This window comes from Rhododendron vialii, chromosome 13a (assembly GCF_030253575.1).
Source record: "Rhododendron vialii isolate Sample 1 chromosome 13a, ASM3025357v1".
NCBI classification, from domain to species: Eukaryota; Viridiplantae; Streptophyta; class Magnoliopsida; order Ericales; family Ericaceae; genus Rhododendron; species Rhododendron vialii.
Genome location: NC_080569.1, coordinates 10,370,621 through 10,514,410, shown reverse-complemented (window position 1 = coordinate 10,514,410; position 143,790 = coordinate 10,370,621). Strand labels below are relative to the sequence as shown.

Below are 143,790 nucleotides of genomic sequence, written 5' to 3'. Positions count from 1 at the left end.
ATGAGACTCCACAAAACTTGTCATTCAACTCCTCTGCCCGAGAAGTTTTTCAGTGCCGGGTGTGCACGGGCCACGTGGTGCCAAACACGATTTCGATCGTCCAAACGTGTTTTGGACAGCCTAGATTTGTTTGGATAATTTTTTAGTGTAAAATTACCAAAACACCCTTTCAAGTTCAAACAGATCTGGGCTGTCCAAAATACGTTTGGATGGCCGAAATATGTGCTCGGCACCACGTGGCCCGTGCCCACCCGGCACTGAAAAATTTCTCCCTTTGCCCTCTTTGATCAGAAAAACAAAAACATCAGACAGTTGCACAAAACTTGCACTCCAACTCTCTCTCTTTTTTTTTTGGAAAGGAACTCTCCAACTTATACCATTACTTCTTCGATTACAACTCATCTGAAGTCACCAGCATAAAACGACAAGAGAATAAATTCTATCTAGATGAGACGGACAGAATGGTTTTCCGCCAGCGCTTCTCGTGGGCCCTTTTTGCGTATTTTTTGGATAATTCAAACCGTACATTTTGTAGGTCACCATAAGGGCATAAAACAACAAGAGAATAAATTATATCCAGATGAGACGGACAGAATGGTTTTCCGCCAACGCTTCTCGTGGGCCCTTTTTGCGTATTTTTTGGGTAATTCAAACCGTGCATTTTGTAGGGTCTGTAAAATAGTGTATCTACACAAAAAATATTTTGTCTGGACATTGATATGTATGTCAAAAGTTGAGTTCTAGATGAAGAAATGGACGGCTTGGATCTGTCAACAGTTTTTTAAGTTAAACTGTCCACAGCTGTTCATTTTTTTCCGTCTAAAAACTCAACTTTTAACATATCCATCGATGTCCGGATAAGCTGATTTTTTGCATGGATACATTATGTTACAGGCCCAAAATGAACGGTTTGAATTACCTATAAAAATGCGCAAAGGGGGCCCACAGAGGTGACGGAAAACCCCTATTTTCCCCTCTTCGGGACAGAATTTACACTTAAAAGGACAAACAACTACTACTAGTATTTTTTTAACTCTTTCAATTCTTGGACGCATATTAAGGCAACGCTTGCACTAATAAAACGCGCGCGCGTCAATCCAACCAATTTGCTAGTTAATGAGGTTAACGATTCCACTAATCACTACTTACCTACTCACCAGAGATTAATTAATTTGATAAGGTCAACACCAAATGCTTATTGAAAATAGGGCATGCATGAGTAGGTAAAAGCAATATTTAAAGTTGTGGTGATGGTGTCATGATAAATTCAACGGCAAAGATCACGGCGGTCAACATTTATACGTCATCGTTATTATTGCCTAATCTTAATTTGTTTGCGGGATTAACTTTTAAAGATTTTGGATAGTGAATTGAGATTATAGATTTCTGAATAATAGTAATCAGAATTTGTAAAAGGTGGAAGATACGTGCAAAATAAGTTAGTGGCGTACTTGGAGGGTTGATAAATTTTTAAATAGAAAATTAGAAGCCGGCCCCGTTTTTTAGGTTCGGTTCTATTCCAATCCTAAATTTTTTTCCTCCAAAGCTGTAGGCTCGGTAATAGTATGTTATGACATCTTAACTCCAAAAATCCAAATGCCTCCCTCCGCCTCTCCCATAAATTCCTCCGACTTCTTCTCATCCCCCTGCCAATTCCCAGCGTCGTATCGTCATCGTCATCGTCGTCCTCCTCATGAGGAGTCCGCTTTTGCCGTCAAGTGTGCTGGGCCGTCCACCACTACCTCCGCCTCGGCAACGCCGTCATCCTCCTTCTCCTCCACCCCACCTCCGTCCTCTACGGCGCAAATTGAGCGTCGCCAAGAATTCCAACAAATATTTGAGGACGAGTTCGACATTGCATCACAGATTGATTCGGTTTTAGTGTTGTTCATCTGTCCCATGCCTTCAATCACCGCCACCACTGGCGCCGCCGATGATGATGTCGACGATATCCGATCGTTTTGGATCTGCGTTCTCCACCATGTGAAACCGACCGTGATCGTGGACGAAGTTCGTCGTCGAGTAGTTCTAGCGAGGTCTCTGTGGATTTCGAATTAGAAATTAAAAAAAGCAGAAGATGATGATGCCGCCGACCGGAGTGGAGCTGTTGTTGTGATCACAGACTTTTAAATTTGTTCCCAAACTAGAACAGGTCCTCAATTTCATTGTTTGTTTTGTTTTGGACGATTATTGGACATCTTAGTGCCGGAAAAGTTCAGATTACTAGATCGGTTCGATTAGGTGAATGTTTAAATGCAAATGTTGAGGTTTCTTAGATGATGTGAGAATTTTTGTACCTGTATTTTCGTATATTTTTGCAAAAATTATCTATAATTTCTAATTGATAATACTTTCAAATTGGATGTGTTATGATTATGTGAATTGTGTGATGAGCTATTTTTGTATATTTTTGTGTGTATTTTTTTTAAGAGAACGGTACATTTTCGATGAGAACTGTGTATTGTTTATGAGAACTGTCTATAAGAATTGTGTATTTTCTCTTAGAACTATATATTTTTCTATGAGAACTGTGTATTTTCTATAAGAAGTGTGTATTTTAATGTGTGATGAGGCTATGTGAACTGTGTATTTTCTATGAGAACTGTGTATTTTTCTGTGAGAACTGTCTATGAAAACCGTGTATTGTCCATGAAAACTGTGTATTTTCTATGAGAACTGCGTATTTTTCTATAAGAATTGCGTATTTTCTATGAGAATTGTATATTTTCTATGAGAACTCCCTATGAGAACTATGTATTTTGTATAAAAACTGTATATTTTTTATGAGAACTCTGTTTTTTCTATGAAAACTGTATTTTTATCCTATGAGAACTGTTATTGTCCATGATGATTGTCTATGAGAACTGTGTATTTTAGTGTGTGGCGAGGCTATTTGAACAGTGTATTTTTTAGTTCACATAGCCATTTCACATAAAAACTATATATGAGAACTGTGTTTTTTCTATGAAAATTGTGTTTTTTTCTATAAGAATTGTTATTGTCTATGAGAACTGTGTATTTTCTATGAGAATTGTGTATTTTCTATGAAAACTCCCTATGAGAAATGTGTATTTTATAAAGAACTATATATTTTATATGAGAACTGTCTATGAAAACTATATTTTTTCTATGAGAACTGTTATTATCCATGATGATTGTCTATGAGAACTGTGTATTTTTCTATGAGAACTATGTATTTTCTATGAGAACTGTGTATTTTAGTGTGTAGTGATGCTATTTAAACTGTGTATTTTTTAGTTCACATGGCCATTTCACATGAGAACTGTCTATGAGAACTGTTATTGTCCATGATGATTGTCTATGAGAACTTTGTATTTTTCTATGAGAATTATGTATTTTAGTGTGTAGCGAGGCTTTTTGAACTGTGTATTTTTCAGTTCACATAGTTCTCATAGAACTGATTATGAGAATTGGCAGTCCAGTTCACAAAGCCAAGGATATTTTTGTCTGAAATAATATGGATAAGAAATTGATCCTAAAAATATAAATTTTACTAAAAATGGACACGTAGACAAAAAGTTAAGAAGAATGGGCAAAATAGTAGTAAAAATGCATGAAAAATCAAGATAAAAGACTAAAATAAAGAAGAAATATTTTTGTCAGGACGTACTATTTGAAGTCCGAACCTAGAAAACGGGGCCGGCTTAAAAATTCCCCATTTTTAAAATTCGTTGTCAATACAACGACCTATAAAACCAGCGAGTTGGTTGATTTTTTCGACCGTTTCAACTCAGCAAGTTAGGCGGGTTGAATAAACTTCTCTATTTGAGCCTTTTTAGAAAATCCTTTTTTTTTTTTCCTTTTAAAACAACTTACTATTTAATATCAGCTTATCGATCAAAAATCAAAACTAGTTTTAAACCTGGACGGAAAATTGCAAATCATGATGTAACTTAACAATTCCATGTGATCTTAGACAAAGGCTGTCGACCAACGGCAACTGAAATCGTGGAGTTGCGACAGTTTCGGGAGGGCGTTGGCTGAAAAGTCGGAGGGCCACAAGATGCACCACCGTCGTTTACTCCTTGCCCTAATAAAAAGATCGAAGAATGGAACGGGGAGCCGGTAGGGCCGTAGGAACCACGCGGTTACTAAGGTTGCGTTCTTGTAAACTTATATAAATCTAAAATTTATTTGCATATTTTTATTTGTCGTAACTTTTTGTTTAGGATTTTGTTGTAATTTTTGGAGTTAATCGTTCTTCTCAACAAGACGAATTGAAAAAGTATAAAATTATGGACAGATGTTGAAAAAATTCAAATAAGATGGTATTTTAGATAAATAAGATAGCTGTTTGATACTATTTTTTTTTTTTTTTGCTTTCAGTCACAATTTTGTACTTTTAGACTCCTTTCGTCGAGACGGATGATTAATCCAAAAAAATAATGCGAATCTAACAAAAATTCTGAAAAGACAAACACTGTAGAAACTTTATATTCATCTAAAAACCAATTGGCAATGAGTGAAGAGGTCCCAAATGTTATTAAATGATCACATATTCCACTCCCAAGCAATGTAGGATTTATTTCCTTAATATCTCCCCTCCAGTGTAGCCGCTTTTGAGGTCTGTCACGTTTGACCACTTTTTGGGTCTTATCATCGTGCAGCTTTTTTGCTGGTCTGTCATCGTGGGGTGTGGATTGTAAATTTTTAAAATGTGAGGTGAAACGGGCCCCGCTCTGATATCAAGTAGAAACTTTATATCCATCTCAAAACTAATTGGCAATGAATGAAGAGGTTCCAGATGTTATTAAATGATCACCCATTCTACTCCCAAACAACGTGGAATTCATTTCCTTAACAAACAAAACATACATAACGAAAAAGAAAAACAAGTTTACAAGAATGAGCCCGAGGTAGGTTTTAGTAACAAGAGATGGGTTTGTTTAGGAATGGCAGTCTAACTTTTGTGTGGAGGGAAACTAATGGGTGTGCTCATAAGTTATTGACCAAAAAAAAAGGAAGATAGACTTGAAGTTGGAACAGAGAGAGTTAATACACAAGCAAAACCCTTGGGAGGTTCTGGAGCATCAGCAGAACAATTTTGATGGCATTGAGGCCCCGTTTGTTAAGAGGTATGGGAGATGGGATTGGATTATGAAGGAGTTGGGATTCCTAATTCTATGTTTGGTTTCACAATGTTGGGGAGGACTAGTAAGCTGATGGGAGTAGGAATTCCCCAAAATGGGGGTATTAGGAATCCCCCATGGGAGGTGGTATTGACAATCCATTCCCAACCCATTTTTTTGCATTGACCAAAATGCCACATTTCGTCTCTTCTTCTCAGTGATTTTCTTGCACAATTTGGTGATAACTTTTCTTGAAATCATCTGGGTAGTAAATTTTCTTCAAAAGTATTTTTTTGATGTTCTAATTGTATTTTGGAAAATAAGTTTGATCCAAAAAATATTCATCCATAAATTAAATCAGTTTTGCATAAGGGCAAAAATGTAAATGTATACTACTAATCAAATCCTATCCCATGTAAAACAAACATAATATTAATAATCTCATCATCTAATCCCACCTCAAACAAACATACTCATTATCAATCCCATCTCCTTACGAATCTCTTCTTATTACGAATCCCAATTCTAATATCATCTCTTTACGAATCCCACCTCTCTAATACTTTTATCAAACGGGGCCTCGACAGATTAAGATATATGGACTAGCTAGTAGTAGTGGCTTTAAGTGTTTAAGGCTTAGGCCTTCCTCTTTTTTTTTTTAACAAAATAGGGGGTATGTTTAGATTTTTCTTCATAAATAGGTGGGGGTAATAAAGCGAAATGTGGTGCACCTTAGCATTGGTAGGATAATATACTGTTTGGCTATTATTTTACAGATGTAAATATACTGGGGTGAGTGGGGTTATAGACAAATTAGAGAAATTTTACATGCATCCAAATTAACCGACCCGCTTAAATTTTTTGTTTCACCCGCCAACTCAGCCTACTCATGATATCAACCCATGATTTTCGTAGTCGATGTAGGTTGGGTCAGTTTGGTGAGGTTGCGATTTTTTGCACACCCATAAAATAAGTTTTAAAGGAGAGTTTTGTATATGAAAATATAATCAACATAAAAAAAAAGAAGTATGAAGGTGATTTTTAGATTCTGCATTGTCCAATTGATTTTTTTTAATGCGTTTAAGCATAGAAAATTCCATAATTCGCTGTCAAACACTCAAAATCTGAAACTCCATAATTCAAAATGCAAATGAGGGGGCCAATCATCCCAAATTCATGCCTCAATATTTGCCGGAGTTCATTTTTTTTCTTATCCCCTAAATAATCTACATTTTATCTACTTCGTCCTTAAATTATGTAAATAAAAAATTTGTCCCCTCAACTGTCTGATTTACGATCTATTTCGTCCAAAATTGTTTGAAATTGGACGAAATTTTACCAACAAATTGGACGAAATAGATTGCAATCAGAAAGTTGAGGGACAAAATTGTTGTTTACATAATTTAGGGATGAAATAGACAAAATGTGAATAATTTAAGGTATAAAAACAAAATTAACTTAATTTACAGATTAAGACCGAGAGGTGTTCTGTTCAAAAAAATAAAAGAAGAAAGAAAGACCGAGAGGGGTCCCAACAACTTCTGTTAATTAAAATAACATAATGGGGTAGTTCCTTCATTCAAATCAGCACTCTGCCTCAAGCACCTTTAGCATGAGGAGTGATTATTCAGTGCTCCTAGAGTATCACATGACGATACTCCGGGGGCCTTCCACATGTGTATGAGGACCAAACACTTATGCTCCGTTAGTGGCGGCGGTAGGATTTTAACTCAGCTGTAACAAAAATGTATACAACAAATTTTGCATACAAAACACTATGTAAGATAACTATATTACTTTACTTGAAGATTTATCAAGCCTAATTCATTTTATTTTGTTGAATTATATGATCTATTTACTCACAAATTTCAGTAAATTTCTATTTACTATGCTTTACACGACTGATTCAGTGTCGACAATAGAAAAGAAATATCAAATTATACACAAAAATATATTTTTTTAGTACATTTTTTGAACCTAGGGGGTTCGCTTGAACCCCTTGGAAGCCACCCCTGTGCCTTGTTCTGCTAAGATTTTTATTTTTTAAATACTTATTTTTCGCTTTACGAGATAGATCATTCTATCACAATACATTACATTTAATTCAAAAATAAGTACTTATGTAAAAAATAAATACTTATTTAGTTAATGGAACACTATCTAAAGCCTACATAATGTCCGGTGAAAAACGCCCCTAAAGTACTACATGACAGTACTCTAGCTAGGAGCGAGTAATAATTTTCCTGAGCCAATCTTGACATAACTACCCCTTAAAAAAAGGGAATTGATATTCGCACTCCATTTTTTGATGCAGACGCTTTACTTTCAACGTGAAGTTACTAGTAACTTCAAGAACAAAGTGGAGCGCCTGCATAAAAAAATAGAGTGCGAATATCAATTTAAAATTCCTACTTAGAATATAACCTTTGTTGCTCGCTGGCTTTTGAGCATTAATATTGATGAACAAAATATCTGTTATCTATTGGAAAGAAAGAAAAAGAATATTACCTTGGTTTGTGATGATGCCAAAAGGCTCCAAGCTAAGAGTATCCACAATGCTATAATCAAAAGTAAATTTTTTTTTAAAGCTAACAATATTAGTGCAAAATATGGCTCACAATGCCATAATCAAACTTAACAATCTCCTTAGAAATAATCAAATGTGAGATTTTGGATAACCAAAATTAGCAATCTTTTGACAATAACTGTAACAACCCAAAATTTCGGCCAAATTTTTTTTTGAATAAAATTAAACATTTTTTTAGAATTCTTTTTAGATGTCAATTTAGTAATTTTTTTTAATAAACGAATTGATGGTTTTTACTAAAAAAAATCCTATGGATCTTCATTTAGAACCAACCCGAATTCTATGGATTCACCTATGAATTTATTTTTAGTACTTAAAATCCCTCAAATTAGGGAGTTAAATTTTGAGATGTACACAAATGTGTGTGTGCCGATTTTTTTAGCAAGGGAGCTAGCTAGACTTGTGCCCCAAATCTTATACCCATTAGACACACAAATATTTCCACCAATAAAACCTAAAATATAGCCATGCAAAGCTATGGAGATTTCTTGAAGATTTTTTTTCAGTTAAGATTGTACAACCCAATTAATCCCTTAAATCATGGAGGAAGGAGAGAGAGAGAGAGAGAGAGAGAGAGAGAGAGAGAGAGAGAGAAGATTTTCACTAGATTTCCGTCCCACATGCACCATCATCATGACCTATATATTCACCTAGGGTAGTTATGAGTAAGAGTGGTGAGCAAGAAAATCAAAGAGAGACAGGAGAACCGATTTGGGGAGAGAGAGGGAGAGGCCTTGGTTCCCTGTAAATACCTCCATCCTCCTCACATTTCTTTCACACCTCACCTCTTCATTTCTTCTTCTTTTTCTTGCATTTGTTTGAGTTTTTAAAGAGAGAAAGTGAGAGAGGGAGGGTTCGGTGAGGGAGGGAGAGAGAAGGAAAAATTAGTTCAAAGCCCACCACCACATTGCCACGGTACCTTTCCACCACCACTCAAAAATAAAACCACCATTCGATCTTTCAATTCCAAAACCTAGAAGTTGTTCGGGTTTGTAGTATAAAAGAAAAATACTTTTCTTTTTATCAAATTTCAACCGAGGCGACGTCACTCTGTTCATTTTTCGACCCGATGAATTCGTAACTGCTACCGCCAAGAAGAACGGTAGAAACCTCATACCTACTCACCTAAGTATAACGTGGATGTGCTATACGATTAAATATTGAAATTAAAATTTTTATGATGTCTGATATACATGTTTTAGTGTATATTACAACCCTTAAATTAGTACTTTGTTAGACCTATTTTATATTCTAATAATGTTATTTTTAATTATTTTTATGTTTGCAAGTATCAAATAAGATTGCTTAATAAATTGAAATCTAGAGAGGAAGAATAAGTAATAAAATTGAAGCAAATAGGAACAAGTATTATTGTAGCTCAAATGACAAAGATTGGTGTAGAAGAAGCAAAAGGTCTAGAGTTCAAGAATTGTAATTAAGTGAAGCCTTTTATGCATTTGATGTAAAAAGCAAGAGCGCAAAGCACCAAATAATTTTATCCGATTGCACCATCATAAAAGGCATGGAATAATTTCCATACCTGCCATGGTCTAGGTACGCACAAATCCAGATGTCCCATATTTTCCTTTTCCCAATTTCTTTCCCCATCCCTCGCTACTCCTTTCATTTATTTCTATAAACTACATTGACTCTTCCTAGAAGGCAACATTATACATCTTTAAAAGGAGGAAAGCTTCGGCAGTGAAGGAGTGAGCTAGGAGACCAGAGAAAAATCCCAAAAACTTGTTGTGATAAATTTTACTATACTCGTAAGTGCACGAATCGTACCAAAGTATAGTTTCGCAAGAGCAAAGTTGAACCCACAGAGATTATTACGAATGGAACGCAGTTGAATAGCTCTTGTAATCCAAAATTAAATTTTCTAATCTAGTTTAACAATATTTTGTTTGGGTTGAGAAAACTAAGCTTATATAAGAATTAAAAGAAGCGGTTGTCAATGCATTCTGGAGTGGAACGGGAGTCGACAATTGGAACCTGTCCTTTAGCCGAATGCTACGAGACTAGGAATCTAACCAAATGGAGGAACTAAAGCAGAGGCTACAACCAATTTTTCTGGATTCGTCCAGTTGTGATTCCTTGAATTGGAGATGGTCCTCTGATAATCGTTTCTCGGTAAAATCGGTGTACAATCAGTGGAAAAATAGTGGGCAGTCCGGAAGTTTGGGGAGTGAAGGCTTGTGGAAGAACATTAATTAGCCCCCTAAAGGTAGAAATATTTGCTTGGATGGCTGTTCAATCCAAGGTGGCGACGAGATCGGTATTGTTGGACAGAAACTTGATTTTCGAAGGCCAATCTATTTTGTGCCCTCTTTGTTCTCTATTTTTGGAAACTCCGCACCACTTGTTTCTACACTGCAAATTTTCGTGGGAGGTTTGGTCGTGGATTTTGGAATGGTGGCATGTACAATGGGTGTGCTCCGAATCTTTGCAAGATCATCTCAAGTGGTGGATGGATAATAGATTCAGGAACCTTGAAAAAAGTTTGTGGGAAGCGTCTTTTTTTGCAACGTTGTGGTCGCTGTGGTTAGTATGTAACGAGTTCGTTTTTAACAACGCTTCAGTATCTATTGGGGCCGTAGTTGACAAGGTAAAAACTAGAGTTGCTATGTGGGTAAAGGCAAAGTTTGACATCAAGCTGTACACGGTTGAGGAATTTAAGGTTTTTTTGGATGGAATTAGGCTTCTAAAACTGTAAGTCGAGATCTTAGTCTAGTTGAGGTGTGATCTTCCAATGTTTTGTTGGAGGACGATGTTTGGTGGTTCCTCTTTTTTCTGTTTTCTGCTTGATCGTGTAAGATTTTCTATGCTTACTTTGATTAAGACCTCGATGTATCCTTTCGAGCCTTAATATAACTCTTTCTTTTGCCGAGAAAAAAAAGAAAGAATTAAAAGTACTTAAAGTGATGATAAAAACATTAGGGCATTGAAATCCATTACATGCATCATATCTATAATATTTATGTTTCTCAATTCTCCAATTTCTCTACACAATAAGTTGGCGACAAAGCTCTTCTATTGTGGAAAATATGCAAGACAACTATTTTTTCTTAGCTTTTACTATTTTAGTTATTCTTTTGCCAAACAGATGTATAAAATCAAAATATTCATTGAATCCATCAAAACACAATTTATATCCGTTTTTCACAAATCATAAATTAAATCCAACAAAACACAATGAAAATCCAATTTTAATTGTTCGATGAAAAATAGGCAAGTGAACAAGAAGGACTGTTAATGATTTAAACCATGCTTTTGTTTGGAGAAATTAAGTCACATACATAAAATAGATATTTAAGCATGTAATTTCATCCTAGCCCTAGCAACAAATTTAGCTACTCATAATAGAAATGAAAGACAATAATTGAAAGCAATTTTATTAAAATGCATAAATCAACTTACAAGCAATTGTCCTCCTTGATTTCTTTGATCACAACGTATCAATGAATAAGAAAAGCAAATTGAGTTATGAAGACTGGTGATGTTTTTAATTGCTAATAGCATTTTAAACTTTGATAGTTCTTTTGTTGAGAAAATAAGATTGTTGGCTCTACTCTTTATCAATGAATAATTGAAAACTTTAGTTTAATAAAATAAAATAAATAAAATTGATGTTTGTGAGTCCAACAACAACAAAAAAATAAAAATAAAAAATTTGTTCAATAAAATCTTTGTCGTCTTAATTTATTTTTGCTAGAGGACTAGCAAAGTTTAAGTTTGGGGGTATTTGATATACACGTTTTAGTGTATATTAAAATTCTTAAATTAGTACTTTGTTAGACCTGTTTTATATTCTAATAATGTTATTTTTAGTTATTTTTCTGTTTGCAGGTATCAAATAAGATTGCTTAATAATTGAAATCTAGAGAGGAAGAATAAGTAATAAAATTGGAGCATATTGGAACAAGTATTCTTGTAACTCATTGGCAAAGATTGGTGTAGAAGGAGCAAAAGGTCTAGAGTTCAAGACATCCAGATGTCCCATATTTGTTTTCCTCTTCCCAATTTCCTTATCCCTCTGATTTATTTCTATCAACTACATTGACTCTTCATAGAAGGCAACATTATAACATCTTTAAAAGGAGGAAAGCTTCGGCAGTGAAGAAGGAGTGAGCTAAGAGACCAGAGAAAAATCCCACTCCATTTTCTATTTTAAATTTTGTTTTTGCTTTTCTTATTCTTTGATACGTTGTGATCAAAGAAATCAAGGAGGGCAATTGCTTGTAAGTTGATTTTATGCATTTTAATAAAGTTGCTTTCAATTATTGTCTTTCATTTCAATTATGAGTAGCTAAATTTGTTGCTAGGACTAGGATGAAATTACATGCTTAAACATCTATTTTATTTATGTGACTTAATTTCTCCTAACAAAAGCATGGTTTAAATCGTTAAGAGTCCTTCTTGTTCACTTGCCTATTTTTCATCGAACAATTAAAATTGGATTTTCATTGTGTTTTATTGGAATCAATTTATGATTTTTGAAAAATTGATATAAATTGTGTTTTGATGGATTCAATGAATGTTTTGATTTTATACATCTGTTTGGCAAAAGAATAAGTAAAATAGTAAAAGCTAAAAAAAAAGAGTTGTCTTGTATATTTTCCACAATAAAAGAGCTTTGCCGCCAACTTATTATGTAGAGAAATTGGAGAAAAATAAATATTATAGATATGATGTATGTAATGGATTCCAATGCCCTAGTGTTTTTATCGTCACTTTAAGTGCTTTTAATTCTTGTAAGCTTATTTTTCTCAACCCAAACAAAATATTGTTGAACTAGATTAGAAAATTTAATTTTGGATTACAAGAGCTATTCAATTGCGTTCCATCCGTAATAATCTCTGTGGGTTCGACCTCGCACTTGCTAAACTAAATTATACTTTGGTACGATTCGTGCACTTGCGAGTACAGTAAAATTTATCACAACAATGTCGCATGTTAAAGATTAGTATATTGATGTTAGAAATTAAATGATGAATACCGTTATTATCGATCGCAAGGTAGAAATCTCCTATCTACTCACCTAAATATAGTAGCACTACATGTTCATTGATTTTAAAAAGTATAGACATAAATGCATGACAAAACATATTAATAATGGAGGTGTAACCTCCTGGAAATCGGAAGCGTTCAGTTATTTTTTTAGATTTCGAAAAGCATGATTTGATTAATTACTGAAATTGGATTAGTTGTTATAACATGATAAATGGTTAGTTGTAAAGTATGATTGTCGATTAGAAGTGTTGCTCATAGATTATGTGTCGTTATGAATTTTGATTGATCAGGTAGAAAAGCATGAAAATTAAGATTTATTTAATACCGCATGTTTTTGCAAGTTTTAAAAGAATAAAGTGAACGTGAGAAAATGATGCATGTTTGTGAGACGCGAGAAACGAGAGATTGATGGTTGGCGAAAAGAAACGAGAAATTTAAATGTGAAAAATTAATAATTGTGTAAGCATGAGAGCCTGATGGAGTCTGAAAGAATGGTTAGCGGAATCATGGTTTAGGTGTGCTTGTGTGAGCATGAGAGCCCGATCGAATTTGAAATGGTTAGCGGAATCATGGCTCGGGTGTGTGTGACCTAGGAGCCGATGGAATCTGAAATGATGGTTAGCGGAACTAGTGTCGTGTGAAAATGGTGAAAAAGCCAATGAAATAAATAAGATTGAGAGTCCGATGGAATCTGAAAGAGACGGTTTGCGGAATCAGTGCTTTTGGATAGAACAAATTAGCCTGGGAGTGTCACAACCTTAGCTCGCCCCTAAAGGCTCTAGTCACAATAAAGCGCCAGTGATTCGATCACTAAGGCCATATCAAAGTTAAACATCTCATTAGCAAATTACTAAAGGGACTCAATTAACGACAAGCGGAAGCAAATTCCATTTTATTACATATGCCAAAACTAGAAGTCTTTACAAGGATCTCTACATTGCAAACCACCCAGAGCTGTGCATATTTACATGCAAAAATGATCACCAAGAATAACTTCCTATCTACAAGTTCACATCTACTTAGCAAGACCAAAAGAAGACTGCACGTCACCACTCTATTTCCTGTTGCCTGAAAGGTGGAAAAATTCATAAGCCAAAGCTCGTATGAATGATTAATACGCAATTCACATGCTTTCCATAGACAATGATAAAACCATTTAAAAAAGAATCATTTCTCATAGCAACATAGCATAGTAATGCACATCCTCTATTCATTTCATGTCTACCAGGCGTCCCCGGTAGTGAATAAGTTAAGACGTCTTTCGTTATCCGTTGTAATAGTCATGTCTTGCTAGCCTTTTAGCACGTGTCCCCTAGCAAGTTGGGACGTGGGAGGATGCCATTAATAGATATAAAACATGTCTACCTTTCATTAATATTCCATGGAGTTCATATCAAAGTATAAAACATACTTGAAGTGAAAAGCTTATAACAAACCATGTGTTTTGGGTATTAATCACTCACCTCGTATCCAAGTGTCACCGAACCTCCTAATACAATTAGGCAACAAAACATGATTAGAGGATGTCAAACAAGCCTATTTTTAATGAACATAAGGTCCTATGGTAAGAATATGAAATTAGATAGCTAGCCTTAAGAAATTAGTCACAGAATCTGCAGTTCCATAACCTTTAACCTAAAATCTAACTTTTCACGGGAATAACTAAGACACAATCTTCATGCACTTTTTAGGTCTATGAGTCTAGTTTCAAAATCAGAAAATAGCTCGCTATTTCGTCGCTCGAGCTCAAAATTATAGCCGTTTCCCCAACACGTGTCTGTGTAGTCAGCATAGTCCGAAACTGCGCGCTGCTAGGTTACGAATTTCTACAGAATTTAATACTTTGAATATGATCCCGAAATTTTTACCATAGATAAAGGACTCATAGAGGAACTCTCAATAAAAATCTCATAATTTTTGGAGTTTAGGAACTGGCTCAACAAAAATCCCCAAAATCAGAACAGATACAAGGTTTCCAATCCTGCAGATTTCTAAGCCATGCAATTCATGTTCTAAGCACTTAAACTACACAAATTCAAAACATTCAAGAGAGAATTCATTCAACTCCACGTCAAAACCCAGCTTCGAATCCAATTAAACTTGAAATTAATCAACTAGGGCATGAAATTTAGCATACAAATATAGAATCAAGTAGGAGATGCAAGAATTACCAAGTTAAGAATTTCAATCCAAGGCAAATAAGCACTACAGGAAAATTGTTCTATAGCAACAGTCGAAAGCGTCGCCAAAAAATCCAAAAACCGTTGGTAGAGACCCGTTTAGGCTATACCAACGGTTGGAGAACCGTTGCAATATATCTGTTGCTGTAGAGGCATAGCAACAGTTTTGACGAGCGTTGATACAAATTTTTTTTACTAACGGTTCATATAACCATTGCTAAAGGCAATTTTCTTTTTTTTCTTTTTTTTACTAATGGTTCATATAACCGTTGCTAAAGGCAATTTTCGTTCTTTTTATAACCAACTAGTCTCCACGTGGCATTGACGTGGCAGCCCGCATGGCGCTGATGTGGCACTCACGTGGCAGTGAAATAATCTTTGCTTGTCTTGAGAATCGAACCGTCGACCTCGTGTGTGCGTGAACCAACTGTGCTAGCCCATAACTTGTGTAAAATCATACACCTTTTAATATTTATACTATACTAACCAGATTTTTTTAATCCAGTTTATCCTATACAAACACTTACAAATATCATTTTTTTTCCGATCAGAAGCGTCTATTTTTTAACATAATAAGGAGTACAATATTCGTACGAAGAATGAAATTATTATTACATAGAATTTAACGCTAGGTTCAATAATTACCTTTTAAAATTGGTATAAATGCACAAGACTGTATGCATGTAATCATATATGACACTATATTTAATTATAATTGTTTAGATTGATGCAAAGTAGGATAATAATTTTGAGAGGAGTTTTATTTTGTAATATTCATTTACAAAAAATGATATATCGCGTGAGAAAATAGTTCCATTATTCACTCATCTTCAATTAAACTGACATGCACCATGTACATTAAAAAAAAAAAAAAACCTCTCTGTTTTCCTAATTTTTTTCAATATTAATTATGCCTTTTCTAAATTTTTGTTAAATTCACATAAACTTTTTTTGATTGGTAAGTCATTTCTATGAGATGAGTCTAAAAAATAAAATAAACATGCAATTAAAAGCATAAAAAATCAATATGGGCAAAAAAAATATCAAACAACTAACATTTGTTGTCTTTAGTGTCATCTTATATGATATTTTTTTCAACTTCGGTCCACAATTTTATACTTTTCTTATTCTTGTTAAGATGAATGATTAATCCCAAAATGAATGATTAGTTTAAAAAATTACCACAAAATGCTAAAAAAATACGTTAAATAAACAATACCGGAAAAAATACCACAAAAAAAATTTAGGAAAAATAGCCCTAACAAAAGCAATGGTCTCGATCATCATGATTGTGTCACGGTCAAGTGGCTAAAGTATGTTCAAGAATTAAGTTAATCGAGTATCGCTACACACTTATCGGACAGAAAAACTCATTTTATTAATGAAATTGTGTATCGATAAAGAAATTTTCTAAATCTGATCGAGCAAAATTTGTACGAGAACAATTTTATCAACATGAAAAAAGAAATCAATGGTCTCGATCGTTAGTTCGGATTTGAAAAACCGATCGCATGAAAGAAAATTGATTTTGGCGGTGTAAAATTCTACTAACGGTTAATGAAAACTGTTGTTATAGTCCAGTTTATAGTAACGGTTATTGAAAACCATTGCTATAGTCCAGTTTTTACTAACGGTTAATGAAAACCGTTGCTATAGTGTTATAATCTACTAACGGTCACACGGAAACCGTTGCTATAGTCCTGTTTCTAGTAACGTTTTGTAAACCGTTACTATACACCATCTATACCGACGATTTTTTCAACCGTTGCGAAAATAACTATTGGGAGATCCTGAATTTCTTGTAGTGAAGGTTTCCCCTAATTTTCCCTCCTTCTTTTCTTCTTCCAGTCGTTTCTCTCTTTCTCCCCCCCCTCTCTCTCTACGTTTTGTGATAGGAATAAAAGAGGAAGAACGTAGAACCCCCTATTTTGTCTTGCTAGGCTTAGGAAAATTATTGAGTGTGTGTGTGCCATATGCCAACTTATGCTTCAATTTCATTTAGCTAGCAAATTAAGCCCAAAACACATCACATAATTAACTTAAAACATAATTAAAGATTATGTGTATTACAAGGAGCCCGATGGAATTTGAAAGATGGTTAACGGAACCAGTGCTTGAGAAAATAAAATGAAAAGTGAAATCAATACTAATAAAATGATGACACAAATTACGATACAGTGTGTTGACTCTGAAAGGACATTGACACTTTTTGTTGAATTGTTATTTATATGTTGAACTGTTAAATCTTTGTGTTTTACTTTGCAAAAATTATATATTATTTTTGCTAAAGTATGAGACATAAGGGTATGAGTTAGCTGCTGATTAAAATCTCAAGGTGTTACTTTTGTGACCCTGGCATATTATGCCAGACCTAGGTGATGAACAGGAAAAATTTTAATACTCGAAAGAGTTCAGAGCTGAGCAGAATATCGAAGAAGAAGCCGGACATCGAGTAGAATAGAATTACCGTAGTACCCTTTCCCTTTTGATTAGAATAGTTGTATTTGAAACTCGAACTTAATTATTGTAATGACTCAATTATCGATTTTATTTAAAATAAATGTTGAATTGAATTTTAATTTATTTTAATTAACGTTCCCAAAAATCGGTGAATTACAATAACTAAATTTAATAGATCCTACATATTCTCAATCGAATACACCAATTAGTATATATAAATGTTCTATCTTTCTTACCTTTTTCTCTCTCTCTCTCTCTCTTTCTTTTCGAACAATATTTTCGGGAAAAAAATATTTTACTTTAAAAGTAATTTTTCTCAAAAAAATTCCAAAAACTATTTTCTATTTCTAGTAAATAGATTTTATTAGTCTCAAAACTATTTTTAGAAAAACTATTTTCTACTGTTCACTATTTTTAGTTTTTTGTAGTTTGAAAAGATGATGTGACAAGTTTTGACTATTCAATTTTGATTGTCATTGTAGACATTTTTGCCAATCAAGGTTCGGGTCTCGGATTGGACTTTTCGTTCTCTACTTGTCCTATTAATCTTTGTAACATTTTCAAAGGTTAATAAACTTAATTTCTTTTCGCCGTTCAAAAAAAAATAAAAGTCATTGTAGACATTTACATTGCAACTTTACCAATCTGATAAACACCCGATAATACAATTAAGGGTGCGCTAGTTGTCTAGTTTTAGCTATTTCTTTCGTTAATTTAGTGGTTTTTAATTGTTTTTGCTCATGAGGTAGCGTAACCTTGTTTTGTAGGAATTTGCCCATTAACAGGTGTTTTTAAGGCCCAAGGCATGTCAAGAGATGAAGGTGACCCGACGGCTCGCAAGGCAAGGCAAAGCAACGGAGCAAGACCAATTGCTGGAGTTAAGCACTTCGGCATCGATGGGAAGTATTACATTACATCGATGCTGAAGTACTTAGTGACCAATTCCTTACCTATCTCGGCATCGATGGGAAGTATCACATTACATCGATGCCGAGACCTTTAGTAGCAGCTTTAAGCCTTTCTCCATCGATGCCGAGGGCTTTAGGAGGGCGTCTTTGGAGCATCTTGGAGAATATTCTGTGCGCGTACTTGGAGGATATAAAAGCCGTGATGTCATTGTACAAACAAGTAGAATAGATTTGATTGCATCATTTTTAGATTTAGATCTGAATTTTGAATTGTTCTTGGTTGTTCTTCATTTTTTTAGCTTTGAATTTTTAATTTTCTGTCTTAATTAATTAGTTTTAGCTATTGTCACTTTCATTAAAGTTGTAGCAAATCATTCGATCTATCGTTTAATCTAATTTTCTTCTAGCGTTGTTATTTCAATTATGCTAAGTTGATTTTTGCTTGCTCTTATCTCAATAGATATGTGTGAGTAGTTTTTCAAGGTTAGGTCATGGGGTGATTAGCACTTTATGACTCAAGTAGAATTGCATTTTTCACCATCAAGTTTGAATTTATGGTTCGAGAATCGATGTGGGGTTTAGGTTTATTTGTCAAATCGCTAAGGTGTTAATCTCCTTGATCATGTGTAGATAAGAGCACCGTCTACTTACCACATATGATGCTTGGAGTTTTGACGCACGAGGTATTTGCTAAATAAATTCTAGAGCTAGCTTGGTGATCGAACCATCTTATTTTTCGATTTGGGAACCTTAATTGTATATCCTGAACCACATAATTGGGTGAGAAATGCAGTTTAACTTAAGTCGTAAGTGTTAGTAATTCCTAGACCTAACCTGCTTTTTATCTTAATTTATTCGCTTTTCAATTTAGCCCCTTTTACTTTCCACTACAAACGTAAAACCAAATTGGCTGTTTAAAAGCCAAAAATCCGAGCTTACATCTACAAATCCAGCAAAGCCGTATTAATTATTCCCGTGGGTACGATCTCGGTCTTCCGGATTATCATGCTTCAACTGACATATTAAGCCCTACGCTTGGGGCGTTATTCCATATATCGGAGTGAACGAAGCACAATCTCTTAAATAAATAATCAAAAACTGATGTGGCAACTTTTGGTTATCAATTTTTGATAGAGTTTTTTTTTTCTTTTTATCCCCTAAATTATGCACATTTTCTCTACTTAGTTCATAAACTATCAATTTGATGACTTCATCCCCTCGACTATCATACTGTTACTTATTTAGTTCAATAGATAACGAAAATTAAAAATTTGAACGGAAAATGTCACGTAAAGCTCTATTTGAGATTCTGTAAAGCAAATACTTGATTATAAGAGCCTTAGAGATAAAAATTAATTATGACCCTTTAGAATAAAATGATCAGAAAAATAAGACCTCCACATCGGTTCAAATAGATTGAAAATTAGATAACTTAATTTTTTACATTGTTCATATATTAGAATTTTACGTGGCATTTTAGAGAGACTAACACATACATATTTTTTTATAAAAGGACAACTGTTTATATATTAAAAATTAAGCACTCTAATTTTCAATCCATATGAACCGGTGTGAAGATCTAATTCTTTTAATCATTTTATGCTAAAAGGCTATAATTAATTTTTCTTTCTAGAGCTTTCATAATCAAGTATTTGCTCTAAAGGGTCCCAAATAAAAAATAAATATTTAATTTGATAGCCCTAGAGATAAAAATTAATCATGGCTCTTTAAAATAATATGATCAAAAAAATAAAATTTTTGCACCGTTCCAAACGGATTGAAAATTCAAGCATTTAATTTTTTTAGAAGGTTTATATACTAAAAAATATGGTTACAAAAAGTGTTTCAATTTTCAATCTGTTGAAATCGGTGCGAAGATCTATTTTTCTGATCATATTATCCTAAAGGGTCATAATTAACATAATTAATTTTTATCTCTAAAATTCTCATAATCAAGTATCTGCTTTACAGGATCCCAAACAAGCCTTACATGGTATTTTCCGTTCAAATTCCTAACTTCCGTTATCTATTGGACTAAGTAGGTAACGGTATAATAGTTGAGAGGATAAAATCGTCAAATTGATAGTTTAGAGACAAGTAGAGAAAATGTGTATAATTTGAGGATAAAAAGAAAAAAAACCTCATTTTTAATTATAGCATTGTGGATACCCTAAGAAATACATCAAAATTAAAAGGGCTTGTGAGCCCAACTAAACACAGCATTTATAAGCTGCATTTGTTTGTAGCTCAAAAAAAAAAAAAAAAAAAAAACTAAACCTTTGCTGCATTACATTTGGGCCAATAGATTTTAGGGCCCTTATCAGCTGTTGCTTAATTAGGATTGGTCCCCAACACGGCCTTGTTATTAGTTATATTATTTAGTATTACTTAGTTATCCATGGGCCTCACAGGATTTTGAGGCTTTCCTTCAACACAGTCTACCAGTACTGGACCAAAGGTCATGAATGCGCATTCTGTATCCGCGCAAATTTATTTAAATTTAGACTTGGTTGGACAATGCTGAGGTTCGAGTCTCTATAGATAGGCTAAACATACTTCTAAGTCCTAACACTACCGCACGTGATGTGATTTTAGCTTTCATTCTGAAGTTAGGTGCAGTGGGATCTCTTATAAATAGTAGTGTGGTGTGGTGTGATGATGCAATACTAACTAGCGGAGGTGTCAGGTACCACACATGCACTTTCATTTTGTTCAAAAAAAACAAAAAATTTATTTGATATGTAAATAAAAAGGAAAAAATTAAACAAGAAGATGCAGAAGGAACCAGCCACTTGAGCTTGATTTGTGAGTTAGTAACTCGTTTGCGATCTCCTCGTTACCTTATCAAGTCAAGTTTCACCTCATTTCGAAGGTCATAAAAGTCTACACCACATGCAAAAATCAAACTCCTCGATCTTGATATTTGCTCAATTAAATTTTGCTCAATATATGATATGATACTATATCGTTACATTGTGAAATCTAAGTTTGAACAAATCCACTACCCAACTTGACTATGGTAATGGATACACGTGTTTTATTTCGTCTATACAAATAACCAAACAAAAGATCGCATAAACGATGGGCGGGAAGCCTCTTCTCTAAAGTACAAAGTATCGGAATATGGTTTTGTACTGAAAATTTACCTAAAGACTCTGTGACATTAATTAGTATTTCTCAAGCACAATCCAGAATAATGGATCAATGTACTTGTTTAGAATTAAAGGACTCCCCAACGCCATAAAATCTTCAGAACTGTAATTTGTTTTTAACAACATTGAAAACAAATCATTTTCTTTAACATTAGAAATTTCATTCAATAAATCATACGACATCTACAATTGATCGAGATGTGTAACAAGAAATATAGGAAAGAGCCAAAACCTACATCACCAAGACCAAAACATCGGATACTGCAAAGTGGTTAGTTCGACTATAGTGGTAGCCAAATAGTGAGAAGGTGGACTAGCTCCAACCGGAAAAGCCCCGTTTAAGCTTTCAATTGGAGGGGTTCAAATGAATTCGGAGATTAATAAAATTCTTTTGCTTACAAAAAAAAAAAAATTTGGAGGGGTTCAAATCCAAAGTTTTGACTTTCGTTCGAGTCTTGCCCGTGGACAAATTCCATCGTCGTAAGGGGTGGTCTTCTTTCGCTGAATGGATTCTGTGATCGAACGCCATTAAACAAAATTTCTCAATATATGAGAGAGGCATTCTAAAATAAAAAAATTGTGAGCACCCAAACTTTGGATAATGACTGCAACATGAGTAGCCTAGTTCCACTTAATTTTACCTAAAAGTTAACGTTTTGTCTTTATTTGAATTTTTTTTACGTTCGTTAATTTTGTGTCATTTTTTGTGGATTTTTTTATTCATCTTGACGAATCGAAAAAGTTAAATATTTTTACTTTTACCTAATTATTTTAGAAAATAACAACTTTTAAGTAAAAAATATATAAAAAAAAGTTGACTTATTTGCTTAAAAGTGGTTACTTCCTAAAATAATTGGGTAAAAGTAATAAAAAATTTCTAATTCGTCTCGTCGAAACGAATCAATAATCCACAAAATCTGACACAAACCAACAAACGTGAAATTTTTTTTAATAAAGACAACGTAACTTCTAAAAAAAAGTAAAGTGAAACTAGACCGAGAAAAAAAGAGAGCACTAGACGGCACTGCCGGCTTTGGGCTAAGGCCCAAGAGGCGTGGGCCTTAAGCCCCCAAAAAATGTCAAAAAATAGGCCTCTACCTATTTTTAAGACCTACTAGTATATATGTGTTGTTTTAGGGCCCAATTTTAAAGCCAAGAAGACATTTTATACTTAAGCCCCAATGGCTCAGAAAAATGAAACACAGAATGCAGGAATAAACAAAAGAAAAAAAACAAAAAAGAGGAGTAAAAGATCGCGCCAAAAATCTCTGGGGCCCTTCAAAATTATTTAGTGTGGTAGATATATGGATGCATCTTTTTTCCCCTTAAATGCTACTACTCCGGTAGTTCTTATTGCAAACAAATATTATATCCAATGCAAACAAATACTATATCCAAATCAAAATTATTCAATGTGATCGACTTATTATTATTATTTTCGTTTACAATTATTAAGGGCCTCACTTTTGAAGATCGTTTTAGGCCTCCAAAATTTCAGAGCCGGCCCTGCTAGACGAAGTATGGACCCCATTCACCCCGGGAAATTAAGATCAAGGCTTCGTGGTACTATTTCGTTTTCCTTAAATTTGTGGCAAACTAGCTGTATTCTGAGATGTGTAAAAAAAAGTGTGAAGGCAAAGCAATCATAGCTAGCCGGTATTTGATCTGATCGCACCCACTTGAGATCTGTCCCGTTTTTTCCTGCCTTCCCAAGCAATCTATCAGCTGGAACAGTACCATTCCTCTCTCTAATGATTTACTGTTAGAGCGGCAAATCCCAACAATGTTATAGGAGTAGTACACTAGTAATTATACTCTCTCCTTTCGATCATTCTCTTCTTTCCTTTCGATTTTCGCTTGGTCGGCAGGGTCAGGGCCTTTCTCGTTGGGCATGCGCATCTGATTCAAAAGTCCTTTTCTAATTAAATTAGGGGTGAATATGGTCCGAATTGGTTCAGTTTTATAGTAAATCAAGAACTAGATTAATACCTACGGATTATAAATTTGGAGAACCAAACCAATCTACAAAAATATAGAACCAAACCAATCCAAACTATTAAAATACGGTTCGGTTTCGGTTTTAAACCGTGGTTTACTTTGAACTAAGCTATCATCTTCAAAAAAATATTTAAAGTACTTAACATTATGAAGATAAATTAAAAGAAAACTTATATTAAAACCAATTCCATTTAAATTACCAAAACACACCAACATCAACCGACTAATTAAGAATAAAATACCAACAACTGCCTCAAGTCTTAAACTAAGAAAATGAAATACTGGTAAGTCACTAAAATGAACTAACTAAAAATACCAACTACTAAATATCTTAAGATAATTTAACCAAATAAAAAGCCAAAGATAATTCCTGAATTGAAATGAGGCAGCAAAAGAGTAGTAGCATGATAGCAACCAACTCCTGATGATCATATCATTATCTTAGAAGGGAATGAAAACTCAATATTGCGGTGAATTTAATAGGATCAATAAATTAGGAAAGTATTTGACCAAGGATCCCATATGTATGTATGTATTATACGGTTCGGATTGGATCATATTAGAACCATAACCACAAACGTGAATCCATAAATTAAACCATATAACGCGGTTTCTAATTTTTTTTAATCATGACAAAACCATATTACTAAAAAAGCAAACCAAACCTTTAAGTTTGGATTGATTTGGACTGGATTTGTGGTTTGATGGATTTTTTGTTCACCCCTAAATTAAACCCCTTTCCCGTTCAGTTGCTTGAAAGATAGAAAGAACTTTGTAAATGAGATTGAGTTCTGCGAATATGCATAAACCAAAAGAAAAACATATAGACCAATGGAAATAAAGAATTCAAATTTGATTCAAATTCAAAATTTATAACCGGGCATGAAATATTAAAAGCGAAATCACATTAAAAAAAAATAAAAGTATGATATTAAGCGCATTAGTGTGGAACTCATTATTTTAACTCTAGAGTCTTCTTTTTAGTTGGAAAAGGCCTCTGGAGTCTTTTGATATCGATCTCTTATTTTGTAGAAATTTTCTACTCGATAATCAAAAAAAAAAAGAAGCTCAATTATGACTAATAGGTTAGATCTATTGATCGGGTTGTACGAGTCATGAATACAACCGTAAATTTAATCTGAATTCAATTCAAGATAAATCACGTTGACCTTAGACACATAATCTTTCAAAATGTTTTACGCTCTCGCTTTAAATTCTCGTATTGCGCTCGCGCTTTCAATTCTCGCACTATGAATTTTAGTAGAATAAGATATATTTCAAAGACGTTTTCATACTCGTTCTCCCATCACTACTCATGCACGCGAGTCACAGACACATACCCGATAAGTTTCTCAAACCTAAAAATTGCAAACTCACCAACTTGCTATTGATGATCAGGATACTAATAAGGATTCTAACTAAAATAGGTCCATCTCACCTAACAACTAAACACCACACTCTCTCTCTCTCTCTCTCTCCATAAAACCCCTGCTCTCCATTCCCTCAATTTTCATTCCGAGCCACCATAGTCCATGCAACCATGAGCAACCTCATCTTCTCCCTCTCACTCCTCCTACTTTCTCTCCTCCAATGCACCACCACCCTAGCCCAGTCCCCGGCATCCCCACCGGTCCCCCAGCCATCCCCACCAGTCCCCACGGCATCCCCACCGGTCCCTTCTGGCCCCCCAAACATAACCAAAATCCTCGAAAAAGCCAGCCAGTACACCGTCTTCCTCCGCCTCCTGGCCACCACTCAAGTTGCCAACCAAATCAATAGCCAACTCAACGACTCCAGCAATGAAATGACCATATTTGCCCCCTCCGACAGCGCCTTCTCCAGCCTCCAGGCCGGCACCCTCAACTCCCTCTCCGATCAGGAAAAGAGCGAGTTGGTCCAGTTCCACATGATCCCCACATTCCTCTCCATTTCCCAGTTCCAGACCGTCAGCAACCCGTTGAGGACCCAAGCCGGCGACACCAGGGCCTGGAAATTCCCTCTTAACGTCACCACTTCCGGCAGCCAGGTGAACATAACCACCGGCATCGATAACACGACGGTGAGCAGCACGATTTATACGGATAACCAGCTCGCCGTTTATCAGGTGGATAAGGTGCTCCTTCCCTGGAGTATATTCGGGCCTCAACCGCCGGCTGAGGCGCCGGCGCCGGTAACGCCGAAGAAGAAGAAGGCGACGGCAGCCGACGCTCCGAACAATGCGGATACTTCTGGTGCGGGGAGTGCGTTCGTGGATGTAAACGTAATGGTGCTGGTGATGTCCGTTGTGATTGCTGTTTGTGCGGGATTTGTATCGTGACGATGAACGGTGGTGATTGAGCTAAGTGGAGGGTGGGGTCCATTCCTCCAGAGTCTGGTTGTATATTGAGGCTTCTCTTTTCTTTTCTTTTCTTTTTTTTCTTTTCTTTTTTTTACCACTATTTGGTTATTGTTTCCTTTCTTTTGGGTGTAATTTTTTTTTTCCTCTTCTTTCCAATTGTTGTTGGTGAACTTGATGATCTTGGTTTTACCTCATAAAGTTTTTTTTTTGAACCAAACTCAGATTTTTTTTTTTTACCACTATTTGGTTATTGTTTCCTTTCTTTTGGGTGTAATTTTTTTTCCCCTCTTCTTTCCAATTGTTTTGGGTGAGTTTGATGGTCCTGGTTTTACCTCATAAATTTTTTTTTTAACCAAACTCAGAAATTTTGATTACTCAAAATCGCCCAAAGGGCAACAAATCTCAAACCGAAACCCATAGATGAAAAAAACCCACGATAATCGGATTATCCATGTAGTAATACAAAAGGGAAATGATATCGGCACTCCAAAAATTAATGCAGGCACTCCAAAATCAGTGTAACTCCAAAGCCACTTTCCTTTGTTTTTTGGAGTGCCTGCATCAATTTTTGGAGTGCCAATATCATTTCCCATACAAAAACCTACACAATGAGTGAAACAATACCCATAGAGGGTCAAGAAAGTTCTATGCAAGGAACAAAGGTCTCCATTAAAGGAGATAAACAACAAAAAACAGAAAATAAAAAATGGAAAAATAAACCTCCGGTCATTAGAGATGTCGCCTCGAATCGGCGGCTTATTTGCCGAAGGATGCGCCAAACCACACCAAAACTTTGAGATGTCAACAGATAAAGCCCTCCTGAAGTTTGGATCAGAGTCGAGGGAGGTGGATTTGGGGAGGGGGGGCAGGGTTTGTAGAGATTTTTATTTTTATTTTTTTTGATCGGCAAAATTTTTATTAAAAAACGGGAAGAGGGAAAAGGGGATTTCAACCAAAAGTTGAAAAATACACCAAATGAGCCGAAGTCCAACCGCCTGAGATCTAACATGAGAGCCCTAAAAATAATCAAGCAAGCACAACCCGAAACCCAAATAAACATATCAACCCAAACAAAATCAAACGGGCCCAGAAAGGACATGTTCGGCAGAACCAAACACACAAATCCTAACTACACTTCCTAACCGCCGCTGCACAAAACATTGGAGACATCACCGTCTGGACCAACATCACCACCCAACCAACCTCGCCGTTAAGCAGATCCAACCACTCGCAGAAGTAGCGACCAGCTGCAGGAAGAACCCCAACGGACCCATCAAGATAAAGCAACTGGCCTACGACGAGAGAGAGGAAACATAGAGAAGGCCGTGGGAAAAGATAACTGCCGCTATAAACAACCACCTCTCCACGAACACCCCAGCCACCATTACCACGGTTGAAAACAAAATCTAGAACCACCACCACCAAGTCAACCCCTCGTTCGATCTGTAACTTTGAGCGGTCGCCGGCCGAAAACAACACACAAAGACGACCAGAAAATGCACACCATCGGGATCGCATACTCCACGAATTTAGACGTCTTAAATCATACCCTCATTTAGCGCACATAAAAGAATCATACACCCTTGTGGCGTCTAATGTCCGAAATTAAGGGAATTTGTAAACCTTCCATTACACAAGCTTAAATTACCAAAGTGGTTGAATGTCATAATTAACTAGGTTTTCAATAAAGTTTTGATTAATTGATTGCGTTTAAGAGCGACTTGTGCATGAACCATGGACTTCCAAACCTACAGTGGGCGAGGCCTAATTGAAAGGGATTGATAGTAACGCATGGATTGAAATTGAGATTGACAGTATAGAAAGATTGATACTGAAATCGGTAGTTTCGTTGTAGATATGTGAAAGTTATCGATCTACTCCGTATTACGCAAAATACTTTGGCGACTATAGTCTATAAACATCATTAGCAACGTAGTTACTATATATATGTACTAACGTTTGAGGCCATTCAAAAACGTTCGAGGCCTATACAGTTCCTCTTTCTCAGTGGTCTGTATATGGTTTTTTTTCGATGTACCATTTGTCGAGTTTTAATAAAATCTTTTTGCCTATCAAAAAAAAACGTTCGAGGCCATTCATCATTCATCCTCCGAGCATCAAACAATAACTTCATTCACACAAAAAATCCTATATTTATCTCTTATTCAACAACAGAACCAAATTAACAAATTTAAATTTAATGCCATATACAAAAAACCAAAACTATTAGAAGGAAATAAACAATACATCTTTTTTTTCTCGGCAAAATTTGCTAGTTGTAAATAGTACTCCTATACGATTATACATATTTAGGTACAATCTGTTCTAATATATCTGTTCTAATATATAAAGGGAGAACACCTTTTTGGTGTCTCCTCCTTTTGTCATGTATTTTTTTTCTTCATAAGTGTCCTTTTAAACACAAAACAAAACAGTTAATTGTGAGGATATTTTAGACATTTAAACACAAAAAAAACCAACCTAAAACAGTTATTATTCCTTCACTTCCTATTTTTTTCTTAAAAAAAAAAACCCTTCCCATCCACGACCGACGACCAGCGCCTTCTCCCCCTCTCACGCTACCTTCCACACACACACACTCTCTCTCTCTCTCCTCAACCGCCCCACCCGCATGTCTCTCTCTCTCAACCGCTCCCACACCCTTGACCTATTCATGCGTTGAAAACTTGAACGGCTTTGGAGTTGTGTGTTTTGTACACCTTTTTCTCCTACCCCCGTCGTTTTGTCATTCCTTGAGAGAGAGAGAGTCGTCCAACGAAGTTGCAAGCATCTGAAGACGTCCTTCGTCGTCGTGATTGTCGGCTAAGCCGCGGTAAGGTCTTTAATCTGTAAGTAAGCGCATTGGAAATTTTAGCAAATAAATTGCTCTGTTTGCTGCTTTCATTAATCTGTTTTGTTTAACTGATGAATCTGTTTAGTCCTTTAATTCCGTATTTCCAATTTGTTCCGACTGAAAGCAAAAGGTAGTGGAAACCTAAATTTACTCGGCCGATTGATAGCTTTTCTTTGACCGGGCGAAGAAGACGACCGGGGGAAGGAACGGGTACGGGCGAAGCTGACCAACATTTTCTCGACGGGGTTCGTGGTTTAGATGGCGGACGGGGAGCGGGAGAAGAAGTATAAGCAGGTTTGTTTCAGTTCTTTTTTTTTTATTTTAAGCCTTTGAGGTTAATTTCCGAAAAATAGCACTCAAAATAATTACGATAGAGGCCGGGGCACACATGTGCATGTTGAATTTCGATAAGTTTTGCGCGATTAACTTCTGATTTTTGTGTGCAATTTATCAAAATTCGACTTGCATACACAGAGTATACCTGGCATGGTCTTAAATTGGAAATTCAAACATCAACACGGATCTTAAATTAAAAATTGAAAATATATATAATTATTTATTATTAAGGAATTTGCTCCCAAGGTGCATGGTCGTTCTTTTTTGTGTGATCGAATTCATAATAGTACTGTTGATCGAATTCATAATTGAAATTAACATATATATTACGATCTATTTGGTATCTTTCGGCTCTGTTATTTACATAATTGATTACTGTTGTAAAATAATATGGTGTTTGTGCTTTTAACGGTTGCATTGTTTGGAGAGTGGAAGTGATAGAAGAGGCCCAATAGAAGAGAAGGGAATAAGGTTAATAACAGTGTTTTAAATATTTAGAATATCAAAATTCCATGTCTCTTTTTGTTTGTTTCTGATCGTAAGTTATCACCTGCCAGCATCTTCCTGAGATGGAACACAAGTAGTATTACAATTACACCACACATTTTTTATTTTTTTTTGGGGAAAATATGCCTTGGATGGCTATCAGAGAATGCTATTGTGGAGTTATTTGAGATGGAGTTTGATTAGGAACTTTTGTATAGGTGGAATCTGGTGTTTGATAACTTTTTAGTTGTCTCTGTGGGAGAAATACATATAGGTACGTAGTTTGTTGCTGTTGTGTTCTTGCTGTTGTATGCTTCAGTTTATATGGTCAAAGGCATTCAACTTATTTTCTCAAGAAATGTTGAGCAATATTTCGTTGATATCCGATTTGGTGCTTTGGTACAGGTTAATGACATTCACCAAGCAGATGCATGCAAAGTAACTCCGGCTAAATTATGTGGTTCTAACGAAGTCGTGCCACTTCATTTTCGAAAGGTTGTGAGTCCATTTTTCTATTTATATTCATCAATGAATTTCCTTTTTTCTTTCATTTTTTTGAAGCTTACAACAAACCTATCTATTTTGAGAAATTGAAATTGCTTATATTCATCAATATGCAGATGATTACTTTTATGAGTCTCGATTCAAATTTCTAGACTCATATCAGTGTTAAAAATTCTCTAAGTTTTAAGACACCATTTTATCCTAGAAAATTTTCATATTCTTTTTATGTGTGTGTGAAAATTGACGAATTCTCATATTCTGTTACTCATCATTTCTGTTGAATAGCTTACGGCCACCTTTTAAACTCTATCCAATCACTCTCATTGAGGGGGCTGCTCACAATATTATTTTTTTAACCAATATTTTCGCCTATTCAATTATTAAATGGAAACTCGAAGGCAAGGAGAAATTGCACAACAAAGACAAAGAGCAACCACAAAGGGTAAGGAAAACAAGCAGCCAAGTGGTTCCAATGGAAATGAAAAAAAACAAAGTATGATGCTTATAACTTCTATTTTCTTTCCCTTTCACATTTTAAAGACTAGAGTCCGGGGCACGCGCGATACGTGTGCAAGTCTTATTTTCATAACGTTTTTGTAAAAATGCTTCCCATTTATTATTTGATCAAATTTTCACAAATGTTGTAAAAATCCGAGTTGCACACACATCGCGCGTGCCCCGGCCTCTAGTAAAAATGAAGGCAAGTTAATTAGGAGAGTACAATATTTTGCTAAGGGTTATTGTTTTTGCATGTGAACATGACCAAACCGATTATATATCGTGACCTCCAATATTTTGCTCGATGTAAATTTTGCTCCAAAGCTTTCAGACTTTGGGTTGGCAAAGCAATGTCCCACAGACATCCTCACGTCATCACCGATGTTAGGGGCACATTTGGCTACTTTGCGCTTGAGTATGTCACCACTCACAAGCTAACTATAAAGTCCGATATTTTCAGCTTCAGGGTGGTTCTTCTTGACCTCTTTACTAGAAGGAGAGCTGTAGACCACAGAAACATTGATAATTACATATTCAATTGGGTAAGTAATGTAAGTAAGTTTGATGATTATGTTACAAATAATTAGAATCTATAACACAGTCTTGATCTCTACTGTATTAGTATATGTGCAGGCAAGACGGCTGCTTAAAAAGAAGAAGATGCTGAAAATGGCTGACCCGTGTCTCTACGTCAATTTCCACCGAAAGATTCATCAAGGCCGCCATCAAAGTGGCGGAGAAATGCATCAATGAGAATCCTAGCTAGCAATTGTCATAATATGTGCATTAATTGGAATAGTGACCCGTGCAGAATATACTCGTAGATGAGAAGACATTGAGTCAAATCTGAAGAGTAACCAATTAGTTTAACGATATTACGATCGTTTGCCCCACTCAAAGTCCTTTAATTCAGCTAGAAAACTAACAAATCCTTGCTCCCTGCTCATTGAACTTTTTAATAGCTATTGTCTGCATATACCAAAACTTTTATCAATCAAATAAGTCTAACCAAAACAACAGTAGTATCTAGGCTAAACTGTTGAAAAGTAGTATTTCACAAACTTGGTTTGTCAAAATTCCTTTATATACTCTTTCCAAAACCTCCTTCACCCAAGAGGTTATCATCCCCAAAATTGTCTGATTCAACAATCAACTCTACAATAGAATATTGTGTTGCACGCTCCCCTGGATTTGAGGCAAGAAAATCACAAGAAAAAAAAGTTTAAAAACAATTATGCATTTCAATAAGATAAAAGGATTGGACGGTAGAATTCAGTTTAGAGATCATGGAAGGTTAAAGTATTATTTTTTATTGCGAAAGTTGTTAGTAGTGTAACGATTTTTTGTATAAACTTATTAAGAAGACGAAGCCTGATATGATGTGGGTGCAGGAAACGAAATTGGAATCAATTGATAAAGTTGTTATTCAGAATATTTGGGCTGGAAATAATATTGAATTCGTTTGCTCCAATTCGGTGGGTGCTTCAGGGGGATTCTAATATTATGGAAAAAAGGTTTTTTCCGAGCTACGGATATTATTATCCAGAGGTCGTATATTCTACTCCAAGGGGTATTGTATGATAATTTCCCGTGTATATTGGTGAATGTTTATGCTCCAAACGATGTGGGTAGCCGCAGAGAGCTATGGGACGAATTGGTGGGACTTAAACCAAATTTTCAAGGGCCTTGGTGTATTGGGGGAGATTTTAATGAAATTAAAGATGTTGGTGAACGAGTGGGGTGTTTGAGGATGGATAGGGGCATGAGGGATTTTGTTGAATTTTGTAATTCCATGGAAGTTATTGACCTTCCCATGCTTGGTAGGAAGTACACTTGGTCTAATTATCAAAGTCAAGCTATTCTCAGTGGGTTGGATAGGTTCCTATGTTCTTAGGATTGGATTATGAGGTTCAAAATTCTTTAATGGGGACTACCTAGACTGATTTCTGACCACTGTCCTGTTATGATTTTGGATGATAACCGTGATTGGGGTTTGAAACCTTTTAGGTTTATGGATATTTGGTTGTCTAATCCCAATTGTTTGAAGGTAGCGGAAGACACCTGGAATAATGAACAAGTGTCTAGGTGGGCTGGGTTCATTCTCCTCCAGAAACTGAGGGCAATCAAAGAAAGGCTGAAAGTGTGGAATAAGAAAGATTTTGGGAATATTAATTGTGCTTTGGCAGTGGCTATGTAACGATCCGGATTTTTTACCCAATTTTTTTCCTAAATATAATATTATTTAGAATTATTTTTCTTAATGCAATTCTTTTTTTTAAATACAATTATGCATGTAATATATACATGTATTCTTTTTAAAAATTTTCTACACACAAATTACATGCATGCACAAATACAAACTCCTTCCATCTCTCCGTCTCCTACTCAGTCTTTACTTCCTCCCTAACCCTCAAATCAAGCCCAATTCATCCATTCCAAATCCCATGAACCCAACCCCATTAAATTCACTTTTATCCTCTTCCATCAAAATTCTCCTATAAATACCCCACCCTATTAACCCACGAAATTTACACCACAATATTCCTCATGCCCCACCAGTCCAAAAGAGAGAGAAAAACCAGAAAAAATCAAGTTTCAATCCATGGAGTTTTAGAGAGAGAAAGAAAGAGAGAGAAAAGTGAGTTTCATAGCCATGACCAACCGAAACCCGAATTAATCATTCCAATCACTTCCCTCAACCCCAAGCACCCCCAAGCATCATTCATTTCGGGCCCAAGGTCCCCCGATCGCCAAAACCGAAGTTGTCTTTTCCAAAAACTCAAGATTCGTTTTAAAATCAATTCGATCCAAACTAAGGTATTATAATCCCTTCCAAATACTCATCTAAGTATATTAAGTGTTTTTAAGCCTAACCCTATGCCCTAAATGGACCCATGCATCAAAACCGTGATGAAAAATCAAAAAAACCGAAACTGAACCGTACCTTGCGGCCGCAACCTGCGGACCGCAAGAACCAGTCGCGAGTTTGCGGCTGCTCCCCACCGCAAGGTCAAACCAGTCAGACCTTGCGGTTGACCTGTTTTATTTTGAAACGACTTTTTGACATCCCGAACACTGTTTTTGACCCCCGAACTATTTTTCCTAAACTTTTCACACCTCAAAGATCATACCTTGTTAATTTCATTATTTATTTATTTATTTAGATATTTATTAATTATTTATTTGTTATCTTTCAAGATTTTGTAAACGAAAAATATTTGCGACCTTCCAAATAATATTTTTAATACCCAAACTATTTTTCCTAGATTCCTCACACCTCAAAGATGTTATCTTGTTAATTTCATACTTTTTTATTTAATTTACTATTTATTATTATTTTTACAGTGTTTCCAATTAAAATTACCTTACAACCTTATAAACCTTATTATAAATTCTCGACTAATTTTATTTAGAACCCTTACCTTCCAAAGATGAAACGTTGTTAACCTCGACCTATCTTATTTATTAAATAATTTATTATACATTTATTTTACTTTTGACAACTTTTATTAATCTCTTTATTTAAAATAATCTCGCGGCCCTCCGAACCCAACTTTTGACACTCAACTGGTTGCATAGAACCTTTAGGACTCTTATTAAGGTCATGATAAATATTTTAATTTTTTTATCTAATTAATGTACTTAATTAGTTTTTAATTAATCTATTATCTTAGAATTAATTAATAAGGGCCCAGAAAATTTTCCTTTTAAATTATTTTTAAACTCTTACTTTATTATTGACATTGTGATCATACAAGATTAAGGGCAACGGCCTATCCATAAAAAGTTGCATGATTTCATTATTTATTAATCGTTTTAATTATTATTGATTAATTGCATATTGTGCCGATACTTGATTTAAATGCTAGATTGGACCCTAGAGATATGGGGTGGTATTGCGAAATAGAATTCATCTAGACGATGCTAGATAATGGATAAACTGAAAAGTTTTTATTTTTAGATTGCCTGTAGGCGTGATTTTGAGATGTGATGAAAATGAAATTTGTATTTTTTATTCTGAACAGGAAGATGTAGTAGAACCGATTAGACTGTTAGAGGCAAAAAAAGGTAAGATTTAAGATGCGAGCAAGAAAGAACTCACCTTTAATTGCTGTAAAGAAAATAACAGATCAAAAGGAAGATGATAATGATGAAACACAGATAAAGGAAACTGAACAAGAGAAGAATGACATCGAAACGCCACAGAAAAGGAGGGTTTCATAGAAATCACCTGTTAAAACTACTCAATCGAGGAGAATAACAAGATCTCTTACCAAAAGAGAAATAAGAACGACAAGGGTGTCAAAAAAAATGGAAACGACAATTGAAATAAAAAAGAAACATGTTCAAAAATCAAACAGAAACAAGAAGACTGGAAACGAGGAAGAAGATGATGTGGTAGTCTTAGAGGAAGACGATGAAGAAGACGAGCAGGAAGATGTTGATGAAGACAAGAAGGAAGACGAGGAAGAAAGTGAGGAAGACGAGGAGGAAGACAAGGAAGATGTTGAGGAAGACGAGGAAGATGTTGAGGAAGATGAGGAGGAAGACAAGTTTGTCAAGGTAAAGGGAAAAAAGAAGAAGTTCAGCCCCCGTCTTCCTAAAAAAAGGGTAAAAAAACAATAAGGGAAAAAGGAGAAGCAGGAGAACGAAGAAGTTGTTGAGATCAAAAAAGAGAGCTGCCAATACAGGTATCTGTTTTTATATTGGTGCATCTGTTTTATGTTAGTTTTATCTGTATCTGTTACATTACTTGTGTATCTGTTTTTATATTGGTGCATCTGTTTTATGTTGGTTTCTCTGTATCTATTCAATTATTGGTGTATCTGTTTTTATATTGGTGCATCTGTTTTATGTTGGTTTCTCTGTATCTATTCCATTATTGGTGTATCTGTTTTTATATTGGTGCATCTGTTTTATGTTGGTTTCTTTGTTACATTACTGGTGTATTTGTTTTTATATTGGTGCATCTGTTTTATGTTGGTTTCTCTGTATAACATTATCCCATCTGTACAAACCTCCTGCAGGTCTAATCTCGTCAGCCTTGTACGGCTTCTGAAACACAGAAAATGCACTCATCTCCAAGTTCATGAGATCAAAAAAAACTCTTTTGCAAATCTCTTATTTGCAATGACCAAACCGAAAATTAATGAACTTTTCATGAAGAAAAGCGATGAAATTACATTGAAGTTGGTCGAAAAGTACAAAGGAGAGAGATACTTTGATCTTGGTGGCAAATTAGTTAAGATAAATGTCAAGGATTTGACACTTATCTTTGAAATCAAATCTGGACCAATCAAAATACACCTCCAGGGGAACCCGAGAAGGCCAATTTCAGATTTTCTTAACAGAGTCTTCAAAAAAGAAAAGGAAATGTTAGTTTCAAGGATGAAGATATTCTTGAGAAAAGCTTTTACAGAAGATTTTAGTGAAAGTGAGCAGGACATCGCACGTGTGCTAATAATGTTGGTTCTTGCGACAATCTTTGTCCCACTCTCACAACCAAAATTAAGCTGGGCTTATTGTCCATTCATTGAGGATCTCAACACATCCACAACGTATGCATGGTCAACATTCATTACAGAGCACCTGGTCAAAGAGCTTGATACAAAGCATACAAATCCAACAACTGTTGGTGGATGTGTACTTGGACTACTGGTGAATATCTCTTCTATTTGTAGTTTAATGTCATGTTTGTTGTTATATCTGTATCTACTTTATATTGGTATATTTGTATATGTGTATCTGTTTTATCTGTGTATCTGTATTTGTATTTGTTTTATATTGGTATCTGTATCTGTATCTGTTTTATATGTGTATCTGTTTTCTATACCTTTGTCTGTTTTATATTAGAATTCTACAGTGAAAGCTACTTTGCTTGAATGCAGTGCTGGCTCTGCGAGCATACAAGCATAATGAATATGCAACAATCAAAAGACAATTGTCCAAGGTTTATGAAGTGGGATATGAGTGATTTACCATAAGCATTGGCACGAACACCTTTAGAATCCCTTAATCCAGAAATGATAAAGGATGCAAAATTGGAGCCCAACAACGAGAAAGAGAAGAAGTTGTTGCATTTTCTTGAACAAATTGAAAATGAGAGTGACGTGAAGGATAATGACACTCGGGAGTGCAGCTTGGACCATAATGGATCGAAATTTGAGATGGACGAAGGGGTTGAGGAGACTAACAATGATACCAACAACCTAATTTCTAACCTACTCAAAGAAATTGACAGGTTGAAGGAAGAATCGAAGGAAAAGTACAAAGTAATTCAAACTTTACAACAAAAAATAGTCGAACTTGAAAGGGACCATGTACTGTATCAAGACGCCGCTGAGCAAATGTTTGACTATGAAACAGAAGTCGGGACGGTACATGTTGAAAAGGGTATCCTGCAGGAAGAAATTGTGCAAAATGAGGTTGAGATAGGAGGTTTGTACGTCAGCAACGACTTATTGGAGAAAAAACTTGAAAAATCTGAAAAAGACAAAGCAAGTTTCGAAAATGGCCTAGATAACATGGTAACCCATATGGTTACACAAGAATACCACGTAAGAAAAACATCTCTTCATAAGTATGTTGCTATATCTGTTTGTATATATGTTGGTATTTGTTTAGTTATATCTGTATTTGTTAGTGTTTTGATATATCTGTATGTCTTGTCATATATGTATCTGTACATTAGTTACACACATAAATCATAATTGTCTAATTCACTCTGTCAGGACAAAGAAGAAGATAAAGAGAAAAGGCAAGAAGAGGAGAAGAGCAAGGAAGGAGGAGTTGATCGAACTATCAGCGAAAGAGTTGAGATAGCAACTGGATTGCATAATGAAATTTTGTCTGACGAAGTCATTTACAAAACGATCTGCCAAATCTGCAAAGACACGCAGGAAGGAGAAAGGAAGAAAGAAAAGAAAAGGAAGAGAGAACAAGATGATATTGATCCGCCGTCAAGGGCAAAAGATCTCATGGGCAAAGATGATAGAACATTGAAGACGGAGGAAGGGTTCATCTACTATAGAGGGAACTAGAAGGAAAGAAAGAAAAGCAATTCTATAGTTGAAATGACAAAACTGTTCAATTACATTTCGAAGGAAGATATGGATCTACTGGACACAATTTATGAATTTGAGAAAGAAGACAAAAAGTAAGTGAAATCAGCAAAGCTAGATTCGTATTGAGTAAAATTCACAAATTTCATTCCATTTAATACATATTTTCTTCTGGCAATCGCAGAGCTTTCGTCTGGCACAACCAAGTCAACAATGATACAGTTACAATCGAAGACGTCCTGAATCTGTTGAACGAGGGTGATATTGGAAACACGGTAACACCAAAGAAACTATTTTTACTTGTATTTGATTTTATGTCAGTGTATTTGTTAATACGTTTGTTTATCTGCTGGTTTCTAAGTTGGTTTTGTATATCTGCATGTTGGTAAATCTGTTCGATTCTTGTAGTTTGAAGCAATGCTGGTCTGTTGGTATATCTGTATCTATTAGTACACTTGGTGTATCTTTTTTAAGCATGTTTGGTAGTTTTTGGAGTTTGGAACAATGGAGGTCTGTATCTGTTAGTACAATTAGTATATCTGTTGTAACCATGTTTGGTACATCTATTTGGTAGTTTTTGTAGTTTGGAACAATGTAGGCGTGTTTATAGGTCTTTTTAAGCATGTTTAGTATATCTGTTTAGTAGTTTGGAACCATGTAGGTCTACTGGTACATCTATTTTTATCAACTTCAATTCTAACATCAGGACATAACTATTGCAGTGCATTGATGGGGCTCACTTACATTTTGGAAAAATAGAAAGAAAAGACAGCAAAAACACAGGGGAACAGCTTCTACATTACATCCACCTGTTGGGTATGCGAACTGTTCAGTATTCCATCTTTGTCAACTGAGAACAAATATATGTTATCCCAAAAGCTGATGCAAGAGCAAACTTAATCAACGAAAAGCTGAAAGAACTGGACAAAGTCATCGACATACATGGAGTTGCATTCTACAAATATCTCATATTCCCGATGAATTCTATTGGAGGCAGAAAAGTGAAAGTTCCTGACCATTGGACTCTTCTGGTCTACGATACTTCCAAGCAACAATGGATGCACTATAACTCTTTAACGAAGTCCAAGAAAAAGAAGGATCCTTACTTGACAGATGCCTCCATAGTGGTATATAACTTTACCTTTAATATGTTGTCTTGTAGTCCATCCCTCAATCATAACATTAAAACAAATTTACTGTTTTTAACAAAATGTAGAAAGAGTAAGTGAAAGAGCAAATGAGGAAGTTGACTCTTAGTAAACCACCAAGCTTTGAACTCATTTCTACACCTAAACCAACATTGTTTCCAACTAACACACTCAGTGCTCCAAAAAGCTCCATTCATGATGCGCCTCAACAACAATCTGAATCGTAAGCTTCTGTTCTATTTTTATGTTGGTGTATCTGTCACCATCGTTGTGTTTCTAAACTCTTCTCTTCTTCGACCTGCTTTCTATGAATTCTACAGGGTTGATTGTGGAATAATTGTGTGCTATATCATTAAACAACTTGCGGAACAGAAGCCCGTCCCAACATATCTTACTGTGGAAAATCTTAAAAAATTCAGAGCTGAATTGATCCATATATTCTTGAATGACAAGCCCAGAACATGGTCGACAGAAGAATGGAAAAGCGAGCAGCTAATGCACGGAATGACAATTTAGACATATACTTTGGCTGAGAAATTAAAGTTTTTTTTGTCCATACCAAGGGTTGTACATATTTTTTTGGTGTCAGGTGGTAAACTGTTCTACTCAAACCAGACGACAAGGGTTATGAAGTAGAATTAGTCTGTATATGTAATGACAAGCCCAGAACATGGTCGACAGCAGAATGAAAAAACAAGCAACTAATGCACGGAATGGCAATTTAGGCATATACTTTTGCTCAAGAATTAAATTTTTTTTTGTCCATACCAAGGGTTGTACATATTTTTGTGGTATCCGGTGGTAAACTGTAATCCTCAAACCGGACGACAAAGGTTATGAAGGAGAATTAGTCTGTATATGTGAATGCTCGGCTCCAAACAATTGGAATTTGCCATACCAATGGTTGTACATATTTTTTGTTGTCCAAACAATTGGACCACAATGGTTATGATCTTTACTGAAGTAGAATTAACCTTTATATCTCTTGTTTTTCATTTGTAAAATTATTTTCAGTAGGCATCCACCTGACCATGTCTGGAATGTCGTCCATGATTTCATGGATTACATGATTCTTGGCCCTAGGCCATTTCCAATTCTCATCCTTAAAGATGGCACAACTTTGCAGCTGAAGACCTACCCAATTTGAACACCACACTTCTGTCATAATGCATGAATACTGGGCCCACCACACTTCTGTCATAATGCATGAATACTGGGCCTAATGGATACACGTATACCAATATAACATAGATACATACAGATGTGCCAATGTTCAAACAGATACACAAATGACAGTAAATGAACCACCTCAATTTATTCCCAAATGAAAGTCAATTACAAAGTGCATTTTGGACAATGATGAAAATTGTATGTACGGTTTGAGGGAAATCTTTCAGATACACTAACGCAACAATAGATCCAGACATACCACCAACAGATATACCAATATACACATACAGCTATACCAATATACCAACATAAAGACATAAACAGATATACCAACATAAAACAGATACACATATACCAATATACCTTTTTAAAACAGATATAGTTATACCAACATTTAGACAGATACACAAAATGACTGCAGTAAATGAATCAACTCGATTTATACCCAAATGAAAGTCAATTATAAAGTGTGACTAGAAAACATAAGAATAGCAATCAAAGAATCATCAATCAACGGCCTCTTTGCAAGTCCTTCTGTTGTGTTTTCCTAACTTCCCACACCTCCCACACAACATTTGCCTTACTTTCTCATCCCTTGATCGGATTCTCCCAACTTTTGACCTCCCACGTGGCCTCCTTGTTTTAGGAGGAAGAATGATGGCAGATTCTTTCATGATCACCGGAGCTCCAAGAGTGAGGACCGGGTTTATAGTACCTTCATACGACAATTGGAAAGCCTCAATGGTATAATAGGGATCAATATAATCGTACATTTGCTTTTTTGTTTTTTGAATAACTATAACAGCATGCACACATGGAAAAAGATGAAGCTGCCAACGACAGCACGTGCATGTCCTCTTCTTAAGATCAACCACAACAGTCGGCTGAGAAAAAACCTCAAAAATATCATCGTTTGCTGCTGCCACATGCCAAGTTCGGCCTTTATTGAAACGGTCAACCAACTTTTTCTTCATTACAGGACAAACATAGCTGCTCCATGATTAGCACCCTTACCTTATCAACTAACTCACATATTGACAAATGACGAAATTTAAGAATCTGGTTGTTAAATGACTCAGCTGCATTTGAAGTCATTTCCCCATATCGTCTGCCTTTAAAGTACGCGTTTGCCTATCTCTCATGCGGCAATAACTCAACAAAATTCTTTGCACTCGCTCCACCAACAGTACATAGCTCTTCAAGAGCCTTGGCAAAAGTAATCACCGTAGGAGCATATGCACAGTCATTGAAAAGATTGACTACTTTCTCCCTAAACCCATTTGAGAGTCGACCTGAAAACTTATCCCTAAGGTTTCCCTTCAAATGCCGCAAGCAGTAAAAGTGATAGCCAGTTAAGAAAACTATAGGCACATACTTTACAAGACCAGAGTGACGATCCGTAAAGAACGTAAGAGGCCGAGAACACGTAATAACTGTCGACAGCTTCTCCAAAAACCATTGCCAATTTGCCTCAGTCTCAGAGTCAACAACACCGACAGCAAGAGGAAATAATCATACTCCAACAAAAGGCAACAACAAAAAACATTATCAACTGTATCAATAACAAATATACCAAACAAAGAGACAGATACACAGATATATCAACAAAAACAACATGTCAAGAGACATGATCAAAAAACATGTCAAGAGACTAAGAGATACAACAAAATCAACAACAGATACATGAACATGCTAACAGAGATACCAAGAGACTAACAGATAAAACAAGAAACAACAAAAAATAGATTATCAACTGTTTAAACAACAGATATACCAAAACAAAGAGACAGATATACAGATATACCAACAAAACCTAATCCTTCAACAAAAGCAAACAACAAAATACATTATCAACTGCATCAACAATAGATATACCAAAACAAAGAGACAGATACATAATATACCAACAAAACCAACATGTCAACATGTCAACAGATACACGAACATGCTGACAGAGATACCAAGAGATTAACAAATACAACAGGCAACAAAAAATAGTAACTAACCTTGATCGGCATCCTTTCCTATAGCTGCGAGAAGCGTTCCTTTATATCTAGCCAAAATAGGGAGACAATAGTTGAAACCTTTAATGCATGCATCAAACGCCAGGAAAAACCTTATAAATCGATTAGTCTAATTGCAATATTCTACATCCATAACAGTCCCCGGGTTTTTCTCCTTTAATTCCTCAGCATACCAGCGGAGTTTGTCAAAAGATAATTGAAAATCACCAAATAACTCCTTATTTGCTTTCTCAACAGCTAACCATGCATAGTAATAACCAATCAAACAACCATATCGTCCCTCAAAATGTTTCAAACACTCTATCGGTGTATAAGATGGCTTCGAACGAACCTCCTCAACAATCTCTTTGGCAATAATTTTTGAGGTCATCCGAGGATTTTTTGAACTAAAAAATGTACCAATACAGTTGTGCTCTTTATGAAACTCCCTAACAACAAAAAAATCATTCGATCTTTCCAAAGTAGCGTGTATAAACCATGTACAACCATCCAGCTTCTTACAGCACTCGGCCGTTACTCTTGATCTATCATTTTTCAGATATTTACACTTGAAACCAACTTCAATGGCATATTTGGACAAACAAGCCTTAAATTCATCTACACCACCTCTGAATTCTTGACCAACACACTTAAGCAAATTAACCCAATCGGCTGAAAGACGCACCGTCTCATGATGAGTACAAAATTTATCAAGCGGATCTTCTTCCTCTCCTTGAAAAGTACTACACTCACCATATTCAAAACTCCTAACACATTCACCATTTTGTCCACCCAAACTTTTACCACATTCAATGGTAGAAGAAGAAATAACCCCAACAGATACATCAACACAAGTAACACCATATGCAGCAGCTAATGCAATCATGCTATAAAAGTCTTCATCATTGTCCAGAATGCAATTATGATGGTCAGCAACAGCATAAAAAAGCTCAAAACTACCCAAATTCTGCCACTTTTTATGAATGCTTTCCACTAGATCATTGAAACCAAAACCTCTTGTAGCCATGACAACTAGAGCAACTTCACCATATTTGCACATCAATATAACTGAAGAAGCCATTGAAATAGAGTAATCCTACTCTGCAAAAACAAATAAAAAACAAAGGTATAACAGGACAGATATAAACACATATACCAAACAAAACAGAGAGATACAAGGTCACAAATACACGAACATGCTGATAGATACAGAACAAAAACATACAGAGACACAGAGAGACTAACAGATACAAACATGTCAATAAAATCATGCTAACAGATACAGATACAAATATACGAATAAAAACAACATGACAGATACACAAAGAGACTGATAAATACAAATATGCCAATACACAAACGATCATTGTGCCAGTAAATCAATTACAGCATTACCGAACAATGATAGCTCGCACAACTCCAAAAAATCACACAATGACAAATCACACAAACTCAAACCAGAGTCAACATCGCACAAACTCAAAACTAAGTCATAACTTGCAAAAAAAACAACAATGAGAGAGAGAGAGAGAGAGAGAGAGAGAGAGAGAGAGAGAGAGGATCACCAGCCCTAGCCTTCAACGCGCCATTTGAACGTAAATTAGAGACAGCGCGCGATTTGAATGTAAATTGGCCCCTGTTTTAAATACAAAAGGCTAAAATAGTAAATTCAAGGACCTTAAACTTCAAATAAAATAATATAATGGACCAAGCTCAGCACGGTAAAAGAAGCTGGGATAGTATCCAAATGGGCTGGTCCAATTTGGACTTTAGACCAATTTGCTGTTCTTTATATATACTAACTCAATTTCTATTTATTGACCGATGTGAGACTCTACAACTGGTCATCTCAATTTTTTTGCTAAGCTCACATTATATAGACATCTACCTTTTAAATGGATGGTTAGGATCAACTTGATCCAATGACTACAAGTTAGCCGATGATTGATGCTCTAGAATGCTCCAGTAATTTTGTAGGATTTCTCCGAAATTTTCTAGGAACTATATATGTTTCTAGCATACATCGAAAACGATAAAATCTCCTCCAGAACTCTCTAGGCTTTCCAAGATTCTCTTACATTTCACATCCTTCTGCGTTTTCTAGGACCTTCCATAACCATCTTTTGTGGCATATGTCACTGGGTAAACAATGCAATTATGAAGAATTAACTGAAAAGAAGTGACAAGACCGAACTTGAAACTTATGCAACGAGGCACGATGGGTAGTTCACTTCCGTTTATATATATATTCTCCTATATAGTATATATCTTCCAGGTTCTGTATAGCCATTCGTAAATTTTCAAGTTCATGTGCTTATTCATAGCTAGCTAGAAATATATGAGATTAAGGGAGAGACTAGGGAGATAGCAGTGTCGTGGAGTTGATAAAGATGGTGGAAAGGTGATAAATGTTGGCATTTGTTGGTTAGTTTATCCTCATCAGCAATTAGATAAAGCAAAATTTCACTCTAGGGGTCCAATTGACACATTGAAAAAATAAAGCGAAATTTGATATCAAAAGCATACTTAAAGGCCTAATAATGTAGTCTAATCTTTCAAAAGTTGCCGCGATTCTGGTCATCCAGAAATAAACTCGATTTACTATCTGATAAAAATTTGAAATGGGTGTGAAAAAATAAACAGATGTGAATATATATATATATATATATATATATATATATATATATATATATATATATATTTATATATTCTGGAGAATAATAGGCCGAGCGAACCTCCTACCATTTCGGAGGTTTGGGGTTGGGGGGTGTTAGATAGCCTTTTCCAACTCCTTTGCCTTTTCTTTGTTTTTTTGGCAAAATGACACTATTCATTGTCAAAAAATGAGAATGACAACAACAAAATGACGTTCATAGATGTGGATGCTCATTTTATTAAACATCTCCAGTCGTGCACTAAAAACACAAGCCAAAGCCAAAATTTCGTAAGAGCTTTCAAATAACCATATTCAATGTCAGCCAATCTCTTGCCAAATCCAATCTATGGAGAATCAGTAGAAGTAGTCTACAAGGTGGCCAATTTAGTAGTCACAATTGGTTGATTTTTTATGCTTCTTTGAATTAGGTATTTCGGAGAATGAAAAGTAGATATACATTCTTTGGACTTTTTAAAGAAGTATAGATAAGATAGATAGGCGAAAATTTTAATTATGAAAGAAGTGAGATCTTGAAATGAAAGAAAATAGAAAAAGAAGAAGATTGAAGTGACTTGTCAACTTATCACATAAGTCATCAAATATCATGAAAAAAAACTACTCCTTCGTCTCTAAATAAGTGTCCAGCCGCAAAACAAGGCTTTACAAAACATGCATATTTTTTATTAAAAATTTTAATTTTTTTTCACAATCTAATAAAACTCATTGTCATCTATTGATTTGTTAAAAAAAAAAAATTTAACGAAATAAATGCATCTTTTTGAAAGCCTAGTTTTGAGCGTTGGACACTTATTGAAAAAATGACGGCCAATGACGTGTTTTGATAATTAATACCCGCCAAGGATATTTTCAGTATTAACAAATGTTCTTAGCTTGTCCTTGGTAGGAATTAATTATCAAAACACGTCTTGGACTGTTATTTTCCCACACTTATTTAGGGACGGAGATCAAAATGTGTTTCCTCATCTAGAGTTGCTCTAATATCTACACTCTTCAATACCATAAATATCTGCTAAAAGAAAATACAATTGTCACCCTAAGTTAATTAGGTGGTATCATGTACCTAACAATTGGGCCTGGATCTAGAATATATATAATGGACCTGGCTAGATTGTGGATTAAATATTCAAAGAGCTTATCATTTGAGTCCTGCATTCCCTTTTTTCTATATATGCATCTACTTGGGATGAGTGAAGCGAGCTTCCAATCTTGTGAACTGATTTTGGAGGAGATAATTAATTGAGTGAGACATGCTAGCTAGCTCCAACACTCCCTGATCAGCTTTGCGAATCTGACTTATAGTGTATTTTAAGTGATAAAAAACACGGCTCTAAACCACAGAGATTTGAGTAGCAAAATGTACTTGTGTGCAAGCAAAGAATCTGGTGCCAACTTCGTTGGGATGATTGTCTATGATTGTGATGCCGTTTAGGACTCGTTTCAGTCTTTATAAACTCTTCGCTAAAAGATGAATAAAATGAGAATAAATTCTATCTACCGCTGGTGTAAACCCTCATTTTTCCACCACCATCCATTATGGACCCCACCGAGTATCTATTATTGTAATCTGAACCGTTCATATTATAAGACCCACAGTATAGTATTGCCATGCAAAAAAATCAGCTTTATCGAAAGTCGATAGATATATATCAAAATTTGAATTTTGGTTTATAAAATAGACGATATGATTTATGTCAATAATAATAAAGATAAACTGTCCAATTTACAAAGCACAATTAAATTTTTGATACTCATATCGATGTCCGATCAAATTTAGTTTTTGCATGCATACACTATTATGTGGAGTTTACAAGATGAACGGTTCAAATCAACAATAAACACACGGCAGGACTGAAAAAAGCGGTGGTGGAAAAGTAGGGTTTTGCACCGCCGGTGGAAAGAATTTAATCTCTAATAAAATATCATTTTGCAATTAAAAACAAAAGTATCATTCATTAATTAACAAAAGAGAATATTGTCCGAAAAACTTCTTAAAGTCAATAACATGCAATTCAAATGCAATTTACGATAAGTCAATATACTAGTTTGAAAGTGACAATTTAGTCAATAATGACTTACAATAATCACTTATAAAAAGGCTCTTGCATACTTTCAAGAAAATTTAGCGTAATTCTCTAACACAGTTTTCAATAGTATGCTTCAAAAGTGTACGTATTATGCTACCTTTCAACAAATTTGAAGGGTGAGGTAGCAGGTGTGCACTTCAGTAGACTCTACAATTCAATTTTTTTTTTTAATCAATTTAAGAACAAACTGGCCCCTTTCGTTCGGATAATACGTTTATGCCATTTATTTATTATTCTTCAATGAAGTATCCATATATCGTGTATGTGGTTCAGAGGATTGAGAAGCAATTTGAGATTTTCAATATAAAAATCATTTTTTGAAACATTTATAGAACTTATGTTTAGATTAAAAAAATTTAGAAGAATGAATATTTTTTTTAAAATTTGGTAGTGAAAAAACTCAAGAACATTTATCGGCAAAAGTGTAAAGGATTAAAATGAATAATAAATGGACATTTGAATCGTGCTGTTTCTAATAAGAAAGTGTAAATGTAAATCAAACGGCTCTAGTTACAAACCTAGTTAGTAAAAAAGAAAAAGAAAAAAAGGGTAAATACAAAAAGCAATAAATTATACCCTTAAAATCACGTTCTGAACACATTGAACGGCTCGGATCATCAAAATTCAATCGGAAAAGGGGAGAAATGGGGTGGTCCGCACTTTGCTTGGATGCGGAAGTCCGCATTAGAAGCTTACTCTTTATATATATATATATATATATATATATATATATATATATATATATATATATATATACACACACACACAGTCAGCTTCTAATAAGGGCGCTCTTACCGTAATACGATAAGGGCTTCCCCTTTTCTTCCCTTTTCCAACCAAATTTTGATGATCTAAGCCGCTCAATGTGTTCAGAATGTGATTTTAAGGGTACTTGTAAGAAATCAACAAAAAAAAGGACCGGGAAGGGTTTCATTCGAGCAGTTTTTATTTGAACCGTTCGATAAAAAAACAAATAAAAACTGCTCGGATGAAGCCCTTGGTCTTTTTTTTTTTGCCGATTTAGCGCGAGTACCCTTAAAATCACGTTCTGAAGACATTGAGCGGCTCGGATCATCGAAATTCGATCGAAAAATGGGAGGTCCTTACCTGATTGAATCATATATATATATATATATATATATTCTGGAGAATAATAGGCCGAGCGAACCTTCTACCATTTCGGAGGTTTGGGGGGTGTTAGATAGCCTTTTCCAACTCCTTTGCCTTATTTTTTTTGGCAAAATGACACTGTTCATTGTCAAAAAATGAGAATGACAACAACAAAATGACGTTCATAGATGTGGATGCTCACTGTTTTAAACATCTCTAGTCGTGCGCTAAAAACACAAGCCAAAGCCAAAATTTCGTAAGAGCTTTCAAATAACCATATTCAATGTCAGCCAATCTCTTGCCAAATCCAATCTATGGAGAATCAGTAGAAGTCTACAAGGTGGCCAACTGAGTTGGTCACAATTATTTGATTTTTTATGCTTCTTTGAATTAGGGTATTTTGGAGAATGAAAAGTAGATATACATTCTTTGGACTTTTTAAAGAGTATAGATAAGATAGATAGGCGAAAATTTTAATTATGAAAAAAGTGAGATCTTGAAATGAAAGAAAATAAATAAAAACAATTAAAAACAAAAGTATCACTCATTAATTAACAAAAGAGAATATTGTCCGAAAAACTTCTTAAAGTCAATAACATGCAATTCAAATGCAATTTACGATAAGTGAAGTAGTCGTCGAACTCGTATACTAGTTTGAAAGTGACAATTTAGTCAATAATGACTTACAATAATCACTTATAAAAAGGCTCTTGCATACTTTCAAGAAAATTTAGCGTAATTCTCTAACACAGTTTTCAATAGTATGCTTCAAAAGTGTACGTATTATGCTACCTTTCAACAAATTTGAAGGGTGAGTTAGCAGGTGTGCACTCTAGTAGACTCTACAATTCAATTTTTTTTTTTAATCAATTTAAGAACAAACTGGCCCCTTTCGTTCGGATAGTACGTTTATGCCATTTATTTATTATTCTTCAATGAAGTATCCATATATCGTGTATGTGGTTCAGAGGATTGAGAAGCAATTTGAGATTTTCAATATAAAAATCATTTTTTGAAACATTTATAGAACTTATGTTTAGATTAAAAAAATTTAGAAGAATGAATATTTTTTTTTAAATTTGGTAGTGAAAAAACTCAAGAACATTTATCGGCAAAAGTGTAAAGGATTAAAATGAATAATAAATGGACATTTGAATCGTGTTGTTTCTAATAAGAAAGTGTAAATGTAAATCAAACGGCTCTAGTTACAAACCTAGTTAGTAAAAAAGAAAAAGAAAAAAAGGGTAAATACAAAAAGCAATAAATTATTATAAGTTTGGTGTTTGAAGGTTGAATCTGGTTGATGGGTAGGTAACAAATTGTATGGAGAGAAGATGGATTTGAAGGTTTGGGTAAATTAGTTTGGTGTTTGCTATTTTTGTTGGAGCACCTAAAATCTGTCTAATAATAAGAGATAGTAATAAATTTCAAATTTGGTGTTTGTAAACCCGGCTAGAGATGCTCTAAGGTTGAAGCTAGTTGACGTGTCGGGCGCCGATTGTTGACACTCTAGGATCGCTTAGAACTTGGCTTGACAATCGCTAGATTAGAGACTATTCCTGTAAAAAGTCGGCCCAAGCATACAAAGCACACCAACAAAGGTTGCCATGGAATCAATGTAACAAACGATCGACAAAGCGCAGCTTAAGCTGGAGAGACCCCTAAACCTAGTTAAAGTTGTACCTCAACTGGCTTGAATTGATAAGCGGTTTGGCCGAGTAGACATGGGAAAGCAAATAAGTATTTGTCCTTCACGAGGTCGCATCTTTGAATCTCATGGAGGCCAAACATTCCAAACATTTGGGCCACTGGAGTCTACCTGGTCGTTAACTTTAAGATCCCAGAACTAATGGAGGTGCGCGCAATGTGACCCAGATTATAAATAAGAAAAACCTGGCTTGAATTGATATACTGGGATCTCAGAGAGTAAATGGGACATTACACTTTTGTTATTGCCGATGGGCTTGGTATAGACTCAATGGTCACAACAATGGCCCAAACAACTATGGACCCCAACCCAAAGGCCTGAACAAGATATGTACTGCGCGATGGAATTATAGAGGGCTTTTTACATCTAGATCCAAAAAATAGAAAGTAATTCCCATCAGGTCTCCTCTAATTAATAAAACACTGAAACCCTATGAAAGTGCCTAAAACTCTAAACTCTTAAATTGCCTAACCCCTAGAGCACCATATGAAAGTGCCTAAACCCTAGAGTACCCTATAAAAATGTCTAAACCTCTAGGGTACCCTGTGAAAGTGTCTAAACCGCTAAAACTCAATAATAAGAAAGTGCACCTCAAAACCCCTTTGAAAATGCCTAAAACTAAACCCAATGGCTCTATGAAAGCGTGCAAACCTAAACCCTAGGGTAACTTAAACCCCAGAGTATTCTAAACCCTAAAACCCGAAGGTACCCTAAAACCATATGCTACCCTAAGATTTTAGGGCACCCACTAGGATACCCTAAAACCCTAGGGTGATACTTCCATTAATGGTAAAATGTATTTTTGTAAAAGTGGACGTAGTGGTAATTAAGTATTTCATCTCTCTTTAGTTATAATTAAGTCACTTTTCTGTACTTAGAGGTAAAATTCTCAATTATAGAGAGGATATGGTAGAAATATCATAACAAGGCAAAAGGATCTTATGGATTGTGATTACATAACTATTTTTTTCTTTTATCCGGCAAAAAGAAATTTTATTGATTGTTGAAATCGATCACAAAGGCTTTAACAAAACATGAGCACAAATGGCATCACAATTAAAGGTGGCAATCCCAACTCATATTTTGTAACTCATCCAAATCAGTCTACTTATAACCCAACCCAACCCGTCCATATTATATAATGAGTTGAATCCATATCAACCCATGTTTATATGGATTTATGTGGGTTAAAAATAGGTTCAATATGAATTGGACTTAAAAGACCCAAATTGGAGTATCAATTAGGCAGCTTATTTCCCAGGCAACATTTATGATCGGGAGTACAACTAAAAGCAGATAGTCACGTACTGCCGTAAGTAACTTGGTATTGTATGGCAATTTTAAATTATTGGTGTTTGAGAGAGAAACAGGGGAAGCTAATAAGAAAGGGAGGGGAGAGAGAGAGAGAGAGAGAGAGAGAGAGAGAGAGAGAGAGAGAGAGAGAAGAGGAATTCCAAGGGGAAGAGAGAGAGAGAGAGAGAGAGAGAGAAGAGGAATTCCAAGGGGAGGCCAGGAGGATGGGGAAAGACGGTGGGGGACTGACACATAGGAAGCTAATTTTGGTTTGTGCCAAGTAAAATGGGTTGGGTTGGGTACGGCGCAATCTTAGTAATCTATTCGCGAAATCTTAGTAATCTATTCGCGCAATCAATGATTGAGAATCGTTTTCAATTATAACTGATCATAATTAATTATTACCGGTCATAATTGGTTTTCAATCCGGACCGTCCAAAAACACTTTGGACATGTGCGATTGGTCTCCATAAAACCTTCTTTACAGAATAGTCCACAAATAAGATTTTCATATTTGTTAATTTTGCTTCAATTTTTTGTAACTTATTGATTCGTCTCGTCGAGAGGAATCGGAAAAGTAATTTTTTTTTTTATCGAAACTCATAATTTAAAAAAAAAACAAAAGAAGTAAAAAAAGATATCACGGATAAGGAACCGTGTCGGGGAAGGGGGAAGGCAAAAAAAGAAGAAGAGGAAAACGGGGCGGGGTGGGTGGGTTTGGGTTTGTCTTGACCTGTATTTGACCCGATCCGTTTCAATCCGTTTACTATTTGACCTGTATTTGACCCGCGACCCAGTTCAACCTGCCCAAACCGTTTATTTGCCACCTCTAATCACAACTTAATTAAGACCATAATCCTAAGCACTGTGGCCAAGGACAATCATATGCCACGACGGCCAAAAACCAACAAACCATCACTGCGTAAGCAAATACCAGTGCATGGTAATGCTTTTTGAGGAGGGGCCGAGGGGGCTGGTGAAGCTTGCACCCAAGAACAAATATCAAGGCCTCTACTAATTACTAGAAAAATATCGATTTAGTATAAGAAAAACTCAATATTTTTTTGTTGTGTTTTGTCTGGTAATTAATTTTGTTGCTTGTCTCTTAGAAATATTTCATGTTCGGTTTGGGTTTGGGTTTGGGTTTTGAGAGAAGTCTTTGAGATAGATACAGAGAATTTATTAGAGATCGTGCCCAAAAAATTTCAAGACTCCAAAACGAACATGGCTCATTCATGTAACAAACATCGATCACATGGAAAGGAGATCATGACATCTTCACTGTTGTCTGGACTTGATAACATCCACTAGATTCTCTGGGGCACAAAACAAAGCAGATAATGTCTGTGTAGGTCTTTGCTTCGCCAAACAAGGGAACAAAAACGCACAAGTTGGCCTGATAACCATGATCATGATAGAGATGGGGTATCTTATCTTTTAGGCCTCATTTTCATCACAACGTACAATATTATGCGGCCCATTCGCTTCTTAATTTCCTTTAATTTCTACTACCCCTCCAGTGATAAAATTTTTAATTAATCCATCACCCATCACCACCACTATTATAAGGAAGCTAAATACATTTATTTGAATTTTTTTTTTCCACCTAGATCGATTTTGACAATTAACGCCGGCAAAAGGAAACAAAAACGTATACAAAATCAGAAAAAAAACGTCGCGTAAGATTTGACTAAGGAGGGGGTTGATGTGCGACCTCCTCCCCAAAGCTTTATCGGTGATCAATATATAATAGATTTATATAGTCTTATCCCTCCAATGTACCATTAAGAGGTTACTATATATAGAACGATAGTTGCTAGCTAAGTGCAAGAATAAGTTTTGTAGTTAATGGACAGAACTTTTTATTTGGTAAGGGGAACCATATACGAGTAACATATATAGAAGCAGCACCAAACCATGGTTTTAAGGTTAGTGTTAATCCACTTATCTAGAAAACATATATCACGACTCTGCTGAGTCACATAATGTTTGTGTCGCACGCATCCAGAAAAAATATATCATAACTCAGCTAAGTCACATAATATTCGTGTCGTATGCATCCAGAAAACATATAACATAATGTTCATGTCGCATGCATTCATAAAACATATCATAACTCACGTCACATAACTCGCGTACGCGTGTCGGCGTGTGTGAACTAGAGCGCAAGCGTGAGAGCGTCTTCTAAGACTATCCCAAAATATTCGAAACTCGCGAGAGTAAGAATTAAAAGAGCAAGCAGAGGATGAGAATTGAGAGTGAAAGTGGAGGACCCCTACCGAAAGATTTTGTGAGTTAGATCATCATCACCATTAATTTGTCTGCATTTGACACTCTTCGTTGTTTTTTCCATGTCTGAAACTTTCCTTAAAAAGCGGCTAATTGTGCTTGGGATGCCCAAGTTGCAAAAGCTTGTAATCATATGGATACCATTTGTCGCCCTAGCTGGCCCCACTGAATTTGTCAGCCGAGGATCTACTGTAATTAAGGTTAATACAAGTCATAATATCCTATCAATCTAGATAGGTTTTCTCCCTGGCTAAAGATTGGTCCAACTTCATGGCATGATCATGTCGACGACAATATCAATGGAGGGGTAAGCAAGGCCATTTTTTAAGACAGGTATTTAATTCAATGTTTAGAGGATTTTTTTGTTTTTTGACGTTATACGATTTACTATGATGCTTTGACCTCGTTAAATGGGTGATCGAAAGAATAAAAGGCGAGAGTCAAATCATCGATGAATTTATTATTATTATTATTTTTTATAATGTTAGGTGTCCTGAACCAATGTATGCATGCACACTACAAACTAATCCCCACAACTTCTTTTGCTCTCAAAAGAATAAGTAGGTGTTTTTTTTTCTTTGCAGTGTTCCACAACCATTTCACACACACGCTTACGCGCGCGTGGTGCGAAATGGCCCAAAGACTCTTGGAATAAAAGCGTTCTTTCGGTCTCAATACTAAGTAGATTTGAATTTTATATCTCATAACTAGACTATAGCATTTTGCATCCATTTTAAGTTCATATATGACATGATATTCAGAAATCACATATATAACGTGACATTCGGAATCAAAAAGGGGGTTGGTTGTAAATGGTAATGACAAAAGGGTACGATGAATGCGGGCGACAGACGACCATAGGCCCCACCCCAACAGTCATAAATTGATAAAAGCAACTGTGTGTTACTGTAGTAATGTTTTCCCCGGAAACTTTATAGCCATCTCAAAGTCAATGAGCAATGAGTGGAAAGGTTTCAGATGTTATTAAGTGATCACCCATTCCACTCTCAAGCAACGTGGGATTTATTTCCTCAACATCCCCCCTCACGTGCAGCCGCGTTTGAGGTTTGTCACGTGTGGCCACTTTTGGGTTCTATCATCGTGCAGTCTTTTCGTTGGTCTGTCATCGCGGGGTGTGGATTGTGAATTTTATAAAATGTGGGGTGAAACGGGCCCCGCTCTGATACCATGTGGAAACTTTATATTCATCTCAAAGCCAATTAGCAATGAGTGGAGAGGTTCCATATGTTATTAAGTTATGCCCCCAAAAAAAAAGAAAAAGAAAACTGTGTATTAATGAGTTAATAGAAAAAATCCTTGAATCCTCCTGTGGGATGCTACTGAGCATTCGGATTTTGTTTTTTTTGGATATTTTTGAAAATATTTATGTAAAAGTCATAATTTTTTATTTTTTTAATTTCTCTCTTTAAAATGAAACAATAATTCACAAAAATTAGAAGCAAAACTAATAAATGGTGAAAAAAATTGAATAAAAACAAAACGAAAAAAAACACTCCAAAAATTTGAGCAGAACTTGGCCCGCATGATAAATACTAGTACTAGTACTAGTACTAGTGTACAGTAAGTTTATTTTTTGTTGTCTCCAGTGTACAGTATTACTAACTAATATGGCTTCCTTCAATAGTGATGTGTTAAGACAGTTTTGTCAATAAGCAGTGAGTAGTTGTGGTTGTGGCAGAAAGAAAAGTAACCGGCATAAATCTCGAGGGTTTCATTTTACATTCCGACTTGTTCCCATCTCCCTCTCTCTCTCTCTCTCTCTCTCTCTCATAAATCTCGAGGGTTTCTTTTTACATGAACGACTTGTTCCCATCTCTCTCTCTCTTTCTCTGCATAAATCTCGAGGGTTTCTTTTTACATTAACGACTTGTTCCCATCTCCTTCTCGAGAAGTTTTTCAGTGCCCCCGGGTGAGCTTGGCCACGTGGTGCCAAACACGATCTTCACCGTCCAAACGTGTTTTAAACGGCTTAGATCTGTTTGGATAATTTTTTAGTGTAAAATTACAAAAACACTTTCTCAAGACCAAACAGATCTGGACCGTCCAAAACACGTTTGAACGGCCGAGATGCGTGCTCGACACCACGTGGCCCGTGCCCACCCGACACTGAAATTTCTCCTCTCTCTCTCACACACACATCTTTCTCTCACGGTAAGGCCCCATTTCAGAAACTTTCTTAAAAAATAAGCAGCTTATTTCACATTTTCAAACTAAAAAATAATGTAAATGAAAAATAATTTTTCAAATTTTTTTGCATCGTATAAAAGATTTCATCGAGATCTTTCAAACAAGATTCATATTGTATATTTTTAGATTTCAATAAAACCATAATTTTTGAGCTTGAAATTACATTCTTAAAAAATAAGGATTTTTTTTTCGTTTGCGGAATGGGCTCTAAGTCTATATCCTTCTCTCTCCACAAAAATGACACTTCAGTTTTGGTTCCGGTGTAACCAAGCTTTCACTTGGCTAAAAATCAAAAAAGAAAAGTGGTTACACAAAAGAAATATTTAAATATTCATCATCTTTATCCATATCATATAAGAATTCATCTCATCCTTTTTCATGCTTATATTTTCATCGTTTTAGTATGTGAATTACATTTCTTACCCTTTTCACTATGATATACATATGTTATGTTATATTGCTTTCCTAATTTAGTGGGATTGGATTGAATTATTTTCCTGATTCAATGGGATTTGATAAATTCAATATGATTGATTACTTCTTCTTCTTCTTTTTATCATGGAATGTATTTGAGGAATCGATATTTTTAAGAATATAACATGAAAAGTTAACCACATCTTTGCATTTTTTCTTCATTCTTCAAGTTGGTCAACCAAACAACAAAAAGTCATATTTTTCATTGATCTTATTATATGGAACATGGCTAAATTATCAAAAAAAACATATAACATGACATACTCAAACCGTTGCATGGTTAAATTACCATGACAATTACAACGTGGACACGATAAATATCCCATGATTCGAACAAATATTTCATGGTAAATCGTTTAAATAATTTATCATGAAATGAAAATAACAGAGAAGCATATTTCATGGTAAATAATACAAATAATTTACCATGAAAATTAAAAACCGAAAAAAAAAAACAACCGTGTGTTAATAGAGCCGGTCGGGGCTGTCACGCCCCGCCCCGCAAACGGCACCCAAAGTAGGCCTGAGTCGGTATGACCACGTGACATTCCATACAGAAGACCAAATCACACATCACAACCTGTCAGAAATAAACACCCAGCGGAAGACTTATCACCTTAACATAAAAACGAGTTAACGTATTGACTAACCAACCATAATCTCGCACAACTAAGCAACAACATCTACATTATAATACTATAAAAATTATACTTCAACCCATCCACCGACGACTTATTTACAATTTGAACAAATCAACTTTTCATCAACTACCTACAACAAGCTCGACCATCCACAATGTCCAAGGCTAACTTCAAATGAAACGTCAGTCATCGACCAAACTTAATTATAACCTATACAATTTAAAAGTTTTAATTATCCTTAGCCACAACTCTTTACAAATTAAGTTTTGCACAAGCTAAGACACTTCACAACAACGTAACCAAAACCCCACCCGATGCTAGCAAAACGCCTCAACACGACGACCGGTAGTGGACCCACTCTAATCAACCTGCTACCTGGCAAACCAAAAGAAAAGCCAGCGTGTGTGAAATATAAAAATACTCAACATAATATCACAATACCCGAAGGAATATCAACATGAATACACATCACCAACGTAACTGAAACACTCAAATGTATACAATAGTTATAATCACCACATCCTCCAAACACTGCAGTATTATCCAATAAACAACCACACAACAATAACTGAATTAACAACAGCATGAATATAAATCACCCAAGCATGCAGTGACACGTCTGCCACATTTCCATGTACCCAAGGCATTGTGTCCCGCAAACCATGCTCCCAACCTCTGTTAATCAGACGGAATGACATACGACATGGCGTGACTCACTCCACAATCCTTTTGCGGGTACAATCAACATACAACAAATATGCATACTATTAGTTAAAACAACATATAGCATGATATACAATATCCACCACATATATCCATATCACTAGCTAAACCTCAATTAGCATGATATCATTGATATACAATCATCTCCACCGCATTATCTACATAACGATAATCATATCAAAAGCTAAAATACCATTAGCAAGATATATACTTACCACCACAATAATATCTTATTGAGAAGAACCATATCAGACACACTCACCTTTGTATCGACCGAGATACGCCAAACTTACGGTTTTGGCACCTCCCATTTGACCAGCTCATTACCTAGTCATAAGCTAACTCCTATTAGCATATGAATCCCTTCGAATGTTTAAGTAAATATATGATACACCTCATAATATATTTACTGTGCTAACAAGTGTCAAAAAGGTTAACAAGACCACCAACACCTCCTAAACCATTTAACAACCATTTGATACCAAATTATAAAACTAATAAGGTTTTAGACGGTACCCAACGAATACAAATATGTCCATCTTAAGGCCTAGAAGTGCCCCCAATCAAAAATATGACATAACTCTTAAAATCGATTTGAAAATCATAACCATCCTATTGTATTCTGACCATAACTTCCTACTGGTTTAAAATTAGGTCATGAAACTACCACCATTAGAAAGTACACTTCCGCTTCATGAATTTTGATATAAAATTTGTTAAAAACAGAGTCCAAACGATAAAATTATGCTCGTCCGAGATTACACAATAACCTGTCCAAAATCATAGATTCTGCACATCTATTAATTTCAAATCAAAAACTGATATAACCTGCTACAAACTAAGCCACAACCCTCACATATTCCGAAAGACATAAAAGTCTAGTTTTAGAATAAAAAATCCGTGCGTAAACCCGATACCCGAGCTAAGAAATATGACCATTTTTTCAAAATGTGTCAGTACAGCAAATACAAAATTCAACAAGAACACACTAACTTGTAAAATCCGTCAAACTTAGACCATACAACAAAATGACCTGAAATTTAGTAGAGATCATAACAACATCTCAAAGTTTATCCCTGATTTTTTTTCAGATTTTTCACAATAAAGGAACCTAGTCAAAATCACCCCCAAACTCAGAAATTCTGTGCAGTGAAGCACAATTTCCAGCAGAACAATATGTGTTCGAAAATTCATTAAAAATCGAATACTTAATACTTTTTAGTAATTCTAATGCCAAAACATCTCCAACTTATCAATCTTTAAAACTCATAAGGACCCATAATCAGGAGGATCGTTTAACTATAAAAAAATTGATAAAAGACGCAGCTCTGTAACCTGTCTACTAAAAAATAAGATCCTGACCACAGTTAGGTTTATGATTTTTATCTTTTTCTACACTTCAGAAAATTCTGAAAATTTAACACGATACTATAGACACACTAATAAACCTTCAATAAAAATACCAGAAATTTAAAAACTTTCTAGGTACCTTGAATAATTTCGTAAACAACAAACCATAGTCTCCGGTCTCCTCTTCCTTCTCTTCTGTCGCCTCTCTCTCTCTCTCTCTCTCTCTCTCTCTCTCTCTCTACGTAAAAACAAAATTCTATTGTTTACGATTTAAACCCCTAAAACACATAGTTCAATTAAAAGTAATTGAAATACCAAAATTTCCGGAATGGGTATTACAGATTGCATGGTAGATTCATCGAAGCGGCGCTAGCGATGGTCTCAATCAAGAGAGAGATAGATCAGATTTCATGATGGCTTGACTGTGCCGGTCGGCGACAATTTGGTTGACAGTGACAATGAGGTTGATAAGTAATGGTGGACCGGATGATTTGGCGGCCGCAATTGTAGAGGACGCCTTTTTGGGATTTCAATTTCGGTGGCAGTGGAAATTGAGACGTTTTGGGATTTCAATGGGGGTTGGATGAGGCGAATGGCGGCAACAGAGTGGAGAATGTTGGACGACAAGTGGATCGCCGCCCACCGGAGGACGTTGGAGGACCAGTGAATGGCGGGGGCTGTTTACGGAGGACTAGTGGAGGGCAGTGGAAATTGAGACGTTCTGGGATTTCAATGGGGGTTGGATGAGGCGAATGGCGGCAACAGAGTGGAGAATGTTGAACGACAAGTGGATCGCCGCCCACCGGAGGACGTTGGAGGACCAGTGAATGGCGGGGGCTGTTTACGGAGGACTTTGGATGGAGAGAGAGAGAGAGAGAGAGAGAGAGAGAGAGAGAGAGAGAGAGAGAGAGAGAGAGAGAGAGAGAGAGAGAGAGAGATGCTTACTTATATATAATCCCACCAGAATTGTTGGGATTCAAAATTTTAGGGATTGAACGGAAATCATGGGACGAGATGGGAAAGATCATGTTTTGGTCTCATTTTCCGGTGTGATATATATATTAGGGGCACTTTTGGTATTAAAAAAAACAAGGATGAAAACATAACTGTTCAAAAAATAGATGATGAATACTTAAGTTGAATGAGATTTGATGATGGATTTTTTAAGTCTCCCTATTTACTTTTACCCAAGTAATTTTTTTTTTGGTGCTAAAAAGTGATTATTTCTCAAAATATTTAGGTAAACGTAATTTTTTTACTTTTTCAATTCCTCTTGTTGAGACAAATCAATAATCCACAAAATTTGGGCGCAAAACTAACAAATGCAAAAAAAATTAAATAAAGACAAAACAAATTTTTTTTTTTTTAAAGTTTAGGAGAACTCACCCTAAGATGGTAGAGTTTTTCTAAACTTAACTTATTTCTTCGTTTAGTGTGTTTTGTTAGTCTTTTTTGAATTTTTGTTATATTCGCGTATTTTTTTTTTGAATGAATCATTCATTTCGACAAGAGAAATCTAAAAAGTACAAAATTAGAACCAAAAGCAAAAAAAAGATCACTAAAAACGGAAAAAGTATCAAACAATTGCCTTTGGAGTTTAAGTGCCGCCTTATTTGAATTTTTTAAATATCGGTCCATATTTTTATACTTTTCCGATTTTTCTCGTCAAAACGAACGATTAACCCCTAAAATTTCATTAAAAAGCTAAACAAATAAGTTCCAAACTTACAAGTTTAAAAAAACACAAAAAAATGTTTGCAGTGGCGAGATCCGGAACGGGATTTCGAGAGGGGTCGGTGACTGGGTAAGGTTTTCGGAGGGTCTTCAGGAGTCGAAACAGCCACTAGGTACCAAATCTGAGGATTTCGAGATTTATTGAGAGTCGTCGGTGGACAAAAAATGTTCGTTGGTGGTCGGTGAGGGCTGGGCTTCAGTCGTCGGTGATCGGCAATGCAGAAGGTGGATGACGATGGTGACGACGTGTATTCATGTTTAAAGAATCATCCTCTTTATTCAATAATCATCCTTTCTATCGTGTTCACATTGTAATCCTCATGGTAATTTAACAATGTAAGGTCATGGTAATTTAACCATTTGATAAATTATTTGAACCGTTTACTATGAAATATTTGTTCGAATCATCAGATATTTATCATGTTCATGTTGTAATCGTCATGATAATTTAACCATGTAAGGTCATGGTAATTTAACCATGTAACGGTTTAAGTATGTCATGTTATTTCTTTTTTATGGTAATTTAGCCATGTTCCGTATAATAAGATCAATGGAAAATATGACTTTTTATTGTCTGGTTGGCCAACTCGAAGAATGAAGAAAAAATGCAAAGATGCGGTCAACTTATCATGTTATATTTCCAAAATATTGATTCCTCAAATACATTCCATGATAAAAAAAAAAAATCAATCATATTGAAATTTACCAAATCTCACTGAATTAGGAAAATAATCCAATCCAATCCCACTAAATTGGAAAAACAATCCAATCCAATTCCTCCAAATTAGGAAAGCAATATAACATAATATATGTATATCAAAGGGAAAAAGGTAAGAAAAGTAATTCACACATTAAGAAGATGAAAACATAAGCATGAAAAAATAGCGGGATGAATTCTTACATGACATGGATAAAGAGGATGGATATTTAAATTTTTTTTTTTGTTGCTAAAAAGTGATTATTTCTCAAAATATTTGGATAAATGTATTTTTTTTTACTTTTCCAATTCCTCTCGTCTAGACAAATCAATAATCCACAAAATTTGGGTGCAAAACTAACAAATGCAAAAAAAAAAAAATAACTAAGGACAAAATAATTTAATATTTTTTTTAAGTTTAGGAACTCACCCTAAGATGGTAGAGTTTTTCTAAACTTAATTTATTTCTTCATTTTGTGTGTTTTGTTCATCTTTTCTAAATTTTTGTTAAATTCGTGTGTTTTTTTGGATGAATCATCCATCTCGACGAGAGAAATCTAAAAAGTACAAAATTAGGATCAAAAGCAAAAAAAAAAGATCACTAAAGACGGAAAAAAAGTATCAAACAATTGCTTTTTGGAGTTTAAGTGCTGTCTTATTTGAATTTTTTAAACATCGGTCCATATTTTTATACTTTTCCGATTTGTCTCGTCAAAACGAACGATTAACTCCTAAAATTTCATCAAAAAAGCTAAACAAAAAGATATGAAAAGTAAAAAAAAAAAAAACCAAAATAAGTTCCAAACTTATAAGTTTAAAAGAACACAAGCTACTGTCAACGTTAGCAAATGCTTTTACATGAACCGTATTTAGGAAAAAATTAACAAAGAATAAATAACTTATAGTAAATTTTTCTGATTTTGTAATTTTTTCCGCTTTAGTAGACCCTTTTAAAAATTTCTGATTACAAACCTTTTCATTTCTTTTGACAAGGAAATTGATAAAAAAAATTAAGACAGAAATTTAAGGCTAATTAAACCTGTACGTCTCTTTGTCCCTAAATCTTTCCGGGGGGGGGGGGGGGGGGGATGAAAAAGTTTAGTTGCACCAATCACATGAGAGCCTCTCCTCTACTTGTCAAAAATCTGATATAAAAGGCCTAAACAGATACTCTCATCATCTCAATTTAATTGTTCTTTTCGAGAGTTTGTATTTTTTTCAATTGATTATATCTTTTAATTTATAATATTTTATGTGATTTCGAAGATATTGTTGTATCATAAAATAAATCAAGATCTATCAAATAAGATGCATATTAGATATCAAATTCAGTTAGAATAGAACTGAGACTAATAAATTAGGACGGAATGAGTACTAAAAATAAGAGTGCCATTAATTAATTTGCAAATTCTTCTTCAAGGCAAACTCCTTCCATTGAAACCGTGGCAAATTACTACAGTAAAATGTATTTCCATGGCAATCAAGTTCATGCATTAATTAAATTCAAGAAAGCTATTACTATGTAATGTGAATCTTTTCATCGATGAATGGAATAATAGATAGGGTATGATAATAAGAGATTCATCCATCCACCAAATGCGATTACTATGTCCTTAATTTAATAACCTCTGTTTTACTATTAATTAAAATCGTTAAACAGCTTTCTTTGATATCCCCATCTTGTTCGGACAATGGATTTCCACAAACTAGATGTAGCGCGCTTGGTGTTTACACTCGAATTGAAGAGTACTTTGAAATATCTATCTGGGATGTTCCATAAATAAATGGTATGGTACTCCTGTAAAAATTTGAGAAGACCCAACAATTGTCCTTAACTACTACTCCATTAAGATTAAGATTAAGATTAAGATTAAGATAAGTAAGATAATGCACTAGATGGGAATGTTATACACGGAGCTCCTTCCGTTAGTGGGCGGTCAAGTTGAGGCTTTCATTATTTCCAGACCGGATAATGAACAGGTGGGGTCTGGTTTTGGATCCTTACCCAAAGGCCTAGCTCCCCGGATCGACCCAATGAACCCTCTCTCTCTCTCTCTCTCTCTCTCTCTCTCTCTCTCTCTCTCTCTCTCTCTCTCTCTCTCTCTCTCCATTGCAAATTTGCAATATGGTGAATGGCTGAGTGCGATCCCTGGGCCATTTTGGCTGGTGGTTGGCATAGCTGAAATACAGTTTAAAATTCAGATCATGCTTTCAATGTCCAAACCCTGTCTTGTAACCCAGCACCTCTCTTTGCCATAACTAGTCGCCTTAAATCATCGAACTATTATGAATATCAGAATATGCCTCTGAGTCAAGCATTAGCCTGTTCGGTTTGAGTTTTGATAAAGGTTTCTAAGAGTAATGAGTGGAGAGAAATAGACAGAGAAAATTAATTCATTGGGGATCATGCGCAAGGGTTTTAAAATTCCCAAACGAACAAGCCCCGTCCAGGTCACCTTACGCGCATGTCGACTAATTATAGGACCCTGAAATTATTTTGTGTCAAGCATGTTGGATACCTGTTTTGAAGTTATTTATGCGTCAAGCGCGTCAAACCGGCTGGCAATTGGTTTGTACTAATCCGATTATGCTATTGACATCTCATTGAGTTATCAATAAGCAGGGGAGGGAAAAAAAACAGTTTATTTTATCTACTTCTCAAGGTAATTTAACGCACAGAAAATTGTGATTTTTTGTCCTTAATTTTCCAGCCTTGTAGATGGTCCATTGGGTTGTTATGAGCATTTACCATACTAACTATGCACCTTTTAAGTATGTGGCCGGTTTGCCTCACACAAATTTTGACACTAATTTTTTTTGGGACCCATTTTGGAGTCCCTCGCAAATGATCGAAGTCGTTCAATTTGTTTAAAATGTATTTTTAAGGGTTTCCGTAAAAACTCAACTCATTCGGATATCGGTAAATGCTTGATCGGTTCAAGCAGTTGGTTCCTGTCAAATTTTATAGGACAAAATTGAATGAACTGATCAAGCCCTTACCGATATCAGAAATAGTTAATTTTTTATGGGAACTCTTAAAAACTTATTTTAAATGAATTGAACGGTTCCGACCATTTGCGTGAAAACTCTTACGGAGTATTAGTGTTGTGTCGAAATTTGTGTTAATTTTTGTGTGAGGTGAACCCGTCCCAGTTAACATTTCAAATCAACTATCTGATGATACAAGCGGGATCGTGTATATATGCTAGATTAAATTAATTTATTTGATGGAACCATTTAATAGCAGAAGCTAGCTTCTAATAACTACATGCAGAAGTAATTTGGGACTTCGGGTTGGTGCTATGCAGCGAGGTGCATAACATCGTGCTGCGCGCCTCCGAGTTGTGAAATCGTGCATCCGACGGTTCGAATTTCATCTCGACAATCAATGATTGAGCAGTTAATTTTTTTTCCGTTGCAATTTGCAACAAAAGTAATGTGACCAAGTCAAGTCAAACGAGTCATGTTTGGGGCGTGTCTTTTTGTCGCATAGATTATCTTGGAAAGATCCTACACTTGCGGCAGCTCTAAAAGCACGTAATTGTATTGACCTACCACCTCTTTTCGCCAAATAATGAAAATGGATTATTATTATCTTGTCCTTATTTAAAAAAATTTGCATGTTTTAGTTTTTCTTCAATCTTTTGTGGAATACTGTTTTGTCATAATGAGAAGATTCTAAAAAGTAAAAAATTACGATCAAAACCTAAATTTTTTTTGATTAAAGACAAAAATAAGCCAAATAAGCCAATAAGCAACTTATTTCATCTTTTTTTTTAAAAAAACATTTCTTATTTCTGTCTTTAACAAAAAAGAAGAAGAAGAAGGGTTTTGACGTTAATAATTTTTTAGTTTTTAGATTCCTCTCATCATGATGAAGCAATAATCCACAAAAAATCAACGCAAAACTAATAAATGCGAAAAAAAATTGAATAAGAACAAAGAAATAATTCATTTGGATTATTAAATCAACGAGGAAAATCTGACCAACCACCTCAAAGACACCTAACTACATGTTTCTGCTTTGATATTTTTTGTTTTGGTTACGTTAGGAAAATGTAGGGCTCATAAGGTCAAGTGACAAAAATGTGCAAACCACAAGAGACAGAATCTCTCATTGTTATTGCAATTGAAGAAATAAGAGAAGATTGAATTAATGGGAATGTTTGAATTTTTTGAGCAGATGTTTTAGTCTCTCCGTTAAAATGTTGGCTTCGCCCCATAAGTTTCATATTCTTAGATAAAGAGGTGCAAAATGAGTCCAGATTTGAAGCGTTTGAGCCCGGCTTGTTCAAAACTAAGCTAGCTTGAGCTCTAGTCTAGCCCAAATAATGGATCTAGCTTGAGCTTGGCTCGTTTATTTAGTATCAAAGTGTTCGAGCTCAGTTTGTTTACTGAACTATCTTCTAAAGACTATAAACAAGTTGCTAAGCCAAAACAAAAGAGGTTAATTTGATTAACTCGAGCTTGACACACTTTTTCTAAATCAACTTAAAATTCGAACTTAGGCACGACTCTTTTACTACTAATTAAAGAGCTAGACCAAGTCCGAATAACTCGGTTCCTTTGCACTCCTATCTCCAATAGAAAGTGATACACATTCGGTAGAAAAATTCTTTGTAAAGTTCAATTTTTACCCCCTGCCATTCCCTAAAGTAACTTGGAATTTCTCCAACTTTTTACTATAGACGAAGACTTGTAGATCGAGTTGAGTTTTTAAATGAAACTTCATTTTTAAGAAGGAAGTGGTCCACCTCCTCCAATGGTCCATGTACCCATGTTACAACTTTCTCGATAGTGCCGACATTGGTAAGCAATAGTGTGCCTTGAAAAAGATTGTTCATGATTTTCCTTTTTATCTTATTCTTTTTCTCTTTTTCCAGACAGACAATAACTTCCAAAATTGCCATGTGACGAAAGAATTTTCTTGAGGTGGATGTGAAATCAACCCTTCTATGGTATTGAAATCTGAATGAAAAATTGGAAGATTGGATCGAGCACCTATGTATACATATCTGATTGAGCTGATCATTTTTCACAGAATCACATCCGTTGATTTGAGGAAAATAAACTCCCATAAATATGATATTCCTGCAGACGTCGACGAATTTAATTTTTATGGCTAAATGACATTTTGACTTGCAATATGAACGGTTCTTATTACAGTTTCAAAAATTGGTCCGAAACGAATTGAGTGAATCAACCATGTTTAATTAATTTGTGGTGTACTCATTTTGGTGATAAAAACTTTTACTCCTTCCGTTCCGAATTGCTTGTCCCTTTTGGGAAAGCTACTGTAAATATTAAGGGGACAAGCAAGCAATGATTTCATCCAAATTCAAATTGTGAGGCATAACTTTTCTACATTGCCCTTTGTCATCTACTTATCTTTTTAACACAATGATAGTAACTCTTTTAAGGGACAATTTTGGAAAACTAAACGCTTTTTATTTTGACTTTTTTTTAAAAGAACTCGTATTTTGGGACATCCAAAAAAAGAAAGAAAGAAAGAAGAACCGGCAATTCGGACGGATGGAGTATTCTTTAGAAGACGTTGTGAGTATTGACCACCCTAGAAATCATATTAATCGCCGGATGATGATTTTCAAAATGTAATATGTTATGTTGAGAGATGAATGCATGGGATCTGTTCAACAATTTTCTACTCTTTATAATTTTGCAAGATTAATGTGTTTCGAAAACTCTAATGAAGGCGATCTTTGACGTAAATGTTCACAACTTTTATTTGTAACACAGAAACGTTTTTTTGGTTATTGAAGTCAACTCGATCGAGAAGGACTGAAAAATGAATGAAAGAAACCCACAAATTGTCCAGTTCAGACTTCAGAGGAACTAGAGCTAGAGGATCCCATTCCTTGAACTAGCCTTCCCAAAGAATACCTTCTTCTTTTTTTACCACCCGAGCACCCTCGAACATTCATGTGAAATTTGTACATTTAGTCGTAAGCTTCACAGGAATGTGCGAAGTTGGTTGGTATTGGGTCACTAGGAAGCTTTGGAACGGTCAAATAATTTTCCAAACACGTATACGACTGTGTTCCTTTTGGGTTACAAGGGATGTTTTTTTGGACAATGAGTGGAAAGAAGTAAATAGAGAATTAATGAGAGTATCAATTAGAGATGAAAGCTATTGAGGACTATGCGCAGAGAGAAAGGTTGGGTCTCTGGAGACCCAAAATGTACACAGTCACGAGTCTTGCCCCCCAGGATATATCCACCAGATAATTTTCTCGAAAGCAGGCCTTCGATCAACAACGTGCATGCAGGGCTAGATGTCGTAAAGAGTATACTTCTCAACCGCAGATGTGGGGTTGATCGTTCCTTTGTAGAGAGACAAAATAGGTGCAAATTAAGGCATGGATGAGCTTATGTTCCACCTCTGACTTGGTGTACTCTCTCGGAAAATAATTAGGGTGTGTTCCCTAGAGATTCTTTTCACCGGTGGTGGAAAATCCTACTTTTTTATCATCTTTTTTGGTCTTACATGTGTTTATTGTTGATCCGAATCGTTCATTTTGAAGACCCCACATAGTAGTGTATCCATACAAAAAATAAACTTGATCGGACATCAATAGGAGTATCAAAAATTGAATTTTACTTTTTAAAATAGATAATTTATTTTTATTATTATTGACAGAAATCAGATCGCCCATTTTATAAACCAAAATTCAAATTTTGATATATCTATTGACTTTCGATCAAGCTAATTTTTTGCATGGCAATACTATATTGCGGGTCTTAAAATATGAACGGTTCAGATTATAACAATAGATACTCGGTGGGACTCATAATATGTGGTGGTGAAAAAATGAGATTTTACACCGGCGATGAATATAATTTATTCTTGTTCCACTAACACAAATAAGTAGGAGCACTTATTTTTTGGGGAAATTTATAGAAATGATCCTTCTAGTTTCACCTGAGTCTTATTTTCATCCTCCAAGTATCAATTGCAACTCTTTCGACTTTTAAGTTTGATTTTCGTACCAAGTTGGTTCAATTGATAATGTTTGTAAGCCAAACTGGACAAAAAAAATTAGATTGAAGGCAAACGTCATTAATTGGACCAATTTGGTATGAATTGTAACGTCCAAACTGCCACCAATCTGATTTTTTCCCTCCAGTTTGGCTAACAGAAGTTATTAATTGAAACAACTTGGTACGAAAACCAAACTTAAAGGTTGAGTTGCAATTGATACTTGGAGAACAAAAATGAGACTCGGATAAAACTATGAGATTTTCCTTTTTTTTATTTTATTTAAAAAGCGCTTAGTTTAATTTTTAAATTAAAGGTGATGTGTTGTGAGTAGAGCTATAAACTAGCCAAGCCGAGCTTTGTCAAGCTCGAGTTCGGCTCATTTACTAAACAAGACAAAAATTCAAGCTCGAGCATTAATGAGCCGAGCCCTTATCGAGCCGAGCTACCCTTAACGAGCCGAGCTTTTGTCAAATAAGCCGAGCTCGGCTGGTTTAGGAAACTAGCCAAAAACTCAAGCTCGCCAAGCTGAGTTCGCGAGCTGTTCGGTTTATTTACAGCCCTAATTATGAAAGTATGATCTATCTTGTAAAACCAAAAATAAATACAAAAACTTTAACAAAACGGAACTTTAATTCCTCCTGAAGCACCAACTTGTAATACTTCAGAGATTCTTCTACCACGGTGTGGACTCCACCGTTAGGAGCATTGAATAATCACTCCTCTCTCAATAACTTCATCAGCGGTGCTGATTGAAAGTGCCATTCGGGTGTGGTTCATTAATGACCATGGACCGTCGATTCCTAGCACAACGGTTTTTTTAACAGATTGGCTCCTGCACTGTCTCCCCTTCTTTCCCTCAGCCCGTTACGAGAGGAGAGAGAGGGCCGGGAACATCAAAGTTGCATGAATTCTTTGCTCTCATTCTTAATTTTGTCTTTACATTATCACGTTTAATTCTCAATCCAACACAAACCCGGGGAGATGCTATGTACGGTAATGTGCACATTCGAACCATTCGATCGGCAATCTAAGGATTCAGATTTCATCCGTGTAAAGAACAACTCAGATGACCTGAATGTTCACGCTTAGACTTTTACTTTGATTCACGCTCCCACAAGGACACGAATTGGTGAAAAGTGGACAAAGACGGATCTTTGATGGTCGTGCACTGCGAGTCTGCGACATAATCAGTCCTGCAACGAAAAAAGTGGGAGGCTCAATGGCTGTGGGGTAATTTTGTGGCGAGAAGGGGTGGATTTCAGTTGAGAACACCTAGGCAGGCATATGATAGTGAAAGTGATGGTTGAGAGACAGAGACAGAGAGAGAGAGAGAGAGAGAGAGAGAGAGAGAGAGAGAGAATGTGTTGCTGCTATGTGTGTGGGGCAATCGACGCAGCGCCAAAGGCGCAGGCCAACCCCCGATTGATTCTACTTATACCATCTCAATCACTCGCCACACTCTCTCACACAATCTTCTCATTTCACGCGCCATTTTTTTTTAATTTTTCTTTTGTTTTTTTCCCGGATAACTGTGATCGTTTTTTGTCTCAAAACTCAATACTTCTTTCTTTGCATGCCCCCAATAAAAATTCCCACTAATTATTACTCTCATTTTTCTATATATCTTGTTCGTAGTTTCGTTTCTCTGTTTGTTTTTCAAGTATGTTTGGTTATTGTTTTTCCTAATATCATGGTCATCAATGATTGTCAGATTGCAGTTGGATCTTTTGGGGGTCCGCCGCACAACACTGTTGGGAGCGCGCAAAAGCTGTGTTGTTTTGGGTCCAAGTTCGAGCCACTTCTCTCTCTCTCTCTCTCTCTCTCTCTCTCTCTCTCTCTCTCTCTCTCTCTCATAAGGTATAAATATTGTAGCCCTACCTGACGATTTGGCCTGAGACTCTCAAATATCTTTGGTCGGCCCTAGCCAGAGCTTTTCTCTTAGTTGACGAAGTTAGCAGTTGCCTCTCTTTGATGACTGCCTAAGTTCATCTTATTAGCTAGTTTGTGTTTAGAGTACACTCAAACTATGAACAATCGTACAATTTGTCACACTTTTATGGGCAGTGCATACAAAATATTTCACAAATTCTATTATGGCCACCCAAATAATATTTATGATGAGAAGTCATCTTCTTTTTGCTTCACCGAAAATTGCAGTTAAATTTGGCTTGAAACTGCAACAATTAATTTTTCATGCATAAATTAAGGTATTGCGTTCAATCAAACGAATTTTTGACAGAGACGGTCTGCTCAAAAAGATGCAAGTTCTACAAAATAAATGCTTTCGGTGTATTTCGCAACAAACCTACTGTAAAAGCTCAATCTCGATGCAACGTACTGATTGGAATTGGATTCAATCATTCAATGGATCAACTCTGTCCGTTTGATGTGTGGTAAAGCACGAGCGAATGTTAGGGCGTGGGATTTGAACATTAGCAATGCATATGTTTGTACAGAGGGCGATGAGACTTGAGAGACAAAAGGAGGAGAGAGAGAGAGAGAGAGAGAACTACTGTCTGTTTCGGGGGCTCTCTGAGTCACTGAGTCCTAAATACGCCCACGATAGTTGCTGCCAAAGTTAAGGGGGCCAGTTACATTGACAACTCCTCCATCTTTTATTTTTTTCCCTTTAAATTTCTTATATTCCGCGGGTGTCTATTGAAGTACTCATTTTGTTTCAATTTAGATGCTTCCTACGTAAAGTAGTGTCATTTTGATTTTTTAAAAAATTATATTTTAAAAAATATTTTTCGGAATTTTTTTGCACCATTTGAGAGTACTCAATGAGATCTTTTGAGTGGTGCAAAATAAATTAAAAATTAATTACGAAAGCACTTTATTTTTTGAGGTCAAAGTTATTTAAGGTCAAAGTTATATGGTCGTTCGTAAGAAGCATTTTAAATTGGGACATATGGTCTTTCGTAGGGAGCATTTTTTTAAAATTGGGACATATGGTATCCGTAGGGAGCATTTTAAATTGGGACAGACCAATTCACCACTTCGTTGAAGATAAACAGTGTATTTATAAAGTAATTTAATTTGTCTGTCTACGAGGGAAATTAATAGCCACTATAAATTCGGTTACCAGAAAAGGTAGGCAATGCCATAAGCTTTTCATTGGGTGGTTGTTTATTTTCTCTCTTTTTCTAATGGGTGGTGGTGTTGGTTGTTTGTCTGTTGGAATTTAGTGTAATTGCTTTTGCCAGGCATTAAAATTGGAGATATTTTTTTTGAGTTTTGTGTGGCCGGTTGATCTTTGATCCAAGTTCCTCTTCAGTCGATTCAAATATTTTCTAGCCGTCTGCCTCTAATTTGCACAATGAACGCACGACTAAGACTTGGCCGGGGTTACCCGGCAAGGCCCTCAGGCGAGATGATGAGAATGTGCAGAAAGCAAAGCAAGAGACTAGGATATTAGGGATTGAGTAGTGTGTATACCTCTTTAGGGTTGCTATCATTTGGTATTTATAGAGTCTGCTTGGCTTGCTCTCCAAGTACGACCATGTGTCTTGCACGGGTCGGCTAATGTCATTGTGACATCACTGATAAGATCTGATAACTATTTTGGTATGAGCTGGCATCTTCATACGCGTTCATCATTATCCTTTGGCACAAGTGCTTCAACACATGGGGAGGCATGTGACATCACGGTTGGCCGAGCCCCAACCATGGCCGAGCTTGAGGGTAATTGACTCGTAGGGAGTGAGTTGTCTATTCCGAAGTTAGCGGAGCTTGAGGGGTTTCTCCCTACTTTCTCCTAGAACTGGCCATCGGGCGAGTGAACCATCATTCATTGTTAAGCCTCGGTATGAACTAGCCGAACCTAAGATTAAGTACGGCTACCTCTTTCGACCCCAACTTTGGTCGTCTTCTTAAATGTGGGTTCGAACTGTCTGTGTTTGGCCTACTACAGTTTGCATAGTATGAAAACTTTTTAGATTTGTGACTTTTTCTTTTGCTCTTAATTTATTTGTGACTTGCTGGGGAGCTCTTTCGGATAGGAAAAACTCTGCGCTTGTACATATTGCGTAGTACTTTGGTTACCAGGAGTATGTTTTACTAGTTGGTACCTGCACCCGTGTTGTGTAATCAATTTCTTGATATATTTTCGATTGACCAAAAAAAAATTTTCTTAATAAAATGTGTTCCATTTATCATGTAATAGAAAAAAAAAAGTGTCAATACAGAGAAGGTACATTTTCATAATACTCAAATTGCGGTCACACAGCATCGCTCCTACATTTCTGTACATCAACTTCAAAAAAATACTACTACATTTATGTGTACAAGTTCAAGAAAAGACAGAAAAATAAGAGACGTACTTTAAGTCACCTATGCGAGTCTGTGCGTAAATATGCGTACGATGTTTGGATTATTTTAACATAATTGATACTCTCTGTGATATACTAATAAAACGTGGTTGTAGAATATTTTTTGGGTGGATATTGAACAGATATTGTGAGCTCGTATTAGGACTAATTATGTGATTCGAAGGTCCATTTGGTACTAGTTGAGTACCTTATTTATTACTATAGATAGGTGCAACTTTACAAGTCAAGGAGAGAACATAATATATTTTTTATGATTAAATATTGCCTTATGCTATTTAAAGTTCCTATTAGTATGTGTTTATTACCGCACCCCAACAACAAATTCAATAAACACACAACTTTACAAGTCAAGGAGAAAACATACTTTAGTATTTTTTATGATAAAAAATTGCCTTAATTCTATTTAAAGTCCTATTATGTTTATTACCGCACCCCAATAGGAACTTCAATAACCCAGTAATTAACCACATATTTCTCAACTCTTACTTTATAGTATTTGTTTATCTTTTTCAAATTCTTGATAGTTAGGTTGTCTTTCGGCTAACTTTTTACTATATCCGTGTTTATTTTTGCATCACGTCATTCGTCTCAATAAGAGAAATCGGAAAAGTATAAAATATATAGACCAAAGTTATAAAAAATTACTAAAGACGACGCTATTTAACTTTGGTCTATATTTTTTGTACTTTTCGATTCCTCTTGCGAGACAAACGTGTCTTTTAGCGTCGTCTTATATAAATTTTTTCAATTCGATTCTGTATTTTTGTACTTTTCTAAATCATCTCGCCGCTTCTCAAACCATGTGTGGCGTATGTTTTTTATTCAAAAACTTAATTGTTCTACTTGTGTGCGTGGTAATAGATATCTAAAGTGAGACCATCTCTATATTTCTTCATCCTCTGTACTTATTCATTATATTTGCATTTAAAACGAATACAAACATATCATTATCTATATTTAATGACTTTCAAATTCCCCTATACTCATTTATTTATTTTTGTAAGGAGCAAAATTCACGTGTCCATTTTTTATACTATTAAAGAATTTTTTATATTTGCAATTGTAAGTTGAGGGTGGGAGAATGTATATATACATCAATAGATTACAAAAATTAAGCTTTGAAATGAACGTTAAATCAATAAATCACTATCCTTTTTGATATTCATACTTTTTTTTTGTTTTTCAGTGTTGAAAGTGTAGGTATTTTTTTTACTAAAAGACAAGAAAGAAAGTGTGAAAATCAATTCCTTGCTATTGTTCTTTCTCTTTGAGTTATGTTTGAGCTAAATAACTCAAGTTAAAACCAAAATTAATAAACGAATATGGGTGCGTAATTGTTCAAGGGAACAATTACTAAAAAAACAAAGAAAAAAGATGGGAGTAAAAGCAAGGAAAGAAAGCAAAGAAAGGAAGGAATTGAGGGAGTGTGGGTTCTGTCCTGTCCCCCCACCCAACACAGTCTCTCTCTCTCTCTTAAAGCCAAAAGGGCACTACCGCATTGGCTTTTTCTGCCTTTTGTTTCTGTGCTTGCTATGCAATTGTATGTCTGCTGCTCCTGCTCCCTCTTCTCAGAACTGCAAATGGGGGAGGAATCATACTTTGAATTTCTTGTTATTATTTGATACCCTCCCTTTTCTTCACATCTTTTAGACCCTCTCTCTCTTCTCCCCTTCTCCAACCATGACTTTCTCCTATATTTTTCTATTCAATTTCTCTCCTGTTCTTGCTTTTTAGACAACCACCCCTCTCAACTATAATGTAATTCTCCCCCATGATTTGACTTCATTTTCAATTTTCTGTTGGTCTGTTGCTTTGTGGCCACTCTTCAACACCCACTTGATTGCCCTCATCCCCAACTTTTAATTTGCCCCTTTTCTTTTTTCTTGTTGGGTATTGGTTAATTGGTTGTCTTGTTTGCCTGATTCTGTGTTGTACCGAGATAGCCACGCACTGCTAAAGGGGTTTTCATGGAAATTGATCTGAACCATGTGGTGAGTAGTGAGGTGGAGAAGAATGGTGGTGGCGGCAATGGGGGTTGTTTGTCCTCTTCAAATTCCTCATGCTCTTCAAATTCCTCCACATCTCCTGCTTCTTCCTCAATCTACAAGGAGCTTTGGTATGCTTGTGCTGGGCCGCTCACATCTCTGCCCAAGAAAGGGAATGTGGTTGTCTATTTCCCACAAGGTCACTTGGAACAGTCTGCCTCTCACTCCCCTTTCCCTCCCATGGAAGTGACCAGCTTTGATCTCCACCCCCAAATCTTGTGCAAGGTTATGGGAGTTCAACTACTAGTGAGTACTGGGTTCTCTAATCCTTTCCTTTCTTATTCTGCTTGTTCTTTGTGTTTGATGTAAAGTGTAAGTAGGTATGAGGTCTTCTCAATTCAACCCATCATTGAAATTGCTAGTCTTTGTTTTGATGTATCCCTGATTTTTTTTGATCTTCAAACAGGCAAATAAGGACAATGATGAGGTCTATACAAAGCTGGCACTACTTCCTCTACTTGAGGTATGCTTCCCAGTATGTGCTTCTGCTGTTTTGCTTGGAAATTCTTGGGCTTTAGCATTATAGGGAATATATATCAAGATTTGTGGTTAACCTGATTTTTGTATGCATATTCTTTGCAACTGCTTGGATTTTGGTTCTTGGGTTTAGTTATGCTCTTACAATTTTCTTTTTATCTATGAGGTAGCTCGAAGTTAGCCCTTGATGACTGTCACTTGTGGTTATTATGTAGTTGGAAGTTATTAATTTAAAGGGCAAGGAACTTGAAGAGTTGGGGTTGGATGAGGGGGGTGTGACGCCAAACAAAACTCCACACATGTTTTGCAAGACACTTACAGCCTCTGATACAAGCACACATGGAGGATTTTCTGTTCCCCGTCGTGCCGCTGAAGACTGTTTCCCACCTCTGGTCTGTTTTTTGTTTCCTTATTTTATCTTCTTTCTTATTTTAGGCCGGGTATAGATCATGGATTTTAGAGGGATTTACCAATTTAGCTTTTGTGACTTTACTGCCTTAGTATTGCTTTGTCTACCTTTGGCATGATAAATTCTTCAACAAATCCATGGTCCAAACCCAGCATTAGGTGTATTCCTTGAGAAACTTGTAAGTTTTCCGATGTACTTGGTGGCTCTGTTGTAGGACTATAAACAACAAAGGCCCTCTCAGGAGCTTGTTGCCAGGGACCTCCATGGCGTGGAATGGAAGTTTCGACACATTTACAGAGGTAATGAATGGACTTCTGCACTGTGGTCTGTTGAAGAGAAAATTGACTAGGTTGAATGCAAATTTTCAGGTCAGCCACGGCGACACCTGCTCACTACAGGATGGAGTGTTTTTGTGAGCCAAAAGAATCTTGTTTCGGGTGATGCAGTTCTTTTCTTGAGGTATGTTGGTTTATTTGAATTGCTGAAGGACCGAAGGTTCTTAAAATTTTAAGAGGATGAAGCTGTTATAAGGGAAACAACTTCCAACTGTGTGGCAAATTGGTCAAAACTACAATCCTGATGATCTAAAAAGGACAGACACGTTATGGCCTCAACCCTTAAGTATCTGTTTTCAGATATGGACACTTTTAGACGTGCTTTCGTCACGTACATAACCAAAGACATTGGGGGCACACTGAAGACACATTAGGAGGTCATAATATAATTTTATTGAAATGTTGTGGAGGGTCAAAATAGCATGCATACTTTGTTTATATACTCATCAGTTATTTGTATTTTTAATCCATACGCTGATAGAGACTGCGTTCCCAAAGTGTTCGCCGGACCTTGTCATATCATGTCCATATCCGTGATTCTTAGTTATTGTTTACTGCATTGATTGCTTAAAGAGGATGAAATTTTGACATTTCCTTATTGTCTGCAAGTGACTGATGATTCTCATTTAGTCATGTCAAGCTTGTTAATTTATCTATAACATCATTTGTAGGGGTGAAAGTGGAGAGCTGAGGTTGGGTATCAGAAGAGCTGTTAGACCAAGAAATGGTCTTCCGGATTCTATTCTTGCTAACCAGAATTATCGGAACATTCTTTCCATCGTGGCCAATGCTGTATCCACGAAGAGCTCGTTCCACGTTTCCTACAGCCCAAGGTATTGCCAACCATGGTCTCCTCTTCAAAAGGATATCAGTCCTTAAAAGTTACTCTTGTCTGTACTACAGTCTCATCCTTCCTACCTACTAAAAAGCCTTCTAGATTTATGAAAGGAGTGTACCAAAATAGGTTTTATCTTCAATGTGTACTAGTTATAAACTTGCGTCAACCCAAGATGGCTGATATTGCACTTGTTTAGTGATGTGTCACAACATACAAAATAGTTGGAAACATAAGAGGTGAAGTACCGGCAAGAATGGTGAACTGCCAAAATTGTAGTAAGCTTTGCCTTCTCTATTTTTCTCTTCTGGGATTGTGGCGCATGGAAAATCACTTCCAAAAGCATTTCTGCTGGCATTTATTCAGATTTTAGGCATCTTACATCTATGTGAAAGAGTGGTGAATCACCAGCGATATTGTGGCTTCAACCAAGAATTAGGTGGTCTTACACGTGAAACAATTTAATTTTGTTCTCAGTGTGGTTTGTTGTTATAGGTTCGCCAGTGGCCGCAGTCTTGTTTCACAGGTGGAACTATTGAAACCTTTAGGAAATGCGGCAGATACATTAAAGATGTTACATGTTCTCATATAATATGTACAGCACACAAAAAATACATTCATATGTGCAAATTAAGTACAAGCAGTTTGAGCTGGGGATCTTGTTAATAAATTCATTTTGCCGCAAATCCGAAGTTCTGGTATTACTACCCAACATAAAGGTGCTACATGGGTCCTGTATTACTTTAAGTGTTCTCTCCCTATGTGTGTATATTGTGTTAGTAAAATTATTTGCTTTGAGAACTTCAACTACAGGGTTATCAAACTACCTAGGGAAAGAATTGTTACCATGTATTCCTGTTGTGAGTTTCCATGTGTTTTTAAATCTGTAGATTGTTGAATACTTGTTGCACATGAAACAGATGCTTTTTTTTTTGAACAGCACATGAAACAGTTGCTTAATATTGGCCCACCGTAACACTACCAAATGAACAGTACAGAAAATAGTTGAGTAGTCCAATCTTTGAGTTAGACATTACTATCAGTTCATTTGTACAGTATCTGTGGTGATTGTCCTCTTTGTTCTACCTGAGAATAGCTCATCAAGTAGTTGTCATTTGTCACTATTGTTCAAAACCCTCATATTTCTTAGTGTGCTTTCAACTATACCATTGGAAGTCTTGGTTTAAACTAAATGAAGAGTTAAGATTGAAACCTGATGAAACTTTGTGCTCCAAAACCTCAAGCTGTTAAGCATGTGTAACGGAGTTATTTGTGTTCTTGTGACGAGTATACTATACAAGCCCCCTGAAGAACACTGATGATGAGAATAATGGGAGATTTTTGAAAGAGGCAAGATTTAGTTAGTGCCGAAAAAGCTTTGAGGTTCATTTTTTTGGGTGGTTAAGAGGCAAGGTGTTACTAGTTTTGAAAGAGAAGACAGAAAGGAGAAACCCTGAAATTTCCACTCAATATACCCCACCACAAATTCTTTATTTTTTAATACTCTGGACTGCATAGGATCTTAACGTTAAAACTAAAGAAAACAATTTTCAGAAGAAAGTAGTGTCTAGAATTTTCTTGTCATCAATTCTAAGCATCTAATATTCTTTTAGTCCCCTTGATTGAATCCATCATGGAAATCACCTTATGCATTCAGCTTTGCATCAATTATCATCTGCGTGCTATTCCAACAGACTGTCTTACTTCTTCACCTCCAGAAACCATTAAAATTACGCCCCTACTAATTTGTGGGGGTAATAGCACTTATCCGTGCACAGACTATAGATATATTAAACATGGATCTAAATGTTTTTTCATCATAAGTTCTTACAAATGCTTCCTTGGATGCATTTTTGTGTAAGATAAGAAGGATTTAATTCGTCAAAATTTCTGAATTACAGGGCCAGCCATGCGGACTTTGTGGTACCCTATCAAAAGTACATTACAAGCGTCACCAATCAGATACCAATTGGGACCAGATTCAAAACAAAATTCGATGTTGATGATTCATCAGAAAGAAGGTCTGTTAATTAGATAAAGTCCATTGATGCCCTTCACTCTTCACGAGGACTCTTATAATGAACACTTATTCACTCTCTCTTGCAGGTGTAGCGGTGTGGTGACTGGAATACGTGCTTTAGATCCCTATAGATGGCCTAACTCAAAATGGAGATGCTTGACGGTATATTTTATATTTGACGATAGATATGTGCTGCTGCTTTATGTGCTTCCTTGTTCTAGTTTTTGTGACCTTTCCACGTGTTCAATGGACCACTACTTTCTCTTCTAGCATGGTATGGCTGTCTCTTTTTACATTATTGAGTTCCTCATTCTCAGATGACTACGGTTTGTATTTAGTGCTTATATTACTGAAATCTCTTTGAATGTTGGCAAATTTTCTCTTGCTAAATGAAGAATAAGACCCCTGATCTTTTGGTGCTCTATGTCTGACACTTAGAGAAAACTTTAGATTCTGAAGTTTCGCGTGACATCTTGCTGTTCTTATGAAGTCTAATTCCAAACAAAACTGAAGTTAATACTACCCTTTGTGCATAATGATTTTACTCTCTCTCTCTCCACAAGGAGACCTAAATATTTGAGTTGTCATAAGCCTTCCATATAAGTGCTTCGGTCAAGGAGATATCCTTTTGATTTTCCTACGAGTGAAACCTGCTTCCATTACATCGACACATTCCCTTCAATTGTTTTCTGTTGTAATGCTTTTTTATTAGGAGCATTTAAAAATTGCCATTCCTCGATGATCTTTCTAATACCAACATCCTGCTTTAACAGGTCAGATGGGATGAAGACGGTTCTAGTGATCGTCACGAGCAAGTTTCCCCGTGGGAGATTGATCCATCTGTTTCTCTCCCACCATTGAGCATCCAGTCCTCCCCAAGGCTGAAGAAACTGCGGACCCCACCCAATAACCCCATTTCTGGTACCAACTTCCCTTTAAACTCGTGTTTTTTGTAGTCATTTCATGCACCTTTTAAGATCTGATTTTTCTTGTAGGAGGGGGTGGGTTTTTGGACTTTGAGGAGTCTGTAAGATCCTCTAAGGTCTTGCAAGGTCAAGAAAATGCTGGTTTATTATCACCCCTCTATGGAGGATGTGATAAGGTGAACCGCCCGCCAGATTTTGAGATGCAATCCATTGCTCTTCAAAATCTTGCATCAAATGGGAAAGAAAAGGCAAGTTTTACAGGCTTTCTGGAATCCAGTCGATTCCCAAAGGTCTTGCAAGGTCAAGAAATATGCTCCTTGAGATCACTGACGGGAAATACCGATTTCAACATTGGTGCTTGGCCAAGACCAGAACTTGGTTGTAACTTTGCAAACATGTATCAAAGAGCCAAACCTAATTTCTACCCACTAGCTTCAGAAGGCGTGAGAAATGTGTACTTCCCTTACGATGATGTCCATAAAGCTGGACAAGATCCGGTAATGCTTTCTCATATAAAGAACTTCCCGAGTGTGAATGCTCCGTTCAATGGGTCTTCAATTCTTAGGGAGGAAGTTAGGCCAAATATTCCAAACGAGGTACTGCAGGGAAAGATAGGTGGTCCTCCTATTTCAAAGGCAAATTCTAAGAATGCAAACGATGAAATTTCCAACAGCACTATGGCTGGATTTAAGTTGTTTGGATTTACCTTGACTGGAGAAACTCCTAAGACAAACTCGCAGAGTTCCAATAAGAGGAGCTGTACTAAGGTAAGCTTTTGTAAACACTGTATTTTTGGAATGCATTTTCTTGGTTATCTCAGACTGTTTTCAATATTAACTGGGTGAAGGTCGACAAACAAGGCAGCTTGGTTGGAAGAGCTATTGATCTTTCAAGACTGAATAGCTATAATGAGTTGCTGATTGAGCTAGAGAGGCTCTTTGGCATGGAAGGCCTTCTACGTGATCCTGATGAAGGATGGAGAATCTTGTACACTGATAGTGAGAATGACATGATGGTCGTCGGGGATGACCCTTGGCAGTAAGTATTTCTTTCGTTATCTTAATTTTGTTCTTCTATTTTGTGTTTTGCCTTGTGTCCATGTAAAGGAAAGAAAAGTAAAAATCAACTTTCTTAGCTCCCTTTGTTTGGCAAACAGAAGGAAAATGAAAAAGACTAGAACAAATGATGAAAGTTAGTTTCCTCCTCTTTTTGTTATTTATTGTTTCCTCTGCTCTTTTCACTTTTATTTATTATTTGCCTCCCTCTTTCTCTTTAAATCGCAACAGGGAAATTATTTTCCTTTATTGCTTTGCAAAATTAAACGAAGGGAAATAACTAGGTTTCACTTTCCCTTCCTTTTTCTTTCCCTTTCACTAGTTCCAAATACTTCCTAGAAATTTTCTAAGTACTGTACTGTTCAATAGCTTGAAACTGCAGAGAGAACTGCCAACTCTGAAACAATATGGCTATTCTTTCATTAGAATGCGTTACATGCTTGTGAGGCAGTAGGGCTATTGTGTTCTGCACCAAAAAATGCTATTAACTTTGTATCCTTGTCCCAAATGTTAGTAAAGGAATAAGGGACAAAAAGTAGCAGCAGCAGGCAATCATAAGCCATTACAATAGTGGCTGTGGCCATTGCTATTACCATTATCCTTGCAAACGCACTTTTAGATAGGAAATGTTAAGGAAACAAGGGAATGGATGCATCCTTCACTCAGTCGTCCTTAGAATTTTCATATCACATATTCCCATGATTTAAACTACAGATGTTCACTTCTTTCACGTACGCGTTTACTCTAGCTGGTTTTTTCGGTTTCTATGTGGGGATGAAATTTATCCTGGATGGGCAGCGTGCATTTTTTTCTATTTTTCTTGGTGGGAAGTGGCTTATCACTTTCTAGAAATCGTTTCTTGAAGAGGCAAATAGGGCAACTCTACCGGTAATGAAAGACCAACAATTGGAAATTAAATGCTGGAAAAAGAGGAGGCAACAATATTCTGCAAAATGTTGCAAGACTATATCGGACTAGAAAACATGCCTCTAATTATTGCAAAATAACTGAGCCTACTACTTTGTTCGGAGCTTGCTGTTACAACATTACTGATACGGTGATATCCTATACTTTTTGCAGTGAGTTTTGTGATGTGGTGTCCAAGATCCATATCTATACCCAAGAAGAAGTGGAGAAAATGACAATGGGGATGATCAGTGATGACACTCAAAGTTGTTTGGAGGAAGCAGTACCAACTGTAATGGACGTGTCCAAGTCCCCTTCGGTTGGCCAGCCGGATTCTCCTACTACACTAGCTCGGATGTAGGGTTTGGGCCTGTGTTATAAGTATCATGTTTGATGTATGCACAAGTGTGTATGTGTACTCATGTCTGGTTGCTGTTCTTGTTGAACATAATTAAGCTGAAATACTACGGCAAATTAACTAGGGTATTATGAACTCTATGTATTGATTTTCGCCGGATCCTTGTTGGATAGTTGGGGGGGGCGGGCTGTGGGGGCTGCTGTCCCCTTGGGGCAGCAGCGTGCTGCTGTGCCCAATTTCTGGGCCCACTCCGGTCTCGCTCCGATGATCGGAATTGTTCACTTTGTAGAGCTCGTCGAGTAGAACAACTATGTAAAAAACCAGCTTAATTAGATATCATTAAGTGTCTGATCGGAGCCCATATAACTCTCGGTCTATGGGTTACAGTAGATTTGATCCAGTGTTTCAGATCTATTCTTTTCAAGATAAAAAGGTTCCGATCTGGCACTTAATGATATCTAATTAAGCTGATTTTTTGCATAATTGTTCTACCCAACGAGCTCTACAAAGTGAATGATTCCGATCATCGGAGTTAGACCGAAGTGGGCCCAAAAATCGGGTGCAACAGCACGCTGCTGTCCCGCAGCCCCCCACTTCCTTCTATTTTCATTTTTCTTTCTCCTCTCGTCGAGAAGAATCAGAGACGTAACAGAAATTAAAGGCGAAAAAAGTTCACTAAAAAGGAAAAACTTTGAAAAGAAACGGACTTGTTTAAACTCCTTGAACATAGGTCTTCTCCATACTCTATTGTCAGAGTATGGCCAAGCATAGAACAGCTGATTTCTCTCACTCCCTGAAGATCTTCCTCACCTGCTCACCGCTGGATAATGGAGGGGTATACTCACCTTCCTGTTGACAAAATTCATTTCAGAGTGAAAAAAGAATAATATCACAGGATATGAAATTTCAAAAAATAAAAAGTGATGTCATCAATAATATCACGTTCTTCATAAAATTGTATATATCACACTTTATCGAATTAGAATGCATATTTAAATCAAATTGTAAGAATTTTAACCAATTACCGGATATGTAGCCCCTTTGATTGATTGATTATATAGTCTAATTTGATACTCGTATGACATCATATCCTATCAAACAAAAGCGTTGATAATGAGATGAAAATAAATTTTTTGGGACGTCTAAGTGGCATTTTTTAATCTTTCTTCCATAATCTTTTGTTAATAGAGTAAAAAATAAGCTTGTTAAAGTTTCAAACCAAGTTTGGAGACTTTATTATTCAACTTGTTTGGTTTATGAAGTATAAAAGATTCAGGCTACTTGAGATTGACTCATTCACAGTTTGTTTGAGATCATCTAACATATTTACATGCACAACAAGAAATACAAACAATCTTTAGCCGTCTATTGTTGTAATTAATGGTCATGATTCGTTTAAACTCTTCACCGAAAAAATAATTTTTTTCATGAAAGAGTTTCTTTTTTTTTTTAAATTTAGACCGTCCAAACACATTTGGACGGCCAGAATTTGTTACACAGCTACACAATAATTGTGGGCGTAGCATTGTCAAGCTTGATTAACCCCTGCTCGGCTTGTCTAGTTGTATTTCTCCAACATTTTTTCATCCCGGAAGTTTTCCGCCCATCTAGAATTTTCTCTGCAATATTTTACTCCACTTCTTTACATGTGATTCAGATGGGCACGTGACCTAGCTTTCGTCTCTCTCCCAAACAACTTCGCCATGAAGGACTGCAAAAAAATCCTTTGGCTTTCCTGTAAGTTCTTAGCATCTCCACTCCTTCACCAAATTTTAAACTCAAACTCAAATTTGAGTAAAAAATCATCCGAAACCCACCTTCAATCAGGCTCAATGTTCTGAATACCGTACTAGCCAGGACACCAGTTTTCCTACTGGTATGGTACGTACCGGTACTGTTCAGATACCGGATACCGTTTCAGATTTACTGCAACTACAATATAGATAATAATTATATATAATCATAATTCAAAAAAATCCCCCTATACTATGCAATTCATCATAAAATATCTATGTGTTTGCATCTTGTCTCACATTGCCTAGTTATAAAACTTTTTTCCCTCTTAAATAACTTTGCACACTAGTGGACTTGCAAATGAGGACCCAAGGAGAAGCCTCGCGCGCTCGGAAAAATGGGTTGTGGCCGAAGGCAATTTGGAAAAACTGATTCGGAAACCAATTAACCAGGTGCGCGTCACGGGTTATTCACGTGCAGGGGGAGTGCAAATCCAGGATTTGAGCCTCGCGCACGTACTATGATTAAGCCCACGTTTTGCTAAAATTTTGAAAAAACTTTTATTTTTATTTTTTTGAGGGTTAAGATAACCCAAAAGAAAAACTAAAACGTTTTTTTTTTTGGACCAGAAAATGATTAAATGATACTCCCTCTGTCCTTTTTTGTGTGTCCAGTATACCATTTTGGGCTGTCCCTTAATAAGTGTCCCTTTTGTAAAGTTAGGGAGGGTAAAAGTTGGTGTATTGTCTATATTGTCCCTAAAAGTAGATTTTATTTTGAAAAGTTAGTGAGTAAAAGTGTAATGATGATGGGTAAGTAGGAAAAGTGGAGGAAAAAGTTGATGTGAAAGATGTAATGATTATGTCTTTTTAATAAGTTGGAGTTACGAAGCAGGACACTTAAAAAGGGACGGAGGGAGTAGTAAAAAAAAATAAAAAATGGTCTGCAAAATCTCGCCCGGAATTTTCGGTACGCCGGTACCGGCCGGTATTTCCCGAGATTACCGGTACCAGGCGGTAATGACCGGTATTTTATCCAGAACGGTATTGGGGGGTTAGGGTACCGATTTCTCTCAAATCCGGTACGTACTGGCCGGTACGGTACGGGATTGATAACATTGATCAGGCTACAATGGGTTGCCTGATTGGCTCGTAGAAATCATTCTTGGCTCATTGTGGGCAGCATGCCCTGAGAAAGGCAGATCGATGAGCGTGCTTTTTGGTATGGATGGCAAAGTGAACCGAATTGATGGGTACCCGAATCGTAATCGATTTTTTTCCCTGAGCCATAACAAAAAAATTCCCCGTGGGTGCGGCTATGGTGGAGGATATGAGATAACCAAACGGGTTCGGTTCGGATATGGTTTAGCAGATACCCGAACCGAACCGAAACCATATATATATATAAAGAGACTAGGGGTCAAAGTGAACACTTCCAGAAATGTTAGGGACCATCTTGTTGCATGTGTTAAGGTGTAAGGACCTGGAGTGTGATAACCCTTTATATATATATACATACATACTTACAATAACAGTAGGGTTCACAGAAATCAGAATCGGCCCTCTCTCGCCTCTCTCTCACAAAATCACAAACTCTCACGTCGAAGCCTCTCTTCTCCGTCCGCCGTTTCTCTCTCTCTCTTTCTCGCCGTCGTCGTCGATCATCAAAGCAGCGCTGATTTCTAGTCTAGGTCTCTCTCTCCGTCCAATTTCGTCGTATTCATGGTCACTAGACGAAATCGAAGGGTGTTTTGCTCTTCGCTGCTGCGATCTACTCATCTACCCCATTCTTTCAAAGCCTTATTAGGCTGTATTTGCACATTTATAGGTTTGTAATGGATGTATTTGTACACGTATAGATTTTGGGTATAAGATACATGTACAAAAATATCTGTGGATTTGAATTGATTTGAGGTTTTATGGGGTTTATTTTGAGTATTGAACGTGATTTGTTTTTGTCCCATGAATGATTCTGTTCCTGGGTTGATGAAGATATTATTTTTATGCGGTTACCCGTTCAGTTCGGGTATAATCCGAAACTCGTTCGGTTCGGTTATGGAACAACTAGTCCCACCCCGTTCGGTTATCGGGGCGGATTCGGGTACAGGAACAATTTCGGGGTATCGGGTACGGTTACCTCAATATCCGCCACGATCCGCCCCATTGCCATCCCTACTTTTTGGTAGACAATCGCTCAATACAGAGTCACCACTTGGGTTTGAAGGTCCGATACCCAAGGAACCGAACTTGAAACGCTCGTTGCGCTGTTTGATTTGAAAAAGGTGAAGGCACCGGTCCGTCATAATCATATCTAGGTTCGGGAGCCAGGTTATTGATGAGCACCCAATATTGTAGATATTTGGTGCCCATTTTATGTTGTTTTAACTTGCATTTATCTAGCTTTTATTTGATACTGCACGTAAGGTGTGTTTTTAGTGTTTTCAGGTAAAACGTGCAAATAAGGCGCATTTCAACGCCATGGATGGCCCAAGTGCTTCCAAGTACCCAAAGACTCTGTCGGCCCCTTAAAATCTGTCTAAGTATGAAAAAATGACTTTCTGAAAAAATATCGATTTTCGAGATTAAAAATGGTGGTAATTGATCCTTAAATTTTTCTAAGAGTAACTACAAAGTTACAAGGTTTTATTTGAAGAGAAAGGTCATGTTTTGATCCATTTTCTCTTGAGAAAAATGTGCAGTTTTTCATTTTACACTAAAAGTGGAGAGTTGACAATTTGATTTAATTGGAATCTTGAAATTCTGGTAATGCCATTGTTTTCAAATGGGGGATACTTTCTTATTTTTATTAAATAAATTAAAGTAAAGAAAAGGTAAAAGAAAGGTTTAAAATGTAAAAAATGTAAAAGAAATGTTTAAAATATAGTCTTTACTTAAGTTTAGAGAATGAAAATAAGCTGTTGTGAAGCTGTGGAAGCTGCTAGGAGCCGTCGGGTGCCAAGTTTTGAAGGCTGGCTTGAAGACTGTAGATAACCTCCCTGTATCGATACAGCCTTATTCTGTATCGATACGCATTAGCTTCGTGGGAAGGCAGGTTTTGTTGTATCGATACGGTCTTAACCCGTATCGATACGGGATCAATACGGGAAAATGCCCTTTTTAACTTAGCAGCGTGGTATTGATACTTTGCTTAATCCGTATCGATACCATGAGCCTTCGGCTAGATATTTGCTGTTTTTTGGACATTTCATTTATGGAATAGTTGTTACTTTTGGTATGTTTATAGGATATTTGTTGGGAGAGAAGTTGAGTTGTATAAATACCCTTCTCTCTCACTTTAGTTAAAAATCCACTTTATGCTTTAGGTTAGTTTTCTTTCTAGTCTTTTTGTTATTGTTGTTCTTAGTTTCAAGCTTCAATACTTGTAAGTTTAATTCCTAGTTTGATGTTTTCTCGTTTATTAATGTTGTAGCTACGGACTAGATTCTCCTTAATACCAAGTTTATTTTCGTTTCTATCGGTTAAACATGTTTTCCAATTTTAGCATGCTTTCTAGTCTTTTAGCTATGTGTGAGTAGTTGATAAGGCTTGGTCATGGGGGAATAACACCTTGTGATTTAGGTTAATTTTGCTTTTCTCAACTTAAGACTTTAGGTTTGGTTTGTAAATGTGCGTGGTTCGCCTTTTATGTAACAAAACTTGTCGATGTTAACCTCCGGTGATTATATGCTTGCTCATATGGTTCCGTGAGCTATGTCTCGCCTCGTGTTTGTCAAAAGAACCAAAGAACTTGCTCGCTTTCCAAACCATGCTTCTAGTTCTTGACCTTGATATTTAGTTTGAATGCAAGTCTTGGCGTTGTTAATCTCTGGTGATCATGTGCTCGCTCACATGGTTCCGGGAGCGATGTCACGCCTTGTGTTAAGCTTGTTGTTTAAACTCTATATCAAGTCTAACTATTTTCATAGCTAAATCTTCCGGTTGATAGCCTATACCGTGTGTTTCAATCGTGTTTTTGTTGAGAATTGTTAGATGACTTAAGTTATGGGCGTTAGTAACTCCATTGCCTTGCCACCTTTAATTCTTAGTTAAAACTCATTTCTAGTCTTTTCCATAAGAGTGTTTCTCCACCTTTCAAAGGAAAACCAAAAGTTGACCGTCTAAACGCCACAAACCCTTACACCTACAATCCGAACAAGCTATATTCGAGCTCCCTGTGGATCGACTCGGACTTTCTCGCTATACTATGCAAATCTTTAGTTGTAGTCCGGTTAATAAATAATTAAATTTGACGGCCGTTTGGTAAATTTCAACGACTACTGAATGGGCTCATCAGTTATGAGAGGGAAAGGGTTATAAGGCACCCCTCTCGCCCAATCCGAAGATTGGTCTCTACTTAGATATTTGCGAAAACGTTTGCGATTCTGTAAGATTAATCAATTCTTTTAGCCATTTAGGGGCGGGGAACAGTTTAATGGGAATTAAAACTGTAACATGTTTACAGGATGTGAATGATAGCATGGATGAGTATTTAGTATAGGATGAGAACAGATCGCTGTGAGAGTTTAAACAAACTGGGAAGCCCTTGTTTTGGAATGGCGTGCGCAGGAAAAAACCGGCATGTACTGAACAAGTCATTGCATGTTGTTTACTCCTGCGCATGCGACTCCAAGACGCGCGCGTGCCAGTGAGCTCAAACCCTCTAGCTTTGGAAGGACCAGTGCACACCCAGGATACACCAAGCAGTTATAAGCAGTTGATGAACAACTAATATACAATTTAAAGGCTGAAAAAGCCCTACAATTTAACAAAACACCCCATAAACAGTGTAGGAACAAAATAATGGCCTAAAGCCAAGCTACCCATGCAAGGCCAGCCACTGGTCTGAGGCAGACTGACGCGCGCGTATGGCGCTTCGGCGCACGAGTGTGGCGCTACGGCGCGCGAGTGTGGCGCCTTGGCACGCGTGGGTCTACCACACCAGTGCTTGATTTACACGTTTGGGTTCTGCGACAGGTCCAGAATGATCCCAGGGGTATTTCATACAACAGATATTCATATTGAACTACAACTAACATTTCTAACAAAGGAAAGCAGTAAACTGGTTATTTACATGCTTGTAGTGGCCTATATGTAAGTAAATACATAAAACAGCAAGACGCCAATCCCCACGCGGACCTAAGCGGGCAGCCACAGAGTGGCGCGCACAAGATTGGAACCGTCGCCCGCTGGTTCTTACCATAACAGTTTTTGAAACCTTACCAGCCTTAGGGCCAGGACTGATATTGATTACCAGTTTTGGCCCTGCCAGCCCCCCTCAGGGATCAGAATAGACAGCAGTATGTATGCTATACTTAGATTGAGTTTGAAACGTGTTTGAATTTTGATGTTTGAAGGCTTGATTGAGGTGTTTGAAAAGGTAGAAGCAAAGAACAAGCTAAATTCTTGGATTGTAACTTAGGGCTTTAAAACCCAAGGTGTGTGGATTTTCTAACCCTTTTGAATTTTGTAACCTTTTGAAAAACTTGAACCTTTTGAAAGAGAAATAAAGGGGGATATATATAGGAGGAGATGGAGGTGAATCTGGTTGGTGCAAGGAGAGGAGCTCAGCCAGTCCACGGGGCTGGCTAAGGGTTACTTGGTGGTTAAACTTCCCAACTGATAAAGGTGATGGGGACAGGTTGAGATCGGCGCGCGCGGGAGTCAGTCTGGCTAGCGAGGGTTGCGCCCTGGCGCACGTGGGCCAACGGTCAAGTTTTGACTGTTGACCACACCTCGCAGCTTGACCCGCGCGCACAGGTTTGGGAGCAGCGCGCGCGTGTACCACCTACTCACGTGTTGGTCAATGGTCAAAGCCAACACCTGTCAAGTTGATCCGCGCGCGCGCGCGCTTAACCAACGCGCGCCAGTAGGGTTTTTGGCTTTTGAAGTGGCTTCGGCTAAATTAGGTTCAAGGGTTTTGCAAATACTCAAAACTCAAACACTCGATATTCTCGGGGTGTTCTTGATCCGTTTCATCATTGGAGAATCAAAAACCGAAAATAAACTAATTTGGAAGTCCAAATTGGGGTGTCTACACTCATAAATGAATTTGGTCGTAAGAAAAAGGGGAAGGAATTTAATCTACGCATTTCAGAATGTTGAGTTGTACTCAGTAAGGTTTGTTCTATTTTTGTTCTTCCTTAATGCTTCTTTGTGATAATATATCACTTTATCTATCAATTCGAAGTATATTTGGAAACTCATAAAGAGCATGATGTTTTATTGAATGGGCCTGGTTAATTGGGATTCTTGCCCTCCCAGTTAATTGGTGTACCACTTTGTTCTTTACAAAACCAAGAGCCTTTTGGATGCGCAGCATCTGATAGATAATGCGAGTAATCTGAACTGTATGATTGTTGATTTTCTTTACTGAGGATGTTCTTTTAACGGTTTAGCTGTGGAAAGTTGTGTGAAATCTAACTAAAAAATCCTTATACTGGAGTGATCTTGCCAAGTGTAATCACTCTTGTCAACAACGAGACATTGTCCGGGCTCTATTAAGCAGTCTTAGGTCTTCTTTTAGGCTGTCAACTATTCCCACTTATTACCCAGCAGGGCAATCCAGTGTGAATCGTTACATTCTTTGTGCAACTTTGATGCTGGAATGCATATACCGAATTTGAGTTTTACTCACTCTAATGTTTCACCAAATTAGGCGAGACTCAAATCCTATATCAAATTTCTCACAGCTATTTTATGGGGGTGGTGTTGGCTGCTGGTCGGAGTTCTTCCTCATCGTCATCTCCGGGACCTGTTTGCACCGGAGAAGGAGTTGGTTCATCGTCAACACCACAAACTCATTTTTGGCCGACGTCGTCATTTTACTTCTTTGGGTGGGCTCAGTTTACTCTACCAACATAGCTTACTCTACAACCTAGCTTACCATATTGCTACTGTGAGTGGCCATAAAACCCTAGATTCCATAGGAAAATAGTATTTGTGAATTTGTTTCAAGCAAATTTTGAGTAAAAATGGGTTTACCATTGGATTGAGCCATATCAAATGAAGCTTTTACTCAAATTTTTGCTCAAATTTGAGTTAAGAGTGGAGATGCTTTAAAAGTTGCATGCTCAAATTTTTACGCCAATTTGAGAAAAATTTTGGGTAGTGACATTTCTTGAGTATTTCTTTCTTCCCCGCATGCAACTTTTAAACATGAAAATTGCATCTCTTATTACAGTTCCGGTTATTTTTTTTAACATAGGAGTTATCCTCACACTCGAACGGGATGACGGGATGAGAAGAATCTACCTAGGGCAGACCGCAGGGAACCAACACCCATGAAAGCCGTCAGATACAACTAGGAGGGAACCATTAGATGTGCTCACGAGACTATCCATTTGGACTTTCACCTTCCAACTGATTGGCCTACCTTCGAGAATCGAACTCACATCTTCAGGGTAAGAGCAAACCCCCTAGCCAGTGGAGATAACCCTCGTTGGGTTGATAAAAGTTCCAGTTTGAAAAACAAGAAAATCGTCCCTCCGATTCGTTTAAGAGATTGGAGTTTGGTATACGATGCTTTTGTTTGCTGCATTTTTCTCTCCCCACAGAGATTGTATTAAAAAACACTCCCACAATGAGTTTTGTTTATCCTCCACTCAAAAAGGTTGAACATTACCCTCATTCCTATTAGTTGAAATGGTGTGCATCCCACCATAAGGTGATGTCATGTTTACCAAAAAATGTATTGCATGGTAAGTATGACACTCCATTCTCAGTACATATCAGTGTACAAATTCTTCATCCTTCATCAGGATCACGTAGAAGCCTTCCATGCCAAAGATCGTCTCTAGCTCAATCAGCAACTCATTATAGCTATTCAGTCTCGAAAGATCAATTAGCTCTTCCAACCAATTAGTTGGCCTTGTTTGTGGACCTTCACCCAATTAATAGGAGTATTTATCAGTCTGAGATCGATAACCAAGAAAAAGCTAGCATGCCGAAAATACGCCTTGTTCGTTTTCAAATTTAACTTTATTTTCTAATCATTATTCTATATATTTCTCCAATTATTAATTTCATATTTCTCTCTATCTCTCTACACTCATTACTCGTTTTTTCAATTATTATCATATTTCTCTCTCCACTAACTACCAAAACACCCAAAGTTACCAAACGAACAAGGCGTGTTTACAAAAGCTTACTCCATTTGTACGGCTCCTCTTATTGGAACTCTGCGAGTTTGTCATGGGAGCTCTCCAGTCAAGGTAAATCCGAACAACTTAAATCCAGCCATAGTGCCATTGGAAATTTCATCGTTTGCATTCTTAGAATTTGCCTTTGAAATAGGAGGAGGACCACCTCATGATTTGAAATACTTGGCCTAACTTCCCCCCTAAGAATGGAAGGCCCATTGAACGGAGCATTCGCGCTCGCGGAAATTCTTTACCAGGAGTATGAGAAAGCTCTACCGGATCAAATTCACTGCACGCCAGAGCATTCGAACAAAAGACCCACAAGAGTCATAACAACAAAATTACGTTTAAACCCTTGCATTTTCTGGCCTAAAAACAAACAGAAAGTAAAATGACAAAACTACCCAACCACAAGAACCTGCCAATACGTAAAAATGAAGGACGTCCTAAAAGGCAGAAAGGAGGCAAAATTGTGCTGTGACCCCTTGAGAATGAGCATGGATTTCCTTTTATAAAGGTGAGGATTATAACTCTCGAGATATTAAATCTTTCATTTTTTTATTTATCGTGTTGTATTTCATTAATCTCTTGCGGCCAGATCATGAATGTAACATGTCCATTATACCAAGATTAGAGGCACTTGGTAATATTACTACAGTTACAAATTTAAGATTTTAAAAAAGGGTTACCAATTTGTTTTTAACCCTCGGTAAAACAGTGAATAATTAACTTGGGATATAACTTTAGGGAGAGTAAAAGAACGAATAGGACTTGAATCCTAATGTGGAAGTTGGTTCGTTTTGTGAATGGATTCCTACTCTTAGTCCACGATGGTCGCACCGGATAGTGTGTCTATTGTAGTACTCCTTCCGTCTTACTTTGTTGTGCCTGTTTTCTTTTTTGAACGTCTCAAAAAATTGTCTATATCTCTTAATTTATAATATTTTATATATTCATTATGGACATTGTTTGATAGATCTCAATTAATTCTCTTAAACAAAGTTTTTGAAATCATAAAAAATATTATAGATTGTGACATATAGACAATTTTTTGTGAGGTGCAAAAAATGAAACAGTCACAACAAAGTGGGACGGAAGAAGCACTTACGAAATTGAAGGCGGAAGACAAGTTATGTTGCCATAACACTGCTAATGTAATAATCCATTCCCCCCATTTTCGATGTTGGTGTCATTTTTAATTGCTTATACTCCCTCCGTCCCTTTTTTTGTGTCCAGTATTCCATTTTGGACTGTCCCTTAATAAGTGTCCATTTTGTAAAGTTAAGGGGGTAAAAGTTAGTGTATTGTCTATTTTGTCCCTAAAAGTAGATTTTATTTTGAAAAGTTAGTGAGTAAAAGTGTAATGATGATGGGTAAGTAGGGAAAGTGGAGGGAAAAGTTGATGTGAAATGTGTAATGATGATGTCTTTTTAATAAGTTGGAGTTACGAAGCAGGACACTTAAAAAGGGACGGAGGGAGTACTATCTTTCAATTTATAACATTTTTCATAACTCTAAAAACATTATATTATTGAATTAATCGAGAACTACTAAACAAGATTCATATTGTACATTTTTGAATTCCACATTGAAAGATATGAGCAATTGATTGAAAACTGACACGAACATCGAAAATGGACAAACAAATTGAGACTGAGAGAATATAACACAAATTTCGTACATTACGACAACCAAAAAATGTATAAAAATGTCACGTAGATGATTTAATAACGTAGCAAAAAGAGGCTGAGGAGCGATTAAATTGCAAACTTTAGCTACCGCATATGGTAAACACGATCTGGCTTGTGATCTTCATTTTTCCACAGTGCATGACTCCAACCAAGTGTTCAAAATAACCTCTGTAAAAATAAATGCCATACTTCCTATAATTTTTCCCAAAAATTAAAAATTAAAAATTCGAATACAAATTCAGCACTCACGCGGCATGTGCTTGGACTCTAGCACAAAATTTATGAAAATGCCGTTGAGTAAACCCAATACAACACCGAAAACGCCTTGTTCTTTTATTTGATTTCAATTAAAGCAAAGTAAAATTTCTAATTGAGACTATTACTGAGGAGGAGGGAAAAAGGAGGAAATAACAAACAGCTTCTCTCTTATTGTTCCTTAAAGAGTTCTCGACCAATAATCAATCTTCTGATTTCACTAGTTCCAGCCCCAATCTCGTACAATTTGGCATCACGGAGAAGGCGACCAGTTGGGTACTCATTGACGTACCCATTACCACCTAGGCATTGGATAGCCTGCAACATCGTCGGATTCAAATAAATAACCATATATCCTTTGAAAAATACAATTCAACAAGCCACATTGGAATACTCTCGCATAGGGTTTTAAATCGTAAAAACTATGAATCGGTATAAGGAGATTGGTAAAATCAGGCCAAATACTCTCTGCCGTGGTTATCTCAAACAGTTGATCATAAGTAACTTGTAACATATATTTTCATTCAATGTTTAATTGCAACAACATAATATGAATAAGCGATTCCCTGAAAATGTTAGCATCGGGATATGCTACGCACTGAAGTCAGCAATTCAAATAAATAGAAGCCACGTCTAACCAGAGAGGCAAACATAAGTAGGATAGCTTTACTTCACCTGAAGGGCTACTTGGGTGGCTCTTTCAGCTGCACAAAGTATAACTCCAGCACAGTCCTGAAAAGTCAGCATTTATGTGATAGTTACACTGTTACGGTCATCGTAAGTCTGAAGAATCCATACATGTTTTGTCACGAAACCCTGAGGTTGTTGTCCTAGCATCTATCAGATGAGCCCTTATGCCATCCCCACGTTGTGTTTAATAGGAAATCTTTTCAATTTTCCAACTCAAAGATCTAGTTCCAATAGAAAAAACAAGTCAAAAGCTGACTTCATATTGAATTGACTCCAAAAATGTGCAGGCGAAACTACAGCGGTTTGGACTTCGGATTCACCTCTTATTGTAAAACATTGGAAAGAACCAAAACAAAATCTATCTAAAAAAAAACTGAAGAACAAGGCATTTTGCACTACCTTTGGGTTAACTCTCCCGTTATCACAATCTCTCGCAACAGAATACACGTAAGATCTGGACAGACATGAGAGTGATTATAACAACATTCAAACAAGAGTCATGCAAATAAAATTAAAGAAAAATAGAATATTCCCAAATCAGGGATCTCTTACCTGGAAGACTGCAGCGAAGTATACATGTCGGCTACCTTTCCCTGTATAAGCAGGTCAATAACACGTGGAAAAGGTTTTTAATGCACATGTTCGAGGACAATATGAAGTTAGCTTGCATGACTGGAAAGTATGAACCTGTATAAACTGGAATTCACCAATTGGGCGTCCAAATTGTTCCCGTTGGCGTACATAGGGAAGAACAACATCAAGGCATGCTTGCATCAGTCCAAGGGGTCCAGCTGACAAAACAAGCCTCTCCAAATCTAGCCCCGACATCATAACATAAACCCCTGAAACAAAAGGATGGCTGATTACTGTGAACTCTTTCCAATCATTCTAAACATTCACCAAACCAGCTAATCAAGTTTGAAAACATACAGGAAAACTTACTCTGAGGTTTAAGGGAAATGCAGTGAACTGCACTGAGGTCATCATGCAATCATTTCAAAACATCTCGTCCACTTGCAGTCTCTAGACTCACTATAGCTTTAGATAAAAAATAATAATACTCCCTCCATCCCATAATGTTTGCCGGCCCGCAAAACGAGGACTAAAAAATAATGCATTTCTTTCAAGATGAAATACAAACTTTTTTCATAAATTAAAAGAACTCATTGATATTTAGTAAATTGTTAAATTTATTTTGAATTTTTCATGCAAAAATTGTATTATTTTTACGTCTTTGTTTTGTGGACTGGACAAACATTATGGGACGGAGGGAGCATAATCTAATCTTCAACTTCCCGAAGAAGAGTCAATACAATCACTAACCTACTAGTCAGCATCATGTCAAAACTTTGAGGTTTAAGGAATTCAGAAAATGTAATTACACAGGGGAATATCCAAAAACACTACAGCAATAATCAATTCATTTTGGGTCAGCTATTACAACACCATAGGCCATACCAATCAAACCATTGGCAGTTTTCTAATCATAGGACATCCAGGGTTTAAATAGAAACCTTTTCACTTGTCCTGACTGTTATGCCGTAGCAACTGGAAGCTGAAGCAGAATGTTTGCAATTTTACATCATCCAACACAAAGCAATTAGCTACCACATGTAAAGGTGTTTGACACATAGTTCAAAACTTCAAATGATAACCTCAAACTACATAATTTGGTACCTTTTCCTTCCTTCCCAAGAACATTTTCTTCAGGAACAAAGCAATTTTCAAAGACAAGCTCACATCTGCAATTTTGTTGACAAGGCAATTGTCAAACCTTCTCCAATGTAGATTGAAAGGGGATGAGATCATACTAGAGCAACAATTACTAAGCAATGCAGTCATACGTATCACTTCCCCGCATCCCAAGTTTGTCTAATTTCTGGGCAGTACTGAATCTGCATTGTCACCCACAAAAGGTAAAAAAGAAGGGTGAGTTGAGAGTGTCTTCTTGATTTTCTTTCCTTTAGTCTCATACATAAAATTAATCTAAAACCTCCGTCCAGATGCCATGGAAATCAAAATTGAATTTCTGGACAGTATGATTCATGTTCATTTTTTGTACAATTTGTATCATTTGAATACGAAGACATACGTATTGTATGGGTGTGCACCATCCATTTATTTCCAATTTAAGAAAAATTCTTAGAAGCCCGACAGTTTCAGTGCGGACGTTAGTGCTTGCAGATTAGCTTAGGGACATATGCTACTCAAACTAGTCTATACCCATCTAGAAAGGGCCACATGACAAACAGCCACACTCCTCTCACCAGGATCTGGACCAATATTATTATTGATGTCTCTTTGCAATTATTCTATTACCAAAAACGCATGTTTGATGATCTTCCCAACTATTTTTAAGAAAGAATCAGAAACTTTGTCCATTTCACTAAACTTCAGTGAATACTGAATCTATTTTGCTAGGCACAAGCAATCAGTGACTTCTTGTCCAATATTTTTCACTACAATCAACTTAAGTTTCAGTACCCGGGCATTCCTTTCTCAATGATAAATGCAGTGATTCCCTTAGAGCCAGCTGCAACATCTGTTTTCGCGTAAATGATCTGGCAAAATTTGAAGCATCAATTCTGACAACCAAAAGTGTACTCTAGAAAAAGATGCAAGAAGAAGAAATACAAAGTACTGACAAACCACAACAACATCAACAGATGTTACACCTTATGATAGCAGGGGCAAATAATCAATTTTACAATCTACTGCTGTTCTTAGGAGACATCCTTACACAGCCTCACCACAAAGAGAGAAAATGACTTCAACGCGGGAAATAACATTTTCCTTCTACCCAAAGAACAAAAGAAAGATGACTCCGACCGAACACTGGAATATAACTTAAATAGCCGGGATATACTTCAGGTATCCATACACAGTTTGACATTAAGTACAGAAGATGGCGAGATACAGAATCAATCTGTTCATTTTTCATCAAAAAAATGGGTTTCTGCCAACAAACGACGTCTCATAATAACCCTTCCAGGGCATGTATCCACCTGTTGACCCCAACTGCTTCAACTGAGATTTCTTGTCTCTAATATTTGGTTTCCTAACTATTACTACCATGAATTCATCACCTACAACTGCGGCAACTCGGGAAGGATAGCTTTCCGATCGGAAACACAAGGAAAGCTAAGATTTACATCTAAGAGTCCAAATCGAAATAATGGTCAATTACGGTCTTGTTGATAACTTGATATAACTGCAATACAATATCTAACTATTGTAGGCAACATAGATGCTGATGCAGAACAACTAAGAAATACATACGAATGCTACCGTCAGATTTTGCGATCAGACACAAGACAGAATTCAATGTTGTTTGCTGTCCTTTAATACATCATCACAGTACATAAAATTCCCAAATATAGTAACAACAGATGACAAAGGAAACAAACTCATAGCCATGCATAATGTAACAAAGTTCTGATACAGATACCAGTGTCTGAGCAACTGGGCCATTGGTGCACCACATCTTGTTCCCGTTTAAAATATAACCTCCGTCGACACGATCAGCTTTGCATTTCATGCTAACAACATCTGAGCCAGCTGGACATACATAAAAGTTATTCAGGTCACACATAAAACCACATATAACGGACGACCTTCAATAATTTCTCTTCGCAAGTAATACATACAATCATTGTGAATACATCAGTGTAAGCTGAAAAGGAATTGATTACCATTGGGTTCACTCATTGCAAGCGCTCCTATATGCTCCCCATTGATCAGCTTTACACCAAGTTAGAGACATAGTTTAGCTGGTGGAAGAATTAACAACATAGGCACAGTATGCATGTGCACAAAGATGGGGGAAAAAAAAAGGGAAATAAAGAAATGAATCCTAAAGAGATTTGTGTGTGTTAAGTTACTAGGAGTCCCAAAAACTTAAGTTGTTAGGAAATGGGTCCAACAATGTATATCAAGCTATCTAACACCCTCCCTCACGTGCAACCCCATCTTGCACGTTGAGATGCAAATTTTCATTGAAAGAGAAACAGAATGCGAAGGGGAGAGGCAGAATGCAAACGGGCGACAAATGCAGACAGAGAGACTTGAACCCAAGACCACTCTCAACCAGAGCTCTGAAAACCAGTAGTCCCAAAAGCTTAAGTTGTTAGGAAATAGGCCCAACAATGTATATCAAGCTATCTAACAGTGTGATGTCACAAAAGCAAATGATACAACGTTTACTTTATCCACCCTAAAATTCTTGTGAATGAAACATGAGCATCCATGACATCAAGCCAATTCAATGTATTATAAACGAGTTGAGTTTTGTTCACCCTCCACTTAAGAAGGTGAACATTACCCTCCTTTCTATTGGTTGAAATGATGTGGACCCTACCACAAATTGATGTCATGCTTACCATGCAGTGTGCTTACCAAAGAGTGTATTGCATGGTAAGCATGACATCACTTTGTGGTGGGGTCCACACCATTTCAACCAATAAGAGAGAAGGTAATGTTCACCCTCTTTTAAGGAGGGTGAACAAAATTGCACTCATTATAAACTAAACAAATTCATGCTTGTTCTTTGTCTTCCTCTCTCTCAACCTAAACCCATAGCTCGTTAAAAACCAGTAGAGCATTTGTATATACTTGTATGTACTGCAGAGATACAATAAGGGCAACTTTAGGCTATCAGCAATTAGCGCTTCAAGCTTCATCTCACCCCCTCCATCACTCTACAGAATATGGCTCTTCAAGTGAATGGTGTATAAGGATGTGTGTTCATGGTCAGTTAGGACTAAAATGACCAACAGATTCTGCCAATTTTACGCTGCAAACTGCAAAGGATATTATGCTTTCACTTTTGGACCATGAGGAGGTTATATGTTTGTGGCTCAAACCACGAGGGGTTAAAGTACAATTAAAAGGAGTGGGGAATAGAAACCTTTGGCAAGTATTTCTGCTTCTGAGCAGGGGATCCATTCCTCACCTACAAAACCATAGCAGCTGATCAGAACTCGCTTAGGCTACAAGAATCACCAGAATGTAAAAGACGACTTAGATCATTTACCAACTGATTAATGCATAGGTTAGAGTGGGCACCATAGGAAAGCCCAACTGATCCTGAAGCACGGCTAACTTCTTCCATAGCTATGCAGTGATATAAATAACCAAGGCCAAGTCCTCCATATTCCTCTACAAAGGGGCCATCCATTCAATTTCAATACACCAAGGGTATGCTTGACAAAACCAAAATTCATTGAACTCTATAAGGAACTACATTAACTTTACACTTCATAATCAAGAGAAACGAAGGTTATAGAGAGGAAAAGTGGGGAAACTAAATAAGAAAATGTCATCACCTGGCAGAATCAATGGAAATAGAAGAATCAGTTGCAATACGTGGTGAAATTTGCACTATAGTATCTATGAAGCTCACTGATTCTCCCTTCGCCATATGATATATTCACTGTGATCCCGATCCAGGGACTCGCTCCTAATAACCTTTCGTCAACAATATCAGAATATCTCCCGCAAGGTACATTAATTTGAATGGGCACTAGTTTTTTTTTTTGAATAGGCACTAGTTACTTGCTTAAGAAGACTGTTACTCAATGTCCAAGTCCAAATTTCCCTAAAAATCTCTCAATGACACTCTTTCTGCATAGAAGCAGGTCCTAATGCCCACATTGAAGGTAAGGCAATGTACTTTGTCCAACAATATTTTCAGCAGCCAGAAGCAACAGGAAAAGAAAAGGCTAAAAGAAAGCTCTTGTCACAAGAAATTCTACCTGGAGCAGTAATTCCATGGAGATTAAAATCCCCCATTAGTTTCCAGACATTAACCCCCTGAAAATTGAAAATAAAACAAATTCAAAACGTAAAAAACTGATCATGTGGTTTCCAAGATCAAGGAAGATATTCTCTCCAAGATCAAGGAAGATATTCTCACTACCTCCGGGAGATAATTTGTTTGATCTATTCTTGATGCATGGGGTGCAATATTTTCTTGGGCAAATTGCGCCACACTTTCTTTAAACTGTAATGATAGCAAATTTAAATGTCAGAGAATTGCCACCAACACAAGGCACTCAAGATGTAGTCAATAGGCAAAGCAACTGTGGAAGCTTAGTGATAAAAACAACTCAAAATCAGTAAAAGGAACATCTCAACTCAAAATGCAGCACTTCTCAAGAAGCATGCTTATATAAACCTGTTAATGACCTGCATTACAGTGCTGAACATGCACTCTAAAGTAGAACAAAACAGAACGCTGTTTGGGTTACGTGAGTGTATCCAAAGTTCCAAACAAAAGATAATAAACAAACATGACTCGCAAATTTCTTAACAGAAATATACTTAATAAATAACAATGGTAGATTGATGAATGAAGAACAAAAAAAAGAAAAAAGAAAAAGCAATGTGAGTAGCAGTCGACGCAACAATCTCAGCTAATAGTAGTTCAGTATCAGTGAAGTCAGCATGACCAGTAGTTATTCCATCTTTAAACAGACAAGTTGGCACACAGAGCCACGATTGGTGGCAGAATCCTACAGCCCTATTGGTTTAAAATAAGTGCTAAAACAGTGACACAGCTAAATATAAGGTGACAATAAGGGGGTGATTTGAATTGGATAGTTTCTAACTGAAAATTCACCAAAATCTAAGAAAAGGCTATTATTTATTCGTTGTTCAACACAATTGCAATTACTAACAGAAAATTCAATGGTTACTTCCAATGCCAAATACTTCATGCTCTCTTCCATTTATGTCGGTACGCATCAATCTACACAAACCACCCGCGCACATGTTTGAATAGACCTGAGAGGCTGATGCAGCATGGTGTTCCTGAGGACTTTTTCGAACACATTGTGAGTAGAATAAATTGATGTTTTGTGGGCCAGTGTACGATAAACAAGTAGAAGAAAATAATAGAGCAGGTGCCCCATTTTGAATGGGTGTAATGCTTGGGCTGATTGCCGAATCACTTCCAAAGTCAGAAGTGTGGCTACGTAAACTTGGGGTAACTCCTGGCCCATTCAAGTAATGATGTGGAAATAACCTTGTATAGTCTTAGCCGCAACATTTCCCCTCCTCGCTTTTCTCATTAAAGTAGGTTTGATATCAAAGTGGACTATTTTGGACCTTTGGCAAAAATGAAAGTTTCTTTAAAGAACAAATATAAAAAAAGGACCCGGAAGGCAAACTGGCTGAACACACATGGCCAAATTGCTCATCTGTCCAGCACGAACCTACCAGACCAGACTTGCCTTTCCTTCAAGTCCGCCTTTTTTGCCATTTTGCGTGTGAAGCACAAAATTTGCTCAGTTTTTTGGTCAATCTCACAGTAAAAGTTCATTCCCAAGCTCCCTTTAAGATCTCTTATTATTGACTTAGCCCATTCCTTCATTTGACACATGAGAAATTTTGCCAAAATAAGAACGGGCACATAAAACTTGCAACTCTACCCAGCTGTTTTCTAAAAGTCATCTCGAATATAGAAAGGTCCATGATTCATGCTTCTTAGCATCAAAAGTCCATCCAACTGTTGTGGATCTTGAGGTAGGTAACTCAAAACAAGAAGCAATTCAAGTCAAGGCCAAGGGGTTGGCCTAGTTAATGGGGTGCTCTCCTGCAAGCATACAACTACTAATAGCAGCTCCTCTTCCCACCACTTCCTCTTTCCCCATTATTAAAAGGGTCGTTCTAGTCATTATGTTTCCATCTAGTTTATCAGAAGTCGCCAGTCATTCACTTTGTATAAATCATCTACGTAGAAATTTGTCCATAAGCATTGCTGATTTTGACACCAAAAGGGAATACATTACTGTAGCACATATTAACACAATTGGAGGTCAAAGAGGTTAAAATTAGTCCAAAAGGGTAACAAATAACGATCCAAGGACTACCAAGAAATCCTTTTTTTAATTCCTATACAGACAAGAACGATAAGAGGAAAGAAAGGATTGAAGCACTATGTGTAAAAACTTTATATCCATCTCAAAACCAATTGGCAATGAGTGGAGAGGTTTCAGATGTTATTAAATGATCACACATTCCACTCCCAAGTAACGTGTGATTCATTTCCTTAACACTATGTGTTCAGGTCTATGCTGAAATACAAAGCATGCTGATGCTGAAAACAGAACACAGCAACCTCAAGCAATTTGGCCTAGTGGTTATGAGAAAACAATAAGTGTTTCTCCATGATCTTCCATTCTCGTAGAGGCCAAACATACAAACCTTGGGGCCACTCGTTAACTTCAGTGTCCCCGAATTAATCGAGATATGCATAAGCTGCCCAGACATCCGGTTGTCTGAGAACGGAACACAGCTTAGTTTTAGTGATTAATGAAACAGTGGAAAGTACTGTATCGGAAAACCCAACTTAATTTAGTATTTGGGTGTATAGATAAATGGAGAAATAGAGGAAGAGACCTGGATTTGGGTGTCATCGAATAGTAGAGAGGATGAAAAAGAAGCTCGCTGCGTCTCCTTTCTGAGCAATAATGACGTCAAATACCTCACTGAGTGGAGCCTCTGCATCCTTCCAAGTTTCTTTAGAGAGAGAGAGAGAGGAATCTGCAACGGGACGAGCCAACGGGGAAGAAAATTGTCAAAGCTAATCCAAAGCGGAGACGCACACGGCACAGTAACAGCATATGGCGTGGGTTGGTGGTGCCATCGCTGTAGTAGTCTTTAACAGAACAGGTATAATTTTTCAGACTTGTCGAGACAAAAATAATTTAAAAAAAGGGAAAGGAGACTTAAAAATTTGTTCTTGAGAATTTTGGGAGGTAAACATAAGTAATTTACCATGTAATGTCATGGTAATTTAATCATGTGTGAGGATGTCATGTTATTTATTTTTTATGGTAATTTAGTCATGTTCCGCTGACCAACTCGAAATATGAAGAAAAAATGCAAAAATGTGGTCAACTTATCATGTTATTATATTCTTAAAAATATAAAAAATAAAAGTAATCAATTATATTTAAATTTACCAAATTCCATGGAATCAAGAAAACAATCCAATCTAATCCCACTAAATTGGAAAAATAATCCAATCCAATCCCACTGAATATCCCACTGAATCAGGAAAACAATTCAATCCAATCCCACTGAATTGGGAAAATAATCCAATCCAATCCCACTAAATCAAGAAAATAATCCAATCAAATCTCACTAAATTGGAAAATAATTCAATCCAATCCCACTAAATTAGGAAAACAATAAACATAATATATTTATATCATAGTGAAAAGGGTAAGAAAGATAATTCACAAACTAAGAAGATTAAAACATAAGCATGAAAAAAAGGGCGGGATGAATTCTTACATGGCATGGATAAAGAGGGTGGATATTTAAATATTCATCCTTAATTTTGCTTGTCAAATTGAAACGTAAAAGAAAATAACACTGACCTAATAAATGTTCAAAAAAATTTAGTAAAAGAAAATAAGACGAAAGCTAACGAGTCTCTTAGTATTGTGCAATTTAATAGTTGCTGATTTTTTTCAAGGAATAACTGTGTGTAAATAATTTTAAAATTTTACTATGATATTTGCACCATGCTTTCAATTATCCATATTCTTTTTTCCTTTATTGATGTGGAATTAATTACATTACTCTGACCGGTGCAAAAAATTGGAAAAAAAAAAATACTATCTATCTTATAAAAATCTTATAAAACAAGAGGGTCTTTAGGAATATTCCTAACAAAATATTCTCTCTCAATGGTTCAGATTAATCTCAAACACAAATTTTATCTACTAATACAAACAAATCTAACGGCTCAGATTTCTCCCTCTTCATTCTCACAAATTAAGTTCTGGATGGCATGTTTCGTAAATAATGTGCAATCGTGGGCTTATAATTTGAAAGAAAAAAGGTCTACTTTCAAAATTTGAAGTCCACTTATTCACGTGGCTTATTATACTCATTCTCTCTCAGTCTCTCACTTTCCCTTTCTCCTCTCTCTCTCTCTCTCTCTCTCTCTCTCTCTGGAAACCCAATTGACGCCATCAGCCAGCGACATCTCAGAGGCTCCCATATGGATTATCTCTTATGCATACAGTATATAGAATTGTTGAATTTGAAGAGAAAAAGAAACAATTTTGGTGGCAATTTCGTATATTCTGTTTAGTCAAAAATCCTCTGAATGTATTAGAATCAGTTTCGGTATTAAATTTTGGATCACGACAAAGGGGGACCCCCCCTCTCTCTTTTTTCCCTAAAAGTGCTAAGTTAACAATGCTCAAAATAGTTGATATATGTGAAGAGATCCGTTTGCCCTCAAGTTACAAAATTGCTGGATGTATTTATTTGTTTCATTAAGCCCAACTCGGCATACTTCTTTAATCTTTTCTGGTGGAGTAAAAGAAATTGGTACAAACTCTATGAGCAAATTGATAGTTCTTTGTAGCTAGCTTAAATGTATAGTTGGAAGAGTACTGTAAACACGGGTGATTCTCTTTCGTGCTACTAAGAAGAGGATCACAGATTACACACTAATGAATCGATTTAGTATTTGAGCCACTAACTAGCAAGTGCTGTAGGTACGGGCAATTTCAACCGGAATGCGTAGTGCCGTAGGTACGGACAAGTACTAGTTACATTATAACTTCACATCAATAAAGATCAAAACTAGGTTGTGAAAAATATCATTACATTATAACTTTTCTAGAAATGAAGGAGAGATTATTTCATGGTCCGAGAGTAATGTTTTTCCATCCCACAAAACAGTATGTCGTAACCTGGCCAGTTTTGGTGGGATTGGGTAAACTTGATACATTGTATTAGTTTTTTAATACCCGCAAGAATTAAATTAGTCCTTATCTTGTGTGTCAGCAATTATCCCTATCACATGGGAGTCAGGTCATTTTGACAAGGCAAAGACAAAGGTATGGGCAGGCAGGGGAAGATACATTGATTTTGCCGGGCACAAATAAGCAAGTTCAAAGGAAAAGGTTGGTATTTCCTCATCCTTCTCTTGTGGAGGCTAGGATTCGAGTTCTGTTAAGGACGGTTGTGATGTAAGACTATGCTTAGTCTTTGAACCTCATGTACTAACTTACTAACTATCCTCTAGCCCCATTGATGTATATAACTTGGCAGAAAAATAAAACGGAAAAGGTTATTGATTGCAATATTGGCTTCATCATCCTGGTAGATTGCTCCAGTGCAAGCCTCCCAACTTGAAGGTGAAGAATTGGGTGTAGGCACAAAACCATGAAACAACACTACTCTCCAATAGGTTAATCCAATATCACAAATACAGATGTGTTTGTCATCAAAACTTTTGATTTTACAAAAAATTTACATCAAATTTTTCGCAAAATCAGTGAGAAGAGTTTCAAAAATCTGTCTCTACTTCAAAAAGCAGAAGCCATACCAAACAAATTGACAGAGCTTCCAAATTGACAAAAAAAAGAAAAGAAGAAGAGGATAATAGATTGACCATGTCATGCAATCCACCTTACCACCCACAAAGCTTGATTTTAAGCCATCAAGAAGATCATAAACCCAAACTCCAGTAATTACATGCATTTCGTGTTAAACTTCTTCCGATTAATCAATAATGTAAACATATCCCATGAATTTTCTGGCCACTGAACTCTGTCCCATCAAACAGAAATTCGAGTGGCCTAAATTCTCTGTTATCATAGCAACACCAGTTTCCAGATCATACAAATAAAATGGAAGGGCAAAGGTGAGTGAAGATGCTTACAAACTTCTATAATTGGAACTGACGCCCAAATCGTACAGGCAAAACTACTGCTGTTTGGAATTCAGATTCACCTCTTATTATTAAAATCAGGAAAAAAAAAACAGTAATTGTACCACGGTTATGATATTTGCAATACCTGAGGGTTAATTATCCCGTTTTCACAATCCCTTGCAACAGAATACACATAAGGCCTGAGCGAACATGAGACCGATTATGTCAGAAAAAGCAAATAACACGCGTGCTAAGTTGCTAACAAGAGTCAAGAAAGAACAGGATATTTTACCTAGAAGAAGACTGGAGCGAAGTGCACATGTCACCAATTTTTCCCTGTACGCGCAGCAAGATATGAGTTTTTTGATGTACACGGGCGCAAGGGCGGATTCAATTAAGGCACAGGCGGGTCACGTGACCCACCTGATATTATCGGGAATTTTTTTTTGTGAACCGAAGAAGTTAAGTAATATATATTAAATTACCGAGAATATATCAATTTGGGCATCTTGTTCCAGTGGTAAAGGCTGGCCCTACTACAGTTGCGATTGCGAGTTCGAAACCTTGCATTGGTCGTAATTGTTTTTTCTTTCATTTTGATGCTGAAAACGTTGAAATTGAAATTAAAAAATTATTCAAGGCGTGTGACCAACGAGAGTCGAACCCCACCGACCAAATGCTTAGGCCGAAGCACTACCACAATGTCATTAGAGACATTTTGACATACCCATCAAATAAAAACATTAAAATACAAAACACTAATCCACTCATTTTTTAAAAAGTTTACTGTATGTTTAGTCTTCGTCCGTCGCTAGCGTGTCTTTATTATGTAATGGCGACAGCACAGTTGGACTTTTCATATTATTATTAATGGATTAATTCTTGCTCTTTCACAAAAAAAAATTCAAAGTTTTGTTCTCTATAAAGAATGCTTGAACATTTTCTGTTCTCGTTATATTTTTTATCTGAATGCATGTTCCTGTTATGTTAGATTGTGAGAATTTTTATCAACTTTATGCTCGAGGGGTGACCCATCTATATTAGATTTCTAGATCCGCCACTGCACGGGTAAGAAAAAAGGGAAGTTAATTGAAATGGTGATTTTGAACCTGTATAAACTGGAATTCACCAATTGGGCGTCCAAACCGTTCTCGCTGTCGTACATAGGGAAGAACAACATTAAGGCATGCTTGCATTAGTCCAAGTGGTCCAGCTGCTAAAACAAGTCTCTCCAAATCGAGCCCCGACATCAGATCACATAAACTGCTCTTGCGAAACGACAACTATTGTGCTGCAAACTCGTTGCAACTGTTTTAAAAAAGATGCACGAAAACATGTAATTAAATTTAAACTACTTCATCTGATACCTTTTTCTTCTTCTCCGATAACATTTTCTTCAGGAATGAAACAATTTTCAAAGACGATCTCGCATCTACAATTTTGTTCACAATGCAATTGTCAAACCCTCTTCGACTTGACAGAAAGGAGAAGAGAACATAAGAGATCAATAATCTTAAAGTAATGAAGCCGGACGTATCACTTCCTCGCATCCCAAGTTTATCTAATTTCTGGATAGTACTGAATCTGCCTCGTCACCAAACAAGGAAAAATAAGGAAGTTAATTTTCATAGTATTTTATTAATTTCCTTATTAACCTTCGAATACCAACATCATACAACTACTAACTGGGCTAGTTTTTTTTTTTTTTTTCTCACATCAATTCAATGAACTATTCGGAAGACTCCATTCAAATGCCATAAAAATTTGAATTTATCTGATGCATCTAAGTGCGTAGAATGCCTTTATTTTTTTTCGAAGAAAACTGCAACATTCACGAAACCATAAGCCGTAAGAAACTGAAGAAGACACCCAATGGCTTGTATTTTTCTAAAATTTGAATAATGAGGCGTGCTTCATATATAGGCCTAACTAAAAACATTAACACCCGAACCAACAGTTCAAGTGCCTGCATAAGCTCTTGCAGGTTGGCTTAGAGACAGGAAAAAATACTCAGACCAGTCCACATTTGTATGGCACTTTAAAATGCATTTCATACGCATACCGGGAGTCATATTGGGTACTAGTATGTTGCATGTCCATCTGATTGTTTGCCTATTTTTTCCCCCTTAATTAGCTTTTGCCTTATCCCAAAGGTACCCAGTTTATATAACCAGGTTGTGCCTCGCCTGAAATAGTATATTATCTTACACAAGATGAAATTTACCTTCTGAGATTTTTTCTATGCTTACCCAGTTTAGTTGAGCGAACAGATTCCATAAATGTCGCACATCAATCCAATCCATAAGGGGGTTATGTGTGCACTTTGAAACGTAAAGGGGTTGGAAGCAACGATGAATAGAAACTGAAGCAAAACCTTTGGCAAGTGAAGTACTTCTGCTTCTGAGCAGGGCTTCCATGCCTCACCTACAAAAACAAAGAGGATTTTAAAAACTTTGCCAAGTCAAGAGAACCAGAACGTACAAATGAGCTTTTAGATCATTTGCCAGCTGACTAATGAACACGTTAGAGTGGACACCTTAGGGAAGCGCAAAAAATCTTGAAGCACGACTAAGTTCTTCCATAGCTACGCAGTGGTACAAATAACCGAGGCCAAGTCCTCCATATTTCTCTACAAGAGAGGGGTACAGTTAAGAGAGCACGAGTTATTTCCTATGCTTTACTCTGCTTTGGCACTGAGAAGAAGACTCCAACTATATGGTTCGGGCTCGGCTCATTTAGTAAAGAGCCTAAATTTGAGGCTCAAATTCAGTTCATTTGAGTTGAGCCTCATATAGTTCAACAACTGAATTCATTTGCAGCGCGAAGTTTAGAAGTTTTGGGGGACCAATTTGAGAAGATTATTTATTTTCCGGTGAAATTGGGAAAAAAACCCGGGTATACCTTAAGGCTTCGTTCTTTTTAACTTATATAAGTTTGGAATTTACTTTGATATTTTATATTTTTCGTACTAACCTTTTTGCTTATCTTTTCATCGTAATTTTCAGTGTTAGAACAAATGGATATAATAAATAATATCGAGATCATATCGTGATATTGAGATTTGATTGTAATTAGGATGATTTTCTTCCATAATTAATTGGTATGATTTCCTTCCTTAATTAGGCTCCCTCTCCTCTATAAATACAGGACCTGATCATTGTATAGTGTGATCGAATTCAATAAAATATCTTCTCATATTTCACATGGTATCAAAGTTATAAAATTTAGGCCCTGTGTTGCTCCTGACGTGCGGCCTAAGCCTCGTTTGTCGTCCTGCCTAAGTTATTGTCCTACCTAAGTCTCGTTGCCATCCTCGTTTGTCGTCCTGCCTAAGTTATTGTCCTACCTAAGTCTCGTTGCCATCCGCCTGGCACTTAGTTACTTTATCAATTTCCTTCACGCTTTCCAACTGACTCACCATGCCTCTTCTCCACCGGCGCTCTTGGCTTTTTTATTACTGGCTTCTTTATTTTTCGATTTTTCTTGGTTTCTCATGATTTTCTTTCTAGCTTCTCCTGATTCCTGGCTACTTCTGATTTCTTGGCTTGATTGCTCTTAATTTCTCTTGGCTTGGCTTGGTTACTCCTAGTTTCTCTGGGCTTTTTCAAACTCAAGTTGGTAGACCTACTGGAGTTTGAGAGGATGTTAGAACAAATGGATATTAATAAATAATATTGAGATCATATCGTGATATTGAGATTGAGATTTGATTGTAATTACGGTGATTTTCTTCCATAATTAATTGCGTGGGATTCTATCTTGCTTCTGTGCCATCAGATAAATGTTGCGTGCGGAGGGGTTGTTCGGGGAATGCATGTTGGTTCTTCAGCCTTGGGCATTCTTCCCGTTCTTGATGGTGAGAAGCGAGAACTGAGAAGCTTTAGGATGTCGAGAAACAAAAAGAAAGCCGAAACACAGCATCGGTAACTACAAGCGCTGTACACATGCTATACACAAAAACACGGATTTTTTTGTCATATTTAATGATATAAAATGTTCATAAATTTTCAAAATAAGATTAAATGTGGAAAATTTTTAAGAGAGTTTGAATACAAGAGGAAGTTTGAAAGTTTTTTTTGGGCCTTAAATCTATTGATGCAAGAATTTTACTAACAGAAAGTCTGAGCATCCTGACCGGGGATTCCCGACTCCGCGCCGGGCCCACTCCAGCCACCGGACGGCTGATCGGATTCGACCAAAAATTCTAAAAAACAAAACCGAGTGGGTCCTTGCGGGAATCAACGGCATTCGATGTGTGTGGGTGACCGACCCAAACACTCCATTTTTTTGTTTTTTTAGAATTTTTGGTCGGATCCGATCAGCCGTCCGGTGGCCGGAGTGGGCCTGGTGTGGCGTCGGGAATTCGGTCAGGAATCTCCGGTTGGGAACTGTAGTCTCTCTCTTTTACTAAGAAAAAAAGTTCAAACTTGGTAAGAAAAAAAATTATTTGAGAAAATCCCACGTAGGAGTGAAAGCCAATGTAAAAGCTTATTCCTATTTTTAGTAAATGCCTGTTCAAATATTTTTTTTTAGTAAAACTCTTTCTTAGTTAGACGTCATTCTCTCCAACTTGTTGGTATTTTTAAGGCTTGAAAGAGAATGTTGTTATGTTGCTTTTGATATTTGTGTTCCTCTTTTCTGAATTTTTATTAGATTCATGTTATATTTTTTAAATTATTCATTTGTCTTAAGGAGAAGAGTCTAAAAATTTAAAAATTATGACCAAAATAAAAAAAAATCACTAAAGACTGAGAACTTTTTCAATTTCATTGCACATTTTTATAATTTTTTTTTATTTATCTCATTGAAGAGAATGTCTAATTCCGAAAATTACGACAAGAAACTAAATAAAAAATTACAAAAATACCAAGAAAAGTACTCCGTATACTACTATACAAAAAATTAAGAAAAATGGGCCTTATGGGGCTTAGCCGCTTAGTGGAGCCGTGGAGGTGGGCTCCACCATAGTATGAACTAGCCGTTGGGGGCACATTTTTTGTGCGCACATAGAAATGCAAGTGAAAATATTTAGGGAGTGGGAGTGTGGGTGGATAGTTTTTTTTTGGGATTCAGGTAGGTGGTTGAGTTTTGATTAGGATAAAAGTGAAAATCATTTTTGTGATACAACCTAGACCCCCACATGGGATGCGATCATAGTCCACCGCACACGTTTAGTGGAGTTACTTTGCGCTCTACAAAAATATAAAAAAATATTCATAAATTATAAATTAATTATTATAAAATTCTGTAAAAAAATCATCTCCAATAAATATCGAAAGATATGTTTTTTAAATTTGTAGTTATAAAAAAATACTACTAATTTATTTTTAGGACCCAAAGGTGGCCCCAGCGCATGTGCGGTGGACTGACTGCATTCCATGCGGTGGTCCCTTGCTGCTACTATCCAATACACCATCGTATGAATAAGCTCTCCTTCTTTTTCGATCGAAAGCCGTCTCTCTTTCTCTCTCTCGGAAGATGGAAATTCGAAAGTAATGGTTGTCTCCTTTCTTGGCACCATAGCTGCCATTGAGCAACTTGATGTTCATTCTAGGGTTTAGCAGTTAACGCCAGAGTAAGGTACAAAACTCTCGATTGCTCTATTCAATTGATTTCTTAATCCTAGATTCCTCACTGTATTTGACCTCCATCTGTGTTATTTTCCTTCCTTTATGTGGAGTTATTTTTGTAAGTTCTCTTTCAATTACCGCCACTGAATAATACATCTTCCGAATCTGAAATTTACGTTTTTATACTGCATACTGAATTTACCGCCGCTCCTCAAACCAGACCAGAGCTGTCACACGAGGCTCTCCCCATTCGATAGCAACCGCGAATAAAAAAAACCCAGGTAAAAATCGACACCATTGCTGTTATGTATGCTACGATACCCATTCTTTGATGTATCTATATATGGTTGTGCACTTCCTTGTTGTGCTTGTGCTTCGTGAAGTTTGAGGCAACTCATGTGTTTTGAGTTGGTACTGTTCTAGGGTTTCATCTCAATCACAAACATTGGCCTGAAGGATACAATGTGGACTGCTGTTAATGCGGGCCCATTAATTTGGCCAAATTATGTGGTGGGCAGACTATATCTTTGCTGAAAGTGGTCGGATGGATAAGTATGGACTATGGACCTACTTGCCTTAGGGTTTCGGTGAAGGATCCGTGTCTGACATGATTAGTTGGACATGCACCAGTCAAGCATATTCTGTCTAAAATCAAACTAACTTTGCAGTTCACATGATTTCTGGTTTGAACTTAACTTTTAGCCCATCACTTTATGAATTAAGAGCTTTACGTGAATTTTAATCTCATTCAAATGCAGAGATGGTCATTTTGTGGGCGTCGGTACCCAGCTTGTTCAGTTTGAAAATTTCCATCTATTTCAACTTTTATCTCAGCAAAATTCAATCTTTACCAACTTTCAGTCAGGACCTCTTTGGTTCTTATTGTAGGAAGTATGAACAATGGTGATGGAAGACGACTTAACAGAGAGGAAAAAGAAGAGGATGAGGAAGATGATGAAAATGGAAGAGGCCTCGATGCCTGGGAGAGAGCTTACGCAGATGACAGATCTGGGGAGTCTCTGCAAGAGGATGAATCTGGCCTCCTTCGCCCAATTGACAACAAAACTCTCTTCCATGCTCAGTATCGCCGGCGTCTGCGCTCTCTCTCCTCTGCCTCAACTGGTGCTCGAATTCAGAAGGGCCTCATTCGCTACCTTTATATTGTCATTGACCTATCCAGGGTAGCCTCATTTGCTACTTTTATATTACCATTGACCTATCCAGGGTATCCAAAATTTTCACTTTGATACCCATGAATTGTAGTATTCATTCAATTGCTTCTTTATGGACCACTAAAAAATTCTATGGATCAGATGCATGAAAAATGGAAAATAGATGTAGTTCAACAGGGTTTCTATGAGGTATTGAGAACCAATGTTTTCTTAGGCGAATGGGGCTAGGTGTTTTAACCCCTCATGAGGCAAGGCGTTCTGGTGTAAGCATTTTGAATTTGAAATTTAAACTCGGTGAATGTGTAAAGTTATTGTAATTTTTTATTTTTTATTTGTTGAACTGAGTTATTGTAAAATATGGTATAGATGATATAGTTATAAATTACTTCAAGATAATAGTACAAGCTTCTCCGTGCCTGGAAATATATGGTAATGTGAGTTTCTAATTGGTACTGTAATTTGGTAGAGATCTATATTGTTTAGATAATGATTTTTATATTATGGTTGTTGGCTCTGTAGTCTGTACACTTTTGTTTTGTTCTTGCTTCATGATTCATTCGATATATATGTGTAGGCGGCTTCAGAGATGGATTTCAAACCAAGATGAATGGTTGTAGTTGCTAAACAAATTGAGGCTCTCATTAGGGAGTTATTTGACCAGAATCCATTGAGTCAAATTGGGCTGGTAATTATAAAAGATGGGGTTGCTCAGTGCCTAACAGATCTTGGTGGCAGTCCTGAGTCCCATGTTAAAGCTCTGATGGGTAAGTTGGAGTGTTCGGGTGATTCCTCGCTTCAGAATGCCCTGGATCTTGTTTGTGACTATCTATGTCAAATCCCATCATATGGTCACCGTGAAGTTCTCATCCTGTATTCGGCTCTCAGTACCTGTGATCCAGGGGATATAATGGAGGCCATCCAGAAGTGCAAGAAATCTAAAATCAGGTGTTCAGTAATCGGTCTCTCAGCGGAAATCTTCATATGCAAATATATTTGCCAAGAAACTGGTGGATTATACTCTGTTGCACTGGATGAGGTGAGTTCAGTTTAATCAAGCAAACATCTAGAAAAGTGGAAGTGCTATACGTGAGTTACAAATTTCAAGAACCAAACTCAACTCTTGCCATCTAAAATGTTGTTAGCATCAGAAAAATCATTACCGTTCTGTTGAGGAGCGACCGAATTAAGTAAATAAGAAAAGAAATAAAGAGAGAATGGAAAAATGGTGGTAATGGGACCCTAAAAGTTCGCTTTGGAATTGTCAAATGGGAGAAAGGCTGATTTAATCAGAGATTTTAGACATCAAGGGAGAAAAGTATCAACCTTGGTTAATTAATGGAGAAAAAAAATGGGAACACTGTAAAGTGTAGTTTATTTAACAATTGTTCTTTGCTGCTAATGCTTGGGTATATCTTCTTTTTGCAGTCTCACTTAAAAGAGTTGGTGCTGGAGCATGCACCGCCACCCCCAGCTATAGCAGAATTTGCTATTGCAAATCTGATCAGGATGGGATTTCCCCAAAGGGCAGCAGAGGGCGTTATCTCAATTTGTTCATGTCATAAAGAGGCTAAGGTTGGTGGAGGATACACTTGTCCAAGATGTAAAGCACGCGTTTGCGAATTACCTACTGAATGTCGCATTTGCGGCCTGACTCTTGTTTCTTCTCCCCATTTGGCAAGATCATTTCACCATCTCTTCCCAATAGCACCATTTGATGATGTGTCTCTTCCCTCCCTTCCAATTTGTCCTCATCAAATGCTCCCAAAGAATTGTTTCGGATGCCAGCAAAGTCTTCGTGATCCTGGTAAGTAGCTGATGCTGACTGCCATTCGACAATTGTGTTGTTTTACTGCCAACAATTTGCATTTGGTAAATCGAACTTTTGAAAAAGAGGTATATGTATACTGTTCTCTTGTGTGTGTGTTGTTATTAGATTGAAGTTAGTGCATAGCATAAGATGAGCAGAGTGTTTACCTGCCTTGCATATTGACGTATACAAAACTTGATGTATAGTAGTATCTCCTTGAACATATGCTCTAATGGTTTTTAACGAAGTGACCATATTTTTGGTTTGGTCAAAATATCCAGGTGAGCTGACAATGTTATGCTAGTAGTAGTTTTGGGTAAAAGGTGCTGTACTTTTGCAGTAGAAAAAAAGATTATATAGTTGTTTGCATTGCTGAATTTGCTGTATTGTGGAGATGAGGTACTCTGAAAGAAAGCCTAAGACAGGTTACCCTAGGAAGCCATTTTTCTCAAAATGCATTTGCAACCTAATCTATTTTTCTCTATTTGTACTTCTAATTTTGTAAGGAATTCAAAGGTTCAAAATTAATTATCTGCACCGTATACTTGAGTTCCCTGGCTGTTGAACATTATCCTCAAAGCTATGTTGGCCAACATTGGGGAATCAACTGGCGCTGGCAAACCTTCGAAGGTAATTGAGGACTATTTAATTGAACACTTGAATGCATAGCCCTTGAGAGAGCGGAATGGTGAAAAACGATTCTTGTATTCGACCCTGATTGATTAGGACACAAGCTTAGTTTGGTTGGTTTATCTAGCTGCGACTCTGCATTTCAATGGAATCATTTCTGTATAGAAAGGGTTCTGCATTATCAATACAAAGTTGAGGTTTTCCGATTTCCGTAGATAGATTATCCATTTTCTATTCTTTGCTGCTCCAAGATGAGGACATCAATCTCTATTCTTGCTGTCTATTCATTCGTATCACTCTGTTTCTAGAAGAAAGTGGGTATTTTTGGAACAATCCTTGTTGGCAGTTAATTACAAGTCTGATTTGAGTCATGTGATTGGATTTAAAAATCCTAGCATTGCAATCATGTCTTTTGCCTTGAAGACACGGTTCCAATTATACCTGTTTTCGTTGGTTTTTATGCAGGAAATAAGCCCATCCCTTGTGTCGTTTGTCCAAAATGCAAACAACGCTTTTGCCTCAACTGTGATATATACATTCACGAGAGTTTGCATAACTGTCCAGGTTGCGAGAGCTTCAGGCAATCAAAGTCAGTTAGTGCTACGTAGAAGTATTTTTTCTGTCAGTCTAAGACTCATGCCCACAAGTTCCAGGTCCACCAGCGCAACAGAAAAATGAGGTTTCGGATATTCGCAAAAAAATTCACCAGCTCACAAAGACGTTTGTAGACGATCCTTGTTTCTGTGAGGGACATCTAGCGCAAAGCTCACAAATCCAAAGAAACCCTGAGTTGATTGGAACTTACTGCGAACCCATTGTTATAAAGAAGAGATTAGTGCAGGAATTTCTTTATATCATGCACTCGCTCCAAATTTTGGATAATACTAATTCTTTGTGTCAAATAGGTCATGTGATAAAAGTGAGTTATTCGGGTTCCCCGCTTGATTGACTATACAAACTGTGGTCAAACACTGAAAATGCTCCGGCCAGGATCCTATACCTGTGGGTATTTTGATCCTTTGTTTTTTATGGCATCTGGGGATTTTGATCTTAAATTTGGTTAAGAATTCCATTCACGTTGAGCACTGTAGCTTCCTTATAACTATCTGGTCCTTCCGGATCAAAAAAAAAAAATCTGGTCCTTTCCAATCTGTTCTGCATTGAGATTGAGCATTTGGCTTTGAATTTTTGCTGTAGGGAACTGGGAATTATGTGAAAATTCAATCCAGGGAGCCTGTGGAGATTTGCACAAGATATATTGTCGGTCAATTGTGTGGTGTGTCCTATGGGATCAGAATCTAATGTTTGTTTGGTTCTTGAAGAGAGTAGTTTTTCTTTTTATTTCTTTAAGTGCACATTTCTTTTCACACCCAAAAAAAAAAAAATTTTGAAACCTATCACATCAACCACTCATCCGCACGCATTAGCTATTACCCCTCTATGCCGCATCCAATCGGGGCGTTATGGGCATATTGGAGCTCAATCAAATTAGAAAAGACACTTCTGGTTTGGCAGCACTTGGTAGGGTGAAAGGAAAGGTAATAATGGTTCCTTCAACAATCCCTTTATCTGATCATCTCATGATTCTCATAAAGATATACGCCGTGTAATAGGAATATCTTTGACAAAATAATAAACCTTATCTGATTATCTCCTGATTCTCCTCGCTAGTGGGAATGAAAATTAAGTTTGGATGGTTCTATTTCTCTATCCCTATGACTTGGTCTTACTTAACCAAATCCCTACGACTTGGTCTTACTAAACCAAAGTTAGAAACGATAACCTGCCTTTGACTGGACAGAGAAGAAGAATAATCGAGGTGCGTGTAAACTGATTCGGATATCCCAAACCGTCAAATGAAAAAATAAAAAGAAATGATGGAAAACAATTGATGAAGCCGGAAGGGTTAATGCGGGCTATTCTTTACTCCATTTTTGGGGGTAAAATAGTCCAGTGTTAATACATTATTGGTTTTTCTCTTTTCTTTTATGAGAGGACAGCTGTTCCGCCATCATTTCGGTCATGCTGTCCGAAAAGTCTCCTAAAGTTTGCGTTGGTGCTGATGTAATACCATCATCTTCATAGGGGTCCTGAGATTCCCCTACTAGACAAGCAAAAAGATTATTATCCTCTTCATTACTTTTTGCTGATGTCATGGATTCATCATCAGCCATTTGTGTAGCTTGGACAGACTGCAGAAATTGGTCCTTCATGTAATCCATGGTCTTTATCACTAATTCATCATCTGTCAGAGACGGATTCTTTGCCCTAATTTGGACTGAAATTTCCAAAAAATGATTCTTTATAGAAGATTTCTCCTTTCTTTTTAATTGTATCTTCAATTCTTGAGTGGTGGATTTAATATTTGAAAGTGTCTTTTCCAAATCAATCCTTTTCCACCATCTATATTGGGAAATTCTTTGAAGTACTGGAAGCCCCAAATTGTTACTCCCAAATTTAACATCCCATTTCCAAATCCATGGGAAACCAAAAGTTGTCATTGTAAAAAGGAATGATTTTCCTTCGTAAGTATTGGTTCCCCACAATTGAGGATGAAACTGCATGGTTGAAGAACTCTAGTTCCTTCTGAACTTCTGCTGGCAAATAGTCGGACCGAGGTCCAAATTTAGACCACCAATTGTAAAACCAATTTGGAAATTCATTCTGCCCAACAAGATTTGGACACAATTTGAAAAACCACGAATGTTTTTTCCTTTGATTTTGGTAATAGAAAGCCTTTGTCCATGCTTCAATGTAATTCCAATAATTATATTGAACTGGAATTCCATTTTTAGCCTTAATTGACGAAGTTTTTTTATTTTTGTGGGTGAATTCCCCACTTATGAATTGGTATGACCATCTTAATTATGGCATTGCTACAGCTAATTGGACTTTTCTGTCCAATCTTGCTATCATAAGTATGGTTAATTTCCACAGATCCAGCTTCTGTAAGCGTTGCTTCATAGAGCATATGGGGCAATTGCGTTCCATTAGCTTATGTAATTCGGTGTATAAGGTGTTGGCTAAAGTCTTGGTTAATAGGCTTCAGCGTTTCTTGCCGAAGATTATTAGTAACAGTCAGAGTGCTTTTGTAGGTGGGCGGATGATTTCAGATAACATTATTCTCATTCAAGAAGCGCTGCACTACATGAAGAACCAAAGATATGGGGGTAACCGGTCTATTGCAATGAAATTGGACATGAGCAAGGCTTATGATAGAGTTGAGTGGGGTTTTGTGGAAGCCATTATGCATAAGATGGGGTTTTCTGAAGTCTGGATTGGTTGGATTATGGGGTGTTTATCGTCAGTGGGCTACTCTCTTTTGCTTAATGGGCAGACTTCCGGTTTTGTACAACCGCAAAGGTGACTTCGTTAAAGGGATCCTTTATCTCCGTATTTGTTCCTGTTATGTGCTGAAGGATTGTCAGAGATGCTTCGGAAGGCGGAACTCAGGAAAATGATTCATGGGATCAGAATTTCTCGTGGGAGTCCTCCGATCAGCCATCTTCTTTTTGCGGATGATACGATTGTGTTTTGTAAAGTGAACCAAAGGGAAGTGCAGACCATTGATTCCATTTTGACAGATTATAAGTAAGCGTCGGGGCAGCTTATTAACTATCAAAAATCCTCGCTCTTTTTTAGCAAGAATACCATACAAGAGATGAGGGTGGAGCTCAGTAATGTCATATCTATTCCAGTTCGGGCAGACCTTGGCAAGTATTTAGGTCTTCCGGCTGAAATTGGTAAGTCAAAGACTGAGCTTTTCGGCTATATCATGGATAGAGTATTGCAAAAATTGGCGGGTTGGAAGGAGAGGTTGATTACACTAGCTGGGAAGGAGGTATTATTGATGTCTGTAGCGCTTGTTCTTCCTACTTATGCTATGTCTTGTTTTAAGTTGCCGGAAGGATTGTGTCATCAGATTGAAGCAGCTATGGCTAGATTTTGGCGGGGTCAGACCGGAAATGAACGAAAAATTCATTGGATGAAGTGGAGTCGATTGTGCAAAGAGAAATTCAAAGGTGGACTTGGGTTTCGAAGTCTTACTGCATACAATTTGGCTCTTCTTGCGAAGCAAGGGTGGCGGATCATGAGGGCTCCCCATTGTCTCATGGCTAGGGTACTTAAAAGTAAATATTTTAAGAATTGCAGTTTTTTGGAAGTTGGTTTGGGGTCTAATCCATCATATGTCTGGAGGAGTATTTGAGAAGGGAGGAAAGTTCTAGTAGCGGGGATGCGTTGGGTGATTGGGAATGGTACATCGGTTTGGGTGGATGATGATCCTTGGAGTCCTAAAGCAGGAGATTTCATGGCTAGGAGGGTGGTAGTTGATGATAGTATAGAGACAGCAGATCAACTCATTGATCCGGTGTCAAGAACTTGGAAGGTGAGTGAAGTTCAGAGGCTGTTTGATAGTGAGCAGGCGCAATGCATCTTGAGCATTCCAGTATCATGCACAAATGCTCTCGACTCTTTGGTATGGCATTTCTCCTCTTCGGGAACTTATAATGTCCGCTCGGGTTACATGACGGCATTGGAGCTTGGTGACCAAGGCTCGACGGCAAGTGGAGATGGCGAAAATTCTACTTCTGCTACCCTTTCAGAGAATCGATGGTGACATCTGTGGAAACTCAAAATTTCGAAGAAGATTTTGCACTTTATTTGGAAGTGTCTTCATGAGATTTTGCCGACTAAAGCAAATCTTTTTCGGAAAAAGGTTGTTGAGGAGTCAAGCTGCCCAGTTTGTGGGGTGGAAGTGGAAACAATTTTGCACCTTTTCTGCACATGCCTTTTAGCGCAACAGGTCTGGTCTTTGTTCCCTTTTAATACGGGCTTGGTTGGTGCTAGTTATAATTCATTTGTTGATTTGTGGGATGCTTTTGACGCTCGTTGGCAGAATGTTTCGAATAAGGACTAGCGTTGTTCTCTTATAGCAGTTGGGATGTGGTATATTTGGAAAATCAGAATGGTGCTTTGTTTGAACAAAAAAATTTGCTGCCTCAAGTTGTTAGTTCTAGGGCAGCAGGTTGCTTGGATGAATAGTTAGCAACAAACCGATCAGTGGGAGAAACTCGGGGTAATAGGGAGGAGGATTCTAGCGTTGCTTGGCAGCGGTCGAGTACTGGTTTTGTTAAAATTAATGTGGATGGAGGATGGGCAAAGTTTTCTGGGAAAGGTGCATATACGGTGTGGTTATCAGAGATGCAAATGGAATGTTCATGGCTGCTGCATCTAGATGCTTGTCTTGGTGTAAAAGCCCAGAACTCGCAGAGGCCATGGCGGTTCGTCGTGGAGTCCAAGTGGGGCTTCAACTAGGACTAAATGCAGTCATGGTGGAAAGTGATTCTAAGGCAGTCATTGACATGATAAATGGGCATACAGTAGTCAGCCAAAGCGTGAATTCTACCATCCATGATGTTAAGGTTTTGAGCAATGATTTTCAAAGTTGTATGTTTTTGTTTGCTCGCCGATCTTCTAATTCGGTTGCGCATACTTTGGCTAGTAAAGGTTTAGGTGGGTTGGATTGTAGTCTTTGGACTGAATCCCCTCATGTTTGGCTTCTTGATTCCTTGTCTAGGGATGGAGATTCCTCATGATGTATTTGGTTTGCGGTTTATAATATCATCTGTTATCGTCTTGACAAAAAAAAGCATTGCTTCATAGATATATCTGTACTTCCCTTCTGGAATTGGATAACTCATTGTATTGAAATAGCGGGACTTAATTTCCTACGGATCATTCTTGAATTGTTCATCTTGTGATTCTAGGATCATTATTATTTCTGTGGTTTCCAATGATTTGAAAACCTCTTCTGATTGCACCACCTCCTTAATTGAGAGTGATGATGATGCCGAAGCTGCATCCTGAAGTGAAGGAAATTGTAGTTTTTGAGCCTTTAAGTAGGCCTCAATATCAGCTTGGGTAATTCTATTTCGACCCTTTCCTCGAGAATTATTGCCACGACCTCTTCCTCGGTCAGGAGGTCTATTCATCCTGCAAAATTAAGCACCAGCCAATATCTTCAGCCTGGCCTGAATTTGCTGAAGTTTGTATTTAAAATAATTATTGACTATGTCATCTGCTTCCTCCGAATTCGGATAACCATATTCTTCATAAAATTGGATGAGGGCTTGACGAGTGTAAGGGTAAAATATTTATGATTGTCAATGGCATGCGTCAAAACACATTCGTCTGTATAATTGCGATTATTTGATTATTGAGTTGTATTTTATTTATTTTTATTTATAGAGTGTCTATTAGGAAGTGGAAGGAAATCTATTCATTTGTAATTAAGAGTGAGCGTTTTGGATAGAAAGGAGGCCATCTACAGCAAGTCGGATTCGGTGAAAACGGATTGATGGACGGGTCAATTTATTACCAATCGGCTGCTTCAGTTTTTTAACATAAAAGTAAGGTAAGAAAAAATAAAGTGTGGCCCAATCAAGAGGCCTATTCTTTTCCTCCTAGGTTTTGTTTCAAAGACTTATAAAAAGAAAAGTGGAAGCTGTGATACGGGTAGACACACAGTGGTAATAAGAAAAACAAAAGGTAGTGTGGCGACAGGAAGATGAACTCGAAGAGCTCAACATATTGAGAGTAGCCCCACGTTCTGAAAAGGGAGAAATATCAAAGGGGGTCTTTGCTTTGTGTCTTGGAGTACATCTATGGATCATTGAGTGTTGAATCCATCTCCAAGAGTTTTATCATCTACAACTAAAAGTTTGAGAAAAGCCCTAAGGAGGATTCCTAGGCAAGTTCAAGTCCTTTGGTGGATTCCGGGAGGCAAACGGAAGGCTTGTGGATTCAAGGCAGCGGCGGTCAAGCACTGGGTGTGGTGAACGTGGATTCGGCAAGTAAGTCTTAGGATCGATTGTGAAGATTCAAATCGTAGGGTAAGATTACTTGTAACTACACAATGATTATAGTGTTTGATTCCTTCCCGTGGTTTTTTTCCGTTTAGGGTTTTCCACGTATATCTGGTGTTCATCTTTTTATTGCTTCTCGTTTGTGTGATTATCTTATTTATCGATTGGCGGATTGATTTACTAAAAAGATAAAAATAGCAAATATTTATATACCTAGTTGAGCTAGGATTTTTCAACGAGCATGAGCCCAACGATTAAGATAAAATCTTGTTGGAACATAGCATTGAAAATTTTGTTCCCAATTTGCCCGTGATAAATTTCTCATCACAATTCGAAATTTTTGGTCTTTTGTGACTAGAAATTTTAGTCGTTCCTCTGGTATTGAGGGACAAACAGTTTTAAGAAAAGTTTCTATGTCCATATTCATAACATAAGCCATCAATTAGCCCTGCAGAAATTTACGAGTGAGAAAATTTGGTAGAGAATTATTTTCTCATTTAATATATTCTATATCAAAATCAAATGCAGACAATTCAGACTGCCAATGAGCAAAAATTTGCTTTGAAGCCAAGTTTTTAATATTCTGTTTTAAAACCTGCTTGGCTGCATTGCAATCCACTTTAAGAAGAAAGTGTTGATTAAGTAGATCATCTTGAAATTTATTTATGCATTTGATAATAGAAAGAATTTCTTTCTTTATTGTGCTATAATTAAATTGTGCATTTTTTAAAAGTCTAGAAGTGAACCTTACTAATTCTTTCTTACAAGAATTTGGATTATATTGCTTTAAGATGCCACCATACCCAATATTGGATGCATCTGTTTCTACAATTTTCTTCCATCATAGATTAGCAATTGCCAAACATGGTAATTGCTTAGCCTTTAGCTTAATTTTTTGGACAGCCTTTGTATGATATTTTGTCCAAGGAGGAGGATTCTTCTTAAGTCTTTCATATAAGGGAGTTGAATCCTGGGCTAACTCCTTATAGTAGTCTCCTATATAATTGAGACTTCCAAGAAACCTTTGCAATTCAGTTTTGTCCTTTATTTAATCTGGAAATTTAGAAGCAAATTCTATACTTCTATCAAGTGGGATAATTTTCCCTTGGTGAATATTATGTTCTAAAAACCGAACCCTAGTTTGGAATAATTTCATTTTAGGTGCAGACACTACTAAATCAGTTCTTTTAATGACATCTTTAAAAATTTTAAGATGTTTTATAGGTTGATCAATGTTTTGTGAGAAAATTAAAACATCATCAATGTAATAAATTGCAAATTCTGCATAAGGATAAAAAATATCATTCATAATATTTTGAAATTCTGAAGGTGCATTCTTCAGACTAAACGGCATTACATTCCATTCATAATGACCAAACGGAACAATAAAAGCTGTTTTATATCTATTAGCTTTTTTTATTTGAATCTGTCAATAACCTGATTTTAAATCAAATTTAGAGAAAATGACTACCTTATTCAGTCTGTCCAACAAATCCTTTTTATTAGGAATTGGATATCTTATCCATAGCAAGACTTCATTGAGAGGCTTATAATTTATTACTAGCCTAGAAACTCCACGTTCCTTTTCAGCATTTTTGTTAACATAAAAAGTTGTTCAACTCCAAGGAGAATAGCTGTAACGCCCCGCTATTTTCTAAAAATAAACTCCAAAATACACTGTATTTCAAACACTTCTAGTCCCCTATTTTCTCCATAAATAAATTACATCATCAAAAATAAACTTAAGCCGCCTTCTAAATACTCTCCTAGATGCTCCAAAATTATCAACTCTTCCAAGACCTCTCCAAATTAATCCTTATATGCTCCGATTCAATTTCCACTAATTCGGCTCCACACCTGAAAAAGAAATTATCCAAGAAATATACGATACAACAAAATAACAAAGCTCATGTTCAAGTGGAATCAATAAACGATAATCGACCAACAAGTCGAAACAACAATCACAAGGGACCTCATACCATGTCCTCCTCAGTACATGACCAGTAACACTCCCCTAATACCTTCCTCACCGAGTCATTCTCGACCCATTCTGGCTATTGGATAGGCTATTGGTGCATGAGTTCACTCGATCCATGTACTAAACAGTTCTGTAGTACTCAGCCAACAATATCATATTCGATACCAATTATTCCACTTTCCAATGATATCCACAAGATTGAACAAATATCATGAGATAATCAAAAGGAGTACAAAAGTGAGAGTGAAGAAAGGATTCCGAAAGTGTGAAGCATATCGTATACTCCCCGGATTACCTCAAATATGCCCGGCCGTTACATCTATGACTCAGTACCTTAAAATATTCACCACTGGCCCGCCAATATCCACCATTCAAAACATCACTAACTATTTATAAACTTTCAAGCTTTTTCCCTCTTCTCTTTCTCCCATTCTATTCTCTCTTTCCTTTCTCTATTTTACTTGGTGGTGTGTGGTGTGTGTGGTGTTGAAGGTGGTAGGGAGGCCTACTTATACTAGTAAGCTACAAGATCTAGAATCATCTAATGAGATTTATCCATATCTTTTAATATCTAGGATAATCTTACATAATCTAATAAAATCTAGAGATAATCCAAGTATAACTAAGAAAATCTAGAGATAATCCAAGTATAACTAAGAATATCTAGAATAAATTTTCAAAATCTAGGTATATCAAGATGAAATCTAACATTAGCTTTCACAAAATCTAACCACATCTTCTAGAATTATCTAATATAATCTAATCATTATCTTATATAATCTAATAATATCTAACAAAATCTATATAATATCTAATAATATCCAAACAAATCTTAATGTATCTAAATATATCTTAGGATATCCAATCATATCTTATCCTAATCCAATGTAATCTTATTATAGATTTTTAGGATTATGAAGTAGGGCTAGGGTTTTATAATAGTTGGGTACAAGGATAACATAGTTCAAGATATAAAAAAAATATTATATGATATCAATTTAATGGCTAGCTCCTAGAGTTAAATTAAAATAATGCAAACACTTTAATAAATGATAAAAAAAATTTAGTAAAAGAATTATAATAAAATGTTTAATTAAAAAAATGACTTGAAAATTCGGGTCATTACAATAGCTTTTTCTAATTAATTGTTTTTTAAGTAAACTGTCAATTTCATTTTGACACATTGTTAAATATTCTTGTTTCATTTGAGAAGGTCTTGCCTTTGTGGGAATTTTTGTTTCATCAAAATCCTTCTCATAAGGTGGTGAAATAATAGGCTTCTTCATATCCAAAAAAGCATTAGGGATATTACAACAGATTTCCTTATTGAAATCTTCCTCTATGTGAGAAATTTTCTGTTTTATAAAAGGTTTTTGTAAAGTTTCTTCAATACTCATAATTTGAATTTCTTTTTGAAGAAAATTTATTTGTTTATCTTTATTAGAAATTCTTCTCATAATATCATTTATTTCCTTATGAACAGGAGATGAAACAAATTCAAAAAATATTTCATGACCATCGATTCGGGCGGTTATCCCAGTAGTGCTAGTTTGCATAGGCATTAATATTGCCAAAAAAAGTGTGTCTAATATTAATTCTTGCTGGAGATTTCTGATACACAGAAAAGTTGTCTCCAAACAAATTCCTTTATTACAAATGTAAACATTGTTTAACTTGTATTTAATTATCATTCTAGACCCACCGGCATTAGCGAGACTTTGAGAAGTTTTCTCAAAATATTGTGTTGGAACCAATTCTTTCTGGATACAATTCATATCTGCTCCACTATCAACAAGAGCAATAATATTAGTGATTGTGTATTCTTTTTGAATTACAAGATTTACTCTTATGTGCCATTTGTTACCCAAATTATGCAACCTAGAGGGGGGGTGAATAGGATTGCTAGTAATAATTACCAATAAAAATTTATCTCTAACAATATATGCAAACAATAAGTATGCAATCAAAATAGAGAGATAGAGAGATAGAACCCGTTTATAGTGGTTCGGTCCGGATTTGTCCACGGTCCGGCCCTACTCCACTTCTCCTCAAGCAATTACTTGAAGGTTAGACTAATCTTTAAAAGATTACAACTTGTAAGTCTTGCGGGTGCTTACAAGAACCGAATGCCTCTAGCTTTCCCGAGGAGCTAGCACAACCGCAAGAATTTTCTCCGAAAACTTCTCAAAAACAATAACACCCAAATTCCAACCCGAATTTGGTCTTCTAAGCTTTCAAGTGTTTGACTCAAACACTCACTTAGGAAATACAAGTATGTGAAGAAGGTATGAAAATTATCGCTCACGACTTGTACAAATTTTCTCTCAAGAATAATATGAAAGTGGAAGAACAATGAGAATTTTTGGCTTTGATCTTTTGAGAATTTGCTCTTGCAATAATATGGAATGTTGTAGCTTGTGTGTGTACTCATTAATGAGTTCTTGATGCCTTATATAGCCATCCATATGCTTCCTAGCCGTTGGAAACTAGCCGTTGGAACTAGCCGTTGGAAACTAACCGTTGGAAACTAGCCGTTGGAAACTAGCCGTTTGATAGAGTGGTCATCCGGGTGGTCGTCCGGTTGTCACAGCTTTCTGTTCAGACAGCCGGCTTGTCAGCCGGTTCGTCAACCTGTGGCTCACAATTTCATCTAAATAAACCGTTAAAGCATGTATTGAGCTCAATAAAGTCTTTGTAAATATAAATCATGAATCCAAGAGACTTTATGCTATATTTCAAGGTCACGAAAATATTTAATTCGGGAATCGACTTTTCGATAATTTTGTATTTGCCGAATAAAAATATCATTGAATTAATCATCAAAATAATTAATAGAGATGCATATAAATTTTCACAAATTATAATGCATACATTTTTCAACAATCTCTCCCTTTTTGATGATGACACAAAATGATAGTTTTTATTCAAGTAGGAGTTATGCCAATCTCCCCCTTAATACATGCACCAAAGCAGTTATCTATGATCAACGAGTAATAGCAATAATCATCAGATCATAGCAAGCAATTTTTTTAAATTTGCCCAAAATGGCAAGATAGATCAATTAAAACTTGGCTTTTTCTCCCCCTGTGACATCAAAAAAAAAAAAACTAAAAAGAGAAAAACAATAGGGCCATGGTTCCAGCACCATGCCGCTCTTGCCCTGTAGCACTCTATCTTCGTTCATTGAGAGCTTGGCGTCCTTGATTTTCGTATTCTCGAATAATGGCTGCTACAACGGCAGCTATAATGCCAATCCAATACCACAGAGTATCCACATTTACATTCCATCCGAACCATGGTGGTATTCTCATGGTAAGTAACGCACACAGCAGAATGAAGATAAAGAGTTGCATCCAAATGGTTTGGATAAACAACCTGAACTCTGCTCGTTCGGCATCTCTTTCGTAAAACTCAAACGGTAACCCTTGCGGTATGTTTGCCATTGCTTGATGAGAGATTTAGGCCGAGAGAGAAGGAAAGATAGATAGATGAAGAGATAGAGAGAGTGTTGTTGAATTTATAGAGTATGAGAGAAGTGTTTGAGGATAAGGGATAGAGATGCGGCGCCGAATAGAGATAGGATAGGGGCGGTGCCGAATAGAGATAGGATAGGGGTGGCGCCGAAAAGAACAAGAATAGGGGAAGAAAATTGTGTTCGGGTGTTTATTGTTGTGTCCCCTTAATACATGCTCCCCCTAAAAGAGAGCTTTTTAAAGAATGCGAGGGGTATTACCGAGAATGATTATCCCTGCAAGCTTAGAGACAAGAAATTCATATCGGCGAAGTATATAAGAGACAATTTAAGCACTAAGCCATGAAGTTCATACAAACTAAGTGTAACAGACTTAATAAATCAGAGTTAGCAACGCAAAAGCTTGAATAAGTCTCAACCTCACGGTTGTCCGGTTGGACATCCGCTTGGACATCCGACTGACAAATGCAGGTTAAGTCCAGAAATCGTTTAAGAGGAGTAACATTAAAGACCATAAAACTGATTTTCTTCATACCAAACACAGGAAAATGAAACATATGATAAAATGTTTGGAGGGTGATTTCTTTATCAAGATCATTTGTACTCTCCATCAAGTATGATATTTACGAATTCAATCAACTCAACATTGAATCCAAAAAAAAAACTTTTGACATCAAGAACACAACTTTTTCATAAATGATTAGACATGCCGAGTTCTCGTCGAATGAAACAAAATTGTTCTTCACCAAGGGGTTTTGTGAAAATGTCCGCCAATTGCTTGTCGGTACTAATAAAGTTAAGTTCAATATCCCCTTTTTGAACATGATCTCTTATAAAATGATGTCTAATCTCAATATGTTTTGTTCGAGAATGTTGAATTGGATTCTTGGTTAAGCTAATTGCACTAGTATTATCACATTTAATAGGAATATGATCATATTGCAAATTGAAATCCTCCATTTGTTGTTTGATCCACAATATTTGGGCACAACAACTTCCGGCCGCTACATATTCCGCCTCGGCGGTAGATAGAGCTACGGAATTTTGTTTCTTGCTATGCCAAGACACTAGAGAGTGCCCTAGAAATTGGCAAGTCCCACTTGTACTTTTACGATCAACTTTGAAACCTCCAAAATCCGCATCCGAATAACCAATTAAATCAAATGCAACTCCACGTGGATAAAACAATCCTAAGTCATGAGAACCGCCAACATATTTAAAGATACGTTTAATAGCTTTTAAATGCGATTCTTTAGGACATGATTGAAATCTAGCACACATGCAAACACTAAACATTATATCCGGTCTACTTGCAGTGAGATAAAGTAATGAGCCGATCATACCTCGATACATCTTTTCATTGACGGCCTTACCATTCTCATCTTTGTCTAGCTTAGTTGATGTGCTCATTGGTGTGCTCGTTGGCTTTGATCCTTCCATGCCAAACTTCTTAATAAGTTCTTTCGCATACTTGGCTTGGTTGATTAGGATCCCCTCATTAGTTTGCTTGATTTGAAGTCCGAGGAAGAAGTTAAGCTCCCCCATCATACTCATTTCAAATTCACCTTGCATACACTTAGCAAACTCTTTGCACATATTATCATTAGTGGCACCAAAGACAATATCATCAACATATATTTGAATAATGAGCATATCTTTACCTTTGGCTTTAATGAAAAGAGTAGTATCAATTTTTCCACGAGTAAAGCCATTGTCAAGCAAGAATGAACTAAGTCTATCATACCATGCACGTGGTGCTTGCTTCAAACCATATAAAGCTTTTGAGAGTTTAAAAACATGATCGGGGTATACATGATCTTCAAAGCCGGGAGGTTGTTTGACATAAACTTCTTCATTTATGAACCCATTCAAAAATGCACTTTTCACATCCATTTGATAAAGCTTGAAATTTTTGAAAGATGCAAAGGCAAGTAATATGCGAATAGCCTCTAATCTAGCTACCGGTGCAAAAGTTTCTTCAAAATCAATACCTTCTTCTTGATTATAACCTTGAGCAACAAGTCTAGCTTTATTCCTAACAATATTTCCGGATTCATCTAGCTTGTTACGAAAAACCCATTTAGTACCTATAATAGTGTGATCAAGAGGCTTAGGTACTAATGCCCAAACTTTATTCCTTTCAAATTGATTTAACTCATCTTGCATGGCCAAAATCCAATTTTCATCATCTTGAGCTTCCGGAAAGTTTTTAGGCTCAATTTGAGAAACAAAAGCTTGATTTTCACAAAAATTTCTATGAGACGAGCGAGTGGTTACCCCTTTCGAAACTTCTCCAAGAATCAAGTCCTTTGGATGGTTTTGCACGAATCTCCAATCCTTGGAAAGATCTTGGTTGTCTCCCATGGCATCTTGAGGTTGATTAATAACTTCATCTTCTTTGACTTGAGAGCTTTCTACTTGAGTATCACCATCAACTTTTTCTTGAATTGTCAAGTCATGAATCTTATGTGTAATCTCTAAGTCATCATTATCAACAACATCCTTAGTAGCACAAGGATTAGATTCATCAAAGGAAACGTGAATAGATTCTTCAACAAGATTAGTGCGCTTATTATAAATTCTATATGCTTTGCTAGTAAGAGAGTAACCAATAAAGATGCCTTCATCCGATTTTGAATCAAATTTACCCAAGTTATCTTTTCCATTGTTTAATACATAACATTTACAACCGAAGGCATGAAAGTAATTAATGTTGGGTATTCTACCATTCCAAAGCTCATAAGGAGTTTTCTTGAGGATAGGCCTAATTAAAACTCGATTCAAAATATAGCATGAGGTATTAACGGCTTCCGCCCAAAAATATTTTGGCAAAGAGTTTTCACAAAGCATAGTGCGGGCCATTTCTTCCAGAGTACGATTTTTTCTCTCTACTACTCCATTTTGTTGAGGAGTACGAGGTACGGAAAAGTTATGACCAATACCATGTTCATCACAAAACTTTTCATATAAAGAATTGTCAAGTTCTTTTCCATGATCCGTACGAATGTTAGAAATAACAAAGCCTTTTTCATTTTGAACTCTTCTACAAAGTTTAGTGAAATTAGGATAAGCCTCATTCTTATGAGCTAGGAACATCACCCATGTATATCTAGAGAAATCATCAACAACAACAAGACAATAATAGTTTCCACAAAGACTTGGAGAGCGAGTTGGTCCAAACAAATCCATATGAAGTAATTGCAAAGGTCTAGTAGTTGAAACAACATTTTTGGACTTAAAAGAAACCTTGGTTTGTTTTCCTTGTTGGCAAGGACCACAAAGTCTATCTTTTTCAAATTTGATTTTAGGAAGACCTTTTACCAAATTTTTTCTAGAGAGTTTTGAAATAGCATCCATACTTGCATGTCCTAGGCGCCTATGCCAAAGCCAACTATTTTCACTCAACGCGGAAAAACATTTTATATCACAATTACTTAAATCATTGAGATTAAAAACATATACATTTTCAAATCTTTGTCCAACGAAGAGTGTCTTGTTGCTTTTGTCATTTTCAATGATACATTTGGATTTTTCAAAGATAACACGATTTCCTCTATCACATAATTGACTTATGCTAAGAAGATTGTGTTTTAAACCATTAACAAGTAAAACATCTTCAATAATAGGAGAATTACCTATATTGCCGATTCCTATGATTTTACCTTTGTTGTTGTCTCCAAATGTGACATGTCCACCATCTTTAGACGAAAGAGAATTGAAAGCCCTCTTGTCACCGGTCATGTGTCTTGAACATCCACTATCAAGGTACCAACTTCCTTCCTTGAGAGAACTTTTGAAGCATACCTACAATAGCACATCAATTCTTGACTTTTGGTACCCAAATCATCTTGGGTCCTTGAAGGTTAGCATTGATACGGTTCTTAGGAACCCAAACCTTTTTTGCATTAGAAGATGAGTATCCTTTCATAGGACATGTAGGAGAAATATGACCAATTTTACCACAATAATGACATGTCAATTTAGAATGGTTAGAAGGAGGAACATCTTTTCCAAAAAGATTTTTGTGTTGAGTGGGATTATAACCAATTCCGGCCTTGTGAAAAGAAACCATTTGTTTTCCAAGAAGAATGTCTAAACTTTCTTTTCCATTAGTGAGTTTTGAAAGAGAATTAGTTAAATCATCAATTTGTTTTTCTAAAGGTTCGTTTTTGGAAGTATCCTTCAAATACTCTTTTTCTTTTGCCAAAGAGGTTCTTAAACTTTCATTTTCTTCCTCCAAAATATCTTTCTCTTCAATTAAATCATCCATTTCTAGTGAGAGATCTTTAGCAACCTTTTTAAGAAATTTGTTTTTAGAAACAACTTTTTCAAATTCTACTTTCAACTCTTTATAGGCAATAAACAATTCATCAAAGGAATAGGATGAGTCGAGATCTACCTCGTTTTCTTCGATGGCCATGAAACACAAGTTAGCGACCTCTTGTTGCTCATCGTCCTCATCGGAGCTACTATCGTCACTATTGTCCCATGTGGCCATCATAGCTCTCCTTTTGTCCTTCTTTGAATATTTTTTGGCATATGGACATTCACTTTTGATGTGGCCGGGCTTCTTGCACTCGTAGCAAATGATTGGATCCTTTTTGCTACTTTCTTCTTTGCCTCCATCTTTTCTTGAAAATCCTCTACCTTTGCGAGATGCTCTATTTTTGAGGAGTTTCTTGAACGTTTTTGTGATGAGCGCCATTTCATCATCCTCACTTTCGTTGCTTGAATCCTCCTTGCTTTTTGATTTGCTTGTTGTACTTTTGAAGGCAAGATCCTTAACTTTCTTCTCTTTTTCACCCTTGAGGTTGTGATGCATTTCCTCCGTCATGAGAGATCCCATGAGCTTGTCCATCGTGTATTTTGAGAAATCTTTGGATTGTAGGATGATGGAGGTGGTAGTGTCCCAATTGGTTGGCATGGAACGGAGCACCTTCCTTGTCATTTCGGATTGACTGTAAATCTTTCCAAGAGCTTTTAAACCGTTAGTAATACTAGCAAATCTAGCAAACATTTGAGATATAGATTCATCCGGTTTCATTTTGAAGAGCTCATAGCTATGCACAAGAATATCAATTTTGGACTCCTTAACTTGACTATCTCCTTCATGTGACATTTCTAACTTATCCCATATTTCTTTAGCCGATTCACATGCGGAAACACAATCATATTCATTGGGAGTAATAGCACAAAAAAGAAGGTTCATAGCTCTATAGTTCTTTTCTATTGAAGCCTTTTCCAAATGACTCCACTCATAATCTGGTTTAGGCATAGTCTCTTCTCCAACTTTCTTAGTAGGAATAATGGGACCATTTTTGATAATTTTCCATAGATCATAATCCGTGGATTGAATAAAGATCATCATTCTATTTTTCCAATGAGAGTAATTTTCTCCGGTGAACAAGGGAGGTCTATTGGACGATTGACCTTCGATACAAGAAACATTACTAGTGGTTGCCATGGATCTTAACTCTTAGATGGTTAAATCTACAAACAAGAGCCGAGGCTCTGATACCAATTGTTACCCAAATTATGCAACCTAGAGGGGGGGGGGGGGGGTGAATAGGATTGCTAGTAATAATTACCAATAAAAATTTATCTCTAACAATATATGCAAACAATAAGTATGCAATCAAAATAGAGAGATAGAGAGATAGAACCCGTTTATAGTGGTTCGGTCCGGATTTGTCCACGGTCCGGCCCTACTCCACTTCTCCTCAAGCAATTACTTGAAGGTTAGACTAATCTTTAAAAGATTACAACTTGTAAGTCTTGCGGGTGCTTACAAGAACCGAATGCCTCTAGCTTTCCCGAGGAGCTAGCACAACCGCAAGAATTTTCTCCGAAAACTTCTCAAAAACAATAACACCCAAATTCCAACCCGAATTTGGTCTTCTAAGCTTTCAAGTGTTTGACTCAAACACTCACTTAGGAAATACAAGTATGTGAAGAAGGTATGAAAATTATCGCTCACGACTTGTACAAATTTTCTCTCAAGAATAATATGAAAGTGGAAGAACAATGAGAATTTTTGGCTTTGATCTTTTGAGAATTTGCTCTTGCAATAATATGGAATGTTGTAGCTTGTGTGTGTACTCATTAATGAGTTCTTGATGCCTTATATAGCCATCCATATGCTTCCTAGCCGTTGGAAACTAGCCGTTGGAACTAGCCGTTGGAAACTAACCGTTGGAAACTAGCCGTTGGAAACTAGCCGTTGGAAACTAGCCGTTTGATAGAGTGGTCATCCGGGTGGTCGTCCGGTTGTCACAGCTTTCTGTTCAGACAGCCGGCTTGTCAGCCGGTTCGTCAACCTGTGGCTCACAATTTCATCTAAATAAACCGTTAAAGCATGTATTGAGCTCAATAAAGTCTTTGTAAATATAAATCATGAATCCAAGAGACTTTATGCTATATTTCAAGGTCACGAAAATATTTAATTCGGGAATCGACTTTTCGATAATTTTGTATTTGCCGAATAAAAATATCATTGAATTAATCATCAAAATAATTAATAGAGATGCATATAAATTTTCACAAATTATAATGCATACATTTTTCAACACCATTTTTGATGAACAATATTATTAATAATATTTAGGTAGGTTGAGCCAGCTTCTTGGCTAGTGTCACCTTTTTCCAAAATTTCTATTCTTTGATTCATATTATAAAGCTCTTGAGTAGCTTTGTCTTGAAATAATTTTAACAATTTTATTTATGTTTTTAAGGTGTTTATTTCACCCTTAAGATCCGGAATTGTCACAAGTTTATGGTTGTCAACCTGTTCTAAACGATCTAAAACATTTTTTAGACTATAAGTCTCATTGGGGATTTGGGGTTTATTATCATTTCTTCGTCTTCCTTAATAGAAGAGACACATGTTTCAATAATCTTCATTTTAAGTTGAGGATCTTCAATTTGATCAATTATTTTAAGCCAATCTTTTTGTTGGTCAGAAAGAACATTAATACTAAGACCATTCATTTCTACAATTGCTTTCCAATAATTATTAGAAGTTGAACATTCTAAATTATTACAATGACAATTATTAGGTACCTCCTCTTCTTCAGAACTAGACGAGGTATTGTCATCATCAGATACTTCATTAATCTGATTCTCTGAATCTTCTTCTGATTCAGAGTCACTCAAGTTTATCATTAATTTAAAGAGGAGTTGTTTTAACTCTTCGTCAATTTGAAGCTCATTTACCTTTTTCTTAGTCTTACATTTATTAGCATAATGCCCTATTTTGCCACATTTAAAACATTTTGCTGTGACCTTTTTATTAGATTTATTAGTTTTCTTCTTAGTTGAAGACCCTTCTTCTTTAGAACCAGATTGTTCTAATTTCTTTTTCTTAGAAGATTTCTTTCTAGAGTATTTATTTGTTGTGGTAGTTTTACCCTTTTTTTTTTATAATTCTTTGGGTATATAACCATATCATACCCAAATTGATCACAAAACTGGCCTAATTCTTGTTTAGCAGTTAAATGTTGTTTTTTCAATTGATTATGTAATTTTATATCATTACACAAAGTTATTCCTTCTTGGTTATTATGGCAACTAATTGTCCATAAGTATAATTATCATAAATAATTGTTAAGCCATTATTTTGATTCCTTAGCTTTTTCCTAATTTTTTCAGCAAAAAAAATGAGGTAAACCATCAATAAATTTGGACTTCTAATGCTCACTATTAGCATCATGGCTTTGCATTACTTTTCCTAGAAAGACATCCTTGTACCAACGAAAATGAGTTAGCGTTGGACACTTCAAATTTTGAAGCAATTCTCTACTTCTTTCTAGTTAGTTATCCCATTTACCAATAAAATGGAGTATAATTGTTTGAACAAGTGTATAAATAGCATCCTGTTGTGGTTGACCATTGTCACCTATTTTAACAGCATTTAGTATTTTTGAATGTTGGGTTGCACTTAAGACATTATCCCACCATTCTTTGATTATTCCTGCGAAACCAGCTGTTATCCAACCAGCTATATCCCTATTAGTATTTTTACTCTGATTACAACTGGTACTATACATCATCATTTGATGTACTACTGCAAAGATTTGGTACTCAGTCATCCCATCTATATTCCATTCATAGATAGAATTACCACTATAAGCCATTTGTCGTTGGAAACCATTTTCCTCATACAACATATCCTGGGGAGTTGGCCTAGGATAATAATATCTTTTAGCCCCACCATAAGGGAATTTGGTAGGATATTGGATTTTATTAACAGTCTCATTTTAAGATTGAAAAAAAGAATTTTCCATTTCTAAAATTTCTTGATTGCTAATTTCTAGGTCTAATTCCTCAGAAATTGTATTAATAGAAAAACTCTTCAATCGTTTATCTATTTCCTCCAATACTTCAGAATTCTATGAAGAATTAGCTAATTTAAAACCAGTAATTGAAACAGGAGGTCTAATATTTGTAGGGGAGGTTTTGGATTCATGTTCCTGTTTTTAGGTTTGAGATTATTAATCTCTTCACAGACCTAAGTCACTTGTTCTTCAATACGAACTAATTGGGATCCAATAGTACCAAGATGTAAATTAGTGTAATTATTTTGTTTATAAATTTTCTCATAACTATCTCTTTCTTTTGTAGGTTTAATGAAGACTACAGTTTCTAAGGAAAAATTAGGACCAGTGCTCTCTTCTAATTTTAAAGGAGCAATTAGGGGATGGACTCTAATAACAGTTTCAGTCATTAATTTTCAATTCTTACGATAATCTTCCATAACATTTATGGTTTGATCTAATTCTGTGTAATATTTACCATAAAACCATTGGGCAAATGGAATAATCTTTCTTGAATATATTCTATCCAATCATAAAATTCTTTTTGAAAATATGTAATTGATTTTCATCATATTTTGAAAAATACCATTTCCTAAATTCTTGGTATTTAGGTTGCTGAAATTCTTGATTTATTTCTTTCCTGATTTCAGGAGTACAAATCTTAATTGTTTCCATTAAGAGTAAAATTCATTTCACTAGCTGTAGGAGATTCCCTAGGTCCAGCACTACTATAAACTCCATGCTGAATTTGATTTTTAGATATTCTTATTCCTACAATATTGATATCCTCAAGGGGTTGTTGAGGTTCAGGAATTTTAGATGTAGAGTGCCTACTAGTTGTAGGAACACTTACTCTGTAAGGTATTTGGGTTGCAGAAAACTACTTCTAGTGCTCCTACTTCTAGGGTAACTATTTAGCAAAGAACTTCTGAAATTTACGGAGACAATTCCATCACTGTCTTGAACTGTTTGTTCAATTTGATTAACAATGGGTCTGGGTGGAACCGTATTATTTATAACCCAGTTCTCTGGGAATGTAATTTCCTCCCAATTTATCAACCTATTGGTTGCAATATTGGATGTTAACATATTGGTTTCTACCAGGACAGTTTGGTCTGTAGGTTGTAATTGACAAACCCTTGGATTAACAGTATTCATGATTTTATAGTAAATTCTATAAACCACTGCTATTACTTCAAATTCAAGTAAGAAATCATAGCCTCTAATCTAGATTCTACAATTTAGAACTTCACCTATGTTTCTATCTATTAATGATAGAGTTAAATTAGGATAAGCATTAAAATAAACAGGACCATGACATAAACTGGTCTCAATAGCCCCCATGATTGAGGACCTCCAATTATTACACCTACCATCTCGTAAAGTAACTTGAAGGCAAGTGTCCATTCCTTAATGGTTTAAGGGCTATCCGCACTAAACCAATATGAACATATTTATAATTACGCATGTGAGCAATTAGATCACTACGATTCATAAGATTTATTATCTTATCATTAAGCTCTAGGCTTTCTGTTCTTTCTGTGGTTTTTATTGCCATGCTACTTCTGAATTCAAACATACCATGCCTATATATAGTAGAAGGGCACACTGGAGGGATAGTCCAGTGATTCAATTGTTCTTGCACATTGACATATTCCACTAATTCAGTGTTTTTAATTCTATCATTATCATATCCAAATAATCTTCTCATTGAGATATAATTATTGTGTTAGTGCTCATATAGATTATTCTTTCATGAATTTGCTTTTTTTTAAAAAATGAAATACAACATTTTGGATAGCACGTCTGTCAACGATTTACCGAAGCAAGGCCAAATTACCCTTCCCAGGTCCTCATGGCGGGACAAATCCGAACGCGACTTGGGTGACGTCCCACTACCTAAAATGTTTTCTTACATTTAAAATTTTTGTTTTAATTTTAGTTTCCCTCATCAACACGAATAGAAAAAGTCAAAACTAACGTCAAAAATTAATAAAAACTATAAAAAATAAAAGTAAGACCAAAAATATAATTTAGCCTAACCTACTCCTAAAAATACAGCATTACACCCATAAAACCAATAACGTGGGTCCGGGTATTTTTGCATCCGTACCCGTTATTATTGGGGGCCCTAGCTAAAAAAGCCCATTCTAATATCGTACTTGGCCCAACTTCACGGGTCGACCGGTTGCGGCTCGGCCCATCGTAGCCTTGGGTTTTCTTGGCAAAGAGGAAAGAAATTCCGTTCCCAATAACTTGTTCAAATTCCAGATTTTGACCTAACTTGGCTTTGATCCCTTTCTTCTCCAACCCAAATTTCATCGACCCTATCAAACCCTCAGAATGAATGTAAGTTCTTTAGAGCTCCTATTCCCCCTGTAATCTCGATTATTTCTGATCCATACGTAGATTACATTCTTTGTTGTATGTATATTCAGTTGTTTTTTTTTTGCTCGGAATGTATATTCAGTTGTTGGTGGACTCTAATCAAGCTAGAAGCAACTCACTCATCTCTGAAGCAGCATCAGAGAGAACACTGTATGTCCTCTCTCTCTCTCTCTCCGTATATATCCTCGATAGGATCCATCAAAATGCCATAGAAATTAAGGCTACTTGTAGTAAATCAGCAATGCAGTTGTATTTTTATAATTACTGCAAATTGCAATGGCATTGGATTGCTGATGAAGGAGATTTCTATGAACTTAAACTGAATTTTCTGAAGTGGGATTTTTAATGAATAACTACCACCATTTAATGATTGCACCGTGTTCAGTGGGGAAGGGTGGGGTAAGGGACTAGTACTTGTGCACCCTTGGCCATCCCTACGTTATGGCTTGGATAATCTGGTCTGGTAGGTTATTGTAGCGGTGGCATATACGAGTGGAGGAAGGTAAATAGATAAACGTAATAGGGGAAATCATCCCACCCATGAAACGTGACTTAAGTTTTTGGATTAACCCGTTTACAATTTTGTAGATTGTTTGTTAATGAATAACAACGGGAGCTCGTGCAACCAAATAGGTTTTAGTGTTTTTTTTTTTTTTTTTAAGGCCCTGCCGAGTAGTTATTTGTAATGGGGTACTAGTACTGAAGTATGAGGGTTTATTCTGGTAGATTGGTGGAGGGAAGTACCAGATATATCTGCATCTCATGGTGTTATCGATCAATTGATCATTTGAGTCATCCCACCACAAATGTATGTCTTTTATTTGTACAACAGGTGCCTACCCTTGTGTATTTGTAGATGATATGCCCATTGGACACTTACATTTAGGAGTGTTAGTTTGTTATGTAGATACTATTTTCTTGGGTTATAATATTGACTGTTGAATGTCCAATCATTGATGGATAATTGCTGGTGCAGATATCCATATGTGACTGGTACGTCTGTAATTGGCATCAAATACAAGGATGGTATTCTCATGATGGCTGATATGGGAGGTAGCCTCTTGACCTGTGTATTCCTGTATTTGCAAGATCTTATTTGCCCTTTTCTATTAAATTGAGTTGATTTTTCTTTCGATATCGTTTATCAGCATTATATGGAACATGATTATAAGGAAGCGTGTTTGGGCTATGATCTCTCTTTGTTTGATGAGGGTGATTTGGCCTGAAAGGAATTCGAGATGCTTTGAAGGGGTTGAAAAGCCTTTATTTAAAATCAATTTTTTTTTTTTTGTTGAATAGCTTGTATAGTTGGGACAAGAGTAATTGTTTTCTGTCTCTTGACCAATTTTTAGACTGGTTTGAGCTTTTTCAGTCACATTGGAGTGCAAGTGTATAGGGCCTTTTTGTCTTGTGGCATTTTGGTGTATACGGGCAGCATTTCCTTAATGCCTTTTTGGTAATATAATCTTTTACTCATCAAGAAAAAATTATAGTGCAAATGGTAAATGAATGAATTACGAGTGTTGGACATTTGATGCTTGGGTGAAGAATTATGGTCCGACATGAGTGGTTGAAAATGCCCCCAGCAAGCAATAAGCATATATAGTTCAAGTTTATCATGCTACGCCGGAATGCTTAATTTACCTTGTAAGCACCATTTGCCCTTGAAAGTACAAGAAGTGTACAAAGAAATATGAAATATTGCCATATTGCCATTGTCATTTGCCACAATTTACCCGCCTATGGTGGCCAAAGGATGTATGAATATTATTATCACGGTGAACTTCGTTAATGATGTTTTTTCTTATTCTCCATGTACAGGTTCCTATGGGTCAACCCTGCGTTACAAGAGCATGGAGCGATTGAAGCCTGTTGGGAAACACTCTCTCCTAGGTGCAAGTGGAGAAATTAGTGACTTCCAGGAGATTTTGCGCTACCTTGATGAGCTAATGTAAGCATCAGGAATTATAAAAGACTTAGCACGGACTAAATTGGTTGATCCTTTTGTTTTTCTTAATTATTGTCAGTTATCCATTTGGTTATTACTATGCTAGGATGTTGGTCCTTCCCGTGTTGGATTAGGCCCTTTCTGACTTTTTCTTGTGATTGCGTCATTTGGGCAGCTTGTACGACAATATGTGGGATGATGGGAATTCCATGGGACCTAAAGAAGTGCATAACTATTTGACTAGGGTGATGTACAATCGTCGCAACAAGTTTAACCCATTATGGAATTCGCTTGTACTTGGTGGAGTAAAGAATGGACAGAAGTATCTTGGAATGGTAAATGTAATTTTCATTATCCTCATGCTTAAGGATAACTTTGTGACTTTGAGGATGTGAGTAATTTGTTTTGCTAAATGTGAATCAGGTTAGTATGATTGGCGTTCACTTCGAGGACAATCATGTGGCAACTGGATTTGGAAATCACCTTGCGAGGCCAATCCTCCGCGATGAATGGCATGAGAACTTGAGTTTTGAAGACGGTGTTAGGTTACTGGAGAAATGCATGCGGGTACTTCTCTACCGTGATAGATCAGCTGTCAACAAGCTTCAGGTATGCGCCCCCCCCCTCCCCCCCTCTCTCTCTCTCTCTCTCTCTCTCTCAATGAATAGCTTCTTGTTACCTATGTGGTCCTCCCTTTAGCATATCATGGTTTTTCATTTCAACAACTTGAAGCTTGGCATCTTACCATATTTTCTCTTATTTGAAAGGTTCTTGAGATTTTAATCTAAATATTACTTTTTGTGTGGTTGCTTAATTTCTAAAATTGAATGGATTATGTTTTTTGTTTTCTTGTGGTTGCTTAATATCAGAAAAACTAAATGCTAATCTTTAATCAACTGATACCACGATCACCATTTCCTAGAAATTAATAAGGTTTCTCATCAATTCTGATTTTGGTGTATGTTTCCTGCATTGAAGAATGTGTGAGGGTGCTAGCAGTGTGCACGGGTCGGGTTGGATTTGGAACTAACCCGTCATCTGACCCAAATGCTTCAGGGGGGTTTTAGAAGCTCTTACCTCTTGATTCTGAAAGACCTATGCGTTAGACACGGTGACAAGGGAAACCTGATAAAATGATAAGGCTAACTTGTCAAACAAAGAATAAGATGTAATATGGAAGTCCAATGGTATAACAACACTCGTGCAAGTGTAGATGTATGTGTACTTTTACAGTTCGGTCGGATCGGGTTCTACGAAAAATGTCTCTCTGAACTGAAGTCTGCCTACGAAACCGAAATAGAAGAAATTTCCGTGACCAACCAAAGAGTCCAGCGAAACCGTCTATTTATGCTTTTTCTGGATTGAGTCGGACGAGTTGATCGGTTAACTCGGGTTTCGGCACACCCCTAGAGGGTGCTAAAAACTAAGAGCATCTCCAAGGGACGAAAGCAAAATTCTACGTCAAATATGTACTTTGGTGACCCATGTGGCGAGTTGAAAAGTTATATGATGTAAGTGCACTCCAAGGGGCTCTTCAAATATAAATATGTTATTCTTTCTTTAACTCTTAAGGGACCCACTATGCCAAAGCAATCAATTAATTCACCAATTAAAAGTAGTACAATTGATGAGTTGGCAATTTGATTTCTCACTCTTCAAACTGGGAGAGAGAGAGGGTAGCAAGTTTGCTTCTTCCTTTGGAGGGTGTTTTGATGACATTGCTCTTCAAGTTTTGTTCTGCTTTTGCTACCTCCTTTGGAGATGCGTTTTGGTGTAGCAAGTTTGCTTCTTCCTTTGGAGGGTGTTTTGATGACATTGCTCTTCAAATTTTGTTTTGTTTTGCTCTTGCTACCTCCTTGGGAGATGATCTAAGAATCACTTTGTTTTTGCCATCTAGTCTGCTTGGAAGTTTAATCTAAGTACTGTAAGATTTAGAAGAACACGTACAGACTTTTTCCCATGTATTTTCATATATTCATCAACATTGATGAAAACTTTATCTGTTGCGACACCATCATTTTTCTAGTGAAGCCCTCTGGTATCAATTCAGAATTTGTTCTTCATCATGTTTCACTTTTGCTGTTCTAATAGGCTTCTATGAGAATAAATTCTAGTGTTTGCAGGCCTTAAGGCCTAAGCTTAGACATGGGTTCTCAAGCATCTCCTGAACTGGATTTATGGCATGTATCATACTATTATGCAGTGCATGAACAGCAGGACCTTCAATGATATGCTAATTTTAGAAATTTGATCAGGATACTGCGTTACAAAAGAAAAAGTGATATATTGTGCTCAAGTTGTTAATAGATTTCTTTTTCATGCCAGTGGTTTTTTCTTGCAAGAATCAATCGTCTGTGTTGTACCGTTGACCTTGTTATGACTAACTGGACCAACTAACTTGATATGGAATCAATTTGAACATTATGTCTGGCATGGTTTATATCTCTGGAAATTGCAGATAGCGAAAATCACAGAAGAGGGCATGACAATTTCGCAGCCCTATGCATTGAAAACTTCCTGGAATTTGGCTGCGTTTCAGAATCCAACTGCGGGTGCTGAAGGATCTTGGTAGAGCTGATGTGGCTTGGATATCAAAATTCATCAGCGCCTTGGATTGCCGAATTTATAAGCTGGCGCATCTTTATTTTATGCCTATCTGTAATGGGGTGCTGAAAATCTGGAATGGCCAGCAAAACAAACATTTCTTTGCTTCCTTTGAATGGTTTCGAGAACGTTGTTGATTTAACATTTTTATTGTATGTGATTGTGAGGGGGGTGTCAATATCTAGCAGTTGATTTACTATATATGATGCAATTGTTGCACAAAAGTTGTTGCCTCCTGGATTTGACCCTCAAATAGCAAATGCAGGATTATGAAGTGGGAATCTTCTTTTACTCTGTAATCTTAGAATCAGCTGCTTATGTATCTTTCTGCTTCCAAGGGAGCCGCTTTCTTGACCTGACTTGTTTTTCAATTTTTGAAACGCGTAGGATAGTTTTCCCCTTTCTTTGGATGCAGTTGAGACCACCTTGGTCCTTCTGTGACGATGATTTTCTTGACCTCAAATTCCCTAGCTCCTGATTTGGTTAATTTAGAGCATGAAAAGAAAAACCTAAAATTGCTCAGCCTTGGTCTCACGGAACAAACTCAGTTACTTTCGGCATGCAGTATATCAATTTCATGAAGTCAAGTGTTTAAAAGGGCTGGTCCTAAATTAGTGCTCCTGTTAATCATGATACTAGCTACAACTGCTGTGTGAAAATTTCTGCTACTCAGCTACAACTGCTAGCAGTGACGATAATCAGGATTGATCTATCATAGATAGCAGCAAATTTTCAGAGTGATTACTCTCTCTCTCTCTCTCTCTCTCTCTCTCTCTATTTGGCATGATGATGAACTTCTGCTTCTGTATTTTTTTTTTCTATTGTACATATTGAAATTTCACCGAATGGCACTTACAAGGATTTCAACATGATACAATGGTCAAAATCTACATAGCCAATCTAAACATTTGAGGTAATGCCATGAAAAACATAATGGAATGCCTTTCAACAAGCGTGCTCTTTAGTTCTTATTCTTTCATACTTTCATTTGATTTGCTTCTGCCCCGCAGTTTGACCCAAATTATAAACTGTGATCCTCAAGTCAAGTTCAGCCCCCTCCGGCCTTAAACCCTGCCCATGAATCGCCAAACCTTTCACAAGAGCGCGCACACTATATTTAAAGCCAGAAAAGTAGAACTTAATTTAGTCTGAAGAGCAGTGTAAAGGGGGGAAGAAAACACCAACCTGATAAGGAGAAAATGTTCTCCCGTACACGTTTGCATTTCAAGATGGGCTTTTATGGCACTTGGCAAAGGTTTCCTATGTGGGAGAGAAGATGCTGGCGAACCACCCAAATCAGATGCACGTAACCGACAGCATGGGGAGCCGACAGCACCATCTCTCCTGTGTAGCTAACCTTTCTATGCATACTTCTTGTGAAA

The 143,790-nt window shown here is 36.6% G+C and overlaps 6 protein-coding genes and 1 pseudogene across 8 annotated transcripts; 6 read left to right on the top strand and 1 right to left on the bottom strand.

Annotated features, from left to right (window-relative positions):
- The first annotated feature begins 24,860 nt into the window (after positions 1-24,860).
- LOC131314859 (fasciclin-like arabinogalactan protein 12) lies at positions 24,861-25,943 on the top strand. The gene has a single exon (XM_058343758.1). The coding sequence runs from the start codon at positions 24,929-24,931 to the stop codon at positions 25,703-25,705; it is 777 nt and encodes a 258-aa protein (XP_058199741.1). The 5' UTR covers positions 24,861-24,928; the 3' UTR covers positions 25,706-25,943.
- Positions 25,944-34,431: 8,488 nt separating this feature from the next.
- Positions 34,432-37,974, top strand: LOC131314858 (uncharacterized). 2 transcript variants are annotated; one of them, XM_058343756.1, is made up of 5 exons: positions 34,432-35,095; positions 35,432-36,062; positions 36,293-36,961; positions 37,136-37,560; positions 37,650-37,974. In XM_058343756.1, the coding sequence occupies exons 3-4, from the start codon at positions 36,428-36,430 to the stop codon at positions 37,442-37,444; spliced, it is 843 nt and encodes a 280-aa protein (XP_058199739.1). In that variant the 5' UTR covers positions 34,432-35,095; positions 35,432-36,062; positions 36,293-36,427; the 3' UTR covers positions 37,445-37,560; positions 37,650-37,974. The 2 variants fall into 2 exon arrangements, with proteins under 2 accessions (XP_058199739.1, XP_058199740.1); XM_058343757.1 differs by lacking the exon at positions 36,293-36,961.
- Positions 37,975-73,507: 35,533 nt separating this feature from the next.
- On the top strand, positions 73,508-81,632 carry LOC131314857 (auxin response factor 4). 2 transcript variants are annotated; one of them, XM_058343754.1, is made up of 12 exons: positions 73,508-74,396; positions 74,557-74,625; positions 74,843-75,019; positions 75,251-75,335; positions 75,405-75,495; positions 76,043-76,204; positions 78,108-78,227; positions 78,313-78,388; positions 79,000-79,147; positions 79,222-79,919; positions 80,000-80,190; positions 81,288-81,632. In XM_058343754.1, the coding sequence occupies exons 1-12, from the start codon at positions 74,073-74,075 to the stop codon at positions 81,472-81,474; spliced, it is 2,328 nt and encodes a 775-aa protein (XP_058199737.1). In that variant the 5' UTR covers positions 73,508-74,072; the 3' UTR covers positions 81,475-81,632. The 2 variants fall into 2 exon arrangements, with proteins under 2 accessions (XP_058199737.1, XP_058199738.1); XM_058343755.1 differs by having other exon boundaries at positions 73,509-74,396; positions 74,557-74,613.
- Positions 81,633-93,202: 11,570 nt separating this feature from the next.
- Positions 93,203-102,653, bottom strand: LOC131314856 (isovaleryl-CoA dehydrogenase, mitochondrial). Its single transcript, XM_058343753.1, has 15 exons — positions 102,379-102,653; positions 99,896-99,979; positions 99,732-99,789; positions 99,011-99,135; positions 98,885-98,929; positions 97,671-97,719; positions 97,427-97,536; positions 96,463-96,539; positions 95,823-95,873; positions 95,656-95,720; positions 94,666-94,820; positions 94,531-94,571; positions 94,378-94,432; positions 93,964-94,020; positions 93,203-93,606 (listed from the first exon to the last, which is right to left on the bottom strand). The coding sequence occupies exons 1-15, from the start codon at positions 102,484-102,486 to the stop codon at positions 93,460-93,462; spliced, it is 1,227 nt and encodes a 408-aa protein (XP_058199736.1). The 5' UTR covers positions 102,487-102,653; the 3' UTR covers positions 93,203-93,459.
- Positions 102,654-111,539: 8,886 nt separating this feature from the next.
- LOC131314855 (general transcription factor IIH subunit 2-like) lies at positions 111,540-115,895 on the top strand (annotated as a pseudogene).
- Positions 115,896-119,993: 4,098 nt separating this feature from the next.
- LOC131313866 (uncharacterized) lies at positions 119,994-120,437 on the top strand. The gene has a single exon (XM_058342363.1). The coding sequence runs from the start codon at positions 119,994-119,996 to the stop codon at positions 120,435-120,437; it is 444 nt and encodes a 147-aa protein (XP_058198346.1).
- A 17,263-nt stretch (positions 120,438-137,700) lies between these two features.
- LOC131314854 (proteasome subunit beta type-4-like) lies at positions 137,701-142,762 on the top strand. The gene is made up of 7 exons (XM_058343751.1): positions 137,701-137,817; positions 137,939-138,006; positions 138,833-138,909; positions 139,678-139,807; positions 139,980-140,139; positions 140,228-140,413; positions 142,263-142,762. The coding sequence occupies exons 1-7, from the start codon at positions 137,812-137,814 to the stop codon at positions 142,374-142,376; spliced, it is 741 nt and encodes a 246-aa protein (XP_058199734.1). The 5' UTR covers positions 137,701-137,811; the 3' UTR covers positions 142,377-142,762.
- The last annotated feature ends 1,028 nt before the right edge of the window (positions 142,763-143,790 follow it).

What these genes read in the sequence shown, in the direction of transcription:
- LOC131314859 (XM_058343758.1), top strand. Translation starts at nt 24,929, where the DNA reads ATGAGCAACCTCATCTTCTCCCTCTCACTCCTCCTACTTTCTCTCCTC.
- LOC131314858 (XM_058343756.1), top strand. Translation starts at nt 36,428, where the DNA reads ATGATAAAGGATGCAAAATTGGAGCCCAACAACGAGAAAGAGAAGAAG. An exon ending in TGGTTACACAAGAATACCAC is followed by an intron (nt 36,962 to 37,135) that starts GTAAGAAAAACA and finishes TCACTCTGTCAG; the next exon opens with GACAAAGAAGAAGATAAAGA.
- LOC131314857 (XM_058343754.1), top strand. Translation starts at nt 74,073, where the DNA reads ATGGAAATTGATCTGAACCATGTGGTGAGTAGTGAGGTGGAGAAGAAT. An exon ending in CACGTTTCCTACAGCCCAAG is followed by an intron (nt 76,205 to 78,107) that starts GTATTGCCAACC and finishes TCTGAATTACAG; the next exon opens with GGCCAGCCATGCGGACTTTG. An exon ending in GTCGGGGATGACCCTTGGCA is followed by an intron (nt 80,191 to 81,287) that starts GTAAGTATTTCT and finishes TACTTTTTGCAG; the next exon opens with TGAGTTTTGTGATGTGGTGT.
- LOC131314856 (XM_058343753.1), bottom strand. Translation starts at nt 102,486, where the DNA reads ATGCAGAGGCTCCACTCAGTGAGGTATTTGACGTCATTATTGCTCAGA. An exon ending in TGCAATGAGTGAACCCAATG is followed by an intron (nt 97,537 to 97,670) that starts GTAATCAATTCC and finishes ATGTATGTCCAG; the next exon opens with CTGGCTCAGATGTTGTTAGC. An exon ending in ACGGGAGAGTTAACCCAAAG is followed by an intron (nt 94,021 to 94,377) that starts GTAGTGCAAAAT and finishes CTGACTTTTCAG; the next exon opens with GACTGTGCTGGAGTTATACT.
- LOC131313866 (XM_058342363.1), top strand. Translation starts at nt 119,994, where the DNA reads ATGGGCAAAGTTTTCTGGGAAAGGTGCATATACGGTGTGGTTATCAGA.
- LOC131314854 (XM_058343751.1), top strand. An exon ending in GCAGCATCAGAGAGAACACT is followed by an intron (nt 138,007 to 138,832) that starts GTATGTCCTCTC and finishes TTGCTGGTGCAG; the next exon opens with ATATCCATATGTGACTGGTA. An exon ending in CATGATGGCTGATATGGGAG is followed by an intron (nt 138,910 to 139,677) that starts GTAGCCTCTTGA and finishes CTCCATGTACAG; the next exon opens with GTTCCTATGGGTCAACCCTG.